Genomic DNA, 144,179 nt, shown 5'->3' on the forward strand with positions numbered 1-144,179 from the left:
TAAGTTATAAAGTTAGGTTGTTGATCTGAGATTTTTCTTGTTTTTGAATGTGTTTATAGCTATAAATTTCTCCCTTTGCACTGCCTTCACTGCATCCCATATTTTGGCAAGTTGTATTTTCACTTTCATTTCTATCTGAGTCCTTCCCTCCCTCCCTCCTTCCTTCCTTCCTTCCTTCCTTCCTAGAGAAAGAGAGTGAACGTGCGCACAAGCAGGGGGAGGGGACAGAGGGAGAGAGAGAATCCAAAGCAGGCTCCCCCTTCAGCATGAAGCCCGACATAGGCCTTGATCCCATGACCCTGAGATCATGACCTGAGCCAAAATCAGGAGTCGGTTGCTTAACCAACTGAGCCCCTCATTTGTCTCTAAGTATTTCTAATTTCCCTTCTGAGTTCTTTGATCCATCGGTTGCTTAAAAGTGTGTTGTTTAATTTCTATAATTTTGTGGATTTTTCTGTTTTCCTTCCTTTTTTTTTTTTTTTTTAAAGATTTTATTTATAAGTAATCTGTACACCCAGCTTGGGGCTTGAACTCACAACCCTGAGAGCAAGAGTCACACACTCACTGACTGAGCCAGCCAGGCACCCCTTGTTATTGGTTCCTAATTTCATCCCACTGTGGCCAGAGAAGATACTTTGACATTTATTTTTTTTTAATCTATTGAGACTTGATTTGTGACCTAACACTGGTTTTCCTGGAAAATGTTTCATGTGAACTTAAAGAGGATGTGTATTCTGTTGTTGTTGGGTAGTGTTCTGTATACGCCTGTTAGATCTAGTTGCTTTATTGTGTTAAGTCCTTCATTTCCTTATTTATCTTCTGTTTAGTTGTTTTATCCATTGTTGTGAGTGGGATATTGAAGTCTCCAACTATTACTGTAGAACTGTCTCTCTCTCTTCAGTTATGTCAGTTTTTGCTTCAAACATTTTGATGGTTTGTCATTAGGTGTGTAAATGTTTGTAATTGTTATATATTGTCTTGTTGTATTGAACCTATTATTAATATTTAATGTTCTTCTTTCTCTCTTGTAAGTTCTTTTGACTTAAATCTATTTTGTCTGATGTTAATATAGCCATTCTTGCTCTCTTTTGGTTATTATTCCTATGGAATATCTTCTTTTTATTTTCAGCTTGTTTGGTCTTTGGATCTCAAGTGAGTCTCTTATATACAGCATATATTTAGATCTTGTGTTTTATTTTTTTAAGATTTTATTTATTTATTTGACAGAGAGAGTACAAGCACGGGGAGCAGCAGGTAGATGGAGAGGGAGAAGCAGGCTCCCCACTGAGTAGGGAGCCTGATGCGGGGCTCGATCCCAGGATCCTGGGATCATGACCTGAGCCGAAGGCAGATGCTTAACTGACTGAGCCACACAGGTGCCCTGGATTTTGTGTTTATAATCCATTCTTCCAATCTTTGTCTTTTGAGTAGAGAGTTTAATCCATTTACATTTGAACCAATTATTAAGGAAGGACTTTGTCATTATGTTGTTTTCTTTATGCCTTATAATTTTTTGTCCGTCATTTCTTGCATTACTGTCTTCTTTTGTGTTTACTTGACTTTTTGTAGTAATATGTTCAAATTCTTATTTCCTTTTATGTATATTCTATAGAAATTTTCTTTGTGGTTACCATGGGGATTACATTTACATTCTAAAATTATAACACTTTAATTTGAATTTGTACCAGCTTAACTTCAATAATGTACAAAAACTCTGCTTCTTTACAGCTCTGTCCCGTCTTTTGGTCACAAATTACTTTATACTATGTGTGTCCAAAACAAACGCAAACTTAAAAAAAAAATTTTTTTTAAAGATTTTATTTATTTCTTTGTCAGAGAGAGAGAAAGAGAGTAAGTGACAGAGAGCACAAGCAGGGGAAGTGGCAGACAGAGGGAGAAGCAGGCTCCCCGCTGAGCAAGGAGCCCGATGCAGTACTTGATCCCAGGACCCTGGAATCATGACCTGAGCCAAAGTCAGATACTTAACTGACTGAGCCATCCAGGCATCCCAAACTAAAGACTTTTAAAATGCATTAGTCTCTTAAATCGTTTACAAAACATAATACAGAGTTATAAACCAAAGTTACAGTAATACTAGCTCTTACACTAATAATTTAAAAAATTTTTTTAATAACACTTGACTTTTAATTGCTCATGTATTACCTTTATTGAGATCTTATTTTTCCACATGGTTTTTTGTTTTTTTAAAGATTTTATTTATTTATTCATGAGAGACAGAGAGAGAGAGAGGCAGAGGGAGAAGCAGGCTTCCAAGGAGCAGGGAGCCCGATGCGGGACTCGATCCCAGGACCCTGAGATCATGACCTGAGCCGAAGGCAGACGCTTAACCATCTGAGCCACCCAGGCGCCTTCCATATGGTTTTGAGTTACTGTTCAGTGTCCTTTCATTTCACCTGTGGGACTCTCTTGAGCATTTCTTACAGGGAAGATCTAGTGGTCATGGCTCCCTCAGTTTTTGTTTATCTTGGAATATCTTCACTTATTCCTCACTTGGAGGACAACTGGTGTGATATTATAGTTGAATGCCATATACCATACTACCATACTCTTTATAGGTAGAAATCAATATTTTTACCTGGAGAATAAGAAAGAAGGATTAAATACAAGTTAATCTTTTTTTTTTTTTTTAGATTTATTTATTTGTTTGAGAGAGAGGGAGAGAGAGAGAGAGCATGCGCACGAGCAGGGTGAAGGGCAGAGGGAGAGAAGCAGACTCCCCACCGAGCAAGGAGTCCTTTGTGGGGCTCTATCCCTGGACTCTAGGATCATGACCTGAGCCAAAGGCAGACGCTTAGCCAACTGAGCCACCCAGGCACCCCCAAATAGAAGTTAATCTTGTCAAGGTTAATTTGTCTTTAATTCTCAATAATTGAAGTAATAACACTGAACAAACCTGATATTTATCTAGTGGGTGAGGGTGCAAAGAGTATTCTTCATAAAAATAAATCATTTTTGGTAATATATGTAGATGTCTAGATACCAAAAGTTATGCAATAAAAAATCCTTTTGCCCTGTGCTCCCTGCCCCTCACCATTTTTTTTTTCTGCAGAGGCAACTGGTTACCTTGTGTGTATGTGTGTGTGTGTGTGTGTATGTATCCTTCCAGAGCAATGGATTATTTCTTTTTTTGGTAAAGATTTTATTTATTTATTTGACAGAGAGACAGTGAGAGAGGGAGCACAAGCAGGGGGAGTGGGAGAGGGAGAAGCAGGCTTCCCACTGAGCAGGGAGCCTGATGTGGGGCTTGATCCCAGGACCCTGGGATCATGACCTGAGCCGAAGGCAGATGCTTAACGACTGAGCCACCCAGGCGCCTCCAATGGATTATTTCTAAAAACTAATAATAGCATACAATGTTCTGTGCCTTAGTCTCACTTAACAATATATCAACAATGTATCCATATTGACATTTTAAGAACTACCTATTCTTTTTGAAGACCAGTTTATAAATCACTCTGAGGTTGAGCCATATTTATTTAGCGAATTCTCTATTGATGAATATTTAGATTGTTTCCAATTCTTTTGCTACTTCAAAAACAATACATGAAGAATCTTTGTGTTTTTATCATTTTTCACATCCGTAAATATTTCCAAAGAATGAAGTCCTGGGTCAAAGTAATTGCAATTTTTAAAAAAAGATTCATTTATTTATTTGAGAGAGAGAGCAAGGAAGAGAGAATGAGCAGGGGCAGAGGGAGAGGGAGAGAGAATCCCAAGCAGACCCCAGCTGAGTATGGAGCCCCACATGGGGCTCGATCTCACCACCCTGAGATCATGACCCAAGCTGAAACCAAGAGGCAGACACTCAACCAACTGAGCCACCCACGTGCCCCACAGTGTTGTTTTTTTTTAAGATTTTATTTATTTATTTGAGAGAGAGAGAAAGCGTGAGTGGCAGGGAAGGGCAGAGGGAGCTTGCTAATACCACTTACTGTATTGAATATAGAAGGGTTAATTGGCCCAGGCTTTGTGGAGAGTAACTTAGTATCTATTAAAATTGCAAGTAGGGACGCCTGGGTGGCTCAGTTGGTTAAGTGTCTGCCTTCAGCTCAGGTCGTGATCCTGGGACTGAGCCCTGCTTTGGGCTCTCTGCTTGGTGGGGAGTCTCCTTCTGTTCTAATATTTTTGACTTTGTATATCGTGTTTTTTTTTAACCATGTAGAACTTTGTTTTATGTAGTCAAATTTATCAAATTTTTTTATTGCTTCTGTTTTTGTGATGTAGTAGATTAAGAACATGGATCGTGGAGCTCAACTGCTCAGATTCAGATCTTAGTGCTGCATGTTTCTGGGCGAGTTACTTAACCTCTCTGTGCTTCAATCTCTCATCTGGGAAGGTGGGGTAATAATAGGACTTGACTCCTAGAGTCCTTCTGAAAATTAAAAGAGTTAACATGTGTAAAGTGGTGGAGCACATAGGAAAAACTGTGTAAATGTTTACAGCTGTATCAGTCAGGATAGGTTAGGGGATGCCGCAGCAGCTAATAGCCCCGACACCTCAGTGGCTTGTAACAACATTTGTATCTTAAACACCCCACATGTGCATGAAAGGTCAACTACAGCTCCGTTCTATATTGTCTTCCCTTGGACCCAAGCTGATGGAACTTACTTTGGTATATGGTCGGTCTGTGGCACAGAGAAGAGATCATAGTAAAGCACATACTGGCTCACGGTGTCTACCTGGAAGTGGTACACGTGGCTTCTCACATTTTATTGGCCAAAGCAAGTCACATGGACGCTCTTGAGTTCAACAAGAGCAGCATGCATTTTCCTCCTGGGGCAGGAACATCCAGACAAGGCCATCATAGGCAAGGAAACTGGCATGTTTAAGAGACGATTACACAGTCTACTGCAGCCCTTCTCATTCTCTTGCATCCTGTGGGGGCCTCCACACCAAGATTGTAAAAACTTCTTCCCGACTGTGTCCCCCGAGGAGGGCCCAGAAGATACTCCCTTCAATGTGGTATTGTGAAATGTGCTGATGGGAACAGCCGCATCAGAAAGTTCAGAAGCTTTGCAGTGGGTGTCCTCTGCAGGCTGAAAATGACGATGATCAATGCTGCCACTGAAGTAGACTTCCTGATCTCAGAGGCCAAGTGGCAGTGTTTCATGCCAGAGACAATAGGCATGGTCACTGCAATTGGCGGCGGGCCCACAGTGGCAAATAGAACGCTTTGACTTGTGAGGATCTTCGATGGAGTCCCTAGCAATGAAATCGATGGTCAGCCTGCTAAAAACCTAATTTGATTTACATAATCGGAACTTGCCAGGTAAGCAGAGATCTAATTTGGGTCACAATCATAGAGTCCTGGCCTCTCACCCAGTTCCAAGGTCTGAGCTGGTTTACAGACCTGGAACCCTTTGACACTGCTCCAAGCATATACTCAGAATCTTTCTTCAAGCCCCAAGAGACCTACGGCCATGACCATGGGCTTCTTTGGAGAACGACAACCAGCACATTTGAATTTACTGCTCTGACTTACTTAGGAAGGAACTCGTAAGGCTGCCTGTTTGGAGTGAGGCCCAGAGCAAGAGAAGGTCTTTGGGTATCTGGGCTGTAGTACGTGCTGCTCTATCACACGAACGCGCCTGAAGACAGACAGGGACAGACAGGGATGCTGTATGGGGAGTTCAGAAAACCCCAAACCCCCAGTAGAGAATTGCTGTGCACGCCCCTGGAGTTTGAGGGCAAAGCCAGACCCTTTGTTGCAAATAACTATTTTTTTCTGTGTGAAACAGCTCTTGAGTTGTTACTGGCCTCTGACAGAAACAATGTTTTGTTTTGTTTTTTTCTTTTAAGATTTTATTTATTTGAGAGAGAGAGAGAGAGCATGAGCAGGGGGAGGGGCAGAGGGAGAAGCAGGCTTCCCGCTGAGCAGGGAGCCAGACGCGGGGCTCGATCCCTGGATCTGGGATCATGACCTGAGCTGAAGGCAGACGCTTAACCAACGGAGCCACCCAGGCGCCCCAGAAACTGAGCATTTGATCATGTTGCTTGAGCTGCCCATCCTGAATGGCAGGGATGAGGATGGCTCATGATAGCCCTGAGAACAGAGGAAAACGATCTCTCGTTTTTTAAGTATGATGGGGGAAAATGGAACAATCCTCGAGTACTCCCAAGCCCTAGCAGTGTTAGACAATGGGGTGGAAAGAGCTGTGAAATCCTGGAGGCAGCTTCTCCTCCTCATGGTGACCCCTGCATGGTGCAGGGCAGGGGGCGTGGTGGGGGTGGTGTGCAATCGCAGATTCTGTATCCAATGGTTGTAGGAGCTACAGTTGGGCCTGGAGAGGGTCTGGCAGTTTGGATACAACTCCAAGCGACAGGGTGCCCCTCAGTGCTCAGCTATGCTATCTTGCCTGCGGAGGGCTTCTCTGCTCCCCAGGTGAAGTCCAGCTTGCCGTCATATGCTCCTGTGGCACCCTGTACTTCCCCTTCCTAAAGGATAATTTTCAGAGAAAGGTAACAGCATGTCTCTTATGCAGATATAAATTAATGAAATGGAAGTATACCAGACAGGGAAAGAAAAACTATGAAAAAGAACTAGGCAACAATCTGAGTTTTAAAAAATGATCATATTTAAAAAATACAATCTTTGGGGTGCCTGGGTGGCACAGTCGGTTAAGTGTCTGACTCTTGATTTCAGCTCAGGTCATGATCTTGGAGTCGTGGGATCCAGCCCTGCCTTGGGCTCCAAGCTCAGTGCAGAGTCTGCTTGAGGATCCTCTCTCCCTCTCCCTGTGCCCTACCCTGTGCTCATGTGTGCTCTCCCTCTCTCTCAAGTAAATACATAAAAATAATCTTTAAAAATATAATCCTTAAAACGGAAAAAATATTATTGGAATTAAAATAGAAGGCAAATAGTTGAAGAGAGAATTAGTACACTGGAAACCAGATCTAAAGACATTTCTTCAAATACAGCATGAGACAAGGGATGGAAAACATCTGGGGGACAAGTGAAGACTAACCACCTGGGCTGGGATCGTGGATTCAAGACTTCCAGGCCTGGCAGTACGGAGGTGCTGTTAGAAGTCTGAGTAGTCCGAAGATTTTCTTTCCCAGTTCTCTTCCAGTGACGCTCCTGATTGGGGTTGTCACACGGCAGCTGTTCACTTCTAGCTGGTGCCTGTGTATTGTTCAAACCGTCTGTTAACTGGCCTAAGTCTTCTCTTCCTCTGGCCACAGGGCAATCCCAGTGATGCCGTGGGTGTGGCTTGAGGGCGAGGCAGCCATGCAAGGGAGGCTGAGCCACCTCGTCCTGCCTCCAGCAAGCACCTGCTCGTGATCCTGTGTAAACCACAGCACCTCCACGTACCTCGTTCCACTGCCAGGCACCCCGCCGCCTCCTGTTCATCTTACTTCACACTTAGTTAAACCTCAAGCCCTGTGGATTTTATCCTACTGTCTCTTCCAGGCATCCTCCTTTCTCCATGGACTCTCCTGCATTCAGTCCTTCTAGACAACTGAAACAGTCTCTACTGCATCCCCACCTCCCGACGGGCCTCCTGTCATTGCATGTGTCCTTCTGTCCAGGACCTTTCTCCATGGCCCATCTGGCAATGTCCTCCCTGCTCATTGTCTTCCTTAGCATGGCACCCAGGGTTTCATAGATTTGTCTCTATGCACTTCTTGGGCTTCATCTCTTGTAACTTTTCTAAACTCAACTCCAAATTCCAGCCATACTGGACAATTTTTGACTTCCTGAAAGTGTTCTATATTCTCGCTTCTAGGCATGAGCACATGATGTTTCCTTTGTCTTGAAAGGGTTTCTCCTACTCTATTTGCCCCACTGCCCTTCTGATACCAATTCATTCAAAATACATTTACTGAGCACCTACTGTATGCCAAGCACAGTGCTTAGATGTTCTTTCCTCCAGGAAATAAACCTTATCTTCCAAGAATGGATTAGATGCTTTTCTTCTGTGCTTTATGTAATACCATCTCATGGTACTCCAATGATATATTAGAATCATATATATGATCTATACAATCATATATTGTATTGTACTTTTCAGTACTTTGTTGTCTCTCTCACTAGATTGTAAGGTCCTTGAAGGCAGGGAATGTTCTTATTTAGTATTGACTACTCAGACTTGCTAGCACAACACATAGTAGGTACACACTAAATGTTTAATAAGTGGATGAGTTCATGAATGAATTGGTTCTGTTTTGAGATCCCTAACACTATAACACACACACACACACAACATGCATGCATAACAAAAATACATAGGAGTAATTAGTATATGCACACTGTGACAAATAATGCACACTCATTTAACAATATTAAAAAAACAGAAAATACAAGTAAAATGGAAAAAATTTAAGATGACTGTCTAATAGGCCATCAAACAAGTTTACCATGGTTCTAAACTTAAATTGCTTCCAAATGTTTGTTGGTATCCCATGATGAACATCTTTGTACATAAAGTTTTTTAAAATATTTAAGATTACCAATTTTTTAAAAAGCCCAGAAGAGGGATGCCTGGGTGTCTCAGTCAGTTGGGCAGCTGCCTTCATCTCAGATCATGGTCCCAGGGTCCTGGGATCGAGTCCCACATCGGGCTCCCTGCTCAGTGGGGAGTCTGCTTCTCCCTCTGCCTGTCGCTCCCCCTGCTTGTGCTCCCTCTCTCTCTCTGACAAATAAATACATAAAATCTTTAAAAAAATAAAAATAAAAAGCCCAGAAGAAGTAGTTCTAAAAAATTTAAAGACAACTGATAGATATTTTCAAAGATGTTTTACCAATGTTTGTTCTCCTCACCAGCATGTGATAATGATTTTTATTGCACTTGTTTTAATTTTATGACTAGTGAAGTTGCAGCTCATAGGTTTTTGAGGTTTAAATATTGAAGGCAATTATGTCTGTCTTCAAATATGACTTGACTCTAAATATTGATTCTAAATTCTAAGTGGGGGACTGTTTGGTCCAGGACAGCAATTCTTCTTTTAACATGAAATAAAGCCTTAGCTACTGTTTAAATAAATTATCAAAGTTTAAGGTGATTTATACAGTTCACTGATGTGTGAATGAGAAATTGATAAAGTGAGTAAGCAAGGAAATAACTTGCAAAAGCAAACAGATCTTCAAACACTTGATAAAGCTACAAATACCATCCCAAGAGAAGTGGTTCTAATAGGCTGGAGGATTATACATGAAGAAATTCAGCAATTCTAAATTAACAGGCTCTGAAAATTCAAGAAGGAGTTGCCAGTGTGCATAAGAAAATTTTCTTTTCAATGATTCCATTTTGCAACTTTATTGTAAATGAAGAAGTCAAATGGGGCATGATCTGAGAAGCCTGGTTTTTATCCTTCCTCCTCTTCAGTGTCATGGTTTAGTGTTTTAGCACTTGAACTACTCCTGCCTTATAGTAGATAGAACAGAACATACCAAAGCTTCAAGCCTTTCCCTCTTGGAGGTGTTTCTTTGAACTTGTAATGCTCACCCTTAAGACTCATCCTTGCTAAAATGTCCCATTACAGAAAAGGACTAACTGGTTCAAATGTATGTCCTCATGTCACTCACTTTCATAATGTTGGTGTAGAGGGGAGAGAAAAGGTCTTGTCAGGTATCCTGGTTGCAGTGATAGGTCTGCCCTCTACCAATCATTAGCTTAAGTAGGTCACAAACCTTGCTGGGGTTCAGTTCTTCATTCATTCATTGGAGATGATATCCACCAACTTTCTCCTAGAGTTAAAGTGAGAAGCAGATGAGAGGTACTTTGTAACTATAACATGGGCTAATTTTGCAATGTTGCGTTATGAGCAGGGGTCCTTTTCAGTGTTCAGATTTTAATAATTGAGTGGGGTTGACCAAGGTGAATCTTCGCAGTACCCACTTTAAGGAGGTCTTTGGATCCTATGTCCATCTCTTCTGCTTTCCCACCCCTTCCCTGACGTGGAAAAACCCTGCTGCTTGTCCCTTAGACATTTTTTCCATCATCCGTGGCCCATTCTAAGACACTAATGGATGAAAAGCCTGAAGAAGCAAAGGCATGGCTCTGGAATGCAGAGTTTCAGATTCTTGCAGCAGATGACAGGGAAGTTTCATCACTGTCTATGCCTTTAGGGCAGCAGGACATGGTGCAGCATTTCTCAAACTAGAGCCTGTGAACAAAATTTTAAAATGTGTGTTTTCATTTCATATATTTAAACAAATATATACATATTCTGGATCATCAACATGACTATTGTATAGCTTAGTGTTGCCACGTAATTTCAGCTTGCACCCTCCTTGTTTGTATATATAGACTATTATAGTTAAGCTACTAAAAAAGGGGGTGCCTGGGTGGCTCAGTGGGTTAAGCCTCTGCCTTCAGCTCAGGTCATGATCTCAGGGTCCTGGAATAGAGCCCCGCATCGGGCTCCCTTCTCAATGGGGAGCCTGCTTCTCCCTCTCCCTCTGCCTCTCCCCTCTGCTTGTTCTCTTGCTTAAATAAATCAATACAATCTTAAAAAAAAAAAAAGCTACTAAAAAAACAGGGATTGAGTTCATATACACATGGTAGATACAAGCCAGTTAAGGGCACATGATATTAGGGATCTAGCCTGACTGAAGGCTTCTTGGTGATTCAGATGGCAGAGGAATGGAGCATGTTGCTGGTATGACGTAAGCACAGGGAACCCCAAAACAGCTGTGTGGCAGCAGTCCGCCCCATCTTCATGTTGCCAGGGGCAATTCAGTTTCCTGGGAGGACAATGGCATCCATGTCATTAGTGATGCTCCTTGGACTGTTACTGGTTTTATACTTTTATTGATATGAAACTTGTAAGTCTATTTTGATGTAAACATACAAAGCTCATGTCAGGTTTTCTTCTTATACATACTTAAGAAACATCATACAACTATTTACATCAACGTTGGGAATCTAATTTTTTTAAAAGGGCTTTGCACATCACTCAACTTGGAGAAGCTCTGAGGTAGTACGGAGAGCATCAGCCACAGAAGTCAGGTTATCTAAGTTCTAGCTGGGCTGTGATGTTCGTTAGTTTCGTCAGTCACCTGGAGGACTTTGGGCTGCTCATCTCACCTCTGTACGCCTCACTTTGCTCCTGTGTGGAACGGAGGGGTTTGATGATACGATTTTAGACTCTCTTCCAGCTGTAAATTCTGTTCTTTAAGAGGTCAAAGCCCTCATTCAGGAATGCGGCCAACTACTGGCTGGTGCTATTTGTACTCTGAGAATGAAGGCTGAAGTCGCTGTGCATTTAGCCAGAAACCGTGAAGACCACCAGGAGGCTGCTTCTGGCCACTCTGACCTCCATGGAGGAAGGAAGGGGCCTCCCTAACTGTTGTTGACTCAGGGGCAAGGCACACACCTTGGATCACCCTGTTGTACGACGATGATTCCTTGTGCGGGGGTTGGTCATCAGAATCAGGGCTTCTCAATCCAGTGAGCTTCCCTGTCCGGAGCCCCACCCCACTTGAGAACCAGGTTGAAATAGACCCTCCCCTTTACTGTTGGACTGCATCAGATCTCTCCAGGGTGTGGCACAGAAAAATGGCTGGCAAGCAGCTGAGGAATTTATCCTTGGAATGTGCTCGGTGCATTTCTGGAAGATGCTCACAGGCAGAGGTACAGCTGTGACCAAGTCCTGGAGGCTTTGGAAGGTCAGCCTGGAGAATTCCAGAGGGATTAAAATCTAAACAACTTGAAAGTTTCTCCTCCCTCCTCCCTTTCTTCTTCCTTCTCTCCCCTCCCTTCTTCAACAACTAAACCTTACTGTGCACATCCTGTGTTTGAGTCTAAGGCTTTCATATATATATATATATATATATATATATATATATATATATATATATCTCCATATCTTAATTTCCTAAATTCCTGGTATATATATATATGTATACACACATCTCATTTTATCCTCACCACACACCCTATGCAGCAAGTACTTTTATTATTTCATTTAGTGCACATTCTCCTATCAGAACACTGAGGCACAGAGGTTCAAGTTGCCCGTATTCATGTGTGGAAGAGATCCAGGGTACACCCTTTGGCGGTCGGGCTGTGGGCACAGAGGCAAGGACAGGCAAAAGCTGGCCCACACCCTGGACCACAGACCCTGGGGTAGGCCTGGCAGCTCTGAATGGTAGGGCTCAAGCAACAATTGTGGAATCAAGAAAGAGACCGTAGGCCTGCGTTCTCCAGCAGGGAGCTGAGCCGTGGCTGCCTGGAATCGGCCAGAAATGGACAGGAGTGTCCCCAGGCAGCCCATTACCGATGTGCAAGGGCTACCTCAGCGCGCCTCACCCGGAGTTGGCGGGGTCGCCCTGGGCCGGAGTCGCAGTCGGGGTCCGGGGAGAGCGCGGGCTCTTCCCCGCGGCTGTCTGGAGTGGAAGGGCGCAAGCACCGGCGCCCGCGGATCAGCAGCCGCCACCTGGGGGCGCCCCTGAGCCCGGGGCCACCGTCTCTGCCCGAGCCACTAACCCCAAGTACGCAGAATTGGGGCTTAGGAGCGCGCGAGGCAAGGGAAGCCGGGACCCAGCACCGCAGAAACCGCCGCGTCCCTGGCCCCGAGGGCCACGGGAATTTTCTTTAGTAAGCTCACATCCCAGTAAGGAAGTCAAAATAAATAAATACGTAAAAAGCTTAAAAAATGTTTTTCTCCTCCTTTCCCTGCTTAGGGTTGTCGGTTGTAGTCAACAAAATGCCAGCCACACGTAATGAAATTTGCAGACGAAAACGTAAAAATACAGGCTATAGATGAGGCTGTCTGCATGTTATGCCATGCTGTAATCATGAAAGTTCTTTAATTCGAAAAAGAGCACATATGTTTTAGCTTTTTGTTGTTTTGTTTTTATTCACACACAGAAAGGTTCACATAGCAGGCTGTTAGTTTTAAAATACTGAGAGCTCCAAACCCTGTCTCCACCCATAGGAGTCCTCCACAGATCATCAAGACCTCCCCTCCCCACTGTCCCCTGCAAGGAGGGGACCTGCTCTGGTGTGTGTTGGGGGAGGAGGGCCCCATTTCAGACCTTGGGCCAGGGCTCATTTATCTTAGATTTAGCACGGGTGCATGTTAACAACTTTTGCAGGTTTTACACCTATAATCGATCGGGTCCCTGGCAGTGGAAATGCAAGCTGAGTGAGTACGTGTGCGGAATTAATAGGAAAAGAGGCACACTAGGATGGGTTTCGAGCACTTGGTCAACCCCCACCCCCCACCCCAAGGCCTAACATGCCTCTAGTTCCTATCTTTCCCCTCCAGTTCCCCAGCTGTCGCTCGGTTCCCCGGCTGCTGTCATGTCTATGCCAATATTCTTCATGTCAGAGGACAGTTGTAAATCTCTTTTCCTCCACCCTTTTCTGTCTCACCCCCAGTCTGTGTTCATTCTTTAACAATTCTTTTTCAAAAAACAATCTTAAGGGGGCACCTGAGTGGCTCAATGGGTTAAGCGTCTGCCTTTGGCTCAGGTCATGGTCTCAAAGCCCTGGGATCGAGCCCCACATTGGGTTCTCTGCTTGGTAGCGAGTCTGCTTCTCCCTCTGCCTCTGCCTCTGTGATCTCTCTCTCTCTCTTTCTCTGTCAAATAAATAAAATCTTAAAAAAAAAATCTTAAAGACATGTATACCCTTCTATTTGCTCTGCCAATCCAACTCATAGGAGATAGCTACTACTAACAATTTGCTATACTTATCTTTTCAAACCTTTTTTTTTTCTGTGCACGTGTGTGATTTTTTAACTAAATGTGGGATTATATTTATATTGTTCAGCAGCTTTCTTTCTTTCTTTTTTTTTAGAGAGGGAGAGAGAGAGTGGGTGGGGAGGGGCAGAGGGAGAGAGAGAATCCTTAAGCAGGCTCCACGCCCAGGGTGGAGCCCAACAGGGGGCTCGATCTCACAACCCTGAGATCATGGCCTGAGCTGAAATCCAGAGTCTGACGCTTAATTGACTGAGCCACCCAGCTGCCCAGGCACTTGCTTTCTTAATTCAACAATACGTGATCAATCTTCTTCTATGTCATTGCTTACATATCTACTTCATTCTCCCTTGCCCCAATTTTATCGAGGTGTAATGAGTATGTTGCATGTGCATATGTATACTACACATGTTTAAACTGTGCAGTTTGACCCGTTCTGACATATGTGTACAGTTGTGAGACCACGCCCACAGCAGAGATGAAACATTTAGCAATAGGTAACAAGATAACGTTTGGTAAAACCAGGATATTTCCATCACTTTCAGAAGCTTCCTCATGCCTCTAGATAATCCATAGGTTGCATAGAATCAGAATTGATAAAACATTTCATTCTTTTTAATGGTTACCAAATTCGGACCCGTGTGGTAGATTCAAAATCCTGCCCGTTCTTTGCTACTCCTTCCATTGAGAAGCGGAGTCCATTTGCCTTCTAGACTCTGGCGTGCGCCTGACACAGAGTGCCGCAGAAGTGATCCGTGACTTCTGAGGTGAGGTCAGAAGCCTCTGGGAACAGTCTCTCCAAGCCTCAAGCCTCTGTAAGAAGTCCAAGTACTCTTCATGCTGGAGATGGCCCTTGGAGAGACATGTGAGGATGTAGAGACGTGTAGCCAGTCCCCAGCGGTCCAGCCAGTGGCCATTCGAGTCACCCCAGCTATGGCTCCAGACATGGTGAGCAGAGATAGGTCTTTTCTGATGTGTCCTGTAGACATTTCTGATGCACACAATTATGAAAGATAACAAAATGGTGGGTTTTTTTAGGGCACGATTTTTTTGGTTTGGTCTGCTAGGTAGCAATAGATAACAGGAAAAAACTATTCCTTTATCGAAAAATATTTAGGTTGTGTCCATTTTTCCTCCATTACCAACTACCCTCTATATGTACTTTTTTTTCTCATATGTAAAAATTTCTCTAGGATAGATTCTCAGAGATAGAATTGCTAGATCAAAGAGCTATCTTGGGGCACCTGGGTGGCTCAGTCGGTTTAAGTGTCCAACTCTTGATTTCAGCTCAGGTCATGATCTCATGGGTCATGGGATTGAGCCCTGTGTGTTCAGTGGGGAGTCTGCTTGGAGGTTCTCTCCCTCTGCCCCTCCCCCCACTCACAGGCACCCGCGCTCGCACGCATGCGCTCTCTCTCAAATAAATAATAAAAAAAAAAGAGCTCTCTTCTTTCTCTCTCTCTCCATTTCTCTAGCCTCTGTTTTGATACGGGTTGGCAAATTTCCCTCTAGAAAGAGCATATAAAAGTGGCCTTTTCCCCTCACCCTCCCAAATGCCTTTGACAACTTTCTTCACCATCTTGTGTTTCATTTGCTTATCTCTAAATGAAAGAGAATAACTCCTATGCTGTCTTACTCATAGGATTTCAGTCAAGAGATCAAAAGTGAAATCTGAGTAACACAAAATGTCATCTATTGTGATGTGGGACCTTGGTCATTTGGGTATGAAATTCCTCTGACCTCATCTTTGTCCTTTTCCCAAGATAGCCAATGCAATCCTGTCTTCTTATTTTCTCTTGTACACACGTGCGTGCACGCACACACATGCACTATGAATACATATGTGTATCTTATATGTATATATGTATATATACATTCACTATTATCAATTTGAATGATTTATGGGAACGATTAGCAATTCTTGAATCAAATACATTGTAAGAATTATAAAACTGTAATTGTATTTGTCATGGCCTCTAGTGCTTCTGGGAATAAGCTAATCACCAGCTGAAAGCAGGAAATAACTTGACTTGTAATACAGAGTATAAAAGTTCATTCATTTTAGGAATTTTGTACTTTTTTTGGAGGGGGGACTAGACAATATTTGTCCATACAGAAAAGAGCACTATCGTCTGAAGCAGAAGAATTCAGTATATTGTATACCACATTTCTAGTATAGTTTGAGCGACCGCTGCATTGTTTACAAGTGTATATCTTTATGCTAGTGCTCTGCAAAATTAAAACACCCCATGCAAACTGCTGCTACTCTGTTTCCTTGCTCTTGTCTCCCTCCCACCCTTGCAGGGCCAGCTGGAGACTGCTGGGTCTTCCAGGCACTGCTTCCTCAGCTCTCTCAGTTCTTTGATTCAAGAATAGATCAAGCATTATTGTGTTGCATATCTATTTTCCTCTCCCCTCATTTGACCTCACAGCAGCTGATTAAACATTCAGCCTTGACCCAAATCTTTTCCATGGGTACCGTGACCTGCATTGCATCCCTTTATGTCGGTTTGAAGCCTCAGAAATTCCGCAGGTGAAATTAGAAACTGGCACCCACATTCAGAGGGTAATGAGAGACCGAAGACGGTGGCAGGCCACTCCAGGTCAGTAGGTGGCTGTCTCAATAAGCAAGGGAACTTACATGGGCCACCTGGGTGGCTCAGTTGTTAAGCGTCTGCCTTCAGCTCAGGTCATGATCCCTGGGTCCTGGGATCGAGCCTCGCATCAGGCTCCCTGCTCGGCGGGAAGCCTGCTTCTCCTTCCCCCACTCTCCCTGCTTGTGTTCCCTCTCTCACTGTGTCTCTCTCTGTCAAATAAATAAATAAAATAAAATAAAAAAAGAAAATTACTTTAAAAAAAAAAAGAAAGGGAACTTACATATGAGGCTTGTCTTAGGCAGCTGGGAGACGAGTAGATCTCTGCACCTGCCTGACAGAATCTTAAAGTTTATATAGAGACCTTCACTGGGTTCAGTCATGTATTCAGTCCAGGTGGTCTCAAAAACATATTGGTCTCTCAAGGCTGCATCCTTGAAAACAGCTCCCACTCTGGGAGTGGTGGGCAGAAGTTACAGTCCAAGGACAGGGGAAGAGGTGAGGAGCCTTTGATGACCTAAGTCCAGCTCTCAGGTCAACTGGTGGTCATGTCTTCTCGATGATCTCCTCCAACACTTAACATCACGAATCACCAGTTACTAAAAATATTTTAAGGAATTAAACATAATATTTAGAAGAAAGTAGAGTGATCATGGATTTAGGAAAATCTGCAATAGAAACACATTTGGGAGAAAAATATGCTTATATTTGGATGAATATAAAAGGATGATGTTTGGTGAAGAATTGACATCACAAAACTCAACATAATTAATTTTATTTCTGAGATTTTTGGAACTAGAGGTCAGTCTGGCAAGAAGAGAGTGTGTGTTAGGTACTTTGATGAGTAGATCCACATGTCTCTATGTATCTACAAGATGATTTTCTTTAGGAAATAGTGGTGGAGTGGTTTGATGGGGAAACAATGCTCTGAAGCTGGGTTGAATGATAAAAAAAAAAGAAAAGAGGGGCGCCTGGGTGGCTCAGTTGGTTAAGCAGCTGCCTTTGGCTCAGATCATGATCCCAGGGTCCTGGGATCGAGCCCCGCATCGGGCTCCCTGCTCAGCAGAGAGCCTGCTTCTCCCTTTCCCTCTGTCTGACACTCTGCCTACTTGTGCTCTCTATCTCTCTGTCAAATAAATAAATAAATAAATCCTTTAAAAAAAAAAAGAAAAAAAACATAATTAGTAATCCCAATCACCTACATTTAGGTAATTTTAGACTTCAGAAAAGTTGCAAAAGTAGTACAGAGTTCAGGTGTGCCCTTCATTCAGCTTCCCCCAATGTTATTATCTTACAAAATCATGTACAATAATCAAAACTGGGAAATTAACATTGGTACAATAGTGTAATCTAAACTGCAGACTTTATTCAAATATCTTTATTTTATTCTATAGTTTTCCCTTTTTCTGTCCCAGGATCTAATCTTGATTCCTACACTGCATCCAGCTGTCATGCCTCCCTCATCTCCTAATGTAACAGTTCCGTGGTTTTTCCGTGTCTTTTATGATCTTAACACTTTTGAAAAATACCGGTCACTTGCTTTATGGGATGTCCCTCAATTTGGGTTTGTCTGATGTTTTCTCATAATTAGAATGTAGTTTTGCATTTTTGGCAGGAATACCACAGAAGTGATACTGTGTCCTTCTCCTCAACTTATCATGTCAGGAGTTTCATGATGATGACGTTGACCTTTTTGGCTTGGTTAAGGTGATACTTGCCAGGTTTCTCCACTGTAAAGTATCCGACCCCCTCATTGCTATTAATAAATACCTTGGGGAGATCATTTGATACAATGCGAATTTGTTTCTCCTCAAACTTTCACCCACTAATTTTAGAAGCCATTCTTAGATTTTGTCTGTCAATTATTACTATTTTCCTCATTCTATATTTATTGATAGGAATTCCTCTGTAGAATTATCCCTTCTCCCTCATTTACTTATCCAAGCATTTATTTATGTCAGTATGGACTCACAGATATTTATTCTATAAATTATAGAACTTTTATTTTACAAATTATCCAATACTATATTTGTTTTTAATTATTTGTCAAAACTACAACATGATTTAAAAGACAGAATAGTGTTTTTTTAAAGATTTATTTATTAGAGAGAGAGAGAGAGAGAGAGTGCATGAGAGCAGCGCGGAGGGGTAGAGGGAGAGGAGAGAGAGAATCCCAAGCCGACTCCAGGATGAGCATGGAGCCCTACCCCTGGACCCTGAGATCATGACTGCAGCCGAATTCAAGAGTCCAGGGCTTTCCTGGGCTTAACCGACTGAGCCACCCTTGGATTGAATAGTATTTCAATTACATGTCTGTGCCATGAATTAATCCAATTCTTCAATGTTGGACATAGATTTTATTTATTTATTTGAGAGAGAGAGAGAGAACAAGCAGAGAGCGGCGGGCAGAGGGAGAGGGACAAGCAGGCTCCACCGAGCAGAGAGCCCGACATAGGGCTCCATCCCAGGACCCCGGGATCATGACCTGAGCGGAAGGCAGCTGCTTAAGGACTGAGCCACCCAGGCCCCCCGAGTTATTTGATACTATTAAAGATTTTTCATATACAGAAATCTTTGAGTTTTTATGTGTTTTCATAACTTGGTTTTCTAACAGCAGAATTATTGGATGTTGGAAAAGTTTATACTGGTGGTTGTGATCTAGGCGGTGAAAACTGTCAACATGTCTACACGGAAATCACACGGTCCACACACTCCACCCAGACTAGTCAGCTGTGAACTGAGGCTGGAGATCCTGGAGTTCAGGAGGACCTCTGCCGGCAGGATCAGGTAACTCAATTGTCAATAACCTGAAGAACACGTAACAATAAAGTTATTGAAATTGAGAAAGAGACTTCCGGTGGGGGCATTCCTATTTCCGTCAGGGCCTATATTCTTTACCCGCTTCTTCTATATCTCAACCGGAAATATTTGTACCCCGTTTAGAGCCACGTCTATCCTTGCCTCGGTCCCGCCCACACACAGTGGAAGCATTTCCGGGGTCAGGTTATTCCGCTCCGCCCCGCCGCCGGTGCCTTGCTGGAAGCCCGGGCTCCCCCGGAAGTGGCCCGGGCCTCTCTGTCGGGGTCCCCACCACCCCGCTGCTGCTGAGGGCCACAGGGGCAGCGGCAATGGCAGAGGCGGCGCTCCTGCTGCCGCCTGAGGCGGCGGCAGAGCGCGACGCTCGGGAAAAGCTGGCTCTCTGGGATCGGAGACCCGACACGACGGCGCCGCTGACCGACAGGCAGATGGACTCGGTGCTGGAGCTGAAGGCGGCGGCAGAGAACCTGCCCATTCCGGCCGAGGTGAGGTGACCTGCTGGAACCGGGCTGGGGCGGCAAGGAGGCGGGGCTGGGCTGCCTCTCCGGCGCGCCCGCGGACCCCGGCCTTGCAGACTGTAGCCCGGGGGCTCTCCTCCCTCCTCCCGTTTCACGGTGGCGGCTCGGGTGGGAGAGGCCCCCTCACCTTCCCGGGCTGTCAGGGCTCGCACTGCCGGCGATCGCCGACTCTACTCTTGGGCGGGGACGGCTGCGGGGGCGTCCAGTGGCTGGTGTTGGCTGGCACCCAGCCCTCCACCTGCGGCGTGGGACGGTTGGCTGGGGGTGTCCCTGCTATCAGCTGAGGCATATTCCTGCTGCCCACCATCTCCCAGGAGAGGGCACCGAACCCGAAGAGCTTTGCTTCAGGACAACCTCCTTCCTATTGGTACTCGTTTACCACCTTAATGAGTAACCCAGCTTCCTTTTTCCATGGGGGCACTTGGAGAGACACAACGTGATCCTGAGTGACGGTTTCATTCATCGCACATTGAGCAATAAGCTCTCCATCAAGTACAGGTTATGGGAGATCGATTTATCTGACCTGTAACAGAGCCATAAAAATGAATTTTCTTTGAAAGCTGGGTCAGTACATTAGGTAACGCTGGTTTTCGGTGTTAGTGTCAACGTTTTTAATCTTAATTAAAATATTATGTATATTACCGCTTGTGTGATTCAGTTCAAGTAGTTACAATACCAAGAAGTACATATTATGAATTGTCAGATGTTTGGCAGGCTTTTTTCTGGTTTTGAGAGCCAGGTTTAGGATTACTATTTTATTAATAATGATGGCTATTTTTTATGTTGGAAGCGCTCCTTGTACACGATTTGGAATTGTGTCCAAAGGCAGATTGTTTTTAGAGACAAAGTTTTTTTTTTCTACCCTCAAATATTAGAGGTTGAGAACTTTGACTTGAAAGTTCACTTTCACTGTTATGTGCTGCACCGTAAAGTACAGGTGTTCTTTATTGTGTTTCTCTGTCCACCTGTAGGATGCTATGCTGAAATAAAGGAGGAAACGGGGAAATTTCTTTGGCTTGGCTATCAAAGTCTTTTATTCTCTGGATAATAGAAGTTGTTTGCTTTATAAACGTTCCAGTCTGTTTATAATTGATTTGGCCTGTTACCGAAGCAGGATGCTTGGACATTACAGCGCCTGTGGGGAACGTATCCACAAGAATAGTAACCCAATTTGCTTTTATTATCTTAGCTTATAAACTGTTATTGAGCATGAAGGAAAGGGGTTTGGAGGAAGTAAATGGAATCTTTCATTTTCACCCCATTTTTTTTTTTTCATATTTATGCAGTATAATGCCCACATTCACCTCATGCAGTCGTTTAACATATATTATGTGCCTACTCTGGGCTAGGAATTGAGGATAGAAGGATAAGAAAATCAAGATCCCTAGTCTCATGGAGCTGACATAATTGTGATCAAGAACTTGTAAAAAAGAACAAGGTGAGTTCAGACAGTGATCCATGATATAAGGAAAACAAAAGATAGTGTGACACAAAGGGACAAGGAAGGAAGCCTAAGAAAGTGACAGTCTAATGTGAAAACTCATGATGGAAAACAAGATGCCAGCCTTGCAAAGGCTAGAGAAATAACCTTCCAGGTGGAGGAAAAAACAATGCAAAGTCATGGGTAGGAGATGAGCTTCACAAGTTCAGGGGTTCAGTGAGTGTGTTCTGGTACATGTAGCTTAGATCTTGGATTCCTATGAGAATGAAATGACCTTTATTTACCTGTCTGGGATCTTTCAGGGGAGTCATTGCTCTTTAGCTATCTACAGCCTTCATTTACCTTTACTAAAGTATATGTCTGGTGGGAACATTGGAATTGAATTCTTTATCTGTTACCACTCTTAACACTGGTGCTGAAAAAGAATGCCTCAGTTTTTGTCTAGTGTATCTGTAAAGGATTTTCTGTAGTGTTTCACAATTTTCACAAGATTAATTACTTCCTGAACAACTGGAACTGAGCAGGTTAGTTGAATAGCAAAAGGCCAGCTAACGCTTCAGTAAATATCATAAAGCTGTTAAGGTCTGTAGAAAATAGCTTTCTCTTTTATGAAGGGGAGCTGGTCTTACCTTGGAAAGAAGTTATATCTTTTTTTTTTTTTTTTTTTTGGTGTTAGATAAAAGAATTTGCAGTAGAATATTAGGTAGACTGGTTTCTTGTAGCCAGGGCAAATTTTTTAGTAGTGAGGGCCTTTTTCTTTCTGCTGAACTTAGTAGTTCTTGATAAATGCTATAATAATTGATCCTGAAATTTACCTGAAATGTACTGTGACAGTGTTTTCCTTAAGGCTGTGTGTTCTTAATATATTTAACTTCTTTGAGCCTGTTTTCTTCTTTATAAAATGGGGTTCATAATAGTACCTTATTCGTCTGATGGGGAGTTGTGAGAATTCAGTGAAATCGTGTATGTAAAGTGCACATAGCAAGTGACCTGGTAGTATTATATTATATGCTTTTTCCCCCCCAAATGATTAATAACTTGAGAGAATACGTTAGAATTTTGTGATCCTGAGCTGGTACAGGTGTCACTCAGACCAAAGGTAAGAAAAGAGGTTAAGTGCCTGGAGGAAGGTTCTGTGATTCCATCTATAACCTCTTCAATGATGTGCTCCAATGAGAGAAAGTAACATCAGGTTTCATTTAGGGAATGAATTGTTTAGATTATGAAAGTGATATTCTCTAACCCAGAACTATGCAAGAAATAAAGTTTGGGAAAGGAAGGTGTATTTGTTTTTTTCCTGGACCTGCTTAACTCGTCAGGTAAGGTTGATAGTTTATTGTAATTATTATTTAAGATGTTAACATACCATTTGCATAAACTATACAGTAGCTCTCTAGGACTGCCAATTAGGAACCTAGATCTGTGCTCTTCTCGCTCTGGTGGTAAATGTCTGCTCCATCTGGAAGCCAGCACAGTGTGAGTGAGCCAGGGGACCCAGGAGTGAATGAGTGAATGAGAGCCAGTTTATTTATTTTTTTAAAGTAATTTCTACACCCAGTGTGGGACTCGAACTCATGACTCCCAGATGAAGAGTTGCGTGCTCTACCCACTGAGCCAGCCAGGAGAGCCAGGAGTGAATGAGAGGTCAGAACAGGAAAGTTTGTGACACCACCACACCTCTTCTTGATTTTCCTTTCTATTCCAGGTTCTTTGAGAAAAGAAGACAGCTGAGCAAATGTACCTAATGGGGGCATTTTCTCATACTCTTTTAAAAAGCAACTTGTTTTGTTTCTATAAAAAATTACTTCTTAGAAGTGGTCTGCGTGGCTTCTCTCTTGCTTGGTTTGAGAGTAAATGGTTTTGTATTAGTGAGAACAAGGGAACAGGACAGGAAGCCTCCTTCTATTTCTGTATTTAAAAGTCCTTATGCAGGGTGCCTGGGTGGCTCATTCGGCTCAGGTCATGATCTCAGGGTTCTGGGATCGAGCCCTACATGGGGCTCCCTGCTCAGTGGGGAACCCGCTTCTCCCTCTGCGTTCCACTCCTGCTGCTTGTGCTCGCTCGCTCTCTGTCAAATAAATAAATAAAATCTTTAAAAATAAGATAAAAGTCCTTATGCTTGAAAAGTAGTTAGTATTTATACGTAAAGTAATCAAATAGAATGCTTTTTCATATATTCAGATTATGTTTACTCACAACATGACTATAGACCATATCTGGAATATCTGCATTACCTTCTCAAGTATCTAGAGTTTTCATATGATTTGGTTTCCTAAAGTAAATTAGAAGATAAATATTTTTTGGTTCAAGATGACAGACTGACCACATGTGTATGACACCCTTGGTCCTTTTGACATGACAGTAATATTTGTGTGGCACCCCAGAAAGAAAGACAGTATCAGTAAATTTGTAGTTTTGGTAAATTTATGGAAGTCAGGAAGTATGTACAACCATTTTAAAAATCTAAAGACTTAATTACAGAATAAGGTATAAAATTAATTTTGAAGATCTAAAAAAAGAGATGGTATAAATGACAGGATTTGAGATTAAATGTAGAAGAAAATATTAGGGAGACTCATTTCTTCATTTTACTTAGTGGGGACCTCTGATGAATTGAGTGAAGACTGCTGCAAATCTGTGTTTTAGAGTTATGGGGTAACCACCAAAAATATTGAAAATGGTTAAATTGGCTAAAAGTGGGAGTTGGGGGAAGGATTTTACTTTTCCGTTATAATTCTTTTGATGATTTAGAATAAAATTATGTTCATGTGTTTTGAATAATTTCTAAAGGAAGATTGATAAAAATTGCAAATTATCTCTTTCATTCCTTCTTAAGTTCTTCATTCTGCCCTCAAATTCCTTAGAAGAATTCCTCAATTATAAACACTGGTATTGGGATGCCTGGGTGGCTCAGTCTGTTAAGGGTCTGCCTTTGGCTCTGGTCATGATCCCAGGGTCCTGGGATTGAGTCCCACATCAGGCTCCTTGCTCAGCAGGGAGCCTGCTTCTCCCTCTGTCTGCTGTTCCCGCTGCTTGTGCTCTCTGGCAAATAAATAAATCTTTAAAACGAACAAACAAAACACTGGTATTGCCTTAGAGAAGAACAACTGGAAAGATGGAGGAGAAGAAGGAAGACTTGGTTTTTACTTAAATAATCATTCTGTACTCCTGGACTTCTAAAATAATGGGCCTGTTATAGTTTAATGACAGTTATGAATTTAAAGTGAGAGAGTAGGGGCGCCTGAGTGGCTCAGTCGTTAAGCGTCTGCCTTTGGCTCAGGTCATGATCCCAGGGTCCTGGGATCGAGCCTGCATTGGGCTCCCTGCTCAGTGGGAGGCCTGCTTTTCCCTCTCCTTCTCCCCCTGCTTGTGTTCCCTCTCTCGCTGACTCTCTCTCTCTGTCAAATAAATAAATTCTTTTAAAAAAATAAAAAAATAATATAAAGTAAGAGAGTAAAATCCATACTCTTTTGAGAGACAATTGAAAATGATGCATATTAAATGAAAAAGGCAAAGTGTGTATAGCATACTATTAAAAGGTACACTTCCCTTGTCTATATATAGGCTATTACAGGAAAGAATCACGAGAAACTCGTAACTAATAGCTTCTGAGGAAGGAACTGGATGGTTGGAGAATGAGTCCAGGGGAAGGGGACTTTTACTGAATGTCCTTTAAATTTTGTGCCATGTGAATTTATTATCTTTTCAAGTAACTATGTTTAAAAGACTGCTATGTATATTATAAATGATTCTGGAACAAGAGGAATTTTACTTTTTATCTGTAATTTGTGATATATTGTCAAGTGGTGTCAGAATTATGTGGTTTAAGACCTCATAAACTCTGATAGAATATGATTATTGCATTTTCACTTCGCAAAACCATGTATGTGGTATTACAACCAGAGTTTTGACATTGATTTATATGACTTTTAAAGATACATTTAAGATCTTTTTTCTCAAAGGGATTGAATTAAGGATAGATATAGGTTTTGGTGGTATTGAAGGACTGAATTTTGCTAGGTCCTCTATGCGTTTTCAATATTTCAAATGATTGCCCTAGTGTTTACAATATATTTCTTTAATTAGTCACAGTCTGCTTTTAAATATTATACTACTTCATGTGTGAATAAGGATCTCACATTAGTATGCTCCCAATTCTTCCTCTCTCTCTTTTGTGCTATTGTTAATGTATTTTACTTTTACATATGTTTTAAACCCATGATACATTGATACTATGTTTGCTTTTTACCTTTATCTTTCTGAGTGATTAAAAATTTTAAAAATTATCATATTTACCTTTAATTTAACCATTTCTGGAGCACTTTAGTTTTTTTTTGTTGTTGTTGTTTTGTTTGAAGATTGAGGTTCCCATCTGGTACTTATGTTCTATCTGCTTTTGAAGAATTGCCTTTAACATTTCTTGTAGTACAAGTCTGCTAGAAATGCATTCTCTCAGCTTTGTTTAAACAGTCTCTATTTCCCTTTCATTAAAAAAAAAAAATTCTAGATCAAGAACTCTGGATTGACAGTTTTTTCCTTTTATCACTTAAAAGATTTGCATAATTTCTGATGAGAAGTCTGCTGTAATTCTTATCTTCATTCTTCTGCATGTAAAGTCTTTTCTCCTTCATCTGCCAAGATTTTCTTTTTAACTTTGTTTTTCAGGAGTTTGAATATCATGTGTCTAGATGTGCATTTGTGTGTGTGTGTGTTTGTGTGTGTATTCTGTTTGGGATTCGCTGAGCTCAGAACTGTAGTTTGGTGTCTTTTATTATTTTTGGAAAATTCTCAACTAAAATATTTTTTCTACCCTATTCTCTCTCCTTTTGGTATTCAAAGTATGCATATACTAGATGATTTGATACCATCCCACTCTTCTTGGATAGTGTGTTCAGTTTGTATTTTCTCACTCTGTTTCCCTGTGTGTGTTTGCTGTTGGGTTATTATATTGACTGTCTTCAATTTCACGGATTCTTTAGCTGTGTTGAGTGTACTGATGAATCCATTGCAGCAGCCCTCTGTCCAGCTTTCTTTTACCTTAGCCTAGTATCCCTGTGCTTTCTGGTATGTTCTTCAAATCTGAGCCTGATCCACATCTCCCTTCCCTTTTCCCTTTTAGGTATTGTGTAAACATTGACGATAGAATTATATGTTTGAATTTTTTGTTCTTTAAGATTTTATTTATTTGTCAGAGAGAGAGAGCATGAGCGCACAAGCAGGGGGAGTGGCAGGCAGAGCAGGCAGAGGGAGAAGCAGGCTCCCCACTGAGCAAGGAGCTTGATGTGGGGCTCAATCCCAGGACCCTGAGATCACGACCTGAGCCAACGGCAGACACCCAACTGACTGAGCCACCCAGGTGTCCCATATGTTTGAATTTTGTCACAGTCTGTTCATATAGAACTAAATTTTATTCGGTGAGATATAATTTTATAAAAATAGCTTATGGACTGTTCTGTTCCCAAGAAGCACTCTAGATTCTGATTTATAGATTTACTTACTCTGTTACTCATAAATAGGAATAATAAGAATAATATGGTAAATAGCAGTAGCTCAGATTTATTGAGTGTTTACTATCTGGCAGGCATTATGCTAAATACACATAGTATTGTCTCTGGGGGGTTACCTCCCCCTCTCCAAGGAGGCCGCTTTTGTTGGTAATTGGGCTGGTTGCACAGAGCAGGAACAGTGTGACTGCACGGCCTCTCCGCCTCCAGACTCAAAACTGGAATTGAAGTGAAACAAAGGCCCTTTTACTTTCTGAACCCTTGGTGGCAGCACACAGTTGCTGGTGATACTTCAGACTCAAGATAGTTTCTCACTGGATTTGAGAAACTTAGTTTTTTACTGTGTCCTTTTATTACTGAGGTATTATGTCACCATTCAGGAAGAGTTTACATGAATAAGTGGTGCCGTTAATAGATGTATTTACACATACCCATGACCTCCTGGCTCTTGAATCAGACTCATTTGTGGGGAGAAGGCAGACGAGGACCTTCTTGAGCATTTTGGTTTTTTTTTTTTTCTTTTTTTTGGTCTGCAGCTTCCCAGCAGTTTAAGAAGCCTGTTTTGCCATACCTGTGTTTTCTTTTTTTCACAATGGCTTCATGATACAGATACTGGAATTCTTTTTTTCTTTCTTTTTTTTTAAAGATTTTATTTGAGAGAGAGAGAGCATGAGCTGGGGGGGGCACAGAGGGAGAGGGAGAAGCAGACTCCACCAGAGCAGGGAGCCCCATGTGGGGCTCAATCCCAGGATCCTGAGATCATGACCTGAGCCAGAGGCAGACACTTAACCGACTGAGCCACCCAGGCGCCCCAGATACTGTAATTCTTATTTTATAGAAAAGAAATTGGGGATTAGAAGTAGTAAGTAATTTGCCCATGGTCACACAGTGTATACGTGAGCAGGAGCAGGGTTCAAACCAGGCTGCGTTATAAGGTGCTTTACCTTACCAGAAGAGATGGCTCCACTTGAACTCAGGTACAAAGGGTTGTATTTCTAAATTAGTGATGGTGCATTGTGCATCTAGCTTTTTTTTTTTTTTTAGCTTTGAAGATCAAATACTATCTTCAGATGAAAGTTTTATATCTAGGAAAACAGATGGGAGCAATTTCTTAAGGCCCTGGGTCAAGGTTTTGTATAGGTGGGCTTTAAATGTTACGCCCTGAGGACTAAAAACTGGAACTGAAATGAAACAGGCCCTTTTACCTTACCCTGCATCCACACTCCATTTATTGTAGGTCTAAAAGTAGCATGTCTGTGTGACTATAGGTAAGTTAACACCTGGACTATCTTTAGTAGTGGAGAACTAGAAACTATTGTAGGTCTGATGGCCTCAAAGTGAGGCCTTGTAGGTGGGGCTCTTCTGAAACTGATGGGAAACTCTGAAATTCTTTCTACTCAGTTGTAATTTCAAAATTTGTCACCAAGAAGGTGTGTGTGAAGTGTGCCAGTGGTAGAAATGGCATAAGGAGATAATTGATAGTTATTGATAATTGATAACTATTGATAGTTAATTCTTGGGTGTGATTTATTTTCTGTTGGTGCTCATTAATCAGGCCAAGCTCTCTTGTTAGATCCTGGGAAAGGCAAGCTACTTTCCACAGCATACAGGTTTTTGCCTTTGGTGCCAGTTCATAAGAGGTTCAAGTAAGAAAATGTGTATTGATTAGCACAGATTCACGGCCAGTGTTAGAAATGTAACTCAAAAATCTTACTTTACTAAGTGGTGTGATATCAGTATCACATTTATATTTTGAGACTAGCATTTAATAGAAAGAGCCTAGTTGTATTATTATGTGGCATTTATTAACCTCAAATGATTTAATAGAAAACATTTCTTTCTCTTTCAAAACAGTGAGATGGAATAACTTGTTTAGAGAGTTTTCAAGTTATTTAAATATTTTTGTGGCTCTTTTTTTTGAAGCTTCCAATTGAAGACTTATGTAGCATAACATCCCAGTCGCTGCCCATTGCACAGACTTCAGTAGTACCCGAATCTACAGAAGACATTCTCTCGAAGGGTTTCACTTCCTTAGAAATGGAAGAAGAAAGAATTGAAACTGCGCAGCAGGTGAATGGCAGTGTTGTTGCTAAGGGCGTTTGATTATTCTAAATATCTCAAGACAGGGCTAATAAAAATGCTCTAATTAAAAGTTCTGAACATTTGAAACTATAGTTAACATCAGATCTTTCTAGAACAATCTTGATTTTGTGTTAGCTATGGCTGTTTTGTTAAGTGTTTTAAATTAACCTATTGCCCAATTATACTTGAAATACAGATAAAGATACGATATTCTAAGTGTGGATGTTGATAGCTAGTCATTAGGGTTTTAATATTTCATGCACTTTTGACTTCCCCCAGTGTATATGTTAATGTGTCCCCCCCAGCATGCGTGTGTGTGTGCACAAAGTCGCACGTGTGCGCACACACCCCTCTGCTTGTTGCTATGTAATTTCTTTTTTTAAGAACCTAAGTGTTCTCTTTAGATGAATCCTTATAGTTATTTTTCAGTAGTTGACATGTGTAATCTTCCCTTGATTTTTATTTATTCCTAATTATAAACCTAAATGTATAGCAGTTTCTTCTGCCACTTCCCGTCTCTTCTTTCTGCCCTGTAAAAATCAAAGCCTAGGCATTTACCAAGTAAAACAAAAAGCAAGCATGCTGAATTGCATATGTAGTAAGTCAAGAGGCGGTGCTGCAGAGTGAAAAAGGGCTCCACCTCTTGAGATAGGCCACCGTGGATCTGAAAGTCACTTCCATCACTTACCATCCTTGTGAGTTTAGGCAAATTACTTATATCTTAGGCTTTTAGTTTTCTAATCTGTAAAACAAGGATGACTGTATACCCATCTCATGGGGTTTTCCTGAAAATTAGATAATGCATACCCTGTATGGCAGGCACACAGTGTCCGGTAAATGATGACTAAGGTGCTTGGCAAGCCTTGTATCTTGAGAGAATAAAGCATACCCTTGACTTCAAATCCCACTTGAGAATTATAGAAGATAATCTTACGCTGTGTCAATGACTTATTTGGACTATTTGGGAAAAAAAAGTCATCTGGGCTAAATTTGTACCTATGTATCTCTCTTTAAATTTTTAAAAAAGCTAGTATATTGAGTTATAATTTATACACAATAAAATATACTTGTTTTAAGTATTTTGCTTGATGAGTTTTGACAAGTTTAACTACCACTATGATCAAGATATAAAACATTTCCATTATCCTTCATGCTTCTGTGTCAGTCTTCTCCACCGCTTCTTAGTAATAGATATTTTTCATGACTTATGATATAGGTGGCCGGGCCATAACTCAAACCCAGGTTTAGCTGATACAAAAATTCATGTTCTTAATCCACTCTGTTATATTATTTTAGTTTATATTTTTATATTTCTTATTAGATAACATTAATATTAACATTTACCCAAAAACCCTAAGTTACCTATTCAAATTGAGCAAAGTAGCAAATGGGCATTAGCCTCTTAGGAAGAAATATATATTTTTTACATATTGTATCTTTAATACTCCTCCTTGTTTGACTCTGGATATGACCAATGTTTTTAATATCCTTTGCTTTTCCTAGCATGTAGATATTGATTATGGAATTAAATTGTTATCTCCTGGTTAAAAGTAATTACTAATGTCTGATCCCCAAACAATAAGACTTAGATAGTGTATACCCTTTTGACTTGCTGTTTAGCATGTAGCCACTTTTCATTTTGTCTGTTTTAGTTTTGTTGACAATATAATACTCTTTTATTTTTCCAGTTTTTCTCATGGTTTGCAAAGCTACAAACTCAGATGGATCAGGATGAAGAAACTAAGTACAGGTATGTGGTTCTTGAGTTTGTTGGCTATCTTGATTTTTAAATCGTACTCATCTGCAGCATTTCGTAATCTGTGTCTTCAGACAAAATTAAGGTACAAAGAAAGTTCCAATAGGAACATTTTCTTTAAAAAGAGCTAGAGAGAAATTGTGTGATTTAAAAAAAAATAGTTATATCATAATAGGTGAGGAGGTACAGACATTGGTTTTTAGATAATTCTAGAAAGGTTTGGGTTCAAGTGGGAATTTTACAGGAACTGTAAGAGATATTTGTTGCTTTTCTTTAGAAGTAGAGACCCAAGAGATTTTAGGGATGCCCACCTAGACTGGGTGTAACTGTGTTGTTCTGTTTGTTTATAGTGTTAGCATGGAAGAAATGATGGTGCATAGTTTCTAGCTGATTTGGGGACTGTGGGTTGAATAACTGCATTTAATTAACATTTATTAAGTGTTATTGCTAGGCAATGTGTTAGGCTCTTTGATACATGATTCCACTTAATCTTTATAGCAGCTATGTGAGGAAAGGTATTATTTTTCCCATTTTACAAATGTGCAAACTGAGGCCTGAAAGTATTAAGTAACTTGCCTAATGTCATAGAGAGTTGGGCAGAGCTGGGACTTATACTCAGGTCTTCTAATTCCAAGTCCAAAATTCTTTCCATGACATTACTAATCATCATGGGATTTTTGGCATACGTGACCTAAGGGATTGACCTATTCCATACCTTGGATGGCCCTAGTGTCCTAGTTTTTGAAAGTTGGGCCGGTGATTTCTTGCCTTACGTGTGAAAAGCCAGCTTGTGGCTTCAAGGCTGACTCCTTTTGTTGCTTATAGTTGCAGTGATTTCCTTCTAAATTACTCGAAAAGGTGTTAACATAGTTTTTGAATATAATAAGCTTTAGTGAATGGTCAGACTTCTCTTCTGAAATTCAAGCATTTGGGGAAAAATGAGACTTTGTTGTTTATTGACTCTGCTTATTGGGGGAAAATATTATTGCCAATCCCCTTTTGGTTCTGTTTTCTAGACAGATGAGGGATTACTTGTCTGGGTTTCAGGAGCAGTGTGATGCTATATTGAATGATGTAAACAGTGCTCTACAGCATCTGGAATCATTGCAGAAACAGTATCTTTTTGTGTCCAATAAGACAGGAACCCTACATGAAGCCTGTGAACAGCTCCTAAAAGAACAGGTAATATGGAGTATGGGAAAGGGTTAGTGATTGTATTTAATATTTTATTTTTAAGTAGATGAATAGAGTTTAATTGTAATTTCTCTACTTTCTCCAAGTATATATTGAACTCTGCTCTGTATGAGGCCTTGTGCTAAGCATGCAAATTGTTATATTGTCAGACTTTTTTATTTTAAATAAGCTTACACGAGTGAACTAGGCAAGGCAAGCTTTCCTATGTTTTGAGCTGTTACATCTCAGCCCAATTTCAGAGTGAAGAGCATACATTAGTTTGCTCTGTGCATGCTTTACTATTGACACTTCAGACAAGCACAGTGATTGTAGTAATGGTGGGGTTTATGAAAAGATGAACTGATCTAGATTGCAGTTAAATTTATGATTTAAAGATAGAACACTTAAGTTACTTTATCTGAGTTTTCTCTGTGTATTTTGAGTTTTTTTAAAAGGCAATTATTTATTGTTTTATAAAAGATCATATGTAAGTTTCTGTACTAATCATTGCTTATTAGTCCATAATTGCAGAAATCTTTGAGCATTAGTCTGAAATCTTATGTCTAACATAAACCTATCTGTCTGGTATAAATCTATTCATGTAATTTTGAGACTGGAGTGTTGATTCTTACGTTCTTACGCTAATTTTTTTTTCTTTTAAAAAACGCAAGTCGGAACTTGTTGATCTGGCTGAAAACATTCAACAAAAGCTTTCCTATTTTAATGAGTTGGAAACTATTAACACAGTAAGCATGGTTTTTTACTTTTTGTAAAGTTAATGACCTTATTTTATATTTCCCTTTCTGAATATAATTTTTAAATTTATAAATTGGCCTGAGTGATATTTGAACTTAATAGTTTGCTTGCTGATAGATATTCCTCTTTGTACCTGATGGAGATATCATTACCAGTTCAGATTTTTTCAAATATGATTTAAGTAGTAGTTCTTAAGTTATATTATTGTTATTAAAATCTCTTTGTCAGTTACCACTTATAGTATCTTATTTGTAAGCTGTGAAGATTGTAAGAAGAAATATTAAATTTTAAATCTTGCTGTGGTGCTATTATTAGTAATCAAAACATTTTTTGAATTAATCTCATGTTTAATTTGAAGTATAGTCCTTATAATACATGTCTGTATCACAAAGTAATAGTCTCAATTAAAACTGCTGTGTAAATTATATTCCTCTGTCTTTCTGGCTCATAAATTAATCATAATTACTGCATATACATTATTAAAATCATTAAATTAATCATAATTATTATGGTTTAGAATTAGAAAACTAGGAGCTAGTTAACAATGGAATACAAGGAAATCGTTCATTGCCAAGCTATCAAGATAAATAATTGGCTGGTTTTTTTACATTTTAACATACATTACTTATATTTTTGTATATTTATATTATATTAAAGACGTATGTTATATAGTTTTATATATTCTAATGTGTAGTTTTATATATTAAGTACTGAACGTTTATGTTATATATTACTCATATTTATACTTACATTATTATTGTATATATTTTTATAAATGCTTACTTATATATGTTTTACTTTTGTAATATGACTGCTAAACATAGGTATGACTGCTAGTTAATCCTTTAACCTTTAGAAAATCACCAGTGTTTGAAAGTAGGAAATTTGTATATGTTATAAAGTACTAGAAAATGGGAAATCTAGGTAGTTGATGTGTTATTTTAGTATAACATTGTACAGTGGGGTAATATAAATATTTGTTAATTTATGAAGAGCCCCCTTAAAGCTCATTAGGAATAAACTGAATTAAATCAGTATTGTTTTTTTGTCCTTTCTTTATTATTACACGTGGGCTATATTTGAGGATATTTTGGTGATTCTTAACCAACTGAGCCACCCAGGCGCCCTAAAGATTTATTTATTTATTTATTTGAGAGAGAGAGAGAAGGTGATTCTTAAAATGTAAAGATATTAGTATGACTGTGTTATAGCTTAATGGGAAATATGCTAAATCTAATACATAATTTTCAACTTTGCCTGTATATTTTTTGTGAATTAAGATTTTTTTTTTTCCTTAAAGAAATTGAATTCTCCTACGTTGTCTGTTAATAGTGAAGGATTCATACCTATGCTGGCCAAGTTAGATGACTGTATAACATATATCTCATCACATGTAAGTCATGGTATTTCTGTATGTTTTTAAGATATATTAACATCCCTATTTTATCATTTCTGATGCTTTAAAGTAATTATTTCTTCTGAAGGGAAAAATGTATCTGTAATATAGTTGAAGAAAGACTGTAGTAAATTCTTAATCATTGTCAGTAGTGATGTCAAAAAGTACTTTCAGCTGCTGAGGCAACCCCTGGAGTCGAAAGAGGTCCTGGCTGACGCAGTTTTATGCCGCCTGAAAGGATGAGTGATTTTTAGGCTGTTGACTTCCTAATGTTTTAGATATTTCTTTGACAAACAAAAAGCGTTACTTGGGAGGAAATAAAGGAACAGGCCCTTTGATTTAATCACCCTCTTTCTATCCCCCAAGGATTTATAGCTGTACAGGTTTCCCCCACTATCTGAAAGTAGAATGTTCCCATGAAACCTTTTGTAAGCCAAAATGGCATAGAGCGAAGAAGCAGTTACCATTTCAGAAAAGTGAAAATCCTCTTTGGATTTCTTTTGGTTAGTGAGAACAGGTACGATTATAAGTCTTTTGTAAAAGCCAAATGGCGTAAAGTAAGCTTTTGGTTGGGCGGGTGTGAGGGAGGGGCAGCCTGTATTCACCTTTGCCGAGCTTACCATCTGTATGAGACCATATAAAGGACAGGTTTGTTTTCATAGTTTACTCTGCCTATGTTTATTTTCTCTTTGTAAATCTTTCCCTCTCCTTTACAGCCAAATTTTAAAGATTATCCTGTATATTTGCTGAAATTTAAGCAATGTCTTTCTAAAGCTTTGCACCTTATGAAGACATACACTGTGAACACACTACAAAACCTCACAAATCAGTTACTAAAAAGGGTGAGTTAACTGGTGAAGTGTTTTTTCTTTTCTTTTTCTTTTTTTATTCATTTATCTTCCATAATCTAAGTGTGAGATGACTACTTAGTAACTCTAAAAACTTTTTTTTACCTTTTGTTAAGTAAGATTATGCATCAGTTTAATTATAATAGAAAAAAATGGCTGTATTATATCTGTCCATCAGAATCTTATTTTCAAAGAATATTTAATAGTGTGAGAAGTACTCAGTACTATATGGTAAGTACTAAGATTCAAACTGTTTGTCACTTAAAACATTTTCTTATCTAATTCATGAAAATATTGGAAGGAAATATACCAAAATGATAAAAGTGGTTCTGTGTTAGTGGTGGGATTACGTATGATGGATACTTTGAATTTTTTTCTTTGTGTATGATAGATAATTTTCTGTGTTTAGCAAATGTATTTTTATTGAGTGCCTTCTCAGTGCTTGGCATTGTACTGGGAACCGTACAGTAGCGATAAGGAGCCAGTAAGGTCCCTGGGCTCAAGGGGCTTATATTCAGGAGAAGTAATCATCGAAGAAGGAAACAAAAAAATTGATCAGTTACAGATGGAGCAAGCAAGCTAGGTGGAAATTGAGCAGAGTGTTATGTTAGAAAATTAAGAATACAGCTAGCTAAGATAGTCATTGAACACATTTCTTTCATAAAATAAAATCATAAAGATTATACATTTTATTTTGTAAGCTCACTTTCTAAAGAACATGGAATATCTTCTTAAATTTTCAGTTCGGTTCAAAGCCACTGATTTTGGGGTTGCAGTTTAGTGTTCACATTGCTCTTAGCTGATATGAAGGCCAGACTATATAATTTTTCTATTCTGTAAAATTTTTATTTTATTTAATTATTTTTTATTTTTTTAAAGATTTTATTTATTTGAGAGAGAGAGAGAGAGAGAAACAGCATGAGAGGGGAGAGGGTCAGAGGGAGAAGCAGGCTCCCCGCTGAGCCGGGAGCCCGACGCGGGACTCGATCCCAGGACTCCGGGATCATGACCTGAGCCGAAGGCAGTTGCTTAACCAACTGAGCCACCCAGGCGCCCTGTAAAATTTTTAATAAGTTTAGGAAATTAATACCTAATCAGTACTAGCACCTACTGTGTACTAGTAGCTAGTGCTTTAGTATTGAGCTGCATAAAAACTTTATGAGTATATATATATATTTTTTAAGATTTTATTTATTTATTTGACAGAGAAAGCACAAGCAGGGGGAGCGGGAGAGGGAGAAGCAGGCTCCTCGCTGAGTAGGGAGCCTGATGCAGGACTCAGTCCTAGGACCCTGGGATTATGACCTGAGCCGAAGGCAGATGCTTAACCAACTGAGTTACCCAGTAGCTCTTTATGAGTGTATGTTATCACCATATAATGGATGCACTGAATCTCAGAGAGGTCCGGTAATTTGGCCAATATCCTACTGTCAGTAAGTGAGTATGAATCTGAATTGAAGTCTGTTTACTACCAAAATTCATGTAACATAGGGTACATTTTAATTATAAGGAGGAAGGAGATGACAGCTCCACGTAAATATTTCTCATTTGTAGCAATAATACTAATATGTAATCTCTCTTTGAGATTTTTCTCTCTAAGCTTTTGGTTGGTATATAGGCCAAGTAGTAGCTGTTTGAAATAGTTGGTGTCACATTTTCTGAATAATTATTTGTTTGCTAATTATCTCCCTTCCCTCTCCTCCCCCATGTCTCTTTAGGATCCTGCATCTGTACCTAATGCAGACAATGCCTTCACATTATTTTATGTGAAATTTCGAGCTGCTGCTCCCAAAGTCAGAGTAAGTCTATTGACATAAATAGGATATTACTCTGAAGTTTATTTAGCCAGCCCTTTTGAAGTTCTGCTGTATGTTAGGCCCTTTGCTTATACCAGGAAATGAACACTAATGAAAGGTAGGCACTGTCCTTCCACATTACAGCAGTGTACCTTTGTGATGTCTTAAGAGCCCAGAGCAGGAAACACCTAGCTCTTCCTATAATACTCAGGGAAGGATTCTAGGTGGAAGTGACATTTGAGCTTAAAAAGCTCAGATGTATAGTGAACTTGAGGGGATTGATGAGGGTATTTTATACAGAGGGAACAGCATGTATAGGGATGGTTGTAGAGACATATATTTTGGGAGAACTTGTAACTTGTTATGATCAAAACACAGAGGACATTGATAGCATGCAGTTGGGAAAAAAGACAGGAAAGACTGCAGGGATCATTTCAGAGGGGTATCACATGTCGTGCTAATTGAGGAAAAGTAGACAGCTAGTGAAGTATTTTATTGTATTTATTTATTTTAAAGCTTTAGTTAGAGTGAGCAAGTGGGGGGAGGGGTAGAGGGAGAGAGAATCTCCAGCAGATTCCCTGCTGAGTGCGGAGCTTGACATGGGGCTCAAATTAATGAAGTATTTTAAACAGGAGAATGATTTGGTCAGATTTACCATTTCTTTCGATTAAGGATGCACTATGAAGAATGGAATATGGTGAAAAGAGATTTGAGACAGGGAGGCCTGATTAACAAGGAAGATTTTGCAGTAGTCCATGGGAAATAGGGGTTGATAAGGTGTTGGTAGTGTATTCTTGAGGTGGGGAACATGTGCCTTATTTATTCTCCTTAGCACAGTGCCTGGTACATAAAGGAATGCACTAAATATTTATCTTGATTGAGTGATTGGAAATGGAGGGTGCAGAAAGTAGATATATGTGTTAATATATATACGTTTAATATATCCAAGATACAGTTGACTGGAGCTGGTACACGTATCTTTTTACTACTCATTGTGAAGTTACTGTAAAGAGTAGTTTACTTTTGCTGCCTCTGACTCTCTTGCTGTTGCCCTCTTGAGAGTCAGTTGAAGGATTTTTTTTTTTTTTTAGTTAACATACAGTGCAATGTTGGTTTCTGGAGTAGAATTCAGTGATTCATCACTTACATACAACACAGTGCTCATCACAAGTGCCCTCTTTAATACCCATCACCCATCTAGCTCTTCCCCATCCACCTCCCTCTATCAACCCTCAGTTTGTTCACTGTCGTTAAAAATCTCTTATGGTGTGTTTCCCTCTCTCTTTTTTTTCTTTTTCCCCTTCCCATATGTTCATCTGTTTTCTTTCTTAAATTCCACATATGAGTGAGATTATACGGTATTTGTCTCTCTCTGACTTATTTCACTTAGCATTATTTCACTCTAGCTCCATCCATGTCATTGCAAGTGGCAAAATTTCATTTCTTTTGATGGCTGAGTAATATTCCATTGTATATATGTACCACATCTTGATCTCTTCATCAGTCGGTGAACATTTGGGCTCTCTCCATAGTTTGGCTATTGTTGATAATGCTGCTATAAACATCAGGGCGCATGTACCCCTTTGGATCTGTATTTTTGTATCCTTTAGGTAAATGCCTAGTAGTGCAATTGCTGGACCGGAGGGTACTTCTCTATTTTTAATTTTTTGAGGAACCTTCATACTGTTCTCCAGAGTGGCTGTACCAGTTTGCATTCCCACCAACAGTGTAAGAGGGTTCCCGTTCTCCACATCCTCACCAACACCTGTTGTTTCTTGTGTTTATGCTAATTTTAGCCATTCTGACAGGTGTGAGGTGATATCTCATTGTGGTTTTGGTTTGTATTTCCTTGATGATGAGTGATGTTGAACATCTTCTCCTGTGTCTGTTAGCAGTCTGGATGTCTTCTTTGGAAAAGTGTCTGTTCATGTCTTCTGCCCAGTTCTTAACTGGATTATTTGGTGTTTTTTGGGTGTTGAGTTTGGTAAGTTCTTTATAGATTTTAGGACTAACCCTTTATCAGATATGTGGTTTGCAAATATCTTTTCCCATTCTGCAGGCTGCCTTTTAGTTTTGTCAATTGTTTCCTTTGCTGTGCAGAAGCTTTTTATCTTGATGAAGTCCCATTAGTTCATTTTTGCTTTTGTTTCCCTTACCAGAGACATGTCTAGTAGGAAGTTGCTATGGCCGAGGTCAAAGAGGTTGCTGCCTGTGTTCTCTAGGATTTTGATGGTTTCCTATCTCACATTTAGGTCTTTCATCCATTTTGAATTTATTTTTGTATATGGTGTAAGAAAGTCGTCCAGTTTCATTCTTCTGCATGTTGCTCTCCAGTTTTCCTAGCACCATTTGTTGAGGAGACTGTCTTTTTTCCATTGGGTATTTCCTGTTTTGTCGAAGATTAGTTGACCATATAGTTGTGTATCCAGTTCTGGGTTCTCTTTTCCGTTCCATTGATCTGTGTCTGTTTTTGTGCCAGTCCCATACTGTCTTGATGACTACAGCATTGTAAGATAGCTTGAAATCCGGAATCGTGGTGCCTCCAGTTTTGTTTTTCAGAATTGCTTTGGCTATTTGGGGTCTTTTGTGGTTTCATACAAATTTTAGGATTGTTTGTTCTAGCTTTGTGAAAAATGCTAGTGGAATTTTGATAGGGATTGCATTAAATGTGTAGATTCCTTTGGGTAGTAAAGACATCTTAACAATGTTTTTTCTTCTAATCCATGAGAATGGAATGCTTTTCCATTTCTTTGTGTCCTCTTCAGTTTCTTTTGTAAGTGTTCTATAGTTTTTAGAGTACAGATATTTTACGTCTTTAGTTAGGTTTATTCTTAGGTATTTTATTGTTTTTGGTCCAGTTGCACATTGGATTGATTCCTTGATTTCTTTTTCTGCTGTTTCATTATTGGTGTATAGAAATGCAACAGATTTCTGCACATTGATTTTATATCCTGCAACTTTGCTGAATTCATGTATACTAGCAATTTTTTGGTGGAGTCTTTCGGATTTTCTACGTAGAGTATCATGTTGTCTGCAGATAGTGAAAGTTTAACTTCTTCCTTGCTGATTTGGATGCCTTTTATTTCTTTTTGTTGTCTGGTTGCTGAGACTAAGACTTTCAGTACTATGTTAAATAGTAATGGTGAGAGTGGACATCCTTGTCTTGTTCCTGACCGTAGGGGAAAGGCTCTCAGTTTTTCCCCATTGAGGATGATATTAGCTGTAGGTCTTTCATATATGGCCTTTATGATGTTGAGGTATGTTCCATCTATCCCTACTTTGTTGAGGTTTTTATCAGGAAAGGATGCTGTATTTTGTCAAATGCTTTTTCTGCATCTATTGACAGGATCATATGGTTCTTATCGTTTGTTTCATTAATGTGTATCACATTGATTCATTTGTGAATATTGAACCAGGAATAAATCCCACTTAATCATGGTGAATAGTTCTTTTAATGTACTGTTGAATTCAATTTGCTGGTATTTTATTGAAATTTTTTGCATCCATGTTCATCAGGGATATTGGGATCATCAGGGATAGTCTCCTTTTTAGTGGGATATTTGTCTGGTTTTAGAATCACACTAATGCTGGCTTTGTAGAATGAGTTTGGAAATTTTCCTTCCATTTCATTTTTTGGAAGAGTTTGAGAAGAATAGGTATTAGCTCTTCTTTAAATGCTTGGTAGAATTCCCCTGGGAAGCCATCTGGCCCAGGACTTTTGTTCGTTGGGAGAGTTTTGATTACAGATTCAATTTCTTTGCTGGTTATGGGTCTGTTCTAATTTTCTATTTCTTCCTGTTTCAGTTTTGGTAATTTGTAAGTGTCTAGGTATTTGTCCATTTCTTCCAGGTTACCCAGTTTGTTGGCATGTAATTTTTCATAGTATTCTCTTATAATTGTATTTCTGTGGTGTTGGTTGTGATCTCTTTCATTCATGATTTTATCTGTATGGGTCCTTTCTCTCTCTCTCTTTTTTTTTTTTTGATAAGTCTGGCTAGGGATTTATCAATTTTCTTAATTAAGAACCAGCTCTTAGTTTCGTTCATCCATTCTACTTTTTTTGTTTGTTTGTTTCTATAGAATTATTTATTTCTGCTCCAATCTTATTATTACCCTTCTTCTGCTGGCTTTAGGCTTTTTTTGCTGTTCCTTTTCTAGCTCCTTTAGGTGTAAGGTTAGGTTGTGTAATTGAGACTTTTCTTGCCTCTTGAGATAGGTCTGTATTGCAAATATACTTCCTGCTTAGTACTGCCTTTGCTGCATCTCAAAGGTTTTGGACTGTCATGTTTTCATTTTCATTTGCTTCCATGTACTTTTTTATTTCTTCTTTAATTTCCCAGGTAAGGCATTCATTCTTTAGTAGGATGTTCTTTAACCTCCATGTATTTGAGGTCTTTCCAGATTTTTCCTTGTGGTTGACTTCAAGTTTCATAATGTTGCGGTCTGAAAATATGCATGGTATGATATCGATCTTTTTGTACTTGTTGAGGGCTAATTTGTGACCCAGTATGTAATTTGTTTGGGAGAATGTTCCATGTGTACTTGAAAAGAATGTGTATTCTGCTGCTTTAGGATGAAATGTTCTGAAAATATCTGTTAAGTCCATCTAGTCCAGTGTGTCATTTAAAGCCCTTGTTGCTTGATCTTCTGGCTTAGATGATCTGTCCATTGCTGCAAGTGGGGTGTTAAAGTCCCCTACTGTTATTGTATTATTATCAAAAAGTTTCTTTATATTTATTAATTGATTTATATATTTGGGTGCTCCCAAGTTGGGGGCATAAATATTTACAATTGTTAGATCTTCTTGCTGGATAGACCTTTTAATTATGATATAATGCCCTTCTTCATCTCTTGTTATGTGTTAAAATCTAGTTTGTTTGATGTAAGTATGGCTATTCTGGCTTTCTTTTGATGTCCATTAGCATGATAGATGGGTCTCCATCCTCCACTTTCAAACTGCATGTGTCTTTAGGTCTAAAATGAGTCTCTTGGAGGCAGCAAATAGATAGGTCTTGTTTTTTTACCCGTTCTGATACCCTGTGTCTTTTGATTGGAGCATTTAGTCCATTTACATTCAGAGTGATTATTTTTTTATTTTTTATTTATTTTTAAAGATTTTATTTGAGAGAGAGCAAAAACAAGAGGTGGGGAGGGAAGAGGGAGAGAGAGAGAGAGGCAGACTCCCTGCTGAGCAGGAAGCCCGACACCGGGCTTGATTCCAGGTCCTGGAGATCATGACCTGAGCTAAAGGCAGATGCTCAGCCAACTGAGCCACCCAGGCGCCCCTAAATTCACAGTGATTATTGAAAGATATGAATTTAGTGCCATTGTGTTACTTGTAGAGTTGGTATTTCTGGTGATGTTCTCTGGTCCTTTCTAGAATTTGTCGCTTTTGTTTTTTTTTTCCTCCATTCAAAGAGTCCCCCTTAAACTTTCCTGCGGGGCTGGTTTAGTCGTCATGAACTCCTTTAGTTTTTGTTTGCCTGGGAAACTATCTCTCCTGTTGTGAATGACAGTCTTGCTGGATAAAGAATTCTTGGCTGCATATTTTTCCCATTCAGCACATTGAATATTTCTTGCCACTCTCTTCCAGCCTGCTAAGTTTCTGTGGACAGATCTGCTGTGAACTTTATCTGTCATCCCTTGTAGGTTAAGGACTTTTTTTTCCCCCTTGCTGCTTTCGGGATTCTTTCCTTGTCTGTATATTTTGTGAATTTGACTATAATATGCCTTGGCAATGGCCAGCTTTTGTTGAATTTAATGGGAGTTCTCTGTGCTGCTTGGATTTTGATGTCTGTGTCCTTCCCAAGATTAGGGAAGTTTTCAGCTATAATTTGTTTAAATAAACCTCCTACTCCTTTTTATCCCTCTTCATCTTCTGTGACTCCTATGATATGAATGTTAATACGTTTTAATAAGTCGCTGAGTTTCCTAAGTCTACCTTCTTTTCAGCTTCATTATTTTTCATAATTTTATCTTTTCTATCACTGATTCACTCCTCTGATTCGCCCGTCCTTGTTTTTACGGCCTCCATTTGGGTTTGTATCTTGGTTATAGCATTTTTAACTTTGGCCTGACTAGATTTTAGTTCTCTTATCTCTGCAGTAAGGGATCTCTAGTGTCTTCTGTGCTTTTTTCAAGGCCAGCTAGTATTCTTATAATTGTAGTTTCAAATTCTAGTTCGGACATCTTACTTATATCTGTATTGATTAAATCCCTGGCCATGAGTTCTATTTCCTGTTCTTTTGGGGTGAATTTCTCCCATCTTGTCATTTGTCCAGAAAAGAAAAGAAGAAAGAAAAAAAAATAAAAAACGCCCAAAACAAAGAAAAAAAAACCGAATAAACTAGATCCTTGGTGTGTTTTGGTCTGCTTGTTAAAAGAATCTATATCCCAAAATAAAAAAAAAAAACAAAACAAAGAATAAAAGTAAAAAAGAAGCTAGATTCTGTTTCCCCAAGAGCTGAAGCTTTGCAGCACTCTATGATCAGTAGACTTGGTAGGAGTGAATTGTTTGTGCTTGTCTTCTGGGGGAGGGGCCTGCTGCCCTGATTCTCATGCCTACTTGTTTCAGTGGAAATGTGCCTCCAGGGTGCAGGAGGGTGGGCCTGGTGTATGCTGCTTGGACCTCCGCTAGGTGGTGCTGTTTTGCTCCCTGAAGGCATTCAGCACTGACCAGCAGGATGAATACGGTGGTGCCCTGGTCTTAGCTGAAAGTTTGTGCCCCTGCTCTTCAGTGAGCCCTCACAGAAGAGCAATCAGTCACCACTCTTTGTACTCAGTTTCCGTCTGAACCCTGTGTTCACCGTGCCTGTGTCTGAGCTTTTTTATCTCAGGGGCATGTTCAAAACTCCAAAATTTTAGGAATTCCCCTGGTACAGACCTGTTCTGTTCCTCCCGGGGAGGGTCTTGTTCCACTTTTGCCATTTGCTGGCAGGTTCCAGGAAAGTGGTCACATGACCACGCAGCCATTCGCAATTTATGGCAAAACAGAGTAGAAAGCTGGTACTGAGACCTGCTGCTCTCAGCTGGTTTCCACACTCCTATGCCTGGGAACAGTGGCACCACCCCTTCTTGTGACCCAGGGGATCCTCAGACCACGATGTTACTCCTGGGCTTCTGCCATACTTTCCCACCTGGGCACCTTGAAGCCAGGCACGTCCCCCATGGTAGAGGACTTCTAAAAGTTCAGATTTTGTGCTCTGCTGCTTCTAATACTTTACAGTAGGCTCGGTAGGCAGGCCTCCCTCCCCACCTCCTTACCAACAGTAATATCTCCCCCAAGTCAACTCTCTGCACCTCCTACCTTCCAAAAGGTGGTTGCTTTTTACTTGTAGATCTGCAGTTTTTGTTCTCTCAGACCTCCAGTTGATTTCTTGGGTGTTCAGAATGACTTGGTAGCTATCCAGCTGTGTTTTGAGGGTCGAGACAAGCGTAGGGTCTCCCTACTCCTCTGCCATCTTAACTCCTCCCTCAGCTTTTTGTTTTTTGAAATAAGAAAAACTTGGTCTTATTTATAGAAGATACAGGAGAAGAGTGGTTCATTGATGGTATAAGGTTTAGATTGTGCCTGATTGGTTGCTTTTGCTTAGTAGTCAAATACCAATGGTAAAAATTTGATTAGAAATGGTATAGATAAGTGTGATATAGCTCAGTGTGGTAAATGAATATAAAATGATTATATAATTATCAGTGGCTTTCCTACATGCCATTTACCAATGGTAGCCAGTTAATATACGTGATGGAGTCCTATTTATATTAGTGACAGATAGCATAAAATACTTACCTAGAAACAACTTTAATGGAAATACAACGATGAAGAAAATGACAAAACTAGACAGAAAATTATGAGATTGAGTAAATGATAAGCCTCTCTTGTCCCTGGTTAAGGAGACTTAATTTTTTATTTTTTTTAAAGGTTTTATTTATTTATTTGTCAGAAAGAGAGAGCACAAGCAGGGGGAGTGGCAGGCTGAGGGAGAAGCAGGCTCCCCGCTGACCAAGGAGCCCAGTACGGGGCTCGATCCCAGGACCCTGGGGTCATGACCTGAGCTGAAGGCAGACGCTTAACTGACAGCGCCACCCATTAATTTTTTAAATGTCAATTCCTTTTAATATTATTTATGGGTCAAATATAATCTTAACAAAATTCCAATGGAATTTCTTTTTGGATGATGCTAAAATTAATCTAGTATACTAAATAAGCAAGACTAATTACACAAGTAAATTTGAAAAATACATTGATACTGATCAAGAATTTATTGGTGGATCATTGGAATGAGAAATTCTAGAACTTAGTATATAAAGAAATCAATCTTAAAGAGGAAAGGTTAGAGTTTTCTATATAGTATTGGGAAGATTTGCTAAGTATTCGGGGGGAAAAAAGTAAGCTCTTCACTTTATAACATTACCAAAATACATTCTAAATGAACTAAAGAGTTAAATGTAAAAATAAGCAGGAAAAAAAAAAACCTAGCAGAAATTATTGGGAAAAAAATTACAGAGTAAAAGATTCAGGATATAAAAATTACATTTTCTGAATTTTAAACAGCCAAAGAAAAGCAGAAACTAGCATGTTTGCAACAGATAAGTAAGAAGGTTAATATTTTTTAATATGCTAAGAGTGCTTCTAACTCAGTAAGAAAGATGAATATCTGATATATAAATGACCAGATTACGCAAAGAAAATGCAAATGGTTCATTAACTGTGAGTGCATCTGTAGCCTCAGTGGAGAATACATGTAGTTTAAGGTTAGATGGCATTTTTTTTTTTGTTAAGACAATGGCAGATTAAGGTGTATCAGTCAGTGCTTTTGAGAATTTGATGAGGCAGACAATACTGCTGATAGAGATGTAAATCAATTCCTTCCTCAAAAAACATTTTAGGAGAATGGAGCAAAAGCCCCTTTAGGTATTTTGACCCAGTGTTGGGGTCCCCAGCTGGGAAGTACATACTGTTATTATACCTGCTTTATGTGGTAGGAAGTGGAAACTCAGAAGTGAGCCCGCTCTCCTGGGCTCAGACAGCTCCTGGGGAGCTGGCACCCAGACCCTCTAAGTTTCATTCCAGGCCCAGAGCTCCTAACCACTAGACTTTTCTTTTCAGGAAACAGTCTAGAAGTCTAACACAATATTTGACTTATGGTACATTTGCCTAAGGGGATATTATGTGGCCATTTAAAATAATGTTTTTTTAAAATAATAATAATAACAATTATTATTATTATGCATCGAGTGTTTACTAGGTGCCAGGCACTATGCTAAGGCATTCCATATGTTTTCATTTGATGTTGAGTAGGATGATGTTTTGAAATGTAATTTTTTGAAAGCAGATTATCATGTTGAATGTATAATTCCAGGGTTTTTTTTTTTTTAATATAATAACTATAGTGTGTGTATACAAAAACCTGAAAGAATATTCTAAAATATTAGTTGTGGTTATTTTGTGGTATTTATAAGTGATTTTATGTTTCAGCTTTTTTGTATTTATAGATTTTCTAACATTAGCATGTATTTGTTAAAATCAGAAAGTAATTAAAAGTATATCTAAAACAGATGTATTTTTAATATATATTTATTTTGCAGACTCTTATTGAACAAATAGAACAGCGATCTGAAAAAATACCTGAGTGAGTACCTGGAAGTTCTTTAAATTACCTTCTTCATGATGTGCCATTTTTCCAAATCTGTTATGTTTCTGATATTTTCTGAGCAATTACCTTCCATACTATGCAAGCTTTTTCTTGTAGCACATAACTTACTTTGGGGAAAGGTTGTAGACCTGACTTTTGAGTTTGCAAGGGATCTCTTTTTCCCATAGCAGGATTTGCTTTTAATTTCAAAGATGTAAGATCTTTCTCTACTCTTGGGAGATACATCTTTTTTTAAAAGAATAAAAATTATAGTTTTTGAGCCACAGTTCATTATGGTTTATTTTATCTCTTTTCATACATAAATATTTCTAGTATTTAATGTGGGCAAATGAGAGGTGACCTTATTGCTTTAGAGGTTTTGAAACCTGGGATTTAAGATCAGATTTAATTTACATATCTGAAATCAGAAGTTTATACTCCAATCTCATTTGCTTTTCATCAGATACCAACAACTGCTAAATGACATCCATCAGTGTTACCTTGACCAGCGGGAGCTCCTTTTGGGCCCTAGCATCACTTGTACTGTAACAGAGTTAACAAGCCAGAATAATAGAGATCATTGTGCCTTGGTAAGCGTCTGCTAGTTTTGATTGATAGTTAAACCTTCCTCTGAAATATTTTGATGTTCGAAGCTGTATTTAGGTAAATAAGTTTTGGATCCTATATCAACAAGCTTAAAGAATTTTTCTTTCAGTTATGAGAAATCTAGGTTATAATTAGCATTCAGCTTGTTAAAATATTCTCATTTTGATCTGTTTTTTGAAGAATGAAGACTCATAAACAAGTATTACTCCTTGAAAGATGAAGCTTCAGAGTTTGTGGATTTATACTGACGATTTAGTTTAATTTTTGCTGTAGGAAGTGCCTTTTGTTTAGCGATTTTAATTCATATTATGGAAAAATACATAAACATTCTTTTATTAAATACCCCCTCTTCAACTAGAAGAGTAATTTATTTTCATTGTCAAAAGTTTAGAAAAGAAAATAAAAATGAGCCATATTCACATTATGCAGTAAACCATTGAAAACCAGCCACTTTCTGATCTTGAATGAGTTATTTTGTGAATATATGTGCATAACCTCAGTGCAAATAAAATATTTGTTTTACTCATAAATGCTGGGATCATTGTGTGTCTTTAACTGTAGGTAATGTGTGTTTATTTCCTGCAGATTCGCAGTGGCTGTGCCTTTATGGTCCACGTATGCCAGGATGAGCACCAGCTTTACAATGAATTTTTCACAAAACCAACATCAAAATTAGAGTGGGTGGTACACAAACTCTTAACTCTTGTTTTTAAGATTTAATTTGCTAATGACCATCATGACTTACTATATTATAGGAGTATTTTAAAGTCAACTGCAGAGTGTTTTAACTTTTGTGAGTGTGTGAACAGAATATTATTGGATGGAACAGTGGTTATTTTAAAATAAATGTGCAATTTATTTTATTTATTTATTTATTTTTTAAAGATTTTATTTATTTATTTGAGAGAGAGAATGAGAGAGAGAAAGCATGAGAGGGGGGAGGGTCAGAGGGAGAAGCAGACTCCCTGCTGAGCAGGGAGCCCGATGCGGGACTTGATCCCGGGACTCCAGGATCATGACCTGAGCCGAAGGCAGTCGCCCAACCAACTGAGCCACCCAGGCGCCCCAATAAATGTGCAATTTAAAGGCCAACATGCTTTTACATTATTTGTAATATATCTGTGGAGACAATATGGTATGATAATAAGAAGCCTATATCCCTTTATCTCTGCTAAGTATAATAATTCCTTCTAGTTAAAAAATTCTGTGGTTCTAACCAATGAAAGACACTTAAAAATACAGACACTATTTAATACCTTTTCCTTATTTTTCTCAAAGTGTCTTTCAGCTCCTGTGTTAGTCACTTTTGGTTTCTTCATATTGATGATTTGACTCTTAAAAGTTTCTAAGATTATGACTTTTGTAATGAGGAAGAGACAGATGTATCTTATAGTTTTGATACTTCTGATGAAATGCTATGTATAGAAGAGTACTGTTGACAGTTTGAAGAATATAGACAACTTAAGTTTTTCCTTTCAAATGTTTAAAATTGTCAAAAATACTTTTATGTCCAAGTACTTTGAATTTTGTTAATCTAAATCCAAGTATTCAAGAATTTTCAATTCATCTTTCCTAGGGAAAATGTTACATTTGACTCACAAATGATGTAGAATATAAAAGGGTAATTAAATCAAAATATTTGTTATTGTGGACATATATAAAGTATTGCTAAAATAAAGTTGTAATGAATTGACATTAGGCTGGGGACAGCTACTTTGGAGTGGCTGCTGAAGACTGCTTATGGATTTTGAGCTTTTTAAAGCAAAGAAAAATCTACAGTATTACTTTCACCCTTTGAGTTCTCATTATATAATGTTCCCATGCACTATTTTCCAGTAGATTTTTATTTTTATTGGCTAGAAGAAATCAGTGATACCTTTTAAACTATGAGAAAATTCTGAAAAGATTACTACTTATAGCCATGTTTTATTCTTTCGTTTTAGTGAACTTTTGGAGAAACTGTGTGTGTCATTGTATGACGTCTTCAGGCCTTTGATCATTCATGTTATTCACTTAGAGACTCTATCGGAACTTTGTGGGATTCTTAAAAATGAGGTGCTTGAAGATCATGTACAGAACAATGGTAAATGATAGTTAGAAATGATAATTTCAAAAGTCTTTTTAATTATATTTGTGGCTCAGTGAATTTGAAAACCTCCTATCCTCTACCCCACTCACCTATATAAATTTATTATTTTTATAGCTTGGGTTGATGACTTGTCCCTTTTAAAATCAAGATGCACCCTATTTTTTGACTAAAGGTACAAATTAAATGGGGAAAGAATTTTAAAATCTGGGTAAAATTATTAATAAAATAATTATAGTTAATTTTTCTTTTTGGCATCTGAAATCCAGAGAGAACTGTCAGTTTTGGATTAGACATTTCTTAATAACATTCTTAACCAAAATACCTAGAGTCGTTGACTATATTGTATACTCTTGATTTTAAAACGGAAATTATTTTAGTGTACATACATAATAATGACTTATCTTTTTTGAAATTACAAATAAAAGCAATTCTCTGGAAAAACTCTAACCATCTGATACATTCTTTAATATTTGATTTGATTGTCATAGAAAACATGACTTAAATAACTTTAAAAAAAAACCCTTCAAGTAATTATTTTATTGGCAGAAATTACTGTTTTCACTTTGACTTTCCTTAGGAGACACTATAGGTTTGTTATGGTTCCAAAGTTTCTTCTGCTGCATTTAGTTCATTCTAAGATGTGTATTTTCTTACACATTAATGCTTCTTAATTAAATTAACTTGAATATTTATGTTATTATGTAGTGTCTACAACTCCCCAGCCCTTGGAAAGCTGTTACGGAATTAATGGTTTGTCTTAACACTGAAAGCGTCTTAGGAATGCAGAAATTCTATATAAACTCACATTTCATTTTAGTTTTTTACTCTTTTTTTTTTTGTGTGTGTGTGTGGAAACCTTAACAAGTCATTTAATATCTGTGGGACTCAATTTATTTGTAAAATTGGAATGATGACCCAACTAATAAGCTGCCCTAGCTGTCTCTCAGGATTGGTCTGACGCTGAATGAGATAACTTTTAAAAAGCACAAAACACTTTAAAATTCAGACTTTAGTATTTATATTAATAATAGAAATAATATCACAGAGTCTCAGAAAGAAGGTATAAGGGCAAATTTATTTCCCAATTTTAAATTTGAGGAAATTGAAAGACATTTATTAAATTTTTCTGAGGTCATTGAGTCATACTGAAATAGAATGCAACCACAGTCCCCGAGGCAAAAATGCTTCCTACTACTACTGGACACTTGAGTAATATTTTTGCTTGTTTAAAGAAAGTATTTTTCTAAATATAAAGGAATGGATGATTACACTTTTTTATCAGCTGAACAACTGGGAGCATTTGCAGCTGGAGTAAAGCAGATGTTAGAAGATGTACAAGAGCGCCTCGTCTACAGAACCCACATCTACATTCAGACAGACATCACGGGGTACAAACCTGCTCCTGGAGATCTGGCATATCCTGATAAGTTGGTGATGATGGAGGTAGGGTTCCCTTATTTGATCTTGATCTCTCCCTCAGCCCCATATACCTTTTGGATGTTTGGTACTAGTGAAAATAGGATTTTTCTTTTTAATTCCCATTCAAGATGTAAAATCAAGATAAACTTGCCATAAAGTCACAGGAAATAAAAATTTTTTTTTTAAGGAAATAAAATTTTAAAAAATTGAACAAAATGATCTGTTACGTTGTTTTTCCTTCAAGTTATATTTTATAATTAGTTCCCCTCCCCTTTTCTAGGAAATAAGCGTTCTCAATTTATTTTAAAAAGATTTATTTACTTTAGAGAGAGAGAGAGAGAGTGTGCTCATGCACAAGTATGGCGAGGGGCAGAGGGAGAGAGAAAGGGAGAATCTCAAGCAGACTCCCTCCTGAGCATGGAGCCCAACATGGGGCTTGATCCCACGACCCTGAGATCACAACCTGAGCTGAAATCCAGAGTAGGACGCTTAACCGACTAAGCCACCCAGGTGCCCTGTGTTCTCAGTTTTTAAATTGAATTTGTGCTTCCTGTGATTTCTCTTATTTTTAAATAAATGGCAAAAAGAGGGTTGATAACATAGGAGCCACCATAGTTGATTGTCGCGTAACCACGTGTCCTGCTGTCTCATAAAAACCCTGAAGGCCATCTCCTCAAAATTCTACAGTACCTAAGGCCAGTTTATGGTTTGAAGAGTTAGATTTACCTCACTGATCATTTATCTCACTGATTTAGTTACATATGAATCTTTATTTTCTTTGAGTGCTGGACAGAGTTTAAATAATGCTGAGGATATTAGTGCTAAACCAAAATTAGAACGTAGAACTTTTTTTTCTTTTTAAGTATGCTCCATGCCCAGTGTGGAGCTCAACGTGGGTCTTGAATTCATAACCCTGAGATCAAGACCTGAGCTCATATCAAGAATCAACTTAACCAGCTAAACTACCCAGGCACCCCAGAACCTAGAACTTTTTTAAAGGAAGTTTCAAATATAAGCAAAAGGTAGAGAGAATAATATAATGAGCTCTTACATATCATTACCCCAGCTTCCACATGGCCAGTCTTATTTCACTTAGAGCTCCATTACTCCTTTCCACACCATTAGTTATTTTGGAGCAAATTCTAAACATTTCATCAGTAAATACTTCAGTAGGTAGCTTTAAAAGGTAAGGCACATTTTATTTTTTGCAGTGAAGTCTTTTTTCCAGTTTTATTGAGAAGTAATTGACATATATCAGTAAGTTTAAGGCATAGAGCATGATGATTTGATTTACATACATTGTAAAATGATTACCCCAATAGGTTTAGTTAACAGCCATCATCTTATATAGATAATAATACAAAGAAAAATTTCTCTTTGTGATGAGCTGTTAGATCTACCTCTGAACAACTTTCCTATCTATATACAGTATTTATTGTTTTTTTTTTTTTTTTTTTTTTTTAAAGATTTTATTTATTTATTTGACAGAGAGAGAGAGATAGCGAGAGCAGGAACACAAGCAGGGGGAGTGGGAGAGGGAGAAGCAGGCTTCCTGCCGAGCAGGGAGCCCGATGTGGGACTCGATCCCAGGACCCTGGGATCATGACCTGAGCCGAAGGCAGACGCTTAACGACTGAGCCACCCAGGCGCCCCTATACAGTATTTATTGTTAACTATAGTCATCATATATATCACATTCCTAGTATTTATCTTGTAACTGAAAGTTTGTACTTTTGTTTTTTTTTTATTTTTTAGATTCACATATAAGTGAGATCATACAGTATTTGTCTTTCTCTGGCTTATGTCACTTAGCATAATGTCTTCAGGGTCCATCCATGTTGTTGCAAATGGTAGGATTTCCTTGTTTTGTTTTTTTTTAATATGGACAAATAATATTTCACTGTCTGTATACCCAACTTCTTTATCCATTCATTCATTTGTGGACACTTAGGTTGTTTCCGTGTCTTAGCTATTGTGAGTGAACGTGGGGGTGCAGATATCCTTTTTAGTTAGTGTTTTCATTTCCTTTGGATATATTCCCAGAAGTGGAATTGCTGGATCATATGGTAGTTCTATTTTTAATTTTTTGAAGATCCTCCATACTGTTTTCCAGAGCGGCTGCATCAATTTACAGTCCTGCCAATAGAGCACAAGGGTTCCCTTTTCTCCACATCCTTGCCAACACTTGTTAACCTTTTTTTTAAAAAAGATTTTATTTATTCATTTGTCAGAGCATACAAGTGCACACGCACACGAGTGGAGGAGGGGCAGAAGGAGAAGCAGGCTTCCTGCTGAGCAGAGAGCCCGATGTGGGGGGTCTCTATCCCAGGACCCTGGGATCATGACCTGAGCTGAGGGCAGAGGCTTAACTGACTGAGCCACCCAGCATCCCAACACTTGTTATCTCTTGTCTTTTTAATAGTAGCCATTCTAACAGGCTTGAGATGGTATCTCATTCTGGTTTGAATTTGCATTTCCCTGATGGTTGTTGATGTTGAGCATCTTTTCATTATCTGTTGGCCATTTGTATATCCTCTTCGGAAAAAATGTTGATTTAGGTCCTTCATCCATTTTTAATTGGGTTATTTGGTTTTTATGCTACTGAGTTGTATGAGTTTTTTATACATTTTGGATATTAACTCCTTATTAGATACGTGGCTTGTAAATATTTTTCCCCATTCTGTAAGTCATGTTTTCACTTTGTTGATGGTTTCTTTTTTTTTTTTATTTTAAAGATTTTTTTTATTTATTTGACAGAGAGCGAGAGCAGGAACACAGCAGGGGGAGTGGGAGAGGGAGAAGCAGGCTTCCTGCTGAGCAGGGAGCCCAATGCGGGGCTCAATCCCAGGACCCTGGGATCATGACCTGAGCCGAAGGCAGACGCTAAATGACTGAACCACCTAGGCGCCCCTGTTGATGGTTTCTTTTGCTGTGCAGAAGCTTTTTAGTTTGATGGTAGTCCTACTTGTTTATTTTGGTGAGGGCACTTTTCATTTTAACATAACCGTGATAACTGTCACACCTAAAAACATTATTATAGTTCCTATCTTGATATCATTGAATATTCAGTTGAATCTGGAATTTTTTCAGATTTACTATGTGTTAGTGTTTTGTCCCAGTTACTTTATCTTTTTGTGTATAAGTTTTATTGCTGAACCATTTGAAAGTAAATTATAGATATGGTGATACTTCACTTCTGAATACTTCAACTCTTACTCTCCTAAGAATAAAAACATTCTTCACATAATCACATGCTATTTTTACATATATAAAAATTAACATTAATTCAACATATTATTTATATGCAGTACATATTCAAATTTCTCCAGTTGTCCTTCAGCTGTCTTTAAAACAGGATCAAAAAATTTAAAAAGTAGGATCCAGTCAAGGTTAATGTTTCTCCCCACCTATTTTTTTGTTTTGTTTTTGTTTTTTGTTTTTATGACATTGGTTTTTTTGAAGAGACCAAGCCAGTTTTATTGTAGAATGTGCCACATTCTGGATTTGTCTGATTGTTTTCCTCATACTTAGATTCAGATTAAACTTTTTTCTTTCTTTCTTTTTTTTTTTTTTGCAAGAATACTACACAGCTGATGTGTACTTATCTCATCACATCAAAGGCACATAATGTCAGGATGTTCCACAATTGGTTAAGGTAGTAATTGGTAACTTTCTTCATTATAAAAGTACATTCCCCTCTTTGTAATTAGTGAGTACTGATGAAATGATACTTTGGGATTATGTGAGTTACCCAGCATCTTTTTACCCAGTGGTTACTGCAACCATTAATGATCTGTGCCTGAATCTGTTATTATGTTGGGAGTAGCAAATTTCCTATCTGCCATTTCTTCTGCATTTATTAGTTGGCATTCTGCCGCAAAGAATTAATTTCTCTTTCTCCCTTCCTTTTTTCCTACCCTCGACCCTTGTAGACTAGTGGAATTTTTTAAAAAGTCATTATCTATTGCCATTACTCTTTTTGAAGCTCAGAATTGTCCCAGATTTGACTAATGGAAGATGGCTTCTTTGTCCTTTAGATGGCTTTAGATGGCTTCATTGTCATTTTGACATGTCCCTGTAATCTTTGAGGACTTATTTCTTTTTTCTTAAACAGTTTTATTGAGTTATAGTTTATAAACCCCACAATTCACCCATTTAGAGTTTATAATTTAGTGGGTTTTAATATATTCATGGATAGGTGCAACCGTCACCACAGTTGGTTTTAGATCACTTTCACCATCTCAGAAAGCAGCCTTGTACCTTTCGCCGTCACCCTCCGACCCCAGTCTGAGGCAGACATTAATTTCTGTCTATAGATTGCCCTGTTTTAAACATTTCGTATGAATAGAATTATATAACATATGGTCTTTTGTGATGTCTTTCACTTAGCATGTTTTCACAGTTCATCCAAATTATAGCATGTATTAGACTTCATTCCTTTTTATGCCTGGATAATATGCCATTGTATGGATAGATCACATTTCGTTTATTCATTCGTCTGCTGATGGACACTTGGGTTGCTTTCACCTGTTGGGTGTTATAAATAATACTGCTGCAAACATTCATGCACACATTTTTGTGTGGACATGTGTTTTCATTTCTCTTGTGTATATACCTAGGAGTGGAATTGCTGCATTGTATAGTAACTCTGTGTTTAATCATTTGAGGAATGGCCAGATTGTTTTCCAAAGTGGCTGTACCAGTTTACATTCTCACCAGCAGTGTATGAGGGTTCTGATTTCTCCACCTACTTGCCAACTCTTGTTAGTATTTGACTTTTTGCTTTCAGGCATCTAGTGGGTATGAAGTAATATCTCATTGTGATTTTGATTTGCATATTGTCCTTGCATCATTTGTTATCCCAGCATTCTGTCCAGTTGTCCCAGCATCATTTGTTGAAAGGCTATTCTTTCCTACTGGATGGTCTTGGCACCCTTGTTGAAGTCAGTTGCTCATAGATTTTTGGGTTGGTTCCTTCCTTCCTTCCTTCCTATTTATTTATATGAGAGAGAGAACGTGAGTGGGAGGAGGAGCAGAGGGAGAGAGAACATCCTTAAGCAGACTCCCCACTGAACACAGAACCTGACTCGGGGCTCAATCCCAGGACCCCAAGATCATGACCTGAGCCGAAATCAAGAGTCAGATGCTCAACTGACTGAGCCAGCCAGGCGCCCCCGGGTTTATTTCTGAACTCTCAGTTTTATTACACTGATCTTTATGTCTGTTTTTATGTCAATATCAGACTGATTTGATTATTGTTTTGTAATAAATTTTGCAATCAGGAAGTTTGAATTCTAATTTCTTCTTCCTTTTTAAGATTGTTTTGACTATTCTTGGTCCCTTGAAATTCCATATGAATTTTAGAATCAGCTTGTCAATTTCTACAAAGAAGTCAGCTGGGATTTGTTAGGGATTGTATTATATCTGTCGATCAATTTGGGGAGCATTGCTATCTTAACAATATTAAGTCTTCCAATTCATGAACATGGGATATTTTGAAATTATTTAAATCTTTTTCAATTTCTTTCAGTGATATTTTGTAGTTTTCAGAGAATAAATTTTATACTTAATTTGTTAAATTTATTCCTAAGTATTTTATTCTTTTTGAAGCTAATGTAAATGGAACTCTTTTCTTAATTGTTTTTTGATTGTTCATTGCAAGTGTATAGAAATATACTTGATTGTTATATACTGATCTTGTATTATGTAACCTTGTTGGACTAACTTATTCTAATAGATTTTAGTGGAGTCCTTAGGATTTTCTATGTATGTATGTGTAAATATATATGTATGTATGTACGTAAGATCACGTTGTCTGCAAATAGAGATAGTTTTAATTTCCAACTTAAATGCCTCTTATGTATCTCTCTTGCCCATTTGCCCTAGCTAGAACCTCCAATACAGTGTTGAATAGAAATGATGAGACCTTAATTATTCCTGATATTAAGGGGAAAGCATCTAGCCTTTTCCATTTTATATAATGTTAGCTGTGAGTTATTCATATAATGCCCTTTATCAGGTTGAGGAAGTTCCCATCTATTCCTAGTTTGTTGAGTGCTTTTATCATGAAATGATGTTTGTTTTTGTTAGATGCTTTTTCTGCATCTTTTGGGATGATCTAGTGATTTTATTCTATTGATACATTACATTAATCAGTTTTTCAAATTAAACCAACCTTACATTCCTGAGATAAATCTCATTTGTTGTGGTATATCAATCTTTTTATATGTTTCTGGATTCAGTTTGCTAGTATTTTGTTAAAGACTTGTATCCATATTCATAAGAGATACTGGTAGATGTCTTTTGTCTTGATATCTGGTTTTGATATCAGGGTAATACTGGCTTTGTGAAGTAAGTTGGGGAGTATTCCCTCCTCTTCTATATTTTGGGAGAGTTTGTGAAGAATATTAGTTAATTCTTTAAATGTTTGATGGAATTCAGTGGTGAAGCAGTCTGGGTCTTGACATTTCTTTGTGGGTGTTTTTTTATTATTCAGTCTTTTCACTTGTTATAGGCCTATTCATATTGTCTCTTTCTTCTTGAGTCAGTTTCAGTAGTTTATATTTTTCTAGGAATTTTTCCATTTCATCTAAGTTATCTAACTTGTTGGTATATTGTTCATTGTTGTTACATTTGTGTTTTTTATTTCTGTAAGGTTGGTATTACTATTCCCTCTATATGTGATTCTAGTAATTCGAGTCTTTTTCTCTTTTTATCTTGGTCAAACTAGATTTCTTTGCTTTCTTGCACAAGATGATCCACGTACTTACCCTTTACATTCTTTGCCCTAGGTCTGGAGTCACCTGTTTCTCCAAGAAGTTTTGATTCCCTTAACACGGAAGAGAGTGGTATTTAGAAACCAACATCTGAGTGTTAGGTGTTTTCATTGCTAGCAGTGGATGTCGTTACTTCTAACCCCTAAAGGGCGGAGGTAGAAAAAATATAACTTTAAATATCATGAATTTATACTGAAACCTCTAATTCAAATCCATTTCTATAGGGTTCTTCCTTATTTTCCCCCATTCCATATTTGTATGTCTCTTCTCTCACAAGAGAAACCCTGGCTTCCAGTACCTTCTGTTTATTTATTCATTTGCTCCAGGTTACGACATACTTAAAAATAGTTTCAAAGTTAACACCATAACTAGCAGCAAACTTCCTGAATTCAAGATCTTTTGTACTTCTTTTTGTCCTTAGATCATATCCTACTAAGATATACAGATTATTGTCAAACTTCAACCTTTGATTCTAACTACAGATCTGAAGATTTTAAACTAAGAGCTAATCCCTTTAGACTGGGGATTTTTCCCATGTAAGTTTGCCATTTGTATGGCATGGGGAAAGTGTAGAGTCAGACCTAGGTTCAAGTCCTGACTCTGTCAGTCGGTAGCTGTTACCTAGTTTCTATGAATATGTGTCATTATTTGTAAAGTAGGTGTAACAGTACTGACCATTGGGGGTTGCTGTGAGAGTAGAGATAATGGCTAGAAAGCACTTGACTTTCTAGTCATATAGTAGACCGTGGCTGTTGTTGTTTAGCCCCTGAAATATTTAAAAACAATATTTGACTTTTTAAAACTGTCTTTAAATTTAAGTAATGAGTGAAATATATTACCAGTTAAAAATTGTTTTTTAATTTTAGTTTTTTCCCACCTTTATTGAGATATAATTGACATATAACATTGTATAAGTTTAAGGTATACAATATAGTGATTCGATATACATATATGTTGTGAAATGTTTATCACAATATATTCATTAACATCCATCATTTCATATGGTTGCATTTTTTGTGTGTGTTATGGTAAGACCTTGAAAAAAATCTACTCTCTTAGCAACTTTCAAATATACAAACAGTATTGTGGGTTTTTTAAATTTCTTTAATTTTATTTTTTAAAGACTTTATTTATTTTGAGAGTGTGTGCGAGCAGGGAAAGGGGCAGAGGGAGAGGGAGAGAGAGAATCCTCAAGCAGACTCCCTGCTGAGTGTGGAGCTCGACGCCGGGCTCGATCCCCTGACCCTGAGATCGTGACCTGAGTCCAAATCAAGAGTTTGATGCCTAACTGACTGAGCCACCCAGGTGCCCCATACAGTACAGTATTATTAACTGTCATTACCATTCCTGTATATTAGGTCCCCAGGACTTATCTCCTACTGGAAGTTTGTACTCTTTGACCACCTTCCTCCCTTTTCCCACAACCACCAATCTGTTCTCAGTTTCTATTTAATATTTTTTTAAAAACAAGACATTTGGCTTGTTAGTAAAGGTGAGTTTTGATGTGTCTGTCTGCTTTTTTTTAATTTAAATTTAATATGAAGGGTGTGGTCCTTTTATTTTCCCTTACCTATAAGAATGTGACTATTTTTAACTTATTAAACAAATTACTTGATCTAGTTTGTTTGGAAAATATCTAAAGTATTTAAAATAAAAGTACATTTTAAGAGCAGTTATCAGTAGCCTGATTATTTTATTTGAAAAGTTCCAAAGGAAATTTTGATACTAGTGAATTTGAAAATATCCCCTGAAATAATATTGCTAAGACATTACACGTTTCTAATGTATTTTCAAAAATGTAGTCTAATTTTTGTAAGGTTTGCAGACTATCCTTGCTTAATTATCATTGGCTTCCAGCAGGAGTGCTGACTTAAATTTATTTGTCTATGAAAAATAGGTTTAAAGTCCATTTCTTCATAAATGTATCCTATATTCATCAACACACCTTTTGATATCAAGTGGGAATCTTTTTTGTTAAGTTATAAATATGGCTCAGATAGCATCCTGTTTCTGTTTAGACTGCTTCTCCTGGATGTCACACATCCTGATTTTCTTTTCTTTTTTTTTTTTAAATAGATTTTATTTTTTAGAACAGTTTTAGATTTATAGAAAAACTGAAAAGGTCTTACAGAGTTCCCATGTACCCCACATCCAGTTTTCTCTGTTATTTAATATCTTATATTAGTGTGGTACACTTGTTGTGGTTAATGAGCCAGTAATGATACATTGGTATTAACTAAAGGCCATAGTTGATTCACATTTCCTTAGCTTTTATAAAATGTCTTTTTCTATTCCAGGATCCCATTATCCATTTATAGTTACTACATTGCATTTGTTTTTCATATCTTCTTAGGCTCTGCTTGGCTCTGACAGTTTCTCACACTTTCCTTGTTTTTGCTGATTTTAATTTAACATTTTTGAGGAGAATTGGTTAAGAGTTTTATAGGGTGCCTCCCAATAGGAATTTGTCTGATGTTTTTCTCAAGATTAGACTGGTGTTACGTATTTTTGGAGGAGAACCCAAAGTACCATTTTTATCACATCATATCTAGGGTAGATACTCTCAGTATGACTTACACTGTTGATACTGACCTTGATCACCTAGCTGAGGTAGCATTGTCAGGTTTCTTCACTGGGAAGTTGCTCTTTTCCCCAAGCTATGCTGCTTCCTTGAGACAAAGTATTTACATACATTATTTGGAATTTTTCTGTGAGGGGATCGTTTTCCTTCTATATATATATGTATGTATGTATGTATGTATGTATTTATTCACTTACTGATATCAGTATGAACTCATGGATATTTATTTCATACTTTGGGTTATTGTCCACTGCTATTTATTTGTTGTTCAAATAGTTCCAACTTTGACCATTGGGAGCTCTTTCAGTTGGTTCCTGGGTCCCTTTGAACATATCCCTCGCTTGTAGGTGTGTTTATGTTTTATGAGCACTTCCTTATCTCTTGGCTCTATAAGATGGTCTAGGCTTATTTTGTCTATTTCCAGTCTTAGTCCTAGAATCAGCCATTTCTCCAAGGAGTCCTGGCTTCTTTTATTGGAGAATGGTATTAGAAAATAAGGTCTAGGTGCTTAAGTGTGCTCATACCTATAGAGTGTTCTTGCTTTTGGGTCCTCTCAGCTGACAGAGCAAATAAATATATGTATGTATAACCTATTCCTGTTGCTACACATCCTCACCAGCATTTTAACTTAACCTATTTTAATGCCTGAACTGATAAATGTGTTGTAATAAGTGTGTTTGTTTTAAAGCTAACAGGCTTGAAATATACCAGGCTATTTAGTTTACTGCCCTTACCTATTGTAAGAATGTTCTCCTCAACTTTCATCCCTTCTCCTGACTTCTATTTATATTTATATTTTGGGTAGTTATATTAATTATTTGTATAGTACTTTTTTTTTTTTTTTTTTTTTTTAGTAATACATAAAATCAACCTTGTAGGAATCAGATACATGGTATGTAGGGCATATAGTTTTGGGGCAGTTTGTTTATTGCCCAGCTTTCTTTATTCTGCAGGCTTATAGTAGGAATATTGCTAATAATTCCAGGGAACAGATAGATAATCCATTTGTAGGAGTTACCTTGGCTTTAAGGCCACAAATCCATTTGCAGGAGTTACCTTGGCTTTAAAAGTGGATATGATGAAGACTAGATTTATTTCTCAGTCCAGTCTGGGGAATTGTGTTCTCCTTCCTTCTTCCCTTTCTTTCTTTGTCTTCTTTATGAATATTAGTTTTATATTATAGACAGAATACCTGTTTTAATAGTTCTGATAGGATGTTAGGTGATGAAGTTTACTAGAAGTCGCTCTCCCAGTGTAATTTAGTGATATATTTAATATGTTTATTTAGTCATCACATGGCCAGTATCCTGATACTTTCTTGTGTGGACCTTTTGGTTTAAGGATACCACTTTCAGTAAATATGCTTGCTTTGTTTTTCTTTTGGTGAGGGGTAGGGGCATCAGGTGATCCTGCTGTGACATTTGTGTGCTATTTAGGGGTTGGCTGTACTTTCTGGTTTCTGCATACAGAGTGAGAGGACTGGCCTGAGTGATAATGGAGTCTGTCTCCCAGACAGTTCTCTGGCCATTCCTTTTGGCAGTAGTTATGTGTGTGTTAGTCCTTCATTTTTGTGTATTTCCACCTTTATAAAACTATAAGTGTAAATTAGTGAGATTTTCATTACTAACTTAGTAATTAGTGACCTGTGTGTATTTGATGTTATTCTTTAGGCAGCGAAGAAGGGTTTCAAAAATAGCTTACTGTAGCTATTCTCACGTAAAGAGAAAACCAGTTGTTTATATTGGCCGGTTACTTGTAAAAAGCCTTTCTGACATTCAGAATGTATCCTATTCAGTCTTAAATTTTGTTTCTAAATGTAAAGTTGAAAATTAGCTTCCTCTAGGAGCCTTGTGTATTATATGACCCTGCAGCAGATACCTGGTAATAGTTCTGAAATTAATGGTTCACAAAAGGCTATGTATGTATTTATGGGAGTAGGGACACTCTTTTTTTTTTTTTTTTAAGATTTTATTTATTTATTTGATAGATAGCGAGAGCAGGAACAAGCAGGGGGGAGTGGGAGTGGGAGAGGGAGAAGCAGGCTTCCCACAGAGCAGGGAGCCCAGTGTGGGGCTCGATCCCAGAACCCCGGGATCATGACCTAGCTGAAGGCAGACGCCTAACGACTGAGCCACCCAGATGTCCAGGAGTAGGGACACTCTATACTAATTTAACTTTTTCATTTCCATGGGTTGTTTTGCTGTGGTTCTCTTAATTGGTCCATTTATTAACTAGTTTTTTTTTTTTTTAACTTTATGGAAAGAATATGTTCATATAGCAAACACAGCTGAAAACTACACTTTCATCTTTTTTCTGATTTCTTTATATAGCAAATTGCACAGAGTTTAAAAGATGAACAGAAGAAGGTACCTTCAGAAGCTTCGTTTTCAGATGTTCGGTTAGAGGAAACAGAGTCTAATAATCTAAGAAAATCCGGTATGTTATGATGTTCAACCCCAGCTTTTATTCATTTGTTTAAACTTTTATTGAGGACTCGCCATGTTCTGGGCATGAGAAACACCTTGTGCCTTTGAGGAGCCCACACTTGGGTGGGGGGAGATTGATAAGCCACAGATATAATTGAGTGGTGACATGCTAAAGGTATGGGCAGTACACTCTTGGACCATGGTAGAAGGGCATCAGAATTATGAAGGGAGATGAGCTTTGAGTGCAGGAAGGTGGGTTCAGTGAGAGTTGGGGTGTCTGAAAGCTATATGGTTTATAAAAGCAAAAATGAGAGAGCCAGATGAAGTAAGGTTGTTTAAGATAGAAGAGCATGGAGGAGGGCAGGCAGGAATGGAAGACCATGGTTGCTTTGGGGAAGTCAAGTGGTTTGGTATATTTGGGCATAGGTTATTTGGAGGGAAGAGCAGATAAAACAGGCCAGATAGGTGTCAGTGATAGTCTCATGGACTTTGAACTTCTTGCTAATATAGTGTATTGGCATAATTGTACCACCAGATTTGCATTTTGTAAATACATGGAGTGCCTGAGACTGGGGTAGGATACTGATAAAAATGTTTGGGATAGCTTGGACTAGGGTGCACATTATGCAAGGAGCAAAATTGTCCAAAAGAATCCTGGATATTTATGTGTTATGTAGACAACAAGCTAGATGGGAAGCAGGATATCCCTTCCCCTCTCCTCCTAGCTGTAAGGGAGACACTGAAGCTCAGCTCCTCATGGAGCTGGGACTGACTAGGAGTTGGGGTAGTGAGAATGGGAGGCTTTAAAGAGCCCCAGTTGTCCCTAAATCCCCAGGTTTAGGGCACCATCAGGTATTGTGTGTTATTCTATGAACAATTGATACCTCAAAGCCAGACTGCCAAGCAACCTGAGTATTCCCTGTCTGGCAAAGCCATTTTATCACACTTGCCCCATAGGGGGTTAAAATTTCCTCCTTTGAAATAGAACCTGTGCCATGTCTTCATATACCTTTTGTTTCTAGTATACACCTTGGTCCTAATAAACCTCTTCAAGAGTTATTGGAGAGACTAGAGTACATTTCTGTCTTATTGACCCTGGTCTTATACATTTTTCCTTTCCCCAGTAAAGTCTATTCTTTTACCCATGTTTGGCCTTAATATAAATAAGGTATTGTTGGCAGAACTGTAGAGACTAGTTAGGAGATTGTTTTCCATTTGAAAGATAAAGGTTTGAGCCAGGGCACTGACGGGGATGGAGAGAAGTGAATAGATGAGGCATCTATTTAAAAGCTTGAATCAATAGAATTTGATGACACACTAGATGTGGGGGCTAAGAAAGACTTAGCAGGGTCCATGTGGAACAACTGAGAGGATCTGTGTGTATCCATCTAGAGCTATGCTGTTCAATATGGTAGCCACCTGCCATTGAACATGTGAAATGTGGCTCATCTGAATATGCTTTAGCATATAAAGTACACACCAAATTTCAAAGACTTAATATGAAATAAAGAATGAAAAAAACCTTATTAGTAATTTGTCTTGATTACATGTTAAAATGGTGATATTTGAGATATATTGGGTTAAATACATTAAAACTCATTCCATTTGTTTCTTCTTACTTTTTTAATGTGGCATTATAATGTGTTACATTTATGGCTCATGTTGTATTTCTGTTGGACAGTACCACTCTAGAACTATAAAGAGGACTGATTTAGACATAAAGATTGTAGAGTAATTGACACTTCGGGCTTGTGTAGGATCACCCCAGGACAGAGAGTAGAGTGACAATAGCAGAAATCTGGGGAGAGAACCTCAGCAGATGCTGACATTAAAGAGCAAATGGAGGTAGAGGAGTGTCCTGGGCCAACAACGAGAGAGGTCAGAAGCAAGCAAGGGGATAGGGTGTGATTAAAGTCAGAGGTGGAGGGGTTGGCAGTATAGTTTTGGGTAAAGGTTGAGAAATAGGAAATCACAAAGCTATTGTGGTCGGAGAGTGGGATGCTAAGATCTAATAATTAAGAGGTGAAATAGTTTGGAGTACTAAGAAAGTGTAGAAAGTAATAAAGTAGTTCTGAAAGAAGGTCATGAGAAAATCTGTGTGGTAGGGAGCGAAGGTCTTTGGAATTGACAACCATGTGGTTGTCCATATGGTTATTGATGCTACTTAGAGTGGTGATAGAATTTGGGATGGAAAACAAGACTGAGTCAAGTGGCAAGGGGAGCAAAAAAAGAGTGTAATCACTTTTCTTGATTCTTGGTTTCTTGGTATGTTGGAAGTGAAAATAGAAGCCTCCAAAGTGAGGACTTTAAACAACATGGTGTTCATGTAGTAGAACTCGGTGCCAGGGCAAATTAGTGGAGGGACCATTGTGTGAAGAGGCTGGTTATCAGTATCTTCAAAAGCAGAGGCCCTGTTCCATACATAGAGCAGGTAAGGGGAGGGCGGGGCTCACGGAGGATGCTGGAGGAAGACTGCAGGAGGGAGGAGCCCTGCTCTTCAAGAGAGGCAGCCAGTAGGCACTCGCCTCTTGATGGATTGTCATGTAAGTAAACTTTCCCTCTGTCAATTGTTTTAACTGTTAACTATTTTTAACAGGAAAGTGAAAAAAAAAAAAAATAAGCCAACTTCTGGTTTTACTTAAATAGATTTGTTTCACTAAGCTTTTATTTGGGGGTACCTTTTGGCTCTTTATATTGAAGGAGGGATCCTGCGGATATCATAATCTTAGTACAACCATAGATACTTCATCTCCTAAATATTCTTTGATACAATTTGTCTAGTTTATTCTTTCTAAGGAGCTTCATATAAAGTAGATATTTTAGTTTAAAGTAAGGCTTTATAGAAGAGTTTTTAAAATTACACAAATATTACATGCTTTTGAAAAGCAAAAAATTAAGCTTACAGAATTATAAATTAAAAGCACTAACCCACAACATTCTCCTCTTTTTTTTTCCCATAAATCTATACCACAACCTCCAGACCTCCTCCTAAGCAGAGGCCATTCTCTTTTTTTTTTTTTAAGAATTATGCTTTGCTTGGCTATACTTTTGTTTTTTTATTATTGAAAAGATTTCAAATATACAGAAAGGTAGAAAGAACGATGCAATGAACAGTGAACACCACTACCCAGCATCTGGATTCAAGACTTAATATTTTATCACATTATATATATATACATTATATATACGTATATTCTTTTGCTAATAATTTTATTTTATTTTTTTAAAGTTTATTTATTTATTTAAGTAATCTTTACACCCAATACGGGGCTCGAACTCACGACCCCAAGATCAAGAGCCAGCCAGGCACCCCAATCTTTGCTAATCATTGTAAATTATTGACATCATTGCCAGTTTACTCTTGAGTATTTCATCATCTCCAAAAAGTAAGGACATCTGTTATATAACCCTAAAACTTTATTGCACTAAAACATTTAATAGTTTCCTAATGTCCTCTAATACCCAATCCATATTTCATTATCCCCTCTTGTTCTAAAGTATTATTTTAGGTCTGCTGTTGTGGCTCATTTGAACTCTGGTCCGTTGAGCCGAAGTGATTGTGCTTCCCTTACAAAGATGTCTCTGCTCAACCAAGCTCCCCACCTGCTCCTCCTCACCCTCACCAGAGTGTCTGCTCTGTCTCGGAGAAAGGGGGGACAATTCTCCCCACTTGGGAATTGGATAGACTAAGTAGGCCTACAAGTAATACAGCTAAGAGCATGGAAGGAAGGCTGGCAAGCAAACCAGCTTTGATTAATTTTCCTGTTTAACATTGCTTTATTTTCTTGTCACTTCCTCACTTCCATTGGCTCCCACTTGCTTCCACATGACTACGTACAGATCTACCTCCTTTTTGTGTATACTGTCCATTCATTCCATAAAGATTATTTTGTTTGTTTATTTTAAAGATTTTTATTTATTTACTTATGATTTTATTTATTTGAGAGAGAGGGAAAGAACGAGCAATGGGGAGAGGCAGAAGGAGAGAGCAGGAGAAGCAGACTCCCCTCTTAGCAGGAAGCCCAGTGCGGGGCTCCATCCCAGGACTGGGAGATCATGACCTGAGCTGAAGGCAGATGCTTAACCGACTGAGCCACCCAGGCACCCCAGATTTTATTTATTTGAGAGAGAGAGAGAGAGTGAGCATGAGGGGGGAGGCAGAGGGAGAGGCAGGAGCAGACTCCCTGCTGAGCAGGGAGCCCAATGCGGGGCTCAATCCCAGGACCCTGGGACCATGACCAGAGCTGATGGCAGACACTTAACCTACTGAGCCACCCAGGCGCCCCCATTCCATAAAGATTAATCACAATTTTGGAGTAGCTATTTGAGTTAAGCATATATATGTGAGGCTGGAATGTATATATGTATTTATGTGTAGTCTCACTTATTGTGTTAAATATCAGCTGTCATGATTCCTATGGGTTCCTGTGGCACTATTGATTAAAGGGGAAAAAACCTGGAAAAAATGGATGCCTCCAGCTAGTGATAACAAGAACAAACAGTTTATGTTTACCATGCAAATAAGACAAACCTCCATGTGTGTGAAATGTGTCTTTTTCCATTTGGGTTTTTAGGTTCAACAGAATCCCTCAATCCTAGAGCGCAGACCACAATTTCTCCAGCAGATCTTCACGGAATGTGGTATCCTACAGTTCGAAGAACTCTTGTGTGTCTTTCCAAATTGTACAGATGTATAGATGTACGTGTATCATTTGTTATATCTTTACTGTAAATTGCTCTTTCATGGGAAATTTTTATTTTTTTTAAAGATTTTATTTATTTGACAGACACAGTGAGAGAGGGAACACAAGCAGGGGGAGTGGGAGAGGGAGAAACAGGCTTCCCACCGAGCAGGGAGCCCGATGCGGGGCTCGATCCCAGGACCCTGGGATCATGACCTGAGCCGAAGGCAGACGCTTAATGACTGGGGCACCAGGCGCCCCTCATGTGAAATTTTTTAATTTTAAGTTTAAGATCTTGATGTAGTATTTTGTTTGGTATTAAATTAGAATCATATGATTTTTAGATACAGAGGTAAGTTTAAGATCAATCTAATTTAGGGATTCTTTTTTTTTAAAGATTTTATTTATTTATTAGAGGGAGAGAGAGAGAGCAAGAGAGAGAGAAAGCACAAGCTGGGGGGAGGGGCAGAGGGAGAAGCAGATTCTCCACTGAGCAGGGAGCCCGATGAGGGGCTCTATCCCAGGACCCTGGGATTATGACCCAAGCTGAAGGCAGACGCTTAACCGACTGAGCCACCCAGGCGCCCCTAATATAGGGATTCTTACCCTGTGCATTCTGTAGAACCTTAGAATTCACTAGCGGCCTTTGGGGAGTCTGTGAACACCTTGAAATTGTGAGTAAAATTGTGTTTGTATGTTTATATTTGTGTCTTTCTGAGGGGAAGGATTATAGCTTTCATTGCTTCTCAGCGGGATCTATGACCACATAAAAGTTTAAAACTGCTGGTTAATTCATCTATTTTAGTTTATAGGTAAGGAAAAAGACATGCAGAAAGGTTAAGTGATAATGTCCAGTGTCACATGGCTATAATACATTGTTTAGTATTAAATTTATTATTAAATGCATATACTTTAGTTTTTTTTTTTTTTTAGAAAAAAAAAAAGGGTGCGTTTGTGCGAGTGATGGGAGGGGCAGAGGGAGAGGAAGAAGGAGAGGAAGAGAATCTCAAGCTGAGTCCCTGCTGAGCCCGACATGGGGCTTGATCTCACGACCCTGAGATCATGACCTAAGGAGAAACCAAGAGTCGGATGCTTAACCAGCTGAGCCACCTGGGCTTTAGTTTTGTACTCCATTTAAATCAACATTCTTTTTTTTTTTTTTTAAGGATTTATTTGAGAGTGAAAGTGTGGGGCAGGGAGGCAGGGAGAGGGGCAGAGGGAGAGAGAGAATTTCAAGCAAGACTCCCCACTGAGCTCAGAGCCCAGCATGGGGCTCCATCTCACAACTCTGAAATCATGACTTGAGCTGAAATCAAGAGTCGGTTGCTTAAGTGACTGAACCACCCAGGTACCCCTAAGTCAACATTCTTAATAAGTAGTATTAAGATTACATGTGTTTCTTAGACTAAGAAACCATGGACTAATTTTATTTATTTGCTGAAATTAGCAGTACCTCTTTTTTTTTTTTTTGAAGCACTACCTTAAACATTATGCATTGATTTTAGGTCAGAGTTATTATAAGCATTCCAGAATGTTTAATGATATGATTATCAATCTTGAAAGATTAGAGTTGTCTATACTTACTTACTGTTAGGAGTTTGCTGCTGAAATAGTAAGATACAATTTTTTTAAGTTTTATTTATTTAAGTATGGGGCTTGAACTTACAACCCCAAGATCAAGAGTTATATGCTCCTCCAACTGAGCCAGCCAGGCACCCCTAAAACTCAGTGGTTTTAATTTAAAATTTGATTGTTACAACTCGAATAGCATATAAAGAGAAAAGTGACTAAATACAACAGCAATGTAATTAATTGTCCAGATGCTACTGTTTCTTAAGAATAGAGTTCAAAGGGGGTGTGTTACCCCCCCACCCCCCGCATAGAGATGGTTCCATATCTCAGAGGCCTAGGGGCTGAACAAGGTTGCACAGTTGTTTGATTGGTCCAGTACAGTGCACAGTACTTAGTCTCTATTTTAAGCTACATAGTTATTGGAGTTTGTGCTTAGAGAGATTTTGAAATTCAACCAGAAAATACCTTTTGGCCTGTTCTGAGACTTTTAGGATGAGGCCACATCACCTCTACAGTTAGATGTCTTAGCCCTTTTGCCTAGCTAATGAGCTGTCTTCCAGAGGGAGGTTTGGACATTGGCATCTCCTCTTCCCCAGGTTCCCTAGTAGGTGTACTGAATGATGGTATGAGGCTGGGATTCAGAAACTCCCTAGAGGGGGCGCCTGGGTGGCTCAGTCAGTTAAGCGTCTGCCTTCGGCTCGGGTCATGATTCCAGGGTCCTGGGATCGAGCCCCGTATCGGGCTCCCTGCTCAGCGGGGACCCTGCTTCTCCCTCTCCCTCTGATCCTTCTCCCTGCTTGTGGTCTCTCTCTGTGTCTCAAATAAATAAATAAAATCTTAAAAAAAAATTAAAAAAAGAAAAGAAACTCCCTAGAGTAGAGCCAGGATCCCAAGGGGACACATGGGGGCATATTCCACATAGAACCTGTTATCATCACAGACCCTAGTGAGGCCTTTTAGGTGCTTAACAGGGATTTGAGCCAAACAGTAGGGTAGACATGAGGACACAACTCTGCCTGTTTTTTTTTTTTTATGTTCTGGGACTGCTTGTTCCTTTTTTTTTTTTTTTTTTTAACCTAGCTTATGTCTGAATCCTTTCCCTCTCTATTTTAACCAGCTAAGGCGAAGAAAGCCAAGTCTAGTGAAAAATGCATTAAGACTGAGCAGGAGGAAGAGAGGGTCTTAGTCTAAGCTGCACATCTTCAGTCTTCTTCAGGCAGGGGCAGTGACCTAGCAAGAGGCATCCCTAATCTTTTCTTACTACAGAAGCCTCATGGGAGACAAATGAGAGGGAAGCAGTACAAAAAGAGAGTAACATCAAGTAGAGATCAGGACCTGGGACTGTGGCCTCATAATAAATATTTTGCTCATATTCCTCCATATCAATTCTGTCTCAGGTGGAATGGAGGCGGGGAGGGGAAGCAAGGGACTGGCAGGCGACACTGCCCAGACCAACATGCCACACCTCTGGCAAGATATAGAAATGGCAGAATTAAATTAAGAATCATACTTCACATGCTATTTGTAACCCGATTATTTTGTTTTTACCTAATTACATTTTACAGAAATTTTACCACGTCCTTCAGCCATCCTGTATTTCATGCACAGTATCCTATAATTTATATTTACTAGTATTTTATTTGTCGACTCCCCTATCATTGAACATTTTTTTTTTTGCTGTTTTAAATAATGTAGTAAGAGCCATGTGCATGAATTTTATAATACAATACTGATTAATTGTTTGGGATACATTTTTAGAAGTGAGTTTACTGGGACGCCTGGGTAGCTCAGTTGGTTAAGCGTCTGCCTTCGGCTCAGGTCATGATCCCAGGGTCCTGGGATCGAATCCTGCATTGGGCTCCCTGCTCAGCGGGGAGCCTGCTTCTCCCTCTCCCTCTGCTGTTGCTCTTGCTCTCTCTCTCTCTCTGTGTCAAATAAACAAATAAAATCATAAAAAAAAAAAACAAAAAAAAGAAGTGGGTTTACTGAGGCTTTGTCTTAAAGTTGGTTTTATTGATTTAAAAAACAGCCTACAACATGAGGCCATATTGGAGTCAGGGCTCCGTGGGGTCAGAACCATATCTGCCTTGTCCACCCACCCCTGTGCATCCAGCATTTGAGAGATGCAAATTACAAAACTGTGTGTTGGTCTAGACAGGTTGCATGGGAATAGGAAACTCCAGGAGAAATATTGCCAGTAATATAAGTTCATCTAGTGGATGAGGGCAAGCAAGCATTCATTGTTCCTTGTACCCCGTTTACAATTTCTTTTTCCTGTGTTGTGAAGCACTTCAGGGTAATGTTTTTCTTTTATTTCACCAGAGGGCAGTGTTCCAAGGATTATCACAGGAAGCCTTGTCTGCCTGCATTCAGTCGTTACTTGGAGCATCAGAGTCTATCAGCAAAAACAAGGTTTGATGAAGTGTTAGGTGAATAATATTGTGGAATACAGCATTTATTTTTAGGCACAGAAATTTAAAGCCGTTTTGGCAGTAGGATTTGTTTAATATGATTTAATTGAGGCCCTTTAAGAGACGCTAAAACAGTTGACCCTTGAACAACACAGGAATTGGGCTCAGTTCCCCCCCACCTAAAAGTTGAAAATCCTTATAGAACTTTCGATTCCTCGAACACTTAACTACTAATAGCCTGTTGTTGACTGGAAGCTTTACCGATAACATAAACAGTCAATTAACACCTATATTATCTGTTACATGTATTATGTACTATATTCTTACAATAAAGTAAGCTAGAAAAAAGAAAATGTTATTAAGAAAATCATAGGGAAGAGAAAATACATTTATAGTACTGTACTGTAAAAAATTAACATATAAGTGGACCAGTACAGTTCAAACCATGTTGTTCAAGGCTCAGTTGTATTTTATTATAGTGCTAAATAAAGACTACACTGTAAAAGGAGTGCCAGCTTTGCTAAAAAGTGCTGAAAGTGGTACTTTGGTTATAAATTCTATAGGGTAAAGGTTTCTTATTATAGCCTTAGCAACTGGGAAGGTAGTAGACTCCTGTTTCCCTGAAAGACCAAAGCAGTGTTTATAAGGGAACATAGCAATTTATAATCATCCCTTCAGTGATGGTTTTAAATAGTTGAATGGCCTCACTTGGAGGAAATCAGCCAAGTCAATCTGGAAGACAGACAATTGTGGCCCATGGGTTGCGTGGCTAGAAGTAGTTGCCATGACTTTGTGACTTACAGTTTTTAATCAAGAAGGGATCTGGGGCTGAAGGCTGCTCTCAGGGCCCCTGAGAATTTTTTATAGCATGGTCAAAAGTGTTGCTTTGTTTAACTTTCCATTAAAATATGTGTTGCCTAAAAGGAGGAAGCTGTGGGGGCTATTTCCAGGGAAACTCTTTTTTGCTGTTTGGAGTATTCAAACCTTGTGAACCTTTCTGGACTTCCAGATTTACAAACTTGATTTCTTACTTCAAGGCTTTAGATAAATTAGGGTAAGACAAAACAAAACAAAACAAGAACAAATGACAAAAAAAACTTCCTGCAAAAGAATTTGGGATTCTGTTGCTAGGAAAGCTGTACCTCTGATTGCGACCACTGCATTCTCCCAGTCATGGAATGGAAGGTTGCAATGAAATTTTCGTATGCTGGAAAGAGGATGGAAAGTTATTTGTAGACAGGCAGATTTAATTTTTAAAAAATATTTCTAAGCCTGAACTCTCACATTTCTTATAATACATGAAATCAGGAAGCATGTCTAATGTTAGGCAAATGATTAAGTAAATTGTGGCATACTCATAGAGTAGACTATTACACAGGCATTAATTTTTTTTAATGAAGCAAAAACATTTAACTTAAATATGTTAAGGCAAAAAAAAAAAGGATACAAACCAGATGTGCATTATGACTTTATGTAATGAAAACACACAATAAAACAAGAACATTGAAAGCTTTTGGGTGAATATGGATATTTTCCCTTCTTTTCTCTATAATCTTCTTTATTTTCCAGATTTTCTAGAGTAAGCCTGTATTTCTTAGCGGATAAGGAGGAAAAAATGATCTAATTTAAAAATAAGTTTATATGCTTATGTCTTCTTGTACCACCTCCTTTTTTTTAAAGGGAGGAGTGAAGGGCTCTTTGATTATTTTGTCCTTACCCTGTGAGGCTATCCTATTTTACGTAACTCTGCTTCCTACATATTACAAGGGGTTTAAGTTTGTGTGAGGAAGTCCTCGATTTTGCAAGCATTAGCTCATTTATTTTTGTTGCTGAGTTTGTGTACTTTTGCCTTTCAAGAAAAAAGTGATTAATGAAAATGACCGCTTAATGTCTTAGCTTCTTTAGGCAAGAAGATTATTGCCATACTTAATTGAAGACCTAATATATTAGTAAACTAACAGTTATGGTACTGTTTGCTGGATTATAACAGCTTTAGTAAAATAAATCTATATTATACTATTTTTGCCCCTTGGAGTTGTTAGTTTTTTAAAAAATAGAGCAAGTATTCAAAATGTGTAGTGCTTCCTACTTATTTAATGCTCTGTGTTCCAGAGTGCAAAGTGAGTTTCCATCAAATAAATCATACTTATATATTGATTATATGTTTATTTAGAAGGAGGGAGGAGAGAGAGAGAGAGAGACAGACACCGGAGAGGAGTTACTTTGTTTAATAACCCCTTTAAAATTGTTTTTTTTGTTTTTTTTTTTAATTTGACAGACACAGCAAGGGAACACAAGCAGGGGGAGTGGGGGAGGGAGAGGCAGGCTTCCTGCTGAGCAGGGAGCCCGACGCAGAGCTCGATCCCAGGACCCTGGGACCATGACCTGAGCCGAAGGCAGATGCTTAATGACTGAGCCACCCAGGCGCCCCTAAAATTGTTGTTGTTTACTGAAGGACAATTTTATTCTTTTCCTAATACAGTGTAACGTTGTAAGAAATATTTTCAAAGTAAGATTCTGTCTTGATTAAGCAGCAAGAATTAGTGGATGCAGCCTTGCTCTTGTTAATATACAGACTTTTTTTGGAAGTGAAAGTTATGATTATTCACTGTTTTAGGATTGGAACAGAGCTTTGAGAACTAAGCTTGACTCATAAGACTCTTCTAGATGGGTCCTGCCAGGGCAGATGCAAGTATATTGACTCTCAGGGTATAGACAGTCAGTGCTCTCTTGGTGGCAGGATAATCCAAAATGGTAACCCCAAATCATTTTTGCATTTGGAAGCTCCTTTTGTGTAAATATGAATATTTCTGATATTCTGGATATTGAAACCACTTTGGCCAAACAGAGTCATGTTACTTGAAGAGAAACTGGAAAGCCACGAGAAGTCAGAGTTGTGCTCATGCTTTGACCTTTTCTTTATTTCCCGCTCCATGCTGAGGTTAGGTCACTTTATCTCTTCTGTTTTTAAACCAAGTTAAAATAGATTTGATTTCTTTTTCTAAATGTGTTACTTTATAGCCTTTTGTCTGATTTACTTTCTTGGATTGATGAAGGAGAGTGGGTGACAATGTTAGAGTTTGCAGCAAGATTTTTCCAGATAATTCTAACATGGGTAATATGGGGAGAGTTCATTGTACCACAAAGGAGTATTGGTACATATGGTTAGGTTAAGGGCCATAAACCTAGGTAGATTAATGTTGATTAATAACACTGTGTGTTTTATATGTTTTTATTTAATCTGTGATAATACCCATTTTTCTGTCTTATAATTTAGACTCAGATTGATGGACAACTTTTCTTAATTAAGCACCTTTTGATTCTTCGTGAACAAATTGCTCCATTTCATACTGAATTCACTATTAAGGAAATTTCCCTGGACCTCAAGAAAACTAGAGGTACTTCATTGTTCTGGCTGGCACATTTGGGTGTGTTTAACCTGTCCAAATGTGTCAGCAAAGGTTATAGGTTTATTTTATGTTCATTTGCAATTTTTTTTGCATGCTGTGCTTGCTAAGCATGTTACTTGTTCATACTAAGCTGAGCTGTCAACATCCTAATTACATCTTACTTGCTGTATTTTCTTTATGAAGTGAACTGTTTCTGAGCATTTCAATTTGTAATATAGCATTACTTCTCTTAGACTCTGCCACATGTTACCATAACCAGTTAAAAAATGAAAAATCAGTGTAACAGCTACTTACAGTGTCAGCCAATTGGGGTGATTTTAAACATCGAGTAGAGTTTGTCAGTTCATGAAAATTCAGGAAGCCAGCTGGGTAAAATGGTAAAATGGGAGTATTTATCTAAGAGTGAAAGATTTGGGTTCTGTTCCTGGACCATCATTTCCTGGCTCTTGTGTGATCTTGGATGGGTGTTTTAGCTTTCCTATCCCATGTGAAATGAGCAGAATCAACTTGTCATGATAACTTCACCAGGTTATTGAGATCATTAAGCATGAAAATGTATGTTAAAGTGCTTTGTAAGCTTTAGGTGCTTAAATAAGCCTAATTGGTATTATTAAATCAGCTGGTTGTTACGTAATCATGTGGATAGGGTCTTTGAGTTGTTAATAGACACTGAATCATCTTGTGAAAGATGATTCATCCGTCCTAATGATTTGCCTCTGACTAAATTAATAAGAGATGATTTCTAAAAGATCAAAATAGTTATTTTCTAAGATGTTGATCTTAAGCACTTAAGGATATACTATGAATATCCCTAGTTTCCCTTACTTACAAATTTATCTAAACTTTATCTTTTCTTAACCATTTCCAAGAGAATTAAGCTCTAATGCCTTAAGCCTTTGTTTATAAAATGGAACTTCTCTCTTAAGTATTGGGGGAATTGAGAAAATAGTCACTCAAATTATTTCCTGTACTCTGGTTCAGAGGAACTCCAAATACAGGATTCCCAAGGGTAGCCGGTTGTTAGTTCCCTAGTGACTGTGCTTATAAAATAGTAGGCTTGACTTAACTCACCTGAGAACCAAAGTGGTCTCATCATGAGTCATATTAGAACAGTTTACTCTCTCTTTTCCTAATGCTCTCTCCTTTCCACCATAGAGAATACCTTTTGGTTCTGTTGGAATTTGAATAGTGACCCTGTGTGTTACTCATATATTTTGTGATTTATTTTTATTTTTTATTTTTTAAAAGATTTTATTTATTTATCTTAGAGGGTGGGGGAAAAGCAGAGGGGGAGGGAGAGGGACAAGCAGACTCCTTGCTGAGTGTGGAGCCCGAGAATGAGGGGCTCGGTCTTGATCTCAGGACCCAGAGATCACAACCTGAGCTGTAACCAAGAGTCAGATCCTCAACTGACTGTGCCACCCAGGCGCCCCTGTGATTTCTTTTTTTTTTTTAAACAGCGGCCAGATTTCCTCGCTTTTGCCTTTATAGAATGCATAATGTTTTTTAGAGCTTATTCTCATCAGAGGCTTCCATCCCCCAACCAGTCTAGTTAATTTCCTTCTGTCCTTTCAGTGTGAGGTATGGGAGTAGTGCTCTAACCTTGAAGAGTGCCAGGGGCTGATAGTCCTTAACTTTATTTAAGTGTTGGGACAAAGTAAGGCTGATCTACTTCATTTTTTTCTAATTCATAATTTGTTGCTGCTTACTTAGTTCTCATATAGATCCACTGAAGTGTGAGAAAATAAAATGCCCTAAAATTTTGGCAAATACTGGTTTGTTTTCTCTAAAACATTATAAAGCCTATATAATCCTACTGTATGCTGTCACAGACAGTCTTTTAGGTTATCTTGTAGAAAAGACAGCAGAAACAAAGCTTTACTCTCAATACTGAATCTGATAGATCTCTTTGAGTAAGATCAGGGTCAAGGCAGTAAGTACTGTTGTGGTACGTGTACTTGCAAAAACCAGGGCTGGAAGCATTTCATGCTTTGCTTCTGCAGTGTGGCAAAGCAAAGAAATGGTCTTTTCTGACTATCACTTAAAAGTACTTGCTCTCTTTACTTTTAAACCTCTAATCTCTCATGACTAACATTATATCTTAATTGCATTTGAACATCAATGAGACCTCAGTTGGTACTTTGCATGGATTCTAGTTAGTCTGGAGGTTAAGGGATAAATATGTCCTTTTGGTGTTTTCTTTCTGGCTGACACATTAGTTTATTCATTCTGCTTCAAATGAATAAGTTTCTGTGCCAGCCAGGATCTTAACAAATGAAGCTGGGTAAGTATCTGATTTTTTTTTTTTTTCTGAAAGATCTATTTAGCAGCATAAAAGTAAAGCAGTGAAATTTTAAGGTATCAGTTACCATTTATCTTTTTTTTTTCTGTAAATGGATAACTGAGATTAATAGTCATTTCTCAAGTTTGACTTCTAGAAAATAACTGTGTGTGGGTACTACAGCCATGGTTGGCCCTAATCCCACCCTCTTCCATTCATGGCGGTGAGTTGGTGGAAATGAAACCGCTCTTGCTTTGTGGTAACAGATAACTGGTGTATGTTAACACACTGAAACAGTAACTCGTCTTTTCTTTTAAAACTATACCTGTTCACTGGATGAGTAATTTTGTTTCACAGATGCAGCATTTAAAATCCTGAACCCTATGACTGTTCCAAGATTTTTTAGGCTGAATAGCAACAATGCCTTGATAGAGTTCTTGTTGGAGGTGAGAAGGAGTCTGTTTCATTGGTGGTGGGAGATAAACGGCATTCTTTACATATCTGGTAATTTCTAGGCACATAAAAACAGGAGGAAATTGTCATCTTCTTTTTAAGGGTACGCCTGAGATAAGAGAACATTATCTTGACTCTAAAAAAGATGTAGACCGTCATCTGAAATTGGCCTGTGAGCAGTTTATTCAGCAGCAGACCAAGCTGTTTGTAGAGCAGCTGGAGGAGTTCCTGACAAAGGTATAGACCTTGGTGCATATTTGGTAAAGTAATTTTCAATTCTTCCTTCAATTTCCTTTTGAATTACCCTCTTGTGAAAACTCTGGCAGGAGCTAGTAAATAGTAAGCCCAAATCTTAATGATTCCGTCTAGGAAATCACCGTGTTTCCTATTATGGAAGCTTTCTGGTTTGGACTTTTAGATATGCTTGCACAGTTTTCAGTTTTTAAGAGAAAAAGTGCAAATATTGTCTCCTCACTAACATCCATCCAGCTGGCTAATGCCAGGAATGAAAAAATCACATCATGGCTATTTTGACTTTCCTGTTTCAGCCTAATTTTTTTTGTTTTTTAAATGCTTAAGTACCGTTACTAAGGACTTTACTTCATAAAAATTTTTTAAAAGTCTTGAAATTTAAAAAAACAGTCTTGAGATGAGCTTTCATTTATTAAAGCCTCTACTGCCTGTCCGGACTTGTATTAGAGTACATTATAAAAAGGATAAAAATATGACAGCCTTTTCTCTCAACTTTACTTACCTAAGTCCTAACTGGGGAGACAGGTTGTATCTCTGAAATGACCAGGGGACAGCTAAGCAAATTGTCTGTTAGTATTTGGAGTGTGTGTGTGTGTGTGTTTTTCTTCCCCTGCCACATAAATTTAAAAGGGGGGAGTGGTGGTAGAAAGGTTTCCTGCTGGGTTTTGATTTTTAAAAAATGGCACAAGTTATCGATACTTTGTAATTTACAGGTAAGTCCATTACAGTTTTTACTGAAATTGTCCTTACGGGAAATCTGTAGATTGTGGTATGTATTTTTGGGAGAGCATCCACATTAGTGCTGGTGGGAAATATTGTAGATGAGTATTCTGCAATAGCAGAGCTGCAGAATGAATCATCTGACATAAGCAAGTTGATTATAATGAAATCTAGGATTAAAGGTTTTTTCTGGAAAAGCACAGTCAAGAAGTCAAGAGAATGAAAATTCACTGATGTAGCTGTCCAAATTGATGGTAGTGTAAGTTTGGTAAATCTGGTATAACTCTATAATTATGCATTTTGGAAGGCTCTGGACACTATGAACATTTTTTAAAAATTAGAGATTTATGTAGAAAACATGTATTCCGGGGCGCCTGGGTGGCTCAGTCAGTTGGGCATCTGCCTTCGGCTCAGGGCATGATTCCAGGGTCCTGGGATCGAGCCCTGCATCAGGCTCCCTGCTCAGCGGGGAGGCCTGCTTCTCCCTCTGCCTCTGCCTGCCGCTCCCCCTGCTTGTGCTCTCTCCCTCTCTGTCAAATAAATAAATAAAATCTTTAAAAAAACAAAAAACAAAACACGTATTCCAAGTTTGAATTATATAGTGGTTCTCCCTGGAATGCTACACATCTATAGCGCGGACTCTTGTATAGCTGTTCACGCATCTCTCTTTACACCACTCCTCCCTGAGGGGTCGGAGAGGGAAAGACCCTGCCTCTTGACATCATTGAGAAGTCAGTCCTGTCCCCCCTGCTTAGTCTGTGTTGTCTTTGCTCAGATCATTCACTGTTGCCTCGTTTTCTTTTTTCAAACTTGGTCCCTAAGTGCTCTTCAGAGTCCAGTCAAAATATTTAGTAGATAGTACAGCTTAGACGACTGAGCATCCCTTTCACATTATCTTATTCCAAATTCAGTCCCTTCCCCCATCCTGTTGGAGTAGAGTGAGTCAGAGACAAAGACGCGCACACATCCCCAGGGCATACAGCGTAAGCACTAGAGTTCACACAGATGTATGTGATCGTTTAAGATACTGCTTGTTAGAATTTGTGGACCAAGCCATTTTTCACTTTTTATCTGGTGGATGTTACTAGTATTCTGAATAGCAGAGACAGAATAAATGATTTTAAAACTTTAAAATGATTTTCTTTAAAGGTAAATCTGCAAGTGCAGAATCTTGTGCCTCTTTTATTATAGTTGGCATCTTACAAGGCGGCCCGTGATTGTACCTTGATAAATGATTGCAAGAGAAGCGGCATCCATAGGTGCAGAAAGGGAACAGTTTTTCATCTTCGATTTGGATGTATGCTTGTAGGTCTCAGTATTTTAACATTTGGATATGAGCCTCATCAACAAATGTTCTCAGCTGAGAACAATTTGGGCTCATTTTTAAAATATATGTGGGTTTGCATAATAAAACAAACTGTGTGAGTGTAGAGAACATTCTTAGGCTGTCTGAAGACTTGTTTTTGAGCCTAAAGACTCGGGGTGTGATTTTAGTCCCTTTTTACCTGCTGTAAATTGGCCTTTTGGTTATGTAGCTCCTTCCTGGACTCTCCTTGTTGAGATGCCTTGTTTTCATTAATTCTCATTATATCCCTGGCACCTAGAGTAAGTAAAACATCTTCATTTCAAGTTGGAGACACTAAAGTTATACAGAGTGACCCAATATACACAAGACAGTCATTTCTACAAACGTAATCTGACTAGTGTAAACATCTTCCCTGATTTTTTGGTACAATTAATGAAGTTTCTTCAGAAAAATAAAATAAATTCTAGAAGAATATATATGCTCTATTGTCCTGTTTCCTTCTCCTTGAAAAATAACCTTTTCTCTAAGTATTTGACCCTAGGGAGTATAATACTGTTCTAAGTGTTGGGGGTAGAAGTTCATACGAAAATAATTTGGATCAAATATCTTCTGTTAAACTCAAAAACTGTTGATACTTTCTTTTCTTTCTTTTTTTAAAGATTTTATTTATTAATTTGACAGAGAGAGCACAAGCAGGGGGAGTGGGAGAGGGAGAAGCAGACTCCCTGCCGAGCAAGAAGCCCAATGCGGGACTTGATCCCAGGACTCTGGGATCATGAGCTGAGCCAAAGGCAGATGCTTAACTGACTGAGCCACCCAGGCACCCGAAAAACTGTTGATACTTTCTATTGTTTTAGAATTTCATTATATTGACCGTTGCTTGAAGCAAACCCTGAAGTAGGGGTTGGACTGGTCATGGGTGTGGTAGAAAGAGCATAGAATTTTGACTCAGGAAAGCTGAGCTCTAGCCCCCCTTTGCCACCTCCTGAGTAAAATGGTAGATTCTCCAAGCCTTGCTTTTCTAACCTCTACAGCAGAGATAGCTACTGTACCCCTCTTCCCAACTTAAGGTTACTATGAGGCCCAGAAGAAGATCATACATGTAATAGTACTTTAAATGCTGCAGAAATGTTATAGGAAAATACGGCAAATTTGAAGTGCGGGTTTGCTTTAACAAAAAATCTGAATGAAAGCATTTTAAAGGAAGTACATTTCAAGTTTATAACTAAGCTAAAAGTGTTTCCCCCAGTTTATGCTGAAAAACTCAAGACTTGTATTTAGCAATATTCATTTTTTCCCAAGCAATTTACTGAAGTATTGCGAGTTTATTTGGGTTGGGGGTGGGGGCGGAGTGGAGGGAAAGGGGGAGAGAGAATCTCAAGCAGGCTCAGGGCTCTATCTCACAACCCTGACATGACCTGAACCGAAAATCAAGAGTTGGACGCTTAACCAGCTGAGCCACCCAGGTGCCCTACAAGTTTATTCTTAATATTCCCTCTGAAGTGTTATTAATTTCCTCAGCAACACTATAAATTTAAATTTTTTCTTGATTGTAGTGCATGTAAGAGAATTTGACCTCTAAATTTAATTTTTGTTCTCAAGGACTTTAATGGGAAATCAGGATAGAAAATATGTAAACATTATGAAGTGTACAGCAATGTCATCATGAGACAGTGGGTCTACTATGTTCATCTCGTAGGGTTTTTGAAAAAGATAGGGCTAATTGGGGAAAACTTTTGAAGAAAATGCTCCTTGCAGTTTGACTTAAAGGTAAGTATGTTACATAGATAGTAAATAGAGATGGATATGTAAGTTTGTCTTTGTTCTTAATATAAAAATAATTAATACAGCCTAAACCTACAGCATATATATCATTATGATATTGGTTAAATTCTGGAACAATCAGTGGAGTAATAGGCAACCATTACTAATAAAACATAACTGTTGGACACAGAAAAATGTCCAGAATTTAGGGTTAGGTGGGGAAAAAAGATGTCAGAGCACTGTGTTCCTATTTTTGTAAACGCAGACACATTAGTATGTTTATATATTTATGTTGGAAAAGATTTTGGATAATACATACTAAATGAACATGTTTTTCTTTTAGCATTGCCTAATCTATAATCATATGAATGATTTGTTTTTAAAAGCTGCATCTCACAATACAAAGTAAAGCTATCGAGAGGGATAGACAATAGGAAAGGGGTGATTTTATACACATGGCAGCATGAGCAAAGGCCTAGGGTAGTCCAGGAATGTGAGCTTACTTAACATTGTGTTCTGTCTGTGCCCGTCTTCTGCCTAAATATTTTTGTGGCCTTCTTTAATCGGAAAGTGTTGGTTCTCAAATTTTTCTAATGAGACTATCTAGTGAGGCCAAGGTCACAGTTGGGACCTTTGGCACCTAACAATCCATTTAAAAAATGTTTTATGCAGTTTCTGTCCTTCACCTTCCCCAGCTACACCTTAGTTACCAACTACCCCACCATGATTTGCCATCTTGAGAACATCTTAAGAACAGACTTGTCCAAGCAGCCAAATGTACTTTTTTATGTTTGCTTCTCTGTACTGATGGCTGAGGAATGAAAGGGAGATGAATAAAAGGTGGGCATCTGAGTCTACCTGTAGCACTGGTTGGTCAAGTGTGCCTTTTGATGCTGTTTGAAAATCTCGTTTTCGTAACATTCTCTCTGCCTGAAATATAATAAAGAAAAGGAATCTCTAGGTATGTAAAGGAGATTTGTCCTGCTGGGGTGACATTTTTCTAACAGCATACAATAACAATTTAATGTTGACATAACAGTCCACTTAAAAAGGGACCTGTTTTGTCTCTGTATTTTTCCTAGGTCCTCAGTTTTGTCTTCCTTCTCTAAAATGTTTCAGGCAGAATATCTCAGGACATTGGTGGTGTTTTTTTGCAAGACAGCAGATGCCTTGAAATCACAAAAGAAGTTTTGCTAAAATATGTTATTAGTTGGAAGGATTATGAGTTACGACGCATTTTTTTAGGATTGCACATTTGACTATCATTATGTTTTAATAGGTTCAGATGGTGGTGTGTCCTTGGAGAGACGTGAAATGAAAAGAAACGTGTTTCTTTTTGTCTTGTCTAACAGGTTTCAGCATTAAAGACGATGGCCAGTCAGGGAGGACCCAAGTATACTCTTTCACAGCAGCCTTGGGCACAGCCAGGTATTCACATTTTACTATCAGGGATTTCTTTTTTTAGGATGTTGATTAATTTGCATTTATATAGTCTCTGACAGCTTGGAGTTGGTTTCCTGCTTCTGTGGTTTGTGTTGATGCAAGGTGCAATTTGGAGCTGACAGGTCTTAATGGGCCAGCACTACTTGCATTTCAAAAAGCATTCCAAGGAAACAAGAATTAAAAAGAAAAAATACAGAGTTAAAAATAAACGGTGATTAGATGGAAACAGTTTGTTTCTGTACACCTGCTTTTCATTGTATTAGAGCTTTGATGAAAGTACTGTTTTTGGTAGTCTGCAATTAGGGAGGGAACGCTACTGTTCTCAAGTATTCAGTGAAGGATGTTGGTCATTAGTTCGTTTCACGTTTTATGTAAGTTACATCCTCAGTTTGTTAACATTTTCAGAGTGTTCAAAAAAGTTATAAAAATTGTGGTGTAAGTGGGGAGTTGGCAGACATGCTTGAGATGTTCCCAGTTTTACTCTTTCTTAAATATAAATTTTTTTGTGCCAGAGGGTTTTCTTCTTTTTTTTATCTTTAGCATTAGACTTCGGACATTTAGAATCACAACTTTGTGGGTTACTTTTGGTTCATTTTATGGCATTTTAAGTTGCCATTAAGCCAGAATAAATCATTTTGGAGGATTAGTATTCTGGCTGGTCCCTGGCCCACATCAGGAAAGAGATCTTTTGGAACCTAAAAGGGCAAAATGGTAAAAGAATCATGTTTTAATTATGGAGAAGCTGTATCCAAGTTGGTAGGGCAGCTTTTAGCTGAAAGTGAGATCCAAATTCACCTTTAGCATCCATAAAAAATTGACTGTCTACCGGCACCTAATCTAACGTTAGGTTTTTAATATGATTGGTTTTCCATATTGAAAGAATGATATATTTGTCAGGTATTTTTTCTTTTGGGGAAAAGAATTGAGGGCATTCTAAAAATTTTCAGTTACTCTTAATAATGGCTCAGGTTAATTTGAAGTTGAACTAGAACTGAGAAGCTAAAAGAGTAGCTGTGCATCTCATAGGATTTGTAAGTGTACAGAATTATCAGTTGTATTTGAATGGAAGATAGGATTTTATTTCAAAAATTTGTCATATGAACTTTGATGATATCAGTATAGGTTTGCATTGATTTGCTTTATTGCATATGAACTTTTTGACTGCTTTCAGTCTTTTGTTTACCTGTGTTGGAGACAGTAAATATTTTACTGTCTTCATTATTTTAAACCTTTGTTTCATGTGAGGTTGAAATCTTCACCATCTGACCAAAGGGCAGAGATCATACTTGATGGAGTAGTACATTCTGTCAGAAGACAGAAGATCTGGAAACTCTTTTTAAAATTTATTTTATTTATTTATTTTTAGAGCGAGAGCATGAAAGCGTGGGGGTGGGGAGAGGCCGGAGGAGAGGGAGAGAGAGCATCTTGGGCAGGCTCCACACGGAGCCCGATGCAGGGCTTGATCTCAGGGCCCTGCGTCCCCCAGGTGCCACAGCGCTGGGAATTCTCATCGCAGCTGGCTGTGGTAGTAGCGCCTGCTCTGACCCCTGCAGTCAGGAGCAGTCTTGTCACTCCATAACTCAGCACAATTCTAGAAGGAAGTCTGACCACCTGTGGATTAACTGGGACTTTGGGTCAAGGCTTCAGTGTTTCATAGGGCTTATTTAGAAATAGAAGCTGATTTTATTTTGAATGTTTATGTAAATGAAACTCTTGGGTGCAATAAATCTTTCTTAAAATAGGTAGAAACCAACAAACAGGCATAGGCGTATTTAATACAACTAAGCCCAGGGGCTTGATGCATAATTAACGTATTTTTCTTTCCTCTTTGGAAGGATCCTCTTTCACTCAAAACGGGCTGTCATTTTCTCAAGTGGAATCTGAGTGGAGCTTGCAGTGTTAGGTGTGCTGTGCTCTGCAGCATTAGTAAAGCAGGAGTGGATGAAAGGAAGCTGACAACAGGACAGATTGCAGTGGGGCTTGCTGCTTTGTCGTTAACCCATTCTCTGTCTTTTAAGGGAGGAGGTCTTGGCAGATAGAGCAGTGGCACTCCAGTTCACTTAGCTGTTGTATCTTCTGTCCCATGTAGCCGCGCAGAGCTGTGGAATTGCTTTTTCTTCATCTGTAGTACAAGAAGCCTACACTGAAATGTCAGGGATGTTTGGGCCTTTGGCTGGGAGCATCAAGAACAATCTAGGGACTTGTCTAGGGCCCTAGAAACCCAAGGTGACTGGTTCATGCAGTCTTGATTAGGTTCCTGGGGATCATTTCATGATAAACTCAGAGGAGATTGAGTTGTAAATTAGGGTGCCAATTTGTTAATTTACTCTGAGAAATATACCTTTATAAAGAGCCCTCAGGGGCGCGTGGGTGGCTCAGATGGTTAAGCGTCTGCCTTCGGCTCAGGTCATGATCCCAAGGTCCTGGGATCGAGCCCCGCATTGAGCTCCCTGCTTGGCGGGGAGCCTGCTTCTCCCTCTCCCTCTACTGTTCCCCCTGCTTGTGCTCTCTCACTCTATCAAATAAATAAATAAAATCTTTAAAAAAAAAAAAAAAAAAAAAAGAGCCCTCAGAGGGCTCTGTTCACTAGGCTTCACACCCACCATTTGGTTATCAAGGGCTCTGAAAACTGACTTAGGGATTCTTGAAGTGTGTTGGTGAGGATAGAACCAGAGCCCATGGAATTAAGTGCCCTAAAGGAGCTTTCATCTATTTTATGAGAAAATAAGCAATTCCTGGATTGTTTTCTTCTTGAGAGCGTTGATACTTTCTTACCCTGCTCTACCACAACCCTTCTCAATTTAAAGAAAAATGTTTTTAATATATAGTACAAAATTTGGGCTGTGACAAAGTATAAAATGAAAAGTAATTCTATTTTTCATCTCCAAACCAGTCCTCTCAAAGGTAGCAACTATTAATAGTCTCTTTCCCCCAATTGTTATGTATGTACTAGCATATCTGGACTTTAAAAATACTGTACAAATAAGATTATACCGTATTCCTTGCCTTCTTTCTTTTTTTTTTTTTTTAAACTTACTCTGTGTCTTGGAGCCCTCTCTGTCTTGGCGTATCCAGCTCTGTGCATTCTCTTCAGTGATGCATGGAATGCGTCACTCTAGCATAATTTCTTTAATGATTCTGTTAATAGTTAAAAGTATTTTTAGGTTTTTTTCCTCATCCAGTCTTTAATAAATGTCCCTGTATACACGTATCTTGGTATTTTATTAGTATATCCATAAGGTAAATTTCTAGCAGTGGCAGTGTTAAGTGATAGAGTATATGTGTATTTTCAGTTTTGCTAGACATTGCCCAGTTTATGCTCCCCACGGCAGTGGATGAGAAGACCTGTTTCTGCACACCCTTACCAAATGTGGATATTCACAGTCTTAGTAACTTTTACCAATCTGAAAATATCTCAGTTGTTTTAATATACATTTCTTAAATTATGAGTGAAGTTGAATGTCTTTGAAATTATTAATCAGTCTTTTTCTTCATACCTTTCTAGGTAGTTTCCCTCTTTTAAATGACCTCATAAAGATTACTACTCTTCTTTTCCATTTGTACTTCTTTTCAGACACTACACTTAGGCTACGTAATTGTTTCAGTTACAGTCTTCTGGAATTCTGTAGCCTTTCTGATAATACAGTATAAGATTATAACAGATGGGGGCACCTGGGTGGCTCAGTCAGTTGAGTGTCTGATCTTGGTTTCCCCTAGGTCATGATCTCAGCTCAGGTCATGATCTCAGGGTCCTGGGATAGAGCCCTGTGTTGGGCTTCATACTCAGGTGCAGAGTCTGCTTGTCCTTCTCCTTCCCCTTCTGTTCTTCCCCTCACGCGCGTGCTCTCTCTCTCTCAAATACATAAAATCTTAAAAAAAAAAAAGAATGTAACAGATGGATTTTTAGTTATTGTTAAATATGTGTGGATGTTTTCAGAATGATTTCACAAGCCAAGAGAGCATCTCTTGCTGTGAGTCAGTTCTGTAAATGAGTAAGCTCCTTCATAATGAAGTGATTCTTACTAGTGTGTCTCTGCAAATAATTTTTTATTTTATCTTAACTATCTCTGAATTCCAAAGGCACAATAGTATAGCCCCTATGAATGTCCTGAAGGGTGTTGGAGGAGTTCTTTTACTGCCTTTGCCTTTGGGAGTAGAATTTTGTATGTAGTAGATAATGAATGTTTATAGGGCTTGTGATTAAACTTGGTAAACAGGAAAAGTGAAAGAAAATTTTGGGGGAAATGGAGTCCTTTCTTCTGCCGTTTTTTTCTCTCCATTTATTCCCCTCTGAATAAAAATGGAAGTGTTTCTTCTCTTTTTCTTTGTAACACTAATGAGGTTAATTCTTTCCAGCAAAGGTCAGTGACCTTGTAGCAAGTGCCTACAAGGCAATAAAAGCGAAGCTGCCTCTGACATTGAGAAGCATGTCATTGTACCTATCCAATAAAGACACAGAGTTCATCTTGTTTAAACCTGTTAGGGTGAGTATCATGATATGTTATTTGAATGTTGTCCAGTCTCTTCAGGTTTTCTTGCCTTGTCTACCATTTTCCTCTTCCTGTAGACATTTAAAAGTGTAGGTATACTGTTCTAGTAAAGTTGATTAATAATCACTGTAATTCTTGGGAGGCTTACAAAACCAGCACCGGCCTGATTATATCCACCCCTGCCTTTGTCTTAAGTTCTTTATGTTACCTTTGGCAGCAAGGTAATTTTGACCTTAAAGTACAAATTAGTAAATAAATAAGCCAGCAGATCTAACATTGAATGTGGCCCAATACTTGAGAAAGCGGCATTTCAGGAATTATGCTTCATTTTACTGGTGAGTAGTGGAAATAAATGGCTTGCCGTGGCTGCCAAGGGATTAAATGTCAGAGCAAATTTAGTGCTCATAACTTCCAGCTCTTGTTGAGCTCACATCTTTACCGAAGGCATTGGTTGATTTTTAAAGTACGTTTTATGTGTCTGGGAACTTTATTATCTTTTGTGTAAGAAATTGCTCCTGAAGGCCTTACTATTCTCTGGGGGGATGGGGCTTACTAGAGTTTAGCTTTTCCAGGAAGTATTATCTGATAAGGCTTAGTTGGGTTGTACTAGCATGTGAATCATTAAGTGTAAATTATATGTCTTTGGTAATCCAGTGAAAGATACATTTCCTCCATTTGTTTGGCAAACATCATTAAGATTTAACATTCTGAGAGAGAGAGAGAGGCAAACCAAGAAACAGACTCTTAACTATAGAGAATAAACTGATGGTTACCAGAGGGGCAGTGGGTGGGGGGATGGGTGAAATTGGTGATGGGATTAAGGAGTGTACTTTTTGTGTTGAGCACAGGATAATGTATGGAAGTACTAAATAACTATACTGTACACCTGAAACTAATATAACACTGTATGTTAACTAACTGGAATTTAAATGAAAACTTAACAATCTTAATGTTTCATGTTTAAGATGACCACATATGTTTCTAGTGACTCATTTAATGGGATTGCCTCTTCTTCTTTCTAAGAATAATATTCAGCAAGTCTTCCAGAAGTTCCATGTTTTGTTAAAGGAAGAGTTTAGCCCTGAAGATGTCCAGATCATTGCTTGTCCTTCTATGGAACAGGTAATCCATCATCTGAAGATCCTTGTACTTTTATTCCTCTTCGTTATTTTACTTGAGTAGGTAATGTCTTTGAGTAACCATGTTTTTAATTTTAATTTTAAAAATTTACATAATTTTATTCTGATGAGCAATAATTCAAACTTTGAATTGCTATCTCAAATTTTTAGAGATGACTTTATAATTTTTAATTGCTCTTTTAAATCCTTTCTGGTATTGAAAATTGCTATGTTTAACATGAATGAACTATTTGTGAAAAGTTCAAATAATGGTGTTTACGATGCTGAGTAATTTTACTTGCAGTATGCATGATAAGAGGCCCACATTTCACATGAAAAAAAGTTACTGTAGGGATTTGATGTTAGAAGTGTTTCTGTTTTCTCTCTTCTTCCTAAGTTGGAAAAACTAAATACAGAGCTAGGTCTGTATTTATCATTCATGTATTCAGTTCAGCCAGCAAGTTTTTATTGAGCACATATTATGTATTAGGAGTAGGCTGGTGCTATGGTGGGTATTTTATTTCTGGTTTTAAGTTTGGTATAGCTTAGGAGTTTTACATATGTAAGGACTGGAGGGTGTGGGAGAGAGTAGTAAGGTATGGGAGCCTGATCAGAGAGGGTGGAGAGTTGGGGAAGGGACTGGAGGCATTGAGTATGGGTGAGTCTTTTGGGAGTTTTACCACATTGGGAGAGAAAAGGTGTAGCTGGAAGGGAAATGGGGTCTTTTTTTTTTTTTTTTATTGAGATAGAACTCATATGCCATAAAATTCACCCTTTTAAAGTGGACAGTTCATTGGTTTTTAGTATGTTCACTAAGTTGTGCAACATCACCACCATCTAATTCCAGAACATTTTCATGTCCCCCCAAAAGAAACCTCATAGCCATTAGCAGATTCCCCATTCCTCCATCTTCTATAATTTACTTTTTGTCTCTATGGATTTGTCCATTCTGGATATTTCATTAAATGGAATAATACAGGGGCGCCTGGGTGGCTCAGTCAGTTAAGTTTCTGCCTTCGGCTCAGGTCATGATCCCAGGGTCCTGGGATCGAGCCCCGCATAGGGCTCTCTGCTCCGCGGGAAGCCTGCTTCTTTCTCTCCCACTCCCTGCTGTCTCTCTCTCTGTCAAATAAATAAAATCTTTAAAAAAATAAAATAAAATAAATGGAATCATACAATACATGGCCTTTTATGACTGGCTTCTTTCTCTTATCAGAATGTTTTTAAGGCTCTTCCATGTTGTAGCATGTATCAGAACTTTATTCTTTTTTATGGCTTTATATATTCCTTTGTATGGATAGATGGGTCATATATATATATTTTTTAAATGAGTTCATTTTCTTTCTTTTTTTTTTTTTTTAAAGATTTTATTTATTCATTTGAGACAGAGAGATACAGAGAGAGAGAGCATGAACAGGGGAGAGGCAGAGGGCGAGGGAGAAGCAGGCTCCCCACCGAGCCAGGAGCCAGGAGCCAGGAGCCAGACGTGGGGCTCGATCCCAGAACCCTGGGATCATGACCTGAGCCGAAGGCAGATGCTTAACAATCTGAGCCACCCAAGCGCCCGTAGATGGGTCATATTTTAAAAAGATGTGTCTGTGGTTCCAGGATTGTAGTTAAAATACTTTTTTTTTTATAAGTCACTTGAAGTAATTATATTCTATGTGATTATACCACTAACTTGATATATAGTTAGGTTTGTTTCAGTGTTTAGAAATTTTTTTTCCCCATCATTTTGATTTAATTTTGTTTTTTTATTATATAAAGTATTAACCTGGTTCTCAAGTCAGAATTCTAGAACAAGGTAGAATTGGAGGTGTCTTGCTTCCCTTTCAGTCCCCTCCAGCCTTTTCCTTCCTTTGTCCTATAAATAACTTACTTTTATTTGTTATTGGGTTATCTTTCCTTTTTTTTTTTTTTCCTTTTAAAGATAGAGGAAAATGCATGTTTTTATATTCATGAGGAGGATCCAGAGAGAGGGAAAAATTGATGCTGGAAAGATGTCCTGGAGTAGCAAAGGGGGGATGGAATCTCAGGAACAGTTGGAGGGTGGAGCCTTCGTTAGGTGCATGGGGGTGGGGGTGCTCAGTCGCAAAAGGAAAGAAAGCCCAGTGTTTGGGCACACGTGGGGAGGCGGTGGACACGATAGGACGATGGAAGCTCTCATCTGATTTCTTCATGCTTGTGAGTGAAACAGGAAGACGGTTAGCACTAAAAGGGAGGGGGCACTAAAGATTTGGGGAGCAAGACTCAGTTGAGTTCAGTGGTTATGAATCCAAGAGAGCATGGTTGTCTATTTTTTCTCCAGTTATATATAGTCAGTTGCAAGAGTGTAGATGTGGAGTAGCCAGGTGAGCTTGCCAAGAACATGCAGGGTTCCCGGGCTCCTGCTCACTCCTGCTAGCAAGATACATGTTTTAGTGTGTGTGTGTATGTTTGTAACTTAAAATTTGACAGTAATCACTCACATTATGTACAACTGAAATTGCTTTGCTCTGCCTCTCTTCCCTATTCATTTGATGAACCACTGCATTGTTCTCATGTACCAGTGGGTTGCACCCTAGTTTGAAAAACACTGATTGAGACCATCATTCTGTGCAACTTGGTGTTGTCTGTTTCATCATGATTAGACTGAGGTTTTGTATTTTTGGCAGGAAAAACAGAGGTGATGGTGTGTTCCTTTCCCTGGGAGTACAAATTTATAGAAGAGATTAGGGGGCCATTATTATTTTGATTGCCAAAACAGTTCGTACTGTGTAGAAGGGTTCACTGCCAGGTTCATTCAACCGCATGTCTTCTAGGGCTCGGGTGCCAGATTGGCCGTGTGGAGACTGCAGTTCCCTTCCCTGTCCCATGGTGGGTTTCTCCGCTTCTCCTGGGGGCGGCTCTGTGTCCCGCCCTCCTCTACAGAGTGGGCAGGGTGCTCTAGGGCTCAGTCAGAGTTAGCGTGTGAGCTGAAATTCACTCCTCACGCCTGTTCTTTTGCCGTTAAAGTGGTCATTCAAGGAATTCATCTTACACAAGGTTCTTCCCACAACACACTCTGCACAGAGAAAGGTGAAATTGATAATTTAGATCTATTTCTATCCCTTGTCAGGGTTGGTATGTAGGTTTTTTTTTTCCCCTCCTGTCATTTTCATTGGATTCTAAATAAGTTGAGGGCCTCGATTCAGTGATAGAGTGTGACCCCCTCCCAGACCTGCCACAAAGCCCACCGCCCAGTGGCCGCTTCGTGAATCACACCAGCATTGCAGGTCCAGCTGTGTCCATTTGGCTTCTTAAAAATCTTAGACTTTTTCTGTCATTCTGTGTTTGAGGATTGGTATTCCACTGCAGAACTAACATAGCCTTTCACTTTGCTTTTCAGCTGAACCTCCTACTGTCCGTTTCTAAATAACCGGGCCGGCCGGGCTGTGCACGTCAGTGTCTGTGCGGTCCGAGCGGGCTGGGAAATCTGGCAGCCTGCAGGACGCCGAGGAACCGGATGTGGGGGTGTCCCCGAGAACCACACAGGCGTGCTGCTCAGTGCTGACTGCAGAATGAAATACAAGCCAAGTGTTTGGAAGATTGGTGTTTCCCTTTTAAAAACATCAAAATGCCAAAGATTAATCTGGGAGCGTGAGAACTGCCTTCTTGAAAAGGTCACGAGAAATGTGAGTTTTTTAGAGGTAGCTATGGTGGGCACACAGGGAAATGGTTCTTAGCAAAAGATGTGCAATTTGAAACTAGGTTACAATAAGTAGTGTGAAGAAGAACTTTACAGAATTACTGTTAATTAGAAAGCTTCTACGAGGAGGGTGTGTTAAAGCGTGAAACACTGCAACGCTTTGAGCCGCAGAGATTCCACGGCGGCTCTTTTTTACTTCCAGAAATCTTATTTCTGCACTCTATTTAATGTAATGTTTCTCCTATCACTTTGAAGTTTTGTTTGGAGTAGATTGGGTGCATCTGAGAACACATTCTGCTTTCCTGGGAATTTGGGGTGTTCTCTTTCTGTGTGTTTGATGTGAGGTAGTTTCAAGGTGCAAGGAGCCTGTGTAAGGTCCCAGCGTCTGTACTCCTTGAATTGCTTAGGTGCAGAACGTTCAAACACAGGGGCTGGAGCCTCCTCATAATAGATGTGTGCAGTATCTTTAATGAGAATCTTCATGGTACAATAGTCCGTGTTTGTGAATGGGAAGCACCAATTAAGATGTCTTAAATCTGGCCCGTAAGGGAGAGGAGGCAGCCTGCTCAATAGTGTATCTCACGCAGGAAGGTTAGGGTTACCAGCTTTCTGTACACTGCCTTCGGTTTTAGTAGTTCTTTGAACAGTGAACATTTTCATGTCCCATATATTCGTTCATTGGCTGTGCTGTACCAACGTCGTGGGGCTCTAGCCCTGTCACGGCAGGATACATTTAACTAACAAAGACGAGGAGGATGAAGATGGCCCACCCCTTAAAATCTACCATATTATATCAGGGAATCATCAGATAAATTATGCACATCTTTGAGTTTGCCCACAAAAAACTATTTCCTGAGTGGATTGGTTTCGCCTCACATAAGCTGCTTTTTGGTTCAGAAGGAATTTTGAGTTACTCAAACACTATCCAGAGATGGAACACTGAAGAGGGTTCTGGAATGTAGCCAGCGGACCTCATTCTACAGGACTCGTCCCCTTGCAGCAGCCTCTTGCAGTGTGTAGATAGGTTATATATCCTGATGTCTGTCACTTTAAACAGGTCACTTGTTCCTCAACTCCATTTAAATTGGTGATGAATGTGGCTTGAGAGAGCTTAATAGTCTATTTTGGGAAGGTAGAAGGGAAAGAGGGTCCATATTCATTCTTTGACATGAAATGAATGAATCAAGATGATTGTATTTACTTCCACTTACTATTTTAAATACATAAACTGTTTAATGAAATAAACTGTAAAATATCCTGTTTTCTGTATTATATGTACATTTGATTTTTTTAATAGCCTTTCCAAAGAAATGAGGGCATGATTATTGTACAGTACTGTGACTGATTTAATTGGATGTACAGAGCAGGCTGCAGTCTTAAGGATAAAAATATTTGATGGCACTCATCCCTGTGTTTTGAATCTTTTCTTTCTGAAACACTCAAACATCTTACAAAGTGCTAAGTAGGTGATAGTGATCCAACTTGTTGGCTAAATGAATATTTGTTTAAAATCTGTACAGTTTCAAGTGTTTACTTATACAAAACATGTACATACTTTCAAATAATTTAAAATGCTTTATATTATTTGGCTAGAAATTGCTGTTTTTAATAAATGTGAATTTTTTAAAAAATAAAGATTTTTGCTTCCTACTTTGTCCTCACATGTCTGTTGTGTGTATGGATTCTTTTTAAAAAATAATTTTTTAATTGAAATTTTTATTGAGCTAGCTTGTGATTCACATGCGGTTGTAAGAATACAGGGAGACCCTCTGTACCTTTCCCCCGATTTCTCCCAGTGGGAACATCCTGTGAAAGTAGAATACATTATCACAAGCAGGGTATGGACATTGGTACACTCCACCAGTCTGTTCACATTTCCTCGGTTTTACTTGTACCGTGTGGATTTTTTGGTAAGATAATTATTGTGGGAAGACATTTTTGAAGCCTCTTAATGCTTCGTTAGCTGAAAGATAATTTAATTTTTCTTTGTTTGCAAAACTGCCAATTTCCTGAGTACTGTCAGCACAGAGTTGTGTTGAAATTTAATGTTACGGAAGTAGCAATAAAAACGACTTTGTATTTTCACCCTGGTTTAACAATCCCATATCTTTAAATTCTCTTCTGCTATTTATTACCTTGCAAGAAAGAATAGTCAACCTTCGTTTTTGAAAGGGGGCCGTTTGGTAGAGAAGCCTCAGTGCATTGGTAAGAGAATGTTGCTTCTCAGCAAGGAGGAACTTCATTGCTTCCTCTCTGGAGCACTTCTCTCCCCGTGGCCGCTCGTCCCCCAGCTTGTCCGTCCTCTGACGGCCCGTGGGGCCCCCGCGCATCTGTGCGTCTGGCCTCGGCTCCTCACTGCTCACCCTCCGCGTCGGTCCGGGTCCGTGAGTGCACGCGCCAGGCTTCGTCACTGTCTCGCTTGGGCGGGAAAGGGCTTTGTCACCGGGGGGGACAGACCAGAGGCTAGAGAAACAGAGGGATAAGCGCAGGAAGTATCACCGATGTAGATAGTTCTTGAACGCAGAAGGCGTTGGTGCGGACTCTGCTGTGGCAGGTCCTGGACTGAGCGTCACCACAACCGCGTTCATCTCGGGCAGGCTCGGGAGGACGGTCTCTGCGCCAGCTACCGATTTACGGCCTCGCAGCTCCAAATCCATCTTTTTGGGCCCTCCTGGGAGACTCTGGAGCTGGACCCAGAGAACATTCCTCCTTTGCCAGCGGGTGCAGACTTAGGCTTTGTAGGGTGCTGGAGGTACACTGCACGGCACGGGGGAAAGGGGCCTCCTGTTGCCGGTATGTCTTTTTCCTTCTACATGGCCGCTGTGGCAGCGTGGGGGGCTCTGGAGTGAGTTCTCCTGCCATCCAAGTAGGAAGGTGGCGGCTCCCCAGCACTCCAATGAAATCCCGCGCCCCCCTCGCCCCCAGTCAGCGGGCCACGGTTCCATCCTTGGCCTTGGTGCTGGTGGGGGCTCTTGGAGGTTCTTCGTTCCCTCCTGGGTACTCCCAGCCCGCGCCCGCACCCCCACTCTTCACTCTGTGACCTTCCCTCTCACCCAGAGGGCTCTGCTGTGCTGTGCTCCTCCAACAAAGCCACAGTTGCTTTGTTTTGCTATTGCTCGCTTCTCTGAGCCCCAGCCTAATCTCCCCAGGGGCACCTTGAGCACATGGCGGAAGCTCAGTGTGTATTTGTTGCATGGCCTAATTAGTTACTGAATTCATTAGTAATTTTGTGGGCACTGCACGAGGCTCCATTTGCCTTGGGGCAGTCACCAATTGTTACCCATCAGGGAACCCTTGTGTGTAACTGAACAGGTTGGTATTCATAAACAGCCCAACTTCGTTCGTTTTCATTTCCAGGAGAAGCACCTTTTCCTGCCAAGTCATTGAAGATAGAATGGTGGTCAGTCAGAATTTGTCCCCTCAGGAAGGTGAGGACCTGGGAAGGGCCCAGGACGGGAGGCAGAGAGTGTTACAGGTTGAATTCGTGCCCCCACCCCCCACATTCCTGTGTTGGCGTCCTAACCCCCAGGGCCTGGAAGTGTGACCTTATTTGGAAATCGGTTGTTGCAGGTGTAGTCAAGATGAGGCCATACCCCCTCCTATGTGACTGGTGTCCATATAAAAAGGGGGACTGTGACTCAGAGACACACACGCAGGGAGAAGGCCTGGCGAGGTCTGCCTCAAGCCCAGGACCCACCAGAAGCGGCCGGGGCCCGGAACACACGCTCCCCTCGCGCCTCCAGAGGGAAGCCCTGGATCTCGGACCTCCAGGCTCCGGAAGCCCGACAGTAAGTTTCTGCTGTGGACGGCACCCGGTGTGGGGCCTCCAGCAAACGCACGGAGTGGGGGGGATCTAGATCTGTGCAGTTCCTGGCCATCTGGTTGGCGGCTTTATTTCCTTCCCGGTCTGTGAGGTGATCGGCTTTCCCTTGTGAGAACAGTCCCTGATTCCTGTGTGATTCTGTCCAGTCTCTGGCGACCCTGGCACAGAGCCGCGGGTCCCAGGGGACCTGGAACCCCGTGCCTCTATGTGAAATCTCTGGGCCTTTAAATGTCGGCAACAAAAGATTTTCAAACGGGGCTGACCAAACAGAACCCCTCTGCGCAGCCGCCTGTTGACAGGCTCTGCGTGAGTGGAAGAACGATTTCGGGTCCGTGCAAGGAGGACTCCCGGGGAGGGGAGCGGGCTGACGGTCGTGAGAGCGCGCTCAGGAAGCTCGGCGCGCAGTGCTTTACCGACGCCACTTTAACCCCCAGGGTGTAACCGTGGGAGGCGAGCTCCAGGATGGCCCTCCTGTGCCGGGGGAGGACACGGGCTCACCACGGTGCCTGAGTTTGCGCAGCGAGCACGCCGTGGTGCCAGGACCCCGAGCCAGGGCCGGCTGGTCCTTCAGTCCTGGAGGAGATGTGAGCGCTGGCTCTGAGCCAGTCGCGAGCTTGGGGGGAGCTTGTTTGTTGCTGGGACCAACCTGGAAGCTTCTGCTTCTCGTGGCGGGTAAGAAAAAAGGGCTTCTAGGCCCTCGGCACGAGTGCGGACCAAACAGGGCCCACTGAGACTCTGACCTGGGCTTGGGAGGGGGAGGCTGCTCCGGCGGTCGTCTGTGTCATTTAGGGCTCATTGCCTTGCGCCACAGGGACTGTTGTTCTAGCTGAGGGTACCGTCGGCCAGCAATGTGGCAAATAGTGGGCATGACCGCGTCCGCCCCCCACTGCCCACCTCTGCCCACCTCCAGTGCTGCCTCAGCTGCTGGGCTGTCGTGGCTCGGGGCCATGATGACGTCGGTGAAGGTCGCTGGCAGGCCGTGTGAGATCAGCAAGGGGGCAGGGCCACGAAGGGGGTCTCTGGTGTCATTGTCGTGGCAGGGAATGGCCAGTTGCCAGGCTGGCTGGGAGGAAGGGGTTTCCTATCCCGGCTTGGTTTAGGCTGCAGTGGAGGTCATCCCGGAAAGTGGCCGTGTCCCGGGATGTAGAAGAGGCACACTGTAGGGGGCTGCCCACCTCCTGAGTCCCCCTTTTCTAGAAACTCCCGCCCATCCCTGTGCACGGGCATCAAGACATAACCCCACCCTCCCTACCACGTGGGGCTGGACCAAGAGTGGCCTCCTGATCAAGCCAGGCCAATCAGGGACCTCTGGGGGCTTTTGAGAGAGATCAGGAGGCAGAGCCCCATGAAGTGAGGCGCATAGACAACATGTCTTCAGGACAAGAAGACTGTCACAGAGATGAGGACGGAAGTCCTCTGGCTTCTGGGGGCTTCCCATGCTCTGATCCTTTTCTCAGACCCACTGCACCTTCCGTCCAGATGACTCATTCCCATTTTGCTTTACCTACTTGGATGAGTGACTGTTACCAGTGAGCAGAAGTGTCCCAGCTAGTGGAGGGGGTTTGAATGTGTGTCCCTTCAGGCTCCTGACCAGCTCCTGGGTTAGGGGACCTGCAGCAATCTGGCGTTGGTTCGCTGTCTGGGTCTCCCTCTGCCTTGGCAGGGGTGGCAGAGGGGTGTTTGTGATGATGTTAGGGTTAGTGAGAACCTCTGGGGATATCTAGACCCATCTGGCTGACAAGGAAACTGAGGCACAAAGCTACTTGCCCAGGGTCGCATAGCCAACAACGGGCAGAGGTACGCTTTGAGACCGGCTGTGTCCTGAGTCAACCCGAGTACAGGAAGGCTGCAAAAGGACTGCATTCAAGTGACCGGTGGGGGCACGCAGGACAGGGGTTGACGGGTATCGCCTACCGAAACAACCTGCTCCTCGTGCTGTCGGGTGAGGGTTTTTCCGTGCCCAGCCACAGATTCTTTTTTCAAACCAAGGAGCTGTGGTAAGTCCCAAACGACAAATCAACTCTCAAGAGACATACATAGGGCTCTGGGGTTTTCCTTGGCGCTCCTGATAACTCTCCCGAGACAGTTCATGGTGGCTGGAGAGGGCCCTGGCACAATGTGGTGACTGCCCTACTCTTGGAAGTAAGAGTTCTCCTTGTGCTCCAGGTTGTCGGTTCGCAAGATCCTGGCAGCCTCTATGAAGTTTTCCAAATCAGGGATGGTCAGGAAATTCAGGATTCTACTCATTTTCCCCAGGAGGACCTGCATCTTCCGAGCTGTTGAACCAAATTCTACCTCCAGGATGGCCTTCTGCTTCATTTCACTCAGCACCTCCGGGGTTATGGACTGTGGGAATTCACAGAAGGCTAGGTGAGGACAAATGCTGTCCAGACACCGTGCTTTCCACCCCAGGATTAGGCCCCTTGGACCAGGACCAGGTCTCCCCTGGAAACTCACTCCAGGGCAAATCTGTGCTCCTAGTCTTGTCACCAGCAATGCTCCCCTCATTTGGCCCGGGCCTGCGACCACACAGCTACAGAGACGGGGGCTGAGGCCACCCTCCAGCCTGACCCCAAACCAAGGACCCCAACTGGCTTCTGGGCCCTTGTGTGGCCTGCCTTGCAAAGGCTGTGTCTTTCTAGGGGTGTCTGGCTCCTCCCCATGAATTCCCACCATGGGAGCAGGGTTGGGGAGGCTGGAGCTCTACCACAGCCGGGAAACCGTCCACAGCGTCTGCCTGTCTGTCCACTTCCAGCTCGGCCTCCCCTGGAGCGTGTCTGGGTTTTGCTGGGATGAGGCACTGCCCCAGGGAAGCCACCTCTAGGCCGACTCCTGCCTTGGTTTGTGGCCTACAGAGGCTGAGCAGAGGGTCTCCCGGAGGGAGAAATAATGAAGGATCACACCAGGATGTTCTATCTCGGTGAGGTATCCAGCTTATGAAATGCTTTCACCCAAGTATCTTATTTAAGCCTTACAACAAGGTGGTGTCCATTTCACAGACAGTAATGGGCACAGAAGGTGCATGAGGTCGGCCTGGTGTCTCAGAGGAAGAGGAGGGCTAGTATGTTCTTCCTAGGGTGCCTGGCTGCCCGGCCTCGGTGGACCTGCTGCCTAGTCAGTCACACGTGTGCTATTTGCTTCGTTTGCCACGCCCCCCCCCCCTTGCACTGGCCCCGCTCCTGGGGCTGCCAGGCCTCCTGGGGTTTCTGCCTATACCAGCCCTCACCCGCCCTTCCTGGCCACTGGCTTCCCCTCCTGGCCCCCTTCATCAGTGGGACCCCACCGTCATCCAAAGCCCAGGGGCCCGGGTCCTCGTACCCTCTCTACCCCCAGCTGCTCCCTTAGCACGTCACCGCTGTGCGGGGGGTGACCAGCGGATGGTACCATGTACGTACATGGCTCCTCTCTACTGGGTTGGCTGCTCTGGGAAATCCGGGGTAGGTAAGGAGGTTGGGACGTGATTATTCGGGATATAAAATGGCAGGCCTTCCCAGGCCAGGGGACCAGCTGTCCAGATCTGCTTGGAACTTTCCCAGTTTGAGCACTCAGAGTCCTGGGTCCCAGAAAACACCTCCGTCCTGGGCAAGCTAAACCTAGCACGTTCCCTACTCTCCTTCCCAGAATTTCATATGGTGTAATTTTGCCTGAGTCTGCTGTTTGGTTGCTTCCTCCATCAACCTACTTCTCTGCTCACCTCCCAGGAAACATGTCTGTCTGTCTGTCTGTCTGTCTCCCCAGGCGGCAGTCCTACTTTCAGAGACCTCAAATGTCTCTCTGGCGGGTCTGTAAACAGAGCCTTCTGAGGAGCCGAAGCAGGAGCAGGGTCTTGTGTGGGTCTCAGCGGGGGGCCAAGGACACCCTATTCCTCTCCTGAACTCTGGGCCTAGGGAAGGGTCTCAGGAGCCCACCTTCTTGCCCACTCACAGAACTCCCAGGTGCAGACTCCCCATTTGTAGGGGGTTGAAGAGAGGGTTTTTGCAGATGTAATTAAGTGAAGGATCTCAGGATGAGGTCATCCTGGACTTAGGGTGGGCCCTAAATCCGCTGTCTGGTGTCCTTATAAGAGAAAGGAGGGGGACACTGGACACACGGAGACACAGAGAAGAAAGCTGCGTGAAGGTAGAAGGTCGGAGCGATGCTGCCACCAGCCAACGGACGCCTAGGGACCCCAGAAGCTGGGAGAGGCAAGGAAGGATTCTCCCCAGAGCCCTTTGGAGGGAGTGTGGCCCTGCTGACACCTGGAGTTCAGACTTCTAGCCTCCAGAGCTGTGAGAGTTTCTGTTTAAGCCAGCCAGGTTGCGGTCATTAGTCATGGCAGCCCTAGGACGTGAACACATCTTTGCTACTTTCTTGCCCAGCCCAGGCAGAGCCCCCTGAACTTCCAGGTGCTCCTTTACTCGGAGATGAGTGTGTTGGGGGAGGAGAGAAGAGGACACCAATGGCAGGCCTGGGGACACAGATTTCCCCCTGGTTTCTGTCCCTGCCTACTGACAAGGCTGATGTGAGCATCAGGTGAGAAAACGTATGTTGACGTCTTTGCTTTTTTGGCCTGGCTTGCGGCTGGGCTCTTTGAGGCTGTCTGTTTCCTCAGCTCCACATCTCGAGGTGCTCGGGGTCTCGAGGTGCTCGGATGGTAAATGAATGCCTCTGTCAAGCGTCAGGTCAACGAAGGTGGCCGTGTCTCTCTCTGGGTAGCAGTGATGCAGAACATGGCCCAGAGAGAGGCCCGTGGCATGGCCCAGTGGGCACCTGCCTGGCAGAGGGAGTTGAGACCTTACCTTGTACTTGGTGCCCAGGTTTAAGCAGATGTGCTTCTTTTGGTGGTTGAAGCAGAAAGCGATCTTATCCTGGCTCCTTATTTGTACCTTGATGTACCGGTTGATTTTCAAGGAGATGGACTGGAAAGGGGGCGCATGGACGTGGAGGCTCAGATCCCACCAGTTCCAGGCCTTCTGGTGTTTGCCTTTGGGGAAGTAGTAGCCCAGGTTTTGGCTCAGGCTCAACCTAGACCGAGAAAGGATCAGGCAAGCATGGGGCTTGGCCTGTGTGCAAAGGGCAGAGCCTTCCCTGGGGTGAATGCAGGCCTGCCGCCATCCCTGCCTCCTTCCCTTTCTCTTTCCTCCTGGCCTGGGTTCCCACCCCCGCTGACCTGCACAAACACCTGGGAAGCTTTTAAAGAACGTAGATCTCCAGGCCCCACACCAGACCGACAGAAGGGGAATCTGGAAGGTGGGGGTCAGCCCTTCCCCAGTCGGAGCATCATTCTTCCCCTTGGGTTTTTTTTTTTTAATTTTTTTATTGTTATGTTAATCCCCATACATTACATCATCAGTTTTAGATATAGTGTTCCATGATTCATTGTTTGTGCATAACACCCAGTGCTCCATGCAGAACGTGCCCTCCTCAATACCCATCACCAGGCTAACCCATCCTCCCACCCCCCTCCCCTTGGGTTTTGATGGGTTGAGATTCAGGGGTAAGATGGGGTATCTCTTTGTATGCCTTATTTGAGAAATTTTTTTTAAGTGCTTTATTTTAGGCTAAGTCCAATGTCATAAAACTTTTGGCCCTTAATTTTTTTTAAGGATTTATTTATTTATTTATTTGAGAGAGAGAGAGAGCGCGTGCGTGCGTGCAAGCAGGGGGAGGGGCAAGGCAGAGGGAGAAGCAGACTCCCCGCCGAGCAGGGAGCCCGATGGAGGGCTCGATCCCAGGACCCTGGGATCATGACCTGAGCCGAAGGCAGATGCTTAACTGACTGAGCCACCCAGGCGCCTCTTTTGCCTGTAATTTTATGTATGACTCTGGGTAAGTCACTTATATCCTCTAAGAAAATAAAAGTAGTTCCTAGATTTCCCTAAGTTCTCTTCTGGCCCTAAAAGTAAGTGCCATTATGGAGAAGAGGCCCCACAGAATGTAGCGATACTATTTGAGATAATTGGCTGAGTTTCTTGCCTCCACCGGCTACCTGGTGCTTCCTGCACCTTTCAGACATGTTTCTATACAAAAGGCCCTCAGGGCAGGGCAGATACCCCTGAGAACAAAGTTGTCAACAAGGAAATAGTGTTTTAAAAGCTCAAAGAAAAAAAATGAAAAAGAAAAAAAAAAGAAAAATTAAAGAAAAAACAAAAAACACAGAAAAATAATAAAACACAAAAAATATTTAAGAAAATATTCTTAAGGGGCGCTTGGGCGGCACAGTCGGTTAAGTGTCTGACTCTTGGTTTCAGGTCGTGGTCTCAGGGTTGTGGGATCAAGCCCCGCTGCTTAAGACTTGCTCTTCCTCTGTCCCAGCCAACCTTCCCCCACCACTCTCAAATAAACAAATCTTAAAAAAAAAAAAAGGAAAGAAAATATTCTTAAAAACCAAGGCTGGCAGAGTCAAAATATTTTTTTTGAATTAAAAGCATAAATCTGGTTTTGACAATCAAGAAGAAAGGAAGTATAAAGTTGATGCAAGATGGTAGGCATTTCCCACTCCATGACCACTTAGTAGGGAAGGGAAGGGGGAAATCTTGGGAAAAAAAAAAAAAAAAGGAATACTTACCCCCAAAAAGATGGAGAAAGATTTTGAAGTGGCCAGGATACCTTGATTTGGTAAGATGAAGTTTCCCACCATGGCCAGAAATGGGAACTTAAGAACTAAGTTCAGCGATCACAAAATATTTAGAAGTTTGGTTTTTGTGCACAATACATGTGTCTCCAAAGCCCTGACCACACCCTGCTCTCTGAGGCACCTGGGACAGAGGGGTACTGGGTTTTTCTCAGGTAATTCTCAACTTGACTCTCAGCAAGTGTAGAAAACATGGAGCCAAGAGAAGTGGTCACCGTGAGTCTCTGATTGCTCTTTCACCCTTGCGGAAGCAATGGCGACAAGGACAGAGTGCCTTCCCTGAGGTCAGGGACCTGCCTTGCTGCCACATGATACCCATCTCTCCATGTGCAACATGTGTGGGTGGGAGAAAGAAATTCACAAGCGAATGAGGGAGAGAGAGACCTAACCCAGTGAGGGAGGAGGGCTGTGCGGACTGGGGATCAACCCTTAACCACACTGCCTCTCCGTGGGGAAGGGTGTTTGGGACTCACGACCCAAACTTACCAGATTTCTCTGTTTTCATCATAGAAGGTGGCATGGCCAGAGTTGTTGATAAGGGCCTGGACACACCTTTCTTCACTGTCTTCCAGAATGATGTATGTGAACTCTCTCTGTTTTGTACTGAGGATGAGCATAGCCAGGTTTCCTGATGGGTAGCTGGAAGACAGTTAAGGCACACGCAGCTCCTTGGGGTCCCTGGGAAAGGCAGAGCCCTGCAGAGGATGCGGGCCTCAGGAAAACCACACCCCAGCCCTGACCCACCCACTTTTGAGGCGCCAAATGTGTCAATATGTGTCAATGTGAGCGTCCCTGGGCTTCAGTGGATACTGTATCTGGCCTGATCCATCAGGAAAGAGGATTTGGAAGACAGTCTCACTGGGGTAGAGAGTTAATTTAACATCATGGTGATGCACCTGGGAAGAAAAGATGAGCTTATTATAAAGAGTGCACAGGGGCTGATTGTCCCAATTCAGAGTACGGTGTCACGAGAGTGCTCGGGCTGGGTTTACTCTCCGAATGCCCACGCTGCCACTCCACCCATCACTACCCCACCCATCACTACCACCACCTTGCTGAGGATTCGGGATAGGAAACCTCTCAGGGCCTCCTCAGTTTATTCATCTATATGCCCAGGAGCCAGAGAGGGATCACTCTGTGTGTGTGTACGTGCGCATGTATATTTTAAACTGTCATTGTCATTTCAATCCTCTAATGGTTATTGGTTGTTTTTCTTTCTTTTTTCTTTTTTTTATTTTTATGTTTTTTTTTTTTAAGATTTTATTTATTTATTTGACAGAGAAAGCACAGCGAGAGAGGGAACACAAGCAGGGGGAGTGGGAGAGGGAGAAGCAGGCTTCCCACAGAGCAGGGAGCCCGATGCGGGGCTCCATCCCAGGACCCTGGGATCATGACCTGAGCCGAAGGCAGACGCTTAACGACTGAGCCACCCAGGTGCCCCTCTTTCTTTTTTCTTTAAAAGATTTTATTTATCTGAGAGAGAGAAGAGAGAGAGAGAGAGAGAGAGAACATGAATGGGGGAGGGGCAAAGGGACAAGCAGGCTCCCTGTTGAGGGGGGGACATGGGACTCGATCCCAGGACCCTAGGATCATACCTGAGCCAAAGTCAGACACTTAACCAACTGAGCCACCCAGGCACCCAGGTTGTTGGTTGTTTTAGTTTTCTAGGGTTGCTGTAACAAAGTAACACCAATGGAGCACTTCAAAACTACAGAAATTTATTTTCTCATAGAGGTGGAGGCCAGAAATCTGAAATCAAGGTGTTGGTAGAGTCAGTTCTTTCTGGAGGCTCCGAGGAAGAATTTCTTATGTGCCTCTCTCCTGGGTTTTGGTGATGACCTGTGATCCTTGTTGTTCCTTGGCCTGTTATTCAGTGTCTACCTCCATCTTCATGTGCTGTCCTCCCTGGGTCTCTGTGTCTTCACATGGCCATCTTCTTGAAAGAATACCAGTCACACCGGATTAGGGGCCTGTCCTGCTTCAGCATAACCTCCTCTTAACTACATCCTTAAAGACCAATTTTCCAAAGAAGGGTCCGTTCTTAGGCACCGGGGCTTAGGACTTAAATATATCTTTTTAGGGGGATACAATTCAACCCATAACTTTGGCATTGTATTCAGGGTTTTTAAAATCTCTTCTTGATTCAGTTTTAGTGAATTATATTTTTCTAGGACATTGTTCATTTTAGGTAAATTTTCAAATTTATTGTCCTAAAACTGTTGTCATATGGTGTTTAAAAAAAAAAAAACAACCCTCTACTGCCTCTGTAGTTATGACCTTGTCTTCATTTTTTTTTTTTTTTTATTATGACTATCTTCTCTCTCTCTCTCTCTTTTTTTTCCTGGATAAACCTCACCTGAAGATTTGCTTTTTTAACTAGTCTTTTCAGAGAGCCAGCTTTTGGTTTGTTTATTCTATTTGTTTCCCATTGTATCAATTTTTAGTCTTATTATTATCATGTATATACTTCTACCTTCTGTAGATTTTCTATATTACTCTATTTTATTTTTCTAATTCCTCAAATTGAATATTGAGCTCATTGTTTTCATCTTTCTTCTTCTTGATCCTCCTCCTCTTAATATAAGCATTTAAAGCTATAGCATTGCTCTCAAAATACCATTTTAGCTGTTTCCCATGCATAGAGATGTTTACCTTTCATTCCATTCTAAATATTTTTGAATTTCCAATATGATCTCTTCTTTGACACACAAGTTATTTGCAAGTGTGTTTTTAAATTTGCAAATGCACAAGTTGCTTTGGGTGATGTTATTATGACTAATTAAAACTCACTGGGGTAAGAGAGCATAGTCTGTGATATCAGCTGTTGAGCGTTTGCTGAGACTTGTTTTGTGGCTCAGTATGTCATTGATTATTGGAGCTGTTTCACGTGTGGCTATTTCCTTGTAAAGGACACATGTCCTTGTCTTGTGTTCCCATCTGGGCATGAACACCCAAGCGCCTGGATTATCAGGATGAGCTGGTCTCCTTCTGGCCCTCCGCTCCCCAGCACACCGCCCCACCTCACCCACCCCCTGCTCACATGCTCGCTCTTCTGGTGTCTCGGTTTCTATCTCTTTCTGGTGTTGATTATGTCCCTCACTTTCTTACACACTCTGCTCTACATTTCTGATGCTTTTTACATGCCATCTACATTTCCCAGGTGTTTGCAGTAGGAAGGCTTTTTGGGTCATCTAGTGTCCCACATCGCTCTAAATGGGTCAGCAGTTCTCCAGCTATTATTTTTAACTGTTGAAGACCCCTTTGTTCAAGAAAGCTTACAGCAGAATGCTTAAATCTAAGACAATCAAAGAAAAAGATGCAGCCATCTGAGGAGCTGGGGCTGCGGGCTTCTCAGGGCATGCCTTGGAATGCCCAGGAACCTGGGCATCTGGGTAAAACCCACTCGAGGTGACAAAGGTCCGCAAACGGACTCCATCCCCACACCCAGCACTGCGCCGACCACTTTCTTCCACAGCACAAGGACCCTACAATGTAGGCACGGTCACTGGCCCCCCTGCAGATGAGGATAAATGATGAACACCAAGTTGTCTAGGGAGAGGAGAGTCAGAGGCCAGCCATCTGCCCCTCGCCTGGAGGCTTGTCCATGGGACACGCTGCCTCCAACCATTAAGCTCCCGGCTACTTCCCACATTCAGTCTGCACATCACTGCTTTTTTCTTTTTTAACCTAAAAAAGGGCTTTGTAAAGACATCCGGGGCTGGTTTGTTCCTGATGGCCTGGAAGGAGCTTCTAGCTATTACTCACGGGAGAGGATATTTGTATTTTAGGTCTTCTGTTCACACAGTCCATGAAAGCCCGACTTACTCCGAGACGCTGTCTGCCTGTCAAATTCAATTGTCATGGAATGACATTTTCCTGGCGATGAGGACCCCACAGGCAAAGCAAAATCTCTGACCTGGAGGTGGAGTTGTCACATTTTCCCTCACTGGGAATTATATAACAAGTGGCTTATCTAAAAGCTGACATCTCATCACCATTCGTGTGGGGAAGCTGAAGATCTCTGAAGGCTTCCAACACCCTCACCATTCCACGTCTGGTACAATCTAGAGAGTCCCCCGGCTTTCCCTTGATTACTCCATCTGCAGGAGTTCTGGCTGGTCCACTGACTTCCCTTCTTCATACAGGCCCAAGAGATGAAGGGATACCAAACTTTCCATTCCTTTCTGGAGGCTGAAAGAGTCATACCTTGGTTGACAGTGTTGGTTTCCGGTTCTCTCCTACTTTTGTCACAAGGTGAGGCCAGCCTCATCACTTTAGGATGTTTGGTTGCTTTTCCACTTAGTGCAAACTGTTTTCATTTTCCTCTGGACACACAGCAGAAATCCACTTCCCAGCTCTCTTGCATCTAGGAGGCGTCATGTGACTTCTTTTGGTTGATAGATTTAAGCCTAGACCATGACTTCACTTCCTGTCCATGCCACGGGACACAAAGGACTCCAAGATGGCAGAGACCCGTAATGAAAGAGCCCAGATTCCCAGGAGCCAGCCTCAAGGAGAGCCACTCAAGAGAGCTAGGAGACTCAAGTCAGATGTGACATGAGCAAGAAACATACATCTGGTTATTAAACCTCTTAGCTTTGGGAACTGTTTCAAGAGGAGGCTCTATGTCCGTGTGACAGTCATTTTAAGATTTTTTAGGTCTCACTCTCTTCAACTGTAAAATGTTGATAGCAATACCATACCCCATGAGATTGTTGGGAAAAGCTCAGCTGACATTACATGTAGAAGTGCTTTATCACTTGCATGGTGTTACACAATGTGAGGTTACATTAGGCTTCTTGTGTTCTCCAATTTAGTAAATAGTTACGTAGCATTTACTCAGCTGCTCAGGCCAAAATTCTTAGATTCGTCCTTTCATCTTCTCTTTCTCTCACATGTATTGAATTTAAGAGAAAGCCTTTTTGATTCTTCCTTCAAAAAAATAGAGGTGGTGCTTTCCACCACCTCTGCTGCCCCCGCCCTAGTTGCGATGCCCCTCATCTTTCACCTGAATTGATGCCCCGGCTCTCAGCTGAACTTCCTGCCTCCATTCTTGTCTCATTAAATCTATTCTCTGCACATAGCCAGAAAAGTTCTTCTAGAGCATAAATCAGATGATGTTCCTCCCCTGCTCCAGATCCTTGTGACTTCATATCATCCTTTGGATAAAATCTAAAGTCTTACTAAGATTACCCACGAGGCTCTACCTGACCAGGGTATCTGAGCTCATTCCCTATCCATCTCTCACTTGCCCACAGCTGTCCTTGAGCTGTTTGCTCTGCCCCTCATTTCATTCGTGCCTAGACTCAAAGGGCACTTCCCCACCTGCCCTATGGGTATGAGAGCAACTCTCCTCTCGGGCCAACAACTCACGAGCCCCTTATGCTGCTTTATCCATGGCTCCTAACAATACCTGACGGGGCACTCAACAGTTTGTTATACATTGGCTGTCTCCTTATCTGGAATATAAATTCCATGGGCACAGGGGCTTTGTCCACCCTTGTATCTCCAGCACCTGGAAGAGGCCCTGGGGCATAGTTGGTTCTTACTTTATGTATGCAGAAGGCATAAAGCCTATCACATCTTCCTCATTCCCACTTCAGTGACTCTTTTTGAGCTTCAGACCTGGTTGTTAGCTCACTGTGAATGACTCTAATACTTTGAGATGTTTTCACTTATGTATAGTATCCAAATATTACAATATACATTTTTATAAATTTACCATGTAAGTGTTTTTCTTTAAAAGGCTTTATTTTTTAGAGCAGGTCCCAGCAAAATTGAGCAGGAAGTACAGAGATTCCCATACATCTTTTTTCCCTACACCCATGCACAGACTCGCTCACTTTCTACACCTTGCACCACAGTGTCCATTATAGTCCATGAACCTACAATGGCACATCATTATCACCCAGACTCCATAGGTTGCATTAGGGTCCCCTCTTGGTGTTTTATATTCTATGGGTTTGGAAAATGTATAATGGCATGTGTCCACCATTACTGTTTCATACAGAGTATTTTTACTGCCCTAAAATTCCTCCATGCTCTACCTATTCATCCCTCCTTTATATTGTTTCCATAGTTTTGTCTTATAGTTGGAATGACTCAAGGACTTACGTCATATAGTAGGAATCCTACAATATGTAGACTTTTCAGATTAGCCTCCTTGACTTAGTAATATGAATTTAAGTTTCCTCCATATCTTTCTATGGCTTGATAGCTCATTTCTTTTTAGCACTGAGTAATATTCCATTGTATGGATGTACCACAGTTTATTTATCCATTCACTATGTGATCAATTTTTGATATAGATTTTAAATTTATTAGGGGATGGAACTATATATTGTATAGTTCCCTTATTCTCCTCCCAATGCCATCCTGTTGCCTAAGTCAAGCCCTTCAGGGAGAGGAGTCTCAATGAACCCTAGCAAAAGCCCCAGTTAATCTGCCCTTAACCCACACACTCAAGTGTGCCTCTCTATGTGGAGCACATTTTTCTTGCTTGTATTCATGTTGTATATTCTGACAGCTCCCTGATGGTGTGTGTGTATGTCTCACCTGAGCAAAAACCCAGCACAAAAAACACCAACACACTGCCCTACCTACCTCAGTCTTGCTCTGTACCCAGTCTGTATCTATTTCTAATTTCTTCTTATGACGAACAACATGACGGGTTTTTTTGACTTCTGTCACAGACTCCTTGACTGGTGGTGGTTGATTCCATAAATGAAATGTGAAAGTAGATATATCTGGGGCTGCTCCTGCAGTTCTGGGGTTGAGTAAGTCTGGTAGAGAAGAGAAAGAAAGTTTAGACCTATCTTTCTCAGGGCATCAAAGAGAGTGTGAGGGTTTGAGATACTGGCCATATTCCCCCAAGTAACAAAGGCTGCCCAGTAAGTAGAAAGAGCAAACCTTTGGAGAGAAATGTAGGCGTTGAATTTCCAGCTTTCTCATTTTCTGCATTCATTCATTCGACATATATTTATCAAGAGCCTACAATGTGCCAGCCCAGTGCTAGCTGCCAGACACCATGGTGAAGACCACCTAGGCCAGACTTGGGGATGCTGGGGGTGATCTACCAGCCACATGCCAATAACCAGTGTGGCTGCTAACTCTGTTCATTTAAAAAATAGGTGAAAGTGGGGAATCATTAAAAAAAAAAGGAAACATACTTTAAACATGTTATTTTAACTTAAAACATAAATGTGTATTAGCACACCATTTTAAAATGTAGGGCAAGATCTTTGTGGGTGGGTCTGACGACGGGCTGTCTGGTCACGTTCATAACTAATTATCTATAATTTTCAGTTTTGGTAGTTTCTAAATAGTCTGAATGCAGAATCACGGACTTAAAAAAAAATTCTATCTATTCCCCAATCTTTAATGTTTGTTTTGTCTGCATCTAATTTAAAGCAGTTTTTTTAGGGGAGGGGGGTGGGGGAATGGGTTAGCCCAGTGATGGGTATCAAGGAGGGCACGTATTGCATGGAGCACTCGGTGTTGTACGAAAACAATGAGTCATGGAACACTACATCAAAAACTAATGATGTAATGTATGGTGATTAACGTAACATAATAAAATAAAATTAAAAAAATAAATTTCTTTATAACTTGTTATATTAAAAAAATAAAGCCGTTTTTTTTAAAAGCTATTTTCTTATTGAGTTTTTTAAAAAACATTCAACTTAGTTTTCACAGCAACAAGTTTCCTTTTATCATCATTTCCGTCCATTTTGATAATAGTTGAATTTTGGAACTAAATGAGGAGGGCAGCTGAGGAAAAATCCCTGCTCCCAGTGACTGCCTGTGGGCCTCAGACAAATAGCCAGAACAGAGGGGCCAGAACAGCTCGATTCCCTTGGCAACTAACTGGGTCCAGGGGGAAATCAGTTAAGAGAGCTTACTCGGCCCACCACTGGGGTTACCACTGTTGGAGGAGGTCAAATGGGAGCACGTGACCACTGGTTGACCTCTGACCTAGAGCCAGGTGATCAGAGGCTCCTCACCTGCTCCCCATCCTTGGAATGCACCTTCCGCCCCGCCGGCCCTTCCCACAGCCGGAGCCATTTTCAAGGACGCCGCCTTGAGAGAGCCGTGTGTAGTCGAGACCGTCTGGCCCACATACTGGGACTGAACCCAGTGCAGGCCTCTAGGTAAACTCTCAAGACCTGGCGGGCAGATGTGGACATCTGCTTGTCTCTCGGCTGCCCAAGATGAGCCTCGGAAGTAAGTTCTCTTGCTTATGGAGACGGCCACCTACTGGTCTGGAGAGGCCTTTCTGGAGTCTCTCCTTGCCCTCCAGGTTCTAATTTCACCCGGGGCCCTTGGCCGGGAGAGCTCGCAGGAAGGGACCCGAGCAGGCCTGGAGGCTGAGGAGACGGCGGGGAGGGTAAGCTTCCAACAGGTGACGGGAATTCCCAGCATCAGCACGGTGCTGTCGAAGGCCACAGTGGGACCGGGTTAGAGGTGACCGGTGACTCCGGGGAGGCAGGCAGGGCATTCCCTTGTTCACTCATTTAGTAAAGATCTACTGTGTACCTGGGTGCCCAGAACTGTCCTCCGTATCGGGGATTGCTGTAGTCCCTGCTCTCCATTCTAGTAGAGGAGGTAGATGCTAAATAAGTGAACGGATACAGCTTACCATGCCGAATGGCTAGGAGTGCTTTGAAGGAAAGCTAAGCACGGTGAGAAGGGTGGAAAATGATGTGTGTGTGTGTGTGTGTGTGTGTGTGTGTGTGCGCGTGTGCACTGGCTCATAAAGGGTAGCCAAGGAAACTATTTCTGACAAGGTGACAGTTAAGCAGAGACCTGAATAAAGTGAGGGAGCAAGCCACAGGGATATTGGAGTGAAGAGTGCTCTGGGCAGAGGAACAGCAAGTACAAAGGCCCTGTGGTAGGGGATGCCTGGCCTATTCCATGAAGAACAAAAAAACCAGTGTGTCTGGAGGGGAAAAAGTGAGAACCTTCTAAGCCACATGAGGAAGGTGGGCATTTTCCGGGAGGCAATGGAGGGCCAATGAGGAGTATTAAAAAGATTATTTGCGAAACAATGCAAAGGAAGGACTGAGAGAGGAGAAGAAGGGAGTCAGGGAGACTAGGGAGAGCTCCTTCCAGGGGAGAGATGAAGGTGCCTGAGGCAGAGTCAGTGAGAATGGGGGGGGGGGCGGTGGGAGATGGGAAAAGGAGAATCTAGGACTATGGCATGTCTAAGGAACTAGAGCTCAGAGAGGAAGCTTTTCCTCAGGAAAATGACGAGACAGAGGTGGCAGGGCAGGGTCATTTGGAGACCCGTGTAGGACTCTGAGGAGCACCGTCCTGCTCCAGGGCTTGCTTATGACTGATAACGATTTGTCAGAGGGAAAGAGCTGACGGGAGCCCAGCCACAGTTCCTGAGTGTCCATTAGAAATTAATAGAAGACATTTCTGAAAAGGTAAAGATAAAAGAGGACATTTATATGCTCATTTTGTTTCCCTGTCAGAAAGCTAAAATCATGGACACCCGGGTCTGTGCTGCACATCGAGCTCTGCCATTATGAGGGCGAGGCTTAGGCCACCTTTCTGAGCCTCGGTTTCCTTAAAATGGGATTATGCTGTCTACACAGACCTATGGAGTTACTGTGAATAATGCCCGCACGGCGCCGGCCACCGGGAGAGGGTCCATAGATCTGTAGCCTTCACGCAGGGAGCTTTGAATTGTGACGGCTCATGATTCAGGCTGTGTAGTGTTCTCTCACCTCTTTTCCCAGATGAGATGGTTCTGAACAGGAAGGGCTACCTAATTTGAGAGGCCCTGTTGCAAAGTGAAAATGCAGGGGTCCTTGTTCTAAAATTATTAAGAATTTCAAGCAGTGACAGCAGCAGGGCATTAAGCCAAGCACGGCCTCTCTAAGTATAGAGCCCCAAGTGACTGATCATAGGTCCCACACCCATGCAGCCAGCCTGGGCTCGGGAAGCGGAGTGTGCAGAGACATGGGTCTGTGTGCCTGGAATGGGGAATGGTCTGCATATTGGAAGTAAATGAGTTTGTATCTCAAAAGAGGCTGGGAGATTTCTTTGGGACTGGTAACAACCAGGACGTGGAGGGGTTGCCTTTTATCTATTTGAAATGTTGCTTTTTTTGTATAAAAAAGCTCAAACCTTCGAGGCTTCAGTTATCCAGAGGAGCAGGGAGTTCGCAGGGGTGGGGGTGCGGCACTATGGGAATCCGGCCATTATCAAATCTCATTTTCCAATTGGAAGTCATACCCTGGCCATGTGACAGCAGAGTATCCTGGTAGGCCTTAATTTCCCAAAGGAGAAAAAAATCATGCATGCCTACACCCATCAAACAAAACAAAACAAAACACTTATTGAGTGCCTACTGGGTGCTTTGCTTGAGGTGCCAAGGGATGAAAGACACAGGTGTCTACAGCCCAGAGGGAACAGAACTATGAGCAGTAGACAAATACAGCATCACAAGTGGAATAGATGTTTGTTGTGTTTTGGCAGCTGAGCATCTGAACCCCCCTCCTTGTTTTGGGGGCACCCCATTGTGTGAGTATTGGTGGAAGGCAGGGCCTTTCCACTATGGAAACTGAAGGTAGCCATTCCTCCTTCTCCTTGCCTCCTAACTCCAGTGAGGACACGAGACCTAGGGTTAGAAGGCCCCCACTTTTTCTTCTCCAGACACACTGGCCTTTTGTTGTTCATTGAACATGCCAAGGGGATGAGCCCCAGGTTTGGCCTGAGAGGTATTGGGCAGAATGTGGCTTGTGCCCACACAATGGCTAGATGATCTCAGCTAAGTCTCCTTGCCTCCCTGAGCCTTAGCTTCTTTATCCTGCTTCACGTGGTTAGGAAGATTCGTTTGAATCAGAGAGAGTATGTGAGAGTACCTAGTCCACAGCAGTTACTCCCAAAGAGTGAGGTCAGGGGCATGAATCAGTACTGGGGCACTGGAACATGATCTTAGGAAGGAATCTGAGGCTCCGCGAGAAAAAGCACCAGGACTGGTTAGCTATGTCTGCCGTGGGTAGTCTCGCCATTTCTGTGTTAGTTGGATTTAGTCATCTGAAAGATATGTGGTGGCTTTGAGTTTCTGAACGAAGTAGCCTCATGGCTTAGGCTCGTGGTCCAAGTTTTCCACAATTAGACTTAAAAACACTGGCAACCTCCATGATTGGCAAATCTTAACAGCTGGACCTCGGATGTCTTCAGTGTCTGGTAAAGGGGCTAATTCTTCCCCAAACTGTGTGTTAAGAATCTAGATAGCCCCTCAAATCTAGGTTAGATGCCTTCCTGTGGGGCTCCACAGCCTCCTCTTCCTACTATAGCACTTAACCCTTGTGTACGTGCATCCCCTTGCTTTCTTATCTATCCTCACCCACACCCCCCAAAAAAGGATAAGGTGGCCCCAGGCTGTGTCCATCTTGCTTGATATTTTATCCCTGGCAGCTAGGACCTTGCTAACCCAGCAGGTGCGCAAGCTAGGCGAGGAGCATTTCTGCCTCCTTTAGGGTACATGGCAGAAGGTGAGAGGCAGCCAGATGCCCACAGGAGAGCCGATCACGGGATGGAAAATGGGAAAGCAGTCCTTACTTTCACGTTTCTTCAGAATCCAGAGAATCGTTGTCTTGTATTTTTCAAAGTTTTTCTTCAACCTAAAAGGAATGTGAATTACTTTTAAAAGCTGGGACTAAATTCATGTGTACACGTCATGCTACACAGTGTAGACAATGCTAGAGCCTGCTGGGTGTTTCTCATAGTTGAAAAATCAGGCCCATTGCTCTGCTTTTGGACTCTGTTTTTCTTCCAGTCAGTACTCAGGAATAAAGGGACAGCACATGGTATTCACTCAGTGCTTGCCTCCTGGACTCTAAGCTGACTCCCAAACCCTTCAAAATGAATTCAACAAGGGTCATCTCGGGAGCTAGACAGGGCTGGGAGGTCCAAATGCAAGCCTGGGTCTATGAGTTAAAGCTTGTGCAGCTTGATCTTTCAATGGCTTGTACATATCCCAGTGAAGGTTGCATTTGGAAATAGCTGGGAGGAATAGCACTGGACAGTCACTCGAGACCCCTTTGCATGTAGTGGAAACATTTCAAATAATCTTATTCAAAATGACTTATCATGAAAGCCACACTGAGGCACAGCTCTTCAAAATGATCAAGCCCTTACCCCCCCTTGAATGTCAATATACAAAGCAAGTCATCTTGGGACTTCAATGGCTTGGGCTGTTTTACTTGCAAATAAGGGTGGTCTCCAGCATGCTTCCTGGTTCTCAGATCACAGCTCCTTTGAAAGGGAATGTGCTGGAAGGAGTGAGGTTCCCAGGCTTAACTGGATCTGAGAAGAAGGCTTTTGACAGGACAGATTTTAAGTTCTCAGTTCTGCAATAGACGTACAGGAGGCCTGAATGTGCACCTTGCTTGCTAAGGTTTCTGGTAGTTGGATAAAAGAAAATCCAAGTTTCCACGCACCACAGACTGGATGTACAAACGGAGTTCAGGAGCATTTTGTGACCTGGGACCATGACAGCTAGAAAGACTTGGTGCCAGCAAGTCTGCAATAACCTTATTGTTCCCCACTCCAGTTGGGGATTCTGGCCATGACCCCCAGTTCGGTGCAGTGCATGGTTTTTCCCACTCCGGGGAGCATGGAAGAGCATTAGCTAACCTATGATGAAGCTAGGAATTTCTTGGCAGATGCCTAGGACCTTGATCCCCCATTGTCCCCTCTCCTACAAGGCCAGGGCTCTGAGCCTTGCTCCCCAGACTTCTGTATAATCTCATGGTCCCTCCAAGACTTTTCTTGCCCTGGATTTCCAACCTCTGTCACTGTCAGCCTTTGATACTATCCCGAACCTCCCATGCTTGTAGATTTCCTTGCTCTTGACTTTTGGCAGCCAGATCATTCTGTTCACCTGCCCGCTGCGCTTGCCCTTGCTCTTGCACCTGCTCTTTTGACTCAGACCTGCCTGGCCCTGGCCTTGCTCTTTTCTCTGTGATGGCCCAATTTAGACTTCCCCTGCTGTTACTGCTAGCCTGCCTGAACCCACTGACCAATAGCCTGATATCTCCTGTCACTTACAGAATTCCCAGTTTCCTTCTGGTTTCACTCTCCAGAATTCCGGTCATGGGGACGTCAATATCCTCTTCCTGTTCTTTGCGAGCCGCCATTTCTTTGAGCATGGTCCTAAACACTGCCTGATAGGAGCTGCTGAGAAGCTACAAAAGGAACAGAATGAAACACCCAGAAAAGGGGACTTAACGGCTTACCACTGAAGCACTTTTCTGACTCCCAAAGGTGCCAGGTGAGATTTCACCATGCTATTAGAAAAACACAAACAGTGGGAACAGTACTGTGGCTAGCAAGATTTGTTTTAAAGAGTATTTCCATTATCCTCATACTCCTCACTCCCCAGTTCGCTCAAGGTTTGTTTGTTTAACAGCCGTATGCCAACAAATCTTTTCAGAGCATGAAACTACCCTTTTTCCAAATGTGGAGGTGGTTATAGAGCATAAAGACGCTTCCACGATTTAAGAGCACACCAGGCTTTCTGAGTTGCAGGAAAGGCCTGGCAGGAACGGTTGCTTATTTAGTGAAGGATGGCAGTCTTCAGGAAGGCGGGGTAGCACCTAATATGATATAGAAGTGGGCAATTCTGTATTTAGAGATTCTTCCAAAGTAATCATGTTGCAAGCTGCCTTTTGATTTTGTAAGTTGGAGCATTCTATCCCAGGTCTGTGAAGCTAATAACCACAACTGACTCATAGGTGGGTCCTCACGGAAGTTTCTTTTCTGGATCCCTTTTGACAGAAGGTGAAATTTGGCTTGCTGTCGAAGAAAACCATGGCACTTTCATGTTGCCCTGCTCACCTACAAGTTGAGGTTGTTATGGTGGTTGGTCAACACCTGATCAGGTATAGCATGCCATTAACGTATTAGCCTCCTATAGTAAGTGGAAGGCTGACATATCCAAAGTTGCGTGTGGGCTGGGACAAATATAAGAATGTAGCTTGTGGTTGGCCAGATTTTCTAGGTTGGGGGACAAGCTGGGGTGCCCCTGTCTGGCTTGCCCAATTCCCAGCCTCTGCATACCCCTGTCCCATTGCTGGTGCTAATTAAACGAGCAGGCTATTACAGGAGGTGGCTCTGATGTGGTGGGGCTTAGGTGAGCAAACCAGAATCTTAGCCTATATGAGATGTCTCAACGTTATGCATCGAAAACTAAGGACAACCGATCACAAACAGCCAATTGGGTGTTAAGTGATGGCCAATCAAAAATGTCCTTGCTCTGCTTCTGCCTCTTCTTTATAGAAGCCTCTCCCCAACTCCAACCAGTGGAGTGCTCCTGTCACATGGAGCCCTCCCAGTGCGCTGTGCGCAACCACACGGGCGAGGTCTCCCTTCTTCCTGTGACTGCAGCTCCGTCCGGCTGGCACGGAGAACCTCAGCTGACGGGTGTGCTGACGGGTTCTGAATAATTCAAGTTTCTAATTAAAACAATTCCTTGAGATTTCAGCTCTTGCTGAAAAATCTTCCTAAAATGCCTGAGCTTACTTTCCTGTCTTAGTAAGTCCAATGAGGTGAATTTGAGTTCCAGAAATTGTGTTTTCTCCCTTTAATGTGGTTTTTCAGTATTTGAAAACCAATTCTCATTAATATAATGTATACAGAAGCAAGTGTGGACAGCAAGAAATTTAGGGCTAAATATGAACTGAGACCAGAAAATTTCCCAATTAAATAATTAAAAAAGAACCCAACCTATCTTTTTTTTTTTTTCACTTTTTCTATTGTAAATTTAGAAAAATATATCTGCTTAATTTTGAGTTCTGGGGACACAAGATTTCACTCTTGTGATTGTAGTTAGTACCTGGAATCCTGAGAAAGTTTCTTAGCCATAATGGAAAGGATGCATACTAATGTTTTCACCCGCATCAACATGCACTGTAAGCCTTAGAAGTAAGTTGACACAGGAAGTTAGAGGCACCAGGCTGTACCAGCCGGTAAAATATTCATGCAGGAAAGACAACGTAGCAAACTGTAGAGGTAAGGCTTACTCAAACTCTTATGACTTCCCATCTTCTGTCTGGTTACGGGCTCCAGCCGGGGAAAGGACGTCCCTTGATGCTCAGGGCTGGTTCTGCGCCCCTCTGCGGGTGGTGGCAGCAGGCGACAGATCTGGGGAGGGTCATCTGCTGCTGGTTGCCGTGGTGTTTGCTTGCGTGGCAGAGGCTAATGTCTACGGTGTCTGTCTTGCCAGGCTGCCCCGTTCTTGGTTTCCTGGTCAGAGATAGCAGGTGTTTCTTGAGGCTTTTGTTGTCTGTGCCTGTTGGGGTTTCTGAGTTGCTGTCTTTCAACACTTCATCGCCAGGAATAGATGAAGCAGAATGAAAACTCAGGGAACTCACCGCAATGACATTCCTTGGGTCCTGCGTTTCCTAGCCAGTCTGACTTCTGTCCACCTTTCAGAAGCTTCTTCTGTTTGTTTTATAGATGACGTCTAGGGTTTTAAGCTGTGCTAAGTGGGAAAAGTACATCTACTCCATCTTTCTGGAATTGAACTTCATTTTTCTTGAAGGTTTCTACAAAGACTGATTTGCCTTGATATCTAGATAAATGAAATGTTTTGTTTTGTGCTCTGCCGCCTTTAAAAGTGATCTGGAGGGTGTTTATATTACCAGCAGGGCTCTGAAAGTAGGGCCGTGGAATGCTACATTTGGTTTTCTTCTGACCCACTTTGATGTAATATGTGTCATTCATACCTACTTCTGTTTTAAGAAAAGCTCTCTTGGGCTGTGCGAACAATGGAGTGAAGCTAGGAATCCCTGCGCTCTAGAGGCAGTTCCTGGCTGGCCTCGGGCCACCCTGCTCCAACATTTGGAGGAAGGTGGTCTTGAGTTTTTTACTTACCTTGTCATCTATGTCCTCAGCTTCCAGTGAGTCAATGGGCTCATTTAATAAATCGTTCCAAAAGTTCTCTTTGGTAACAAAATCCAAGACTTTTGATTTTGGAAGGCACAGCAGAAGGAAAGGCATTTGGAAAAAGAACCATAACAAGGAACAGACAAAAACAAAACCAAAAGGAAACAGAGTTATGGCATTTATCCTTGCCTGTTTAAATAAAAATGCATGCATCATTGTTAAGACTTGAAGTAAATTCACCAAATTACCCAAAATTCAACTTGGGGATATTAATAAAATAGGAATCAAAGGGTCAGTTTCAGTGGCTGACTTGAGAAAGTATGTGTTCCTGATGGATGGCAAAGGTTTACCTGACAAGGTGACATCTGAGTGGGTCCCGAATGAAGGAAATGAGCAAGCAGGCAGATAATTGGGAAAGAACATTCCTGGCAGGAGGCTAGGAGGTGCAAAGGCCCAGCAGTGACAGTGGGTGGGAGTGCAGTTGACATAACAAACTGTAAGAGGCACAATATGTCTGGAGAGGAGTGAGTGTGGAGGGTAGCAGGAGCAGAAATGGGGTGGGGTCCAGGATCAGCTCATAGAGGACCCTGCAGGCTGTGGGAAGGATTTTAGTTTTATTATGGGAGACATCTATTCCGAGTGTGATTTTCTCTTGGAAATCCTGAGAAATATTCCTATCTCTTGCCAGTTTTGTAAAAAAATTGCCGATTTCTACACTTGCATATGGTTCATAATTGCGAATTAAAGCACGTGAGATGTATTCTCAAGCCAGTAAGCTCATAAAAAGTCCTCCAGAGAGCAAATGCCTTTGTTCTCAAGGTCAGCTACAGCCTGCTGACTCTGGGCTAGGAGAGGGGCTTAGAGCCTCCAGTGTTGACGGGCTGCACATTGAATCAAGGAATTGATCATTACAACTTGGGCCCCATCTCCTGCTCCCGGGAAGCTGTGGCTCTTGAGGCGGGAGCTCAGAGGACTGGCTCTCACAGAGTCATTGGGCCCCTGGGGAAATGAGAGCAGCCCCTTCAAGCTGGCCCATCCAGACAGCCCTGAAAATCCACCAGGTTGGTGCAGGGCTGACTTAGTCTGGCTGATTTTGTGTCTCTAGGACACCTTTGGAGGTGGAGAAGCGACATTCTTCGTGATCTCTATACACGTGAACTTCGCACTCCTTCCCAATTTTGGTTCAGTGATAAAAACTCTGTTGGGATAGAGAATGCTACTCGGCTGGATCTGCCCACCGACAACGGGCTCAGGGGCCTTTCTGCCTGCACACCCCCTACCCCAGCTTCGGTTCATTTCTGACAGAAACCTGACACATCTTTGATAGACCCTGTGCTGAGAGGACTTTCCAGCAATTCGTTTTGTTAGTTCTTGCACACACCCTGGGGTCCTCCGAACTGGCAAGGCACCGGGGCCCTTTCAGCTCGATTCCAAAAACACTGTTTGTCCCCAGACTGCCTGCCTGCCACGGAAACAGTGGAGAAAAGTTTTGAAAAGATGTTCAGGAAAACCTGATAAGAATCCACGGGAATTGCAGCAAGCTCTGAGGAGGACGGTCCTTTTGGGTGTCACTGGGGAGGAGAGGGGAAGGAACTGGGAGAATGGGTCGGGACAGACTGAGGGGCAGCACCTCCCACATGAGATTCTTTGAGTAAGTGCCTGCCCTACATTGAGGACAAGAGTCTGGCTGTGGCCCTAAGAGCTCAGCAAATCCCCATCATTTGTGATTGCCCTATTTTAATACGGCTTTCTTGAATAATACATAGTTAATTGGAAGGAACCCAAACTAGGTGTTTATCAAGGGAAGAAGGTGACAGGGCAGTCCTGAATACTGAATGGCACTGTTCAGAAGTGTTCGATTCAACATAATAATTAACCTTATTAACATCAATGGGCACTGTCTACGTGTCAAGACAAGCACAGTAAATATGCAGTAACAGCCATAACTGGGGCTGAATGAGAAGGAAAAGCTTTCTGCCTAATTAACTTTTCCTTTGCGGATTTCTGTCAACTTCTACCTTTGTTCTAGTGAGATCATTATCTTCCCCTGAAGTGGCTCTACCCGAGGGCTGGTGCGGGCAGGGGAAGTGACAGGCCCTTGAGTGGTGTCACCCAGCCCCTTGGCACTCTGGGCCCCTCATCTGTGTAATGGGAACAATAGACTTGTCTTCAGGGTGGCCCACCAGAGTGCTACCATAAGTAAATGCCAGGCATACAGGATTCCCTCAAGTAGGGTGTGTCTTCTCTGCATCTGATCAAGAACAAATCTTAATTTTTCTCCATCCAATCAGTGCCTCTCTTCTAATGGTTTTTCCTGACAGAACCATAGTTCCTGAATGTGGGAGAGATGTTTGAGCTGTGTGTATCTGCCCTGTAGGGCAGATCCCCACATTGCAGATGAGGAAAGGGAGGGGAGAAGCAGTAAAGGACTAGCCCCGGGGCCAGCTCTGAAGAACGAGCAAGCCAGCTCCGCTGACAAATAGGCACATAGAGGAGGCTGTCCAGTTTTCACCTCCTCGACCTCTCCTGTAGTAAATTCCTTTTTAGCCTCCACAGGTGGGTGGAGGGATTGGCTCTGGTCTGGTGATTGTTATGGGCACAAATCTATAAGCTTTTCTCAAACCTTGCTACTCAAAATGTGATCATCACATCATCCATGTGATGATCAGCAGCAGTAGCTGCTGCTGGGAGCTTGTGAGAAATACAGACCTACTGAATCAGAATCTGCATTTTAACAAGATCCCCAGCTGGTCATTCTTTTATTTATTTATTTGACAGAGAGAGAGAGAGAGAGCACAAGCAGGGGGAGCTGAAGGCAAAGGGAGAAGCAGGCTCCTCATTGAGCAGGGAGCCCGATGCGGGACTTGATCCCAGGACCCTGAGCCAAAGGCAGATGCTTAACTGACTGAGCCACCCAGATGTCCCCCCCAGGTGATGATTCTGTACATTAAAGTTTGAGCAGCATGGCTCTAAACTCTCCGTGGGAATGGAATAAGATGAAGAAAATTCTATCGGTCAGTACTCTTCTGGGGGTGGTGGGGCGGTGGGTGGGATGCTTTGTCTAGAATCTGAGAGTTCATTTGATAAGCCACCATGTTTGTAAGCCCCCACCATGCTGAAAGACAAGAGATTGCAGTCCCTAAATTGTTTTCTAATAGGATGGGCCTGGTTAATTGTGGGGCTTTTGTTTTATGGAGTGATAGGTGTAAGATGGGATTTTGCCACCATAAGGATTCTCTCCTTTCTCTTCATAGGATTCAATTAACCCCTCCTTAATAAAGAATTAAAAGTCTTTAAAGGTACCATTTGTAGGGCTCCAATTTATTCCCTACCAAGGTGCTGCTGGATAAGTCTCTTTGGAGGGGCCCATGCATCTCAATCAAGCCCTGCTGTCTAGACCTCAGGTAGCCCAGCAATTGACTGGACCCTCTTTAAATGTGGGGGTCCCTAGACCAGAGCTCTTGAGTATAGAGATGGACTTCTGTCCCAGGTCATTCTGTCTCACTCCAGAGACCCTTTCTCTACTTCTTATTCTATCCCTCTTCTTCAGGAAAGGACATCGAAGCCCATCCAAGTTCAGGGGCTGTGTGCCCAGCATGTCCCTAATTCCTCTCTAGGACTTGGTGCAAGCTGGACCAACAAGGGACCCACTCTCCTGGGGCACTATCCCCAGCCCAGGACACTCTGCAGGGAACAGGGATCTTTGGATATGTTATGTTGGGTGCTTACCATTTTCTTCCCCATGAGAAAAATCAGGGATAACATACACTGAAAAAGAATAAGAACAATTATTAATAGGATGTGGTATGGTGAACTTATGTGGACTTTTTTTTTTTTTTTAAGATTTTATTTATTTGTCAGAGAGAAAGAGCACAAGCGGGGTGGGGGGGAAGGGGCAGAGGGAAAGGGAGAAGCATGTTCCTCACTGCGCAAGGAGCCCAATGTGGGACTACATCCCAGGACCCTGGGATCATGACCTGAGCCGAAGGCAGACACTTAATTGACTGAGCCACCCAGGCATTCCTTATCCACACCTTTTGGTCCCTGAGGGAATCAATTTAAAAAGCACCTCCTAAGAGCTGGGGGAGACAAGGTGGAGATCATGTGTTTTGGGATAAGTAGCTTCCATAAACTTCAGCAGTTTGAGGCCTGTTGCTTACGCTCAACAAATATTGATTTCCCTCCCTTTGTTCGTTATTTCATCTTGCACATTAGAATTTAAGTTCTGAATACAACATAGTGATTCAACAACTCTATATGTTCTGCTCTGCTCACCACAAGCGTGGCTACCATCTGTCAGAGGGTGTGATGGTTTTGTCCATCTTATATCCTGCCCGGTATGCAGTAGGTGTACAATAAATGCCTGTAGGTATACAGTAAGTGTCATGGAATAGGCTGAGTATGGGTAACCTATTATCTTTCCTTCAATAATTCCAGTGGTAAATACTGTTTCCTCCCTTTTCAAAATTCAATTTTAATTCAAATTTGAAAGCATTTTGACCCTTTGGCTCAGTTTCTTCCCTGGGCCTTAAGCCTTGCGTCAAGCCCTGGAAATAACGCCTTAGCCACAGGACTTAATTAAGATTGCTTTAGTCTAAAATGGTCAAAAGAGGTCTCTCTTTGGCTGGGGGCAGGCTAATTCTGTTTTTCTTACCTTCCCGTGGATGGATCTGTAACTCCTGCAAGTCATTTAAAATCATCATAAAATTATAAAATTTAAATACCTTCTGAACCCGACTTTAAAGAGGATAGCGTGGTTATTGACATTTCTTGTCCTGCTTTCACTTTTGATTTTCCAGGTGCTGTTAGAAGACAGAAGAAGGTGACCATTTAGCAATTTTAACCTCACCCTTTGCAGGGGCTTAATATCAGACATTTAGGGCCTCAGGTTCTTCCTTGGTGCCCAAGGCTGATCCGCAGAGGGGAGGAGCGGCTTGGAGGGCACTGAGGCCATGTCTGGATGCGTCCCCTGCCTCGCCTCCTGTCTAGTTTCGCTAACTTACCGCAGGACAGCAGTAAAGCAGTGGTCGGGAGATGCAGCCCTCTGCGGCCCTCTCCTCTGGTCACCATGGGCCAGCTGGGCTCCTCAGGATCGACGGAATGGCTGGGGTTTGGGGGGTAGATTTTAGAGCTCCAAGTGGCTCCGAGGCCATGTGGAGACTTGAATGGGGCTATGCCCGTCCCTACAGGAAGCGGGTATCTCCGCTCTTCAGTCAGTGGTTGCTGGCTGGGAAGCCAGGGGGCTGCAGCACAGATCCACTAAGATAGGCAGCGGGAGGCTACTGTCTTTTTTGAGAATTTTGTAAGTTCTTGGCTACCGTTATTTTATGTCTTCTGGAATTCTGCAGCCCCTGTTCCTTTTTTGCACCTTCCCCCACCTCTCCCTCTCCCTAAATGCATGTGTGCACACACACCCTGGATATACCAGTCTTCAGAGCAGAGCGTGGCAGACGCCAGTGGTGAAGAAGCAGAGGCAAACTGCTCCGTCCGCTCCCGGGGGTGGCAGGATTCGAGCCTGGCCTGAGGTGCCCGGATGAGAAGCCTCCCGCTTCTGTGTCGGGGCCTGCTCGTTCTTCAGCCGACACGGAGCCCCGTGCGGACAAGCAGCTCTCCGGCTTGTAAGAAAACTCAGGCCACTGTGGCGTAGCTCTGCCTGGTAGGAACCATTTCGTTTTCTTAACATGCTTCCCTTCAGGGCACACGCAGAGAGGCAGGTCTCATCTTTGTGTGGCAGGTGGTCAGATATTTGAAGGCAATCCTAGCTCAGAGCCATGGGTCCTCCAGCCTAACCATCGCCCTTCACTTCAACAGTTCTGGGCATGACGTAGTGCCCAGGTCCGCCTCCTGCCACTCTCTTCCCCCAGTCCGCTTTGAGCTCTCCTGGAGGGCGGCAGCCCCCACACTGAACAGGTGTCCTGGGGCTGGCCCTCCAATGCAGGCTAAAGCACGACTGATTTCCCTTCACGTAAACGTTAGCTTTTCTGGCACTCACCTCGGTCATACCGCTGACTTACTGAACTTGTGGATGAGTAAAGTATCTACAACAAACAGGGCTTCCCCACCCTGTACTTTTCTACCCTATTATTTCTGTGGGCCCAAGAGCAGGATCTAATATAAGTTGACCTTAGCTAGTATCTAGCTATTTCCCGTTCAATGTTTCCGCCTGTCAAGCTCTTTTAGGATCTGATTATGTTATTCCCATCAACCAACAGCTTCAGGTAATCTGCAAATATAAATATTCCTCCTACGTCTGTGTCCAGGTCTATGATAAAATGTTGTGCCGGTCAGAGCCCTATGGCTCCCCACTGGAAATGGGGTTGACTCTCATCTTTAAGCAGTGTCTCTGGGTGGTTATTCAACAGTTATCATTCTATCATCTTTCATGAGCACCCACCTGATATTTCTCTATCTTGTCCACAGGAACATCAGGAAGGCTTTGAAAATGAAACCCATTGTGGAATTTGGGTCTACTGGGTTATCACTGTTCCCTTATCTACCAACTTTGTCCAAAATAGTGACCTAAACCCAGTGTTACTTGATTTGTTCTTATTGATCTTACGCTGGTTTCTTGTGGTCATTCTGCTCTCAATATTTGCCCTGGATTGGTCACAGACTCATTTCCCATTTCCTCAGAAACCATAAACGTGATTAAGATACTCTCACTCTATAGACACTCTGGTGGATATTTTATCCAGGGCAGGACACAGCAGTTACCATTCCCTTCTGATCTTTTCACCAGTCTTTGGTTTCTGCTATTTTTTGCCAAATTTTGTTGCATCCATTTCAATCTGGAGATCATTTTCCTTCACAGTGACGTCAAAATTAAATAGCAATTAGAGAACCTGACTTTCTCTGAATCATTCCTCCGCATTGCACTAAACAGTGGACCTGTCTACCTTAATCTTCTTTTTGCCCCAACCATATTTTAAAAGGGCCCCTCCTTTTGTGGCTGCCTGCGTGATGATGGTGATGGTGATGACAACGATGATCTTCTGGTAAGAATAAGTTTATCCTGGGCTTCAGCTCTGCTGGCACTATTCCTGTTTTTTTTTTTTAAGATTTTGTTTGTTTAGAGAGCGTGCATGAGCAGGGGGAGGGGCAGAAGGAGAGGGAGAGAGAGAATTCCAAGGAGTCTGCCGCGGGGCTCAATCTCACGACCCCGGGATCACGACCTAAGCCGAAATCAAGAGTCGGATGCTTAACTGACTGAGCCACACAGGCGTCCCTCTCCTGGCACTATTCTTAAGGTTTGAGCCATTTTCCTACCTTTATCATAGGGAACTTTGTCATTTTTTCTTTAACCTCTGTGTGCGATCTTTCAAAATCTGAGTCCATGGCAGGAAACTGCACGAACGCTTGTTTGCACTTCTGGGAGTTCTCCAACGCTCTTCTCCATCTGGCCAGGTGGCTCGAAGCAGACTGCGCTACTGAAGGCACTTGCTCCCTCTGTTTATCCGAGAGACAAATAGTGTCTCTTTCTGTATCTATTTCTGTATGCAGCCCCCTTCCCAACCAGACTGTTTTCTTGGGAGTAGGATACACCCTCTCGTCACCGTGTCTGATCTCGAATTAGATGAGGATTCAACAACAATTTTGCAAGTGTTTAATAAATATTTATAGGTGCTCACTATGTGCCAGGCACTAAGTCTTGAGGATTTTTACAATCATGGGTAGAATGCTCTGTGTTAGAACTCCTGCAGTTCTTTATGGCCCTGCTCTGTGCCTGGACAGGTAGACACCTGAGGCCATAAATAGTCTTTCTGGTCCCCCTTCGGAATACCTCCTTACATGGCTCATGAGGCATTTCTGGTGCCTTTAGCATTCCTTCCCTATCAGACCTGCCACTCTCTGTAGTAATAGGTTTCAAGGATTTATCTGGGTGTTTTCCCTCCAGATTCAGTTCAAAGTCTTATTTGTTGAGAAGGACCCTGCCATGTGAAATGCTGTTTCTGGCCCCCTGGGGTTGAACAATCCCATAATTTACAAATGCTCTAAAAGTAGGAAACTAGGACCCATGAAATTCATCCTACACTTGAGGTTCTCCGGTTCTCCGATGCTCCGGTGCCTATGAGTCCTCTGGGGATCGTGTTAAGCATACAGACAGGGATCCTGGTAAGGCTGGAAATCTGCATCCTTACAGGCAACCGGGAACGGGGATGCACGGCAATATCTCTGCCTGCTCTCATCTCTGCTGTTCCTACTGGCCCTCAACCCCCCACAGCCAGCATTTTGGATTGCTTTTGCCTTGATCGTCTGTGTTTCTCCACCAACTGGATGGGTCGCTTCTGCCCTGGGCTGAAAGCAGATTCTCTTTTGCATCTGCCATGCTTGGGAATCCTCAGGGTTCTATATTCCAGCTGCAGAAGGACTAGCTTTCCTCCATGGCATGGGCCCCATCCCCAACCCCCCACACATCGCTTTCCCCGTGTCACCGTCTCTCGCCTCTGGATGTGGTTTCGAGCCCTTCTGCCTTCCTGGAGCTCCATTCTTCCTGGGTTTTTCCTGCACCCTGTCACTTTCTCTTACAACTTCTTAACCCTCAGATGGAAGTATCTTTGTCATCTATTTGCCCCATTCTGTTGCCCAGACACAATCATGTATATATTACAGGCAAGGTTTGCCCGACCATTACCAATGCTCTCCAAAGGACAGATTGCAAACCAAAGGCAGAAGGGGAAAGAAAAACCTCTGTGAATTTTAGAGAATCGATTGCTTTTCCTTGTGTTTCAATCTCTGCTCTACCCACCATCCCCTCCCATAACTGCAGGAACCTGGGCTGTGTCACTGATGGAGGCTCAGAGGCTCCAACACCCAGCACACCTTTGGTCCAGGCCACCCCTGTCGCAGTATTTGATCAGTAGGCATTTACTGTGGGCGGCTAGACTTTTACTAAGCACTGACCTGACCATATGTCGGCTGTAAGGATCTCAGTCCTAGAAAGACACTTAGCTGCAAAACACGCCCCTACAGGCCAAATATGCAGACTGCTTAAAACCCCAATTAGATGCAGACATCACTAGTTCTGTAAATTAAGCCTAGGGGCCAAAAGGATTGAGAATGAACAGGTCAAATGAAACTATGACCGCAGGAGGCTCCCTCTCTGGAGGTGGGTCCACAGTGGGATGAACCGGCTCTGGGGCCCCCCTTCCCTCACTCCAGCCTTCTTCTATCTCTTGTCTCCCCTCCCACATCCTTTCAAGCTTAGCACCGGCACTTTACAGGCTATTACCCAGTAAATGACTTTTAGAATCCTGCTTATGAATATTCAGATAAATGCTCAGATTTTTCCCAGCTGTCATGCTTATTGACTTCGAAATGGTTCCAGTTCTCAGGGCCCCACCGGAGTGCACATGCTGACAAAAGTCCCACATGAACTGATTTCGCCTGTAAAAATCCTCCTCCTCTGGAGCTGCTTGTGCCGATGAGCTCCTGGCTTGTGCTGGCCTGCCCTCTGCCTCTCCACCCTCCCTCATAGGGTTTCTGGCGCCTAATTCCATTTAACCACATTTGAGCTACAAAATAGAGCAGGCACGGATGCGGGCAGGGAAGAGGTGAGCAGGGAATCTAATTTACCACTGCCATGACGACAGCTGTGAAATGAATCTGTGAACCCATGATGGATCAATCTCATGAAGGCGGGATTTAAATTATTAATAATGGCAAGCAATGCTGCTCCGTCTTCCATGCCAGGATCCTAGGGTGAGGGGACTTTGGGCTTAATTGGGCAGGGGATTAAGATTCTCAATGCAGTCTTGCCAAACTCTCTCTTGAGCGTCTCCCAGTTGTGGCTATGGAAGTTGATGCTGCAGCTGGTTTTGGCCGGCTGGGAATCAGGGCCGGCTCTGACTGCCTGCTGAGACACAGTGCCATTGCCACCGTCCACGTGATCATCCGGGTACAGCCCATCACCCCAAGGAGCCCGTCTGTAATCTGGGAAGGTAATGGCCTGTGTCCCTGAGGGAAATAGGGCCTGAGTTCATGTAGAGCAGGAACAAGAAGACTAATGAAAAGAGAGGGAAAGATTGAAAAAGGTATTTGTTTCAGCACTTTGCTGATGTTTCTCTGAGGGGGGCTCTGGGATGGAGGAAAGGGGAAGCGGGGCTAGTAGAGCAGTTTAACTTCTTACCTAAACTACCACTTTGAATGGCACGGGAAGCAGGTGTATGTCATTAGCGTGAGGGGCAATAGCCGAGCCATGATATTTCACACCCATGGAATGCACTTCCCCCTGCTGCCCCCCACGTGTGGGCCAGCAGGGTGCAGTCCCCCGTCCCCTGCTTACTCTTATAGATCCATTCTGTCTGCGTGCTCCGGTCTTGCCAGGCCAGAAGTTCTCCATCTTGCTGCACGTACGAGGTAGAAGGCGTTATGTTATCGAATGGAGACTCATGGGGAAGTTCAGAGATGGAAGGCGGGACAGAGAAGAGGATATTCCCCTTAGAAGGGCTAGTCGCTGAGCTCCTGTCAGAGGGGAGCACAGAGGCAGGTCAACTTGCGCCCAGAGGCCAGGTCAGGCACTGGGGGCGATGGCCTGCTGGGCAGATGGGGTGGCTACTCTCCGGCTCCTGCAGACTCTGCCCGTCCCAGATGGTGGATGTCACAGGTGAGAAGGGACCAGCTAGTAGATGATGGTAAATAGGCCCGTGTGCCATTCCGGGCAGCAGAGCCCTATACGGCTGACCACTGCTTCGTGTTCAGTAAAAGGCTCTGTGGATGCCTTCAAAGGCCAATGGGCCAGGCTTCCATAACTGACAGTCTAATGTTCCAGAACATTCTCCATCCTTCCTGGCACACAACACTGCCCATCCCGGTGGCCCTTCCTGCCTTGCTGCTGCCTCAGGTAGAGTGGGAAAAATACCAAAGTAGATGCTGCAGCAGCTTAAAATCAAGCACCGAGGTCTGTCCCCTCTAGTCTGCCCACTACAAGTACCACCATTATCAAGAAAGGTTTCCACAGGGCCTGATGACAGAGCATGGGCTCTGAGGCAGAGGCCCTGCCATCTGGTACCTTAGGCTCAAAAGGGACCCCCCCAACACACGGACCCACACTGTGTTCTTCCTCAGAGACCTCTGGCTTTTAGCTGGGGACAAAAAACTGTCATTCAAAGGGATGAGAGCGGTCTTTGGGGTGTTTCAGCCCTGAACTCACCTCACAAAATCTGGCTGAAATGGCAAAGACAAGTGTAGGGAAAATGCCCAACATATAAATGGGCAGTGACTATGGTTGGCAGAGAAAACACAGACTTTGGTGTCAAACGACCCAAGCTTGAATCTTGGCTCCTGCACTAGAGAAGAGTAACTTTGGGTAACTTATTTAACGTCTCTGGGCTTCAGTTTCTGCACCTTTTTGATAATCATACCTGTCACAGGTCCCTGCCGGGGGAGGGGGGCCAAGGGAGTGTGGGCCACTGCTGTTCTTACTGGCGAGGGAAGCAGTTCGGTGGCCCCTCAGAGACGGGCCTGTTCCCTGCCTGGGTCAGCGCCTGCCACCCCCCTCCCCCCAGGCACAGAGGGACAGGGAGGCTGAGGTCTGAGACTTGAGGGCGAAGAGGCTGAGGGAGAGAAGAGGCCCAGCGTCTGTGGGAGTTACGGCAGATCTTGTTTCACTTCCAAGGGACCCATGGGAAGGCCTGGGTCTGTGCCAGCCTGTGGTGAGGGCATCGCACCACTGAAAAGGGGGAATGGGGTCAAGTGGGCAAGATAGCAGATCCTAGATCAGGTGACCACAGGGATCAAGAACAAGTGGACAAAGGTAAGCTCTTTAGGCAACTGTCAACTCTTGTCCCGTTCCAGGCCTCAAGGCCAGATCAGGAGACTCTCCTGGGCTTTATCCTTTTAAGGGGATAATGCAAGTCCTACTTCACTTACCAGGTGCTCCCTAGGACCCAAGGAGGTAATGCAAGTCCCCACGAAAGGACTTTGAGAAGTCAGAGCTGCCGAACACACAGAGGGATCATACTTAAGGTAATGGTGGGCCCATCTGGTCATTGCCATCTTCATGTACATTTACTCAGCATCCTCCCTGCCACACCTGCCCTGGGCTGCGACGTGGCGGGGTCTTCTGGGGGCACCTATGGAAGCAGGACTGGGGTTCTGGCCTACCTGGGCCAAATACCAGCTCCCTGCCCCGTCTGCAATAGAAGGGCGCAGGAGGACCCACTAGATCCTAGATCCTGGGGAGAGTGGATGGTTCTAGGCCTGCTTCTTCAGCTGTTTCAGAGTGGGGAAGGGGCCTGTGTGTGCCGGGGGGGTATCTTCAGGGCATGCGTAGGAGTGGGAGAGGGAACCTTCCTGTTTATAAGGGACCCATGAAACACCTGACCTGACCTTTCCCGGCTCCCCTCCTTAACAAACAAATTGGAGTGTGACACTTCTTGCCTAAAGTGGTTTGTAGGTTCAGTCTCTCAGCAACCTGGTGTCAGGAAAAGCCAGGGCCTCTCTGATCCCCACGAGCTCCTCCGTGACAGGAAAGCCACTCAGCTGGAATGTGGATAAAGGACTGGATGGGTGCATATGTTTGGAATAAAGCCGGCCGGGAATCACGACTCTTGTTCTGGGCGTGCTAAGTTTCCATGCGGTGGCTTGCGGGGAGCAGGACGGGGAATGACAGCCTCCCGTAGCACGTACTGAGCCCCTGCGCTCAGGGAGCCCCATGCGATAATACTCATCGAGTCCGCACCACAGCCTTGTGAGGCAGAAACTCCTCCTGGGCCCATGTCACAAATGAAGAACCCGGGGCACAAGGAGAGTGCGTGGCTACCCGATGGCACACGGCTCCGAGACCCTGTCCTCAGTGCCAGGCCTTCCCGTGCTCACAGCCTCAGTGCTTCCGATGCTGTGGCGTCTGTAACGGAGGTGAAGGGGCCTCCAAAGAGCCACTGCCTCTTATGCGTTGCCTTAGTGGGGGTGATGCTGTCCCCTCCACGTTGCTGAGCCCCCTGGAACGTGAAGCGTGGAGCTCAGGGGCCAGTGGAGAGCAGCAACGGGGGCCGGCCTCCCCGGGCTGAGGGGCAGCCCTCAAGTTGTAGCCTGTAGCTTCCCTGGGCCGCAGAGCAGGGATCTCATCCCAGCTTCTCACCATAACCAAACTGGCCTTGTGCTTTCTTTGTATCCAGTGCCAACCCACCTGAGCAGTGGACACAAACGTCCTGCAGTCATCCTTGGGGGAGGGAGTGTAGGGGAGGAGACCCAAGGACGAGGACTGGGAGACGGAAGTCTGGGGTACCGCCCCCACCTTGGTTTCTCCGGAGCTGAGCACATAGGAGGCATTTACTCATTCATTCCATAGGTATGTTAGTGACCGTCTTGCATGCGTCAAGCCCTGTGGCAGTTTAATGACTGCCCACCGAAGGGTGACTGAGACCTTGGGAACATGCCTGAGGAAGGAAAATGGCGACTCTCTTTTGGGCATTCATCCATCCGTTCACCGCGAGCATGGCCACAAGCCCCTTGCTATCTTTTCCTGGTTGAGACCTTCTCTGCAGACTCAGATGGCTCTTACCTTTTCATCTCTGTAGTTCTGGGCGCCCAGGACTCGGATCTTGGGACCCGTCCCTCGCCCTGTGAGTGGCTGAGTGGCAGAGGGGGCAGTGGTGGGAGGTCCTTTACGTGTGACTCCCAGAGATACCCTCCCCTCTGCCTGGATTCCTCCTTCCTCAGGGGGCCTGAACCCTGCACCTCCACACCACCTGCCCCCGCCATTCCTGTCTTTGGGACTGCAGAGGCTCCTGATGCATCATCCCTAAGTCTGAATTTCCACCTGATTTATCCAAAAAGAAAACTATTACCTTGTGGTAGGATGAGGCAGGGTTTGATATGAAGAAGTAATCTTTAATTCTATTGGAAAAAGAACAGAAAGACAATATTGAAAAAAAAAGAAGGCATCATTTTTTAAATTTAAGAGTGCGTTGTTAAGTATGTGATGCTGGGTTTGGGGTGGAGAGGCCCCAATTTATAGAATTCTTCTATTTTTACTTTTCACTGGTGTTGTCTCTCTTAATGGTTTCCCTTGGAAATTACAAGGTTAAATTTTATAAAGTCATTGAGAACTCAAGAAGATAATTTTCATGAAATCAGGGATTTTGGAAATTCAAGTTTGCTTTGTTAATCTTTGGGTTATCACGGAGGCCTTGCTCTATCATGAGATGAGGGATATCTGCACAGAAGAGGTGATGGAGGTTCAGAGGATCTAAATATTTTAAAAATGAGTTTTAATTTCAAAGAAATTGTTTGCGTTGTTTAATCACCCATTTGCCTTGAATGATACATCAAGAATTTCACATATGATTGGGATAGAGTAGGCCATCAATTCTAATAATAGAGACTGGCCCAGTGGAAGTAGTAAAGAAATGAGAACCAGAACTTGAAATTTGAAACTTAAATGTTCAACACTTATACTTATCCACAGTTTACCCATGACACAGAATATTATTGAGGAATATTAGTTGGCTGTTAAAATATCTACAAAGGTTAACCAATACGGGCAAATATTGAAGTCACAATTCTGTTACAAAAATAAAATACAAACTTGTACATACAGTATGTTTAAAACAGTAAAAACACAACAGAACAAAGCTACAAACCAAGGACCACTACCACCCAACATAGACAAAATAAGAGCGGGAAGGACAGAATAAAAATCACTAAAGAGTGAATCGGCTTTATTTATATTTGGATGTTGGTAGATGGGGTAATGCTTTTCCACTTTCTGCTTTTCAAATTTCCCATTAAAAAATGAACAAAAGTAGATTTTATTTTTTTATGTCATTCTCTTAAAGTATGTACAAAATTTATTAAAAAGCCCAAACAAAGAAGGACAGGAGGAAGGAAAGGAGAAAAGAAAGAGAGGTGATTACAAGAGGGAGAAGGGACGCCTGTTGATTTCCCATGACCTTGGAGTAGTCACCTACCCTCTCTTGGACTCCAGGTTCTTCATTTGTGACAATGGGATAAGTAACGGCTGGGAGAATTTAAGGAGACAAAGATCACGAAATATATAACACACGCCCTATGCCCCCGACTGCGCTCCTGACCGTCTGGGCAAGACACGTACAGAAACTGATGCTGTTTGCTCAGGAGCAGAGTGGAGGCTGTGAGCGACTGGCCCCAGGGCTCGGCATCTCCCCCATCAGTTGCACCCGGGGCACCCTGGTCGTGGAGCTCTCTCACCATCTGTGAAGTTTCCTGCCTGACAAATTGGCTGGCTCTCCGTCCCTGCCTTATCGATATATTGCACACCTTTCTTCTTAAATACACGGAAAACTGCTAGGTGCCCTGTGGGAAAGGGTTATTGGGGTAACAACTCTCAACTGGAAAAGGCAAAAGAATTATAATAGCATTTAGGCCAAACAGCATTTGGAGCTATGGAAGAGTGGGTAGCGAGGGTAAAGAAAATCAAATCCAGCAGATTATGCGTATCAAAATACTATGGAGCAAAACCATTATAAATCAAAATATCCTGTGACATCTCTGGCATTATTTGCCACAGAACAGAATTCATCTTTAGGAAGGTCTTGGGTTCTAAAAAAAAAAAAAAAATCCCAAAGGGGCCTCATTATGAGGTGGTTTCATGTTCTATGACAGCGTGATATAACATAGATGGTCCCTCCTTCTAGCACCTCCTGCCCATGTGAGAGCAGAAGAGCGTTTTCACACCTTACAATTGTATGGTGTGGGAGAGCTTTCAAAGCATTTCTAGATACATTTATTTTATGTAAATATTGCAACCACACTGTGAAGAAAGGTATTTTTATACAAAGGGAAACTGAAACTTTGAGAAAGTGACATGCCCAAGGTCAAAGGCCCCACCATGTGCTGGATCTTCGGACTCTGACACCGCAGTGTGGACACCCACATTTTACAAAAACTATTTGGAACCTCTCAGGGAGATCAGTCATATGGAGCTATGGGTTATTCAGTGGGGATTGATGCTGCATTTGTATTCAAGTTGCTCATCTAATTTTATTGGATTTCCCTGCAAACCATGGGGAAAATCATTTCTTTAAAGAAGAGAAAGGGGGGAGTAGGTTGTAAGTGTGACCCTACCCTGATTTGTCCCGGGCAGTGGGAGTCTCTGATATTGACCTGCCTGCAGAGTATTTAGGTGGGGGCACAGATTCCTCCCATACCCCAGCTGGTCGCATCTTCTTTTTTTTGTTATGTCCAATCCATAAATTGGGATGGGGTGTGTGGTGGTGGGGAGTGTAAACGACCCTTCACAAGTCAACGGTCAGGGAATCATAAAACACAAAACAACAACAATAATAATAGCTAACATTGGAAAGCCTTCAAATGCTTTACATGATTGAATCTCTCTCATCTTCACAAATATCCTATAAAGTATGTCTACTGTTATTCCTAATTTATAGTTAAGAAAGCCAGGACGCAGAGGGGTTAAGTGACTTGCCCAAGTTCGTGCCCTAAGAAGTGGGAGAGAATTGACCCTCAAACTCAGGCAGTTAAGGTCCTGAACGAGGAAGGAAACAGTGTTCTTAGCGATAGACTCACACCTACCCCCAAACGGACAAATAAATGGCCCTCCTGATCCTCCGTCCCCATCTGATTCTGTGGCAGACATCACTAGTCCCTCACAGCACTCTCTCCTGCTGAGCCCAAATGGGCCCTCAGAATCTTCCTCGATGTAGTGCTCCCCCACTAGTCTCCAGCAATTAATCCATCAACCCGAGCGAGAGAAGCCCATTTGTCATTTCTAGGGCCCACGTTCAATTAATTTCTAAAAGGTGTTTCTAAGAATAAATGCAGGTGCGTGCATGCAAGTGCGTACGTATGCGCCTGACTTTATGAAATGGATGAAATTGAACTTGACTCCATCTGCATGTCCTGAGCATTTCCTAGGGGTCAGGAAGGCACCCTTGTGCCAAGGGCTCGACAAATTTCTATCTTAAGGGTATTGGCAAAATATTCCACATTAAGAAATCTTGATGCAAATTCTTTTGGAAAGTTCCGAGTCCTCTTGTAGACCCCTTCTTAATTTAGTGCTTAATTTAATGTTTTGTGCAGTGTGGCTTGGTACCCTGGGTTTTCACACACCAAGACATTCTTCCATGTATGTGCCTTTTAAGGCATTTTAGCATTCCTCTACAGTTTTTTCAGTGCCTCTCCAAATTTTGCTAGCAGGGCATTTATTTTCAAAGCTTTTGTTTTATACACAGTTCCATTCACTTGACAGCATTGTATTTGTCCTACTGTAGTGGGTAATATATTTACAAAGGCCCAGTGCATTCAGGGGACATGTTAAGAATGCTTGATTCATACTGTGCAAAAGAAATGGCCCGAATGTTACTATTCAGAATTAGAATTACACTTGGTATTTCAACTGCAGGGATATTAGGATTCTGAGAGGGAGCTTCATGGCAGAGGCACGCACACAAGAGAGTTTCCCAGCAATAGAGGTATTACCTCTCCAGTGCCCCAGTGAAACTTCTACGAGCGTAGGAGGAACCTAGGATGATGCATCTGATCTGAGGAAGAGAGACGTCACTGCTTGTGTCGGCTGCTAAGAACACCCAGCACTTAGGATGCGGGCGGTGTGTAATCAGATTGGGATTTAAAAATTCAAGCTGCCTGAGTGGCTCGCAGTTGGTAACAGAATCAGATCCAGAAAAATAAAGTAGTCCTCTTTCTAGGTCAACATTAAGATGATGCAGATGACCTGGATTTTTAACTTTCTGAACCTGGTTGGATATGGCCATGTAGTCATGACAGCAAGGGAAGGCACCACATGGGCCTCGGAGGAAGTGGGAATCAACCACCTCTAGCAACGGCACAAGGAGGCCACTGCCAAATAATAAAACCTGACTTCAGGAAAAGGTGCCAATCGCAGGAGCGTTATTGGAAAAATGTCAGCCCCAGGGTGAGAGAAATCACTCCAAAGTTAAATACTCACAAGCAGGGTAAGACGAGGCCTTCCAGGGGCCTAGTGGGCACTGTGAGAAGCATACTAGTGTCTGTGGACCTAGCAACAGATTGCGGGATGGCTTCTAGGAAATAATTAGAGGTCATTGATAAAACTGAGCTCTAAGGATGTTTAGTAAAGTGCTGTTTGAAAAAGTAACCAAAAAAAAATCAGAAGCAATGAATGATTAATAATAATCAGGAATCGATTAAAAATATTACGGCTTGAAAATACAACACAGTGTGATGTAGCTATCAAAAGGATTTGTAGAAAATTTAATAACATGAAATGTATTCATATAAGTATGAATCCTTACATGTGTTCATGTAAGTATGTAAGTATTATATGTCACCTGCTTTTTAAGGTATATTTATTTATAATTTTATATATATATGTAAATTATTATATATAAAGCATAATACCTTAGAAAGCAGGTGACACACACTTTATAAAGCCTGGGGAGGCTATGACCAAAGTGTAAAAGTGATTGTTCCCCTCTGGATGGTAGTGATGTTTGCTTTCTTCGTTTTTCTAACATATAGTTTCTCAAACATCTACAATAAACATGTATTACTTGTGCAATAAGGAAAAGACACAAATTATAGGGTCTGTTTTGTTTGTTTTGCTTATGAATAGGGGCTTTATGTTCACTAAGCCTCTCTGCTCTGTGGGCACGGGGCTGGGGGCATGGCCACTGAGGCCCGGCGGAGAACTCCTCAGTCCTGAGCGAGTCGGTCAGCACCGTGGGCGGGGTTGACAGACTGAGCTATGGCTCTATCCCAAGTTTGACCTTTTTTCCTGGGCGTTGCAGTGAACTAGCATTGCTTTCTTTTAGGGGGCCCCCCTCCCGATACCCCCTCCCTGATACACTTCTTCATACACATCCTCTTTTCTTTTTAGCTACTCTCCCACATCCAGATACTCACCGTCTTCCAGATACTTTTCAAACAGATCCTCTTTTTCTTCCAGATGCTTTTTCTTCTGTAGATGCTTTCTCTGCTTCACATACTCTGGAGTCTCATATAGATATGTGTTCTCTTTCAGAAACGTTTCTTCCTCCAGGTACTCATCTTCTTCAGGATAGATTTCCTCTTCCAGATACTCATTGTCTTCAGGAGATAGATATTCTCCCTCTGAATTCTCATCTTCCTCTTTATTTCCTTCCTCCAAATATAAGGTCTGTGTGGAATACTGGGATGTTGCGGGAGGGGAAAGAGGGGATGTTCCTCCTGAGGACTGATTATTTTCGGCAGACATGTTGGGGCAGCATTAAGCAGATGAAACCCTTCAGCAAGCAGCATGCAGTCGCTTTACCATCCTGGTAACCAAGAAAGGAATAAAATCCCATTAGTCAGTAATTGCCCACTGCCTATTGATTTAAATCCATTTTTGTTCACTCATTTCGTTTCGTAGTCTTTGGATGGCCCTTTGAGTGTGCAGATCGGTGCATGGTGGCCCGTGAAAAGGCCCAAACAAGGGGGAACAGAGGTTTTACCCTCAAGGAGCTGGTAGGAGAGACCACACCTTGCAATTACTGCACACTGTGAAGTGCAGGAGTGACTCAGTGTCTGGTGGTAGCGTCACCAGGGGAGACTTTTAGTGATCCGTGGAAAACTATTTACTGCCACAGTAAACAAGACAGAGGATGTCTCGCAGGAGCTTGAAATCTGGTGAGGAAAACAGGCATGCAAGCAGGTTGCTATACACAGAGTGCCAGGCGCATCGGGAGAGGTACCGGGCTGGGTGGTACAGGCGCGGGGCCTGGGACCTCGGGCCGCGCTCAGCGAGGGGCCTCGTCGGTGGCGGTCTGCCAGGCGCATGCTCGACGCGCCCAGGCCCCGCCCCCTCTGCCAGAAGCACTACCCACCGTTCGTTCCCTCAACAAACACTTATTTTTACCTCCGAGCTCCAATAAAGCTGGGAGCGCCTTAGCTCCCCCGGAAGTCTTCCGTGCTCCATCCTAAGCTCCCTCTGTACCTTCTATATTTTCGGGAAAGTAACTATTTTGCCATATGACATGGTTTGCTTGCACATCTGTCTTTCCAACAGAGTGTGAACGTTCTGAGGGCCGGAAGGATGGATTCTTGTTTAATAATATACTTGATTCCTTCTACTCTTCTCCCTCGCCACTGACTACCCGCAGTGAGCCGTGTCATCGGCCGGCGGGATTCCTGCAGCTCTCTTTCGAGGGGCCTTCCTGTGAGCACTGCTGCCACGCCCCTGGCATTCTGCATGGAGAGTGTTCGTGGGAACGTGGAAATCAGATCATGATCTCCAGTGCTTAAACATCCCCCTGTGGCTTTCCCCTGTACCTGGAATAAACCGTAAACACCATTCCATGTGAGATCTGGCGCCTGCCAGGCTCTCGGACTTTCTCTCTTGCCATCCCTCCCCTATTCTCCCACCCCGTGAGTCTCTCCTGTAGCACTTACACTATTTCTGATTATGTTTTTCTGTTTACTTGTCCAATCTTTCTTTTCCACTGGACTATCAGTGCTTCAGTGACAGTGACTTTATGTGACCTGTTCCCCACTCTGTCTCCAGTGGTTAGCTTGGTGCCTGATGCTTAATAAATATCCAATAAATCTATGATCAGTGACTGAGTGAAGGGCAAGAATAGATGGCTCTAGAGCCCTGTGTCCCAAAGTTTAAAAAGGATAATACTTATTCTGCACAAGGGGATAAGTTGAAGAGGCTGCTCATTGTGGAGGCAAACTGTCCAGAATCTTCCTATTTGCTCCAAGGACTTCATGGGTCAATATCGTGGCCTGCCTTTTTTCAGATCTTAGACCAGGCAGCTCTGTTTTAGGGAACTGGCCAGATGAGATCATAGGATCTCTTGCCAGCACGTGTGCAACATGATGCCCACCATGAGAAGTGTGATGCGTGAACACGTTCATAGTGGGCCAGTGGGCTTATCTGTCCACCTGCAGGGGTGCTAGAACCCTTGGATTATCTCATTCTGATACGATTAGCCTGGGGGAGTGTGGTGAACTGAGGGGGTGCTGCCCGGCTGTGGAGGCTGTGGTCTACAGCCTCCAGCCACCAGGTCCTTCAGGAACTGCCCTGGCTGCACAGCCACCTTCCACAAGTTGCGCCCTTCTCCGGGCAGCGGGCATCTGCTGACTGAACAAGGTGGGGGCAGGGCGGGGACGGGGTATGAAAGTCCCGCAGACTCAGGCAGGTCAGCTTTGCCAGGCAGGCCTGCTGAGCCTGTTCCACAAGACCGTTCCCTCCGCCAGTCCTTCCCGGCCTTTCTCGGGCGTCGGTCCCTAATACACATCTTATATTGCCACTGGTTGCATCTCACGGTCTGCATCTTTGAGTCCATTTGCTGACGACCCACCCTGTGACAGGCAGCTTCACAAAGCATAGACTGACTGCAGGATTGGGGAAGTGGAGGGGAAAGGCCTCAGAGGTAGTTTGGTGTTTTAGAAGGTGAGAGGGTGGGGAGTACGCAGAGCTCCTGGGGCAGGGGAAAGTGACCTGGCAGAGAGAGGACTGGGTAGGAAAAGTCAAGGCAGAGCCAGTGGGTGGAGTGCTTTAGAACCCATTATGAAGCATTTCGTGCTGGGTGCTAACTGGGAAGGTGAGAAGATTCAAAAATGCGGAGCACAGGGCTCTTGCAGCCATTTACCAGAAACAGCAGAGACCCTTTCCTCTGTCACTCACAGCTCTGTGGTCTGTGTGTGTCTTTTCAGTAGGCTACCTGCTACCGCCAGTGGAGGACGGTGAGCTGTAAATCACACACGTGAGGAGGGAGGAGATTGCCTCTGAACACCATCTTGGAGATTTAGAGCTATGTAACCCCTTCCACATTGCACTGTAAGTGACACGTGAGCATGGGCAAGCGTCGGGGCCTACATCTATGTCTACGGGAGCCTCCTCTGCTTTAAAGGAGCCCTTCCAGGCTTATTTCGACTTAAAATCTGAACGTGCCAGTTACTATAGCTGTCCACGTCTGACCCCTGCTCGCTCCTGAGCCCAGCTCCCTAGGCGGTGACAAAGCACGGGTAGGCGCCGGCCACTCCATCAAAGGCATGCTTACACTTCAGGGATCTCCTATCTTTCAAAATTTGTAGCTGCTTGAGATAAAAGGTCAGAATCACCCGGTCCCCTGGACGGCCCCGAATGCATTTACCAACGGCATGCTGTCATTCAGGGTTAGGGACCTTTTCTTTCCATTTTCTCACCAGGCCTTGTAAAAAGGCTCAGTCCGCTGCGTTCTCATTTCAAAGATCAGAAAAGAAACGGCACTCTTGACATTCTCCCTTTAATTCTGCTAGAAACTTATGAGAAAAGCCATTGGGCAGAAATAAATAAATATCGAGGCAACTTGATATCCCGTGTCTGAGGCAAACATCCAGGTTGTGACTTGTGATTCGGATCTCGACTCATTTTGACCCTGGTTTCTGACACATTGCGGCTTAATTTCTGTGGTCACAACATGAAACATCCACTTTATAATGGTCGGTTATAGGTCCTTAAATTTTAGACTGGATTCACAAAAGGCCTGCATCAATCAAAGCAGGCCGGCAGATGTATTTTATTCAGCTTAAGTAATTAAAAAAAAAATTTGGAGTGAATATGTTAGAATTCACAGAATTCACAAAAAATCGTGAGTTCCAGCTTCTCTTGGAAACAGGACTCTCGGGCAAGCCTGCACTGGCTTTCCCACGTGGAGGCGGTGATGCTGAGGTGAGGCTGCCTTTCCCCAGTGGGGCTGCACGCTCCTTTTCTGCTTCCGTCCCCACCACTACCTGTAATCCGCTTAGAATCTCAGGCAGGCTCATCATCACATGGGTCCTGTTGTTTTGCTTAGAGTAGAGCCGTGGCTCCTTGTCTCTAGCAAAAGTTGGAAAACAAAAGATACACTAAAAGGACAGATATTTCTCACACTTTGCCTACTCACGCACCGGCTTTATCTTTCTGGCCCCATAGAGAGAAGGGGCCTTTGCTCGAGGCTGTTTGCTGCTGTGTTTGCACAGCTCGGCACTGAACGCTGCCCCTACCATGGTGATTGGCACATAATAGGCACTCGGTAATACCTGTTCAGTGAATAAATGAAAGAGCAAAGCAAAGTATTAATAATATACTATGTGCTTTGCCAAGTATATTTGCTGATTATGTGCATATGCTTGTTTAACGAAGAGGGGTAGAACTTTGTATCAGAGGTCACCATAGGAACACCATCTTGGAGATTTAGAGCTATGTAACCCCTTCCACATTGCACTGTAAGTGACAGGCCAACTGATTTCCCTACAGTGATTTTTTTGGGGATCCCTGTTTTCATTCTGAGGGGTTGAGGCCAGGATCCCCAAACATTCTTAGTTTGAAATACATGAGGAAGACATATATGGCCGATCTCATGAAAAATAACAGCAACCTCTGGCTTCCAAGTGAGTGACCTAAAGAAAGGCTCCATGCTCTGGTTGTGGTTTTTTAGGTAAAGGGATTAGTAGGGTCTCCCCACTGGTTTCCAAGATGGGAGGGTGGTGCTGCTCCGGAGTTGTTCTTCGTCCCTTCGTCCCCAGACTTGCTGTAGGGCTTCATGCTTTGGAAATCACGTGCATGCAAAGGGACTTGCAGTTGTGTGGGAACAAAGTACTTGGGGCAGGAAAACGGGCTGCTCTGTGAGGATGAGAATGTTTGCTTTGCACAGCTCATGGGGTCCTGTGTGATGACTCTGAGCGGAGAGGGGATGGAAAGAAATACTTGGACATGATTTGCCGGTTTGACCAGCACTGCTCTCCTCCCCTCACGCCTCCTCCTGGGTCCTCCTCTGCCCTCTGGACATTAGTACTACTCTGTTTCTAGGGGCGCAGCCCAAGGACCTCAGCTGACCCTTGGTCTCTCAGCACCAAATGGCAGTTCTTTGTCATCACCATCCTCCCCCTTTGTGTTCTTAAAAGAAAGGAAGGGTCTGGCTTCTCTGACAAGGAGGGCAATTGGAGGCCCAAGCACCCTCTGGTCCCTGCACAGGGGCCCTAGAGGGGCCTTGGTTCCAGTGTTCGGCTCCGTGCCCCAGCCAGGGCTCCCTTGCCAGACCTCCCCTCCCCCCAGGGTCCTGCGCATGCCCGCTGATGGACCCTTCCAGGTCCAGCCCTGCCAACCCCTCTGCGCTCCCCCAGTGGGGTGCGGCTTTGTAGATCGGCCACTCCCTGGTCAATGACTCAACACTGCTGCCCCCAGAACCACTGCAGAGGATCAGCAGAGGAGGGGTCTATGTGGAAATGGAAAGGGAGAATTGAAGCAGGAATGAGCAGAAGGGCATGGTGGTCAGGATCTGGGGCCAGGTTTCCTGGGCTCAAATCCAGCTTGGCCACTTACATGCGACTTCGAGTGAGTTTCTGAACTCTCCTGGGACTTAATTTCTTTATCTGTAAAACGAGGAGAGTAAGAGTGCCATTCTCCTGTGAGGATTCAATGAAGCAATCCATGCATGCTTAAGTAGCGGCAGACACAAATGTGAGCTATGTTGTTACCGCACACTTCTCCTAACCAGCACTGAAGATAAGTGTGTGTGTGTGTGAGCGTGTGTGCGGTGTGCGTGCCTTATTTAGTTTCTGGCATGGGGAGAGAGAAAAGAGACTGCTTTCCGCTACCTGCTCCCTGGGAGCGACTGCAGGCTAGGGAGAGGTTGGGAGACTAGGGTCTGTCTGTCGTTCAGTCCAGGTCCTGGTGGCTGGGCCCTGGGGAAAAGATGGCCACATGTCGGAAGCGCGCTCCCTTATCCTTGGGGGGCTGGAACCCTCCTTGGAAGACTGCCTGGCCCGAGGGAATTTTAGGGTGATGTCTTTCTTGGCCAGGACACAACCTCCTGTGTAATGGGTCAGTCCGTTTTCCGACTCTCAGCCCTATCTCAGGAAGCTGTTATCTAGAAACAGGAGATAGCCTGGCTGAGCCAGTTCATTCAGCTTTCACACAGCTGTGATTCAGTGGGGCTTGGACGGAATCGGGGGCTTTCTCACTCTGACTTCCACTCGGTCTTCCGCCCTTTTTGTCCCTGGGGGAGCCACAACCAAGGGTTCTCACTCCTCTTCCCCCATTGACAGTCTTAGAAGTGTTTGGAGGTAGCAGTCAGAACTTTCTCCAGGGCCCCGGGCTTGGATCTCCAGCTACCTTCTCGGCATCTCTGCTTGGACGTCTACGAGACCTCTCAGACTCGCTGTGCCTGAACTGCGATCCTGCTCTTCCTCCCCGGGTTTGTCAGCTGCTGACAGCCCTTGGAGTCATGCCCTCTCTCCTCCTCACCTTGCAGCCCAGCCACCAGGAAGTCAGGCTGGCTCCTCCTTCAGAGGATCTCCCACTTCCCAGCACCCCACCCCGAGTCTGGCCACCACCCCATCTTGCCTCGACTGTTGCAGCCCTCTGCTAGTGGCTGATTCTCCACAGGTAGCCTGCTGTTAAAACCGAGGTCCCATCACCTCACCCTTCCGCGCAAAACCCTGCGATGGCTCGCATCTTGCATTGAAGGGCAAAGCCCTTTCAGGCCTGCAGGTCCTTCCCGCCTGGCCCCCATCACCTCTCCCATCTGCTTCCTCCTGCCCTCTCCCTCCTTCCACTCCTGCCACCCTGGTCTCAGCGTTGTCCTCACATTGCCAGGCACTGTTCCACCCGAGGCCTTCGCTCTCCTGTCCCCTGGGCCCGTCCACAGGAACCCTGGCCCTTCTGATCTTCCCAAACTTGCTCTACTTTTTCCTTATTCTTCCAGAGCATTTTTCACTTTCTAACATACTAAGTACTTGATTCATTAATATGTGTATTGTCTGTCTCCTTTCACTGAAATGTAAATCTCCCGAGGGCAGGGACCTTTGTTTCAGTCACTGATTTGCCCAAGTGCCTAGAACTGTGCCCAGCCCGTAGTAGGAAATAATACACAGTTATTGAATGAATGTGTGAAGCCTGATCCCTCCCTGTCCAGAGCCCAGGTGTGAGCACAGCCGCGTCCCCGCCGCCGTGTGGCATGCCTGAGAACACTTAGTGGGCGGCTCCGTCAACGCCTTCGGAGCTCCCACTCCAAAGGGGTGATGGGTCCCTTTCCTCTCTCACTGGGGCTTCACATTTTCTCCAGCTCCTCCCCCCAATTTTTTTTTTATTGGACTGCCAGTCATTTCTGAACTCTCCCAGCTTCCTAGTAGGGGTGTCTTCATGAAATCATTAGCACACATGTCAAACCGGAGAGCCCCAAGGACACCGGCCAAAACTGTCCTGCCATCTTCATCCATAGTCAGGAGAAGCTGGGGGAAGAGAGTTACCGTCTCCACGTGAGCCACGGTGCTGGGGCCCCTTAGTCTTCATAACAACTCCTGATGTCGGCACAATCATCTCCTCTTTATAGGTGAGGGAATGGGGCTCAGTGTTTAAGGGAAACAGAAGGGCTTACAATCTTTAGGGGGTCACAGTGACGAAAAATAGTTTACGGGAAGAAATCATTTTATTTTTTCCTGAGCATCAAAAATGAACTGAAGTGGGGAG

The 144,179-nt window shown here is 42.2% G+C and overlaps 2 protein-coding genes across 3 annotated transcripts in view; one reads left to right on the forward strand and one right to left on the reverse strand.

The window, feature by feature from the left end:
* The first annotated feature begins 19,256 nt into the window (after positions 1–19,256).
* COG3 (component of oligomeric golgi complex 3) lies at positions 19,257–93,098 on the forward strand. 2 transcript variants are annotated; one of them, XM_036071682.2, is made up of 23 exons: positions 19,259–19,565; positions 28,467–28,613; positions 30,314–30,375; positions 31,398–31,563; positions 32,226–32,300; positions 33,611–33,703; positions 34,423–34,548; positions 36,273–36,353; positions 45,936–45,979; positions 46,446–46,572; positions 47,174–47,265; positions 48,532–48,671; positions 49,960–50,120; positions 61,784–61,889; positions 66,454–66,578; positions 70,456–70,545; positions 73,822–73,942; positions 76,593–76,681; positions 76,791–76,925; positions 82,083–82,158; positions 86,530–86,657; positions 87,687–87,785; positions 91,149–93,098. In XM_036071682.2, exons 1-23 carry the CDS (start codon positions 19,392–19,394, stop codon positions 91,176–91,178), a joined length of 2,487 nt encoding a protein of 828 aa, XP_035927575.1. In that variant the 5' UTR covers positions 19,259–19,391; the 3' UTR covers positions 91,179–93,098. The 2 variants fall into 2 exon arrangements, 1 of the variants encoding a protein (XP_035927575.1); XR_013446964.1 differs by lacking the exon at positions 91,149–93,098 and having other exon boundaries at positions 19,257–19,565; positions 86,535–86,657; positions 87,687–87,713.
* Positions 93,099–97,401: 4,303 nt separating this feature from the next.
* ERICH6B (glutamate rich 6B) overlaps positions 97,402–144,179 on the reverse strand; it is a 56,277-nt gene continuing 9,499 nt past the window's right edge. The window contains exons 2-18 of the mRNA XM_078069951.1: positions 136,628–137,019; positions 132,956–133,060; positions 132,697–132,746; positions 128,937–128,950; positions 128,070–128,248; positions 127,544–127,741; positions 122,512–122,589; positions 121,517–121,555; positions 117,776–117,864; positions 114,950–115,086; positions 113,459–113,520; positions 109,844–109,858; positions 108,488–108,630; positions 102,695–102,780; positions 102,371–102,523; positions 100,050–100,275; positions 97,402–97,617 (exon numbers count right to left, since the gene is read on the reverse strand). Coding sequence (XP_077926077.1) covers positions 97,402–97,617; positions 100,050–100,275; positions 102,371–102,523; positions 102,695–102,780; positions 108,488–108,630; positions 109,844–109,858; positions 113,459–113,520; positions 114,950–115,086; positions 117,776–117,864; positions 121,517–121,555; positions 122,512–122,589; positions 127,544–127,741; positions 128,070–128,248; positions 128,937–128,950; positions 132,697–132,746; positions 132,956–133,060; positions 136,628–136,958 — 2,121 coding nt within the window. The 5' untranslated portion in view covers positions 136,959–137,019. The remainder of the gene's footprint in view (positions 97,618–100,049; positions 100,276–102,370; positions 102,524–102,694; positions 102,781–108,487; positions 108,631–109,843; positions 109,859–113,458; positions 113,521–114,949; positions 115,087–117,775; positions 117,865–121,516; positions 121,556–122,511; positions 122,590–127,543; positions 127,742–128,069; positions 128,249–128,936; positions 128,951–132,696; positions 132,747–132,955; positions 133,061–136,627; positions 137,020–144,179) is intronic.

Source organism: Halichoerus grypus, chromosome 4, assembly GCF_964656455.1.
Source record: "Halichoerus grypus chromosome 4, mHalGry1.hap1.1, whole genome shotgun sequence".
NCBI lineage: Eukaryota > Metazoa > Chordata > Mammalia > Carnivora > Phocidae > Halichoerus > Halichoerus grypus.

What these genes read in the sequence shown, in the direction of transcription:
- COG3 (XM_036071682.2), top strand. Translation starts at nt 19,392, where the DNA reads ATGGCAGAGGCGGCGCTCCTGCTGCCGCCTGAGGCGGCGGCAGAGCGC. An exon ending in ACCTGCCCATTCCGGCCGAG is followed by an intron (nt 19,566 to 28,466) that starts GTGAGGTGACCT and finishes TTTTTTTTGAAG; the next exon opens with CTTCCAATTGAAGACTTATG. An exon ending in TGGAGGAGTTCCTGACAAAG is followed by an intron (nt 76,926 to 82,082) that starts GTATAGACCTTG and finishes CTTGTCTAACAG; the next exon opens with GTTTCAGCATTAAAGACGAT.